Genomic DNA, 144,179 nt, shown 5'->3' on the forward strand with positions numbered 1-144,179 from the left:
CCGAATGACTAAAGACATTGCGGGGCTGGTTAAGAATAAGAAGGAAGGAGATGACAGGTACAGACAGGATAGGTCGAGTGAATCCTTGGAACAGTATAAACGCAGGAGGAATATTCTAAAGAGGAAGATCTGGAAGGCAAAAAGGGGACATGAGATAGCTTTGGCAAATAGAGTTAAGGAGAATCCAAAAGGATTTTACAAATACATTGAGAACAAAAGGATAAACAGGGAGAGAAAAGAGCCCTCAAAGATCAGCAAGGCGGCCTTTGTGTGGAGCCGCAGGAGATGGGAGAGATACTAAACGAGTATTTTGTATCAGTGTTTACTCAGGAGAAGGACACGGGAGATGTACATATACGGATAAATAGACGATGATATCATGAAAAATGACTATATTTCAGAGGAAGAAGTGCTGGATGTCTTGAAATGCATGAAGATGCAAAAATCCCAGGACCTGATCGATCAGGTGAAACTTGAAAGGGTTCAGAAAAGATTTACGTGCATGTTGCCAAGGTTGGAGGGTTTGAGCTAAAGCTGGAGGTTGAACAGGCTGGGGCTGTTTTCTCCGTTGGAGATTGAGGGGTGACATTATAGAGGTTTAAATAATCATGAGGGGCATGGATAGGGTAAATAGATAAGGTATTTTCCCTGGAGTGGGGGAGTCCAGAACTAGAGGGCATAGGTTTCGGTTAGGAAGGGAAAAATGTACAAGAGATGTAAGGGGCATTTTTACTCAGAGGGGTGTACGTGCGTGGAATGAACTGCCAGAGGAAGTGGTGGTGGTTAGTCCAATTGCAACATTTAGATGGCGTCTGGATAGGTATATGAATAGAAAGTGTTTAGAGGGATATGGGCTGAGTGCTGGCAGGTGCGACTAGATTGGGTTGGGATATTTGGTCGGCATGGACAAGTTGGACCGAAGGGTCTGTTTCCATGCTGTAAATCTCCTTGAGCCTGTGACTGTAATTTAGAAATGACAATAATTTGACATGCACTATCAAATAAATAAATCGTTTACATTATTAATTTGTCGCATACAATAAGTTGAAAACTTGCTATTTTTAGAATGAATGATAAAGGACAAAGAACATTCTAACATAAGAACAGACCCTTCGACCCTCATAGCCTGTGCTGATCCAGATCCTCCTATTTTCTAAATCTAAGGGTCTGTATTCCGCTGCTCCCTCCCCATTCATGTTTCTGTCTAAATACATCTTAGATAACGCTATCGTTCCTGCCCCTACCACCTCTGCTGGCCACACGTTCCAGGCTGCCACCACCCTATGTGTAAAGAACTTCCCACATATATCTGCTCTAAACCCTTCCTCTCTTACTTTGTACTCATGACCCCGAGTAATTGAGTTCCACAAACTGGGGAAAAAGCTTCTTGCTATCCACCCTGTGTATATCTGTCTTGATTTTGTAGACCTCAACCTTCGACTATGAAACGAAAATAGTCCTAATCTACTCAATCTTTCTTCATAACCAGCACCGTCCAACCCAGGCAGCATCCTGGTAAACCTTCTCTGAACGCTAGTCAAAGCATCCACATCCTTTTGTTAATGTGGTGACCAGAACGACATGCAATATTCCAAATGCGGCCAAACCAAAGTCTTACGCAACTGTAACATGACCTGCCAGCGCTTGTACTCAACAAAAGATCCAATGAAGGAAAGCACGGTGGCACAGTGGTTAGCACTGCTGCCTCACAGCGCCAGAGACCCGGGTTCAATACCCGCCTCAGGCGACTGACTGTGTGGAGTTTGCACGTTCTCCCCGTGTCTGCGTGGGTTTCCTCCGGGTGCTCCGGTTTCCTCCCACAGTCCAAAGATGTGCAGGTCAGGTGAATTGGCCATGCTAAATTGCCCGTAGTGTTAGGTAAGGGGTAAATGTAAATGTAGGGGTAGGGGTATGGGTGGGTTGCGCTTCGGCGGGGCGGTGTGGACTTGTTGGGCCGAAGGGCCTGTTTCCACATTGTAAGTAATCTAATCTAATCTAATCATGCCATATGCCGCTTTGACCCTTTACTCACCTGTGTTGGCATCTTCAGGAAACAATGGACCCAAACACTCAGATCTCGCTGGAAGGGAGTTTTCCCAAGGACTTTTCTGTTTACTGTGTTGTTCACTCTTGAACTGGTTCTTTCAAAATGCATCACCTCGCATTTGCACAGATTGAACTCCATCTGCCATTTCTGTGCCCATCTCTCCAATCTATCTATATTCTGCTGTATTCTCTGACAGTCCCCTTCACTATCTGCTACTCCAACAATCTTGGTATCAACTGCAAACTTGCTCATCAGGCAACCGATATCTTCTTCCAAATCATTGATATATATCACAAACAACAGTGGTCCCAGCACAGATCGCTATTGCATACCACTGGTCATAGGTCTTCATTTTGAGAAATCCCCTTCCACTATTACTCTCTGTCTCCTGTTGCCCATCCAGTTCTCTATCCATCGAGATAGAACACGCTGGACCCCATGCAACTTCACCTTCTTCATCAACCGACCACAATGAACATAATAAAACGCCTTACTCAAGTCCCTCTGTATCTTCTCCAGCAGCTTGCCTGCCACTGATGTCAGTCTTGCCGGTCTACAGTTACCTGGATTATCCCCGCTATCCTTCTTAAACAAGGGGACAATGTTAGCAATTCACCAATCGTCCGGGACCTCACCCATGTTCCATCATCCTGCAAAGACATATGTTAAAGCCCCAGTATTTCCAACACTCACATCCCTCAGTAATCTGAGTTTGATCCCATCCGGACTTGGGGGCTTGTCTTCCTTAATACCTTTAAGAGTATCCAAAACTTCCTCCCTCATTATGTCGACTTGACCCAGAGTACTCAGAGATCTATCCCTAAACTCAACATCCGTCATGTCCCTCTCCTTGGTGAATACAGATGCAAAGTACTCACTAAGAATCTCACCCATTTTTTCTGACTCCACGCATAACTTTCTTCCTTTGTCCGGTGTGGGCCAAACATTTCTCTATTTACCCTTTTGCTCCTTATACATGAAAAGAACTCTTCGGGATTTTCCTCAACCCTGTTTGCTAACGATATCTCAGGACCACTTTTAGCCCTCTTAAATCCTCGATATTTACTGTGAAATGTGGTTATTGAAAGTAAAATAAACATTTGTTCGTGCGAATGGGAACTCAGACCTTTTCAAAGTGTTTTGTTCAAAAAAATATTTGAAATCCGTCTCAGTGCTAATAAAAAGCAAGAGAAGAAACCTCTTGGGAAGAGTAATTTTCAGCCACTGTCCCCCAAAATACTTCTGAGGTAGAAAAGAATGAGGGCTTGTAACCAGAGCACAACAGTTACTATGGGTGGTTTGAACATGCAAATTGGCTCAATTAATCAACTTGACAGTGATATCCTTGAATAAAGATTCATAGAGTGTCTGGGAGATTATTTCTGAGAGTAGGACGCCATGGAACCAACCAGAGAATGGGACGGCACGGTGGCTCAGTGGTTCAGCACCAGGGTCCCAGGTTCGATTCCAGCTTTGGGGGACTGTATGCGTCTAGTTTACACATTCACCCCTGTCTGAGTGGGTTTCCTCCAAAGATGGGCAGGTCAGGTGCATTGGCCGTGCTAAATTGCCCATAGAGTAAGGTACATTACTCAGAGGGAAATGGGACTGGGTGGGTTACTCTTCGGAGGGTCGGTGTGGACTTGTTGGGCCGAAGGTCCTGTTTCCATACTGTAGGGAATCTGATCTAATTTAGATTTGATATTATGTAACAAGATAGGATTGATGGATGAGCTTTGCCTTGGAAGGAGAAACCACAACTTGCTGAAGTTTCACATTCAGACTGAAAGAGTGAAGACTGAGTCATACATGAGAGTTTAACAATGATAATTATACTGGCCGAAGGAAGGATTTGGCTGTGGTGGACTGCGGGGAGAAAAGAACAGTCAAAGACAGGACAGCTGAAGAAATTTGGTAATAATTAGGGAGATACTAAAGAACAAAGAGGAATTGCATAATGGAGAAAAATCATCCATATCTTGAGAAGGAAGTCAAGGATAACATGAAGGCAAATCCCAGTGCATATCATACTACACACGTTAGTCACACTGTAGAAATTGGGCAACTCAGTGGCCTCGTGGTGTTATAATTGAATTCCTATGTGATAAACCCAGATAATGTTCGAGTTACCTGGATTCAAATCCTGCCACAACAAGTGGCGGAACTTAAATTTAAATCTGGAAATAAGAGACTGATGGTGGTTATGAATCGATTGCCAAGAAAAACTCACCTGGTTCAATGATATCCTTTGGCGAAGGAAGCTGCCATTCTACCATTGATTCACAACTCTCAGACTGAAGACGTTCTCCTTATCTCCATTCTAAAGATTTTATCTTGACTCTCATGCTATGTCCTTGGGTCCTTTCTCTCCTAACAGTGGAAGCATCTTCCCAACATCTACTCTGATCAGGCAATCAGTATTCTGTATGCTTCTATTAGAGCCCCATTCACCCTTATATACTCCAGCGAGTATAGACCCAGAGACCTCATATGTTGAGCTTTTCATTCCTAGGACCAATCTTATGAAGCTCCTCTGAACACGCCCACGGGTGGTACATTCTTTCTGAGTTATGGGGCCCAAAACTGTACACAATACGCTAAATGTGTTCTGATCAGAATCTTATAGAGCCGCAGAAATCCATACCTGCTATAATATTCAAGTCATCTCAAAAGAAATGCCATCACTGTATTTGCCTTTCTGACCAGACAGGCCACCTGAAATAATAATGTTACGATAGACAATAGTACATTTACCATGGAATTACAATAATGAATAATGATTAAAGCATGCTGGGAAGTAGAACGCAGCCTTGACCAAAGTCTCTGTGCTCATCCACATGCTGCAGAACCCAGACAAGCTGCAGCTACCCAGAGATTGTTTGCAAACAAACCCTGACAGCTATAGACCCTGCAAAACACACCTGAAGATGGATCTGAATGGGACAATGGGATGTCGCCCTTGGGCCATCAATGTGACAAGCCCAGTTGGGTCTGATTGATCAGAGTAATTGATCATTCCATTGGCAGATTCTCCACACCCTCCCAAAAGGTGTGAATACTTGGGAGGATAAGAATCACCGTAAACCGCTCAGAGAGTGGTAACTTGAGAATAACCACTGAAAGATAAGACACCTACAAGGCAATCAGAAGAACAAGAAGACTTCGCCACGTGGAATCTGGTCATCTTCTGGTGGGGTGGTATGTGATCATCCAAAGTTACGTTAAACCATAAGATAGATTGTAGTGTTTTTCATTACATTATAATACGTTTAATTGTTCTAATATTAATTGTGTTCAATAAACAAATATCATTGTTTATCAGCGTTGACTCAGTTCTTTTGCTGAATATAAGATTTCAAACACACTGTGCGGCAGATACAGCCCCTTCCTAGCTACTGACACAAACTACACATTTATCTTGAGACAATCCTGACTGGAACTTCTGAATTTTCTCCCCGGGTATAAAATAGCCCATGCGTCTCTTCTTCCTACTAAGGTGCATCACCTCGCACTTTCTCAGGTTGTACTCCATCTGCCACGTCTTTGCCCACACACCTACGCTGTCTAAACCCTTCTGCAGCTTCCCTGCCATCTCAATAATATCTGTCCCTCTACCTACCTTTACATCATCTAAAAACCTCGCCGATGTGCCCTCAGTTCCTTCATCTAGATTGTTAATGTACAAAGTAATAAGTTGTGGTTCCCTTGTGGAACACCAGTTGTCATTGGCTGCTATCCCGAGAAGGACCCTTTTATTCCCACTTTCTACCCTCTGCTAGACAGTCAAACTTCTGTACACACTAATATCTTGTCTCTGACAGCATGGGCCCTTATCATACTCAGCAGCCTCCTGTGAAGCACCTTGTCAACGTCTTTATTGAAGTCCAGATACATAGCAACCATTGGCTCTCCTTGGTCTAACCTGCTTGTTATATCTTCAAAGCGTTCTAGCAGATTCATTAGCATGACCTCCCCTTGATGAAACCATACTGACTTTGCCCTACTTTACCATGCACTGGCAATTATTCATAAATCTCATCCTTCACAATGGATTCCAGGAACGTACCCACGACTGATGTTAGGCTAATCATTTTGTAATTTTCTGTCTTTTGCCGTATTCCCCTTTTAAACAGGGTGTCAGCGAGATCCAAGGTGGCGGCGACCAAGTAGGTCTGAGTCTGCAGAGCTCTGCCAAAGACTCAGGCAAAGTGGGGTACCCACCCTCACCTCACCTGCTTAGTTGCTAAAATAGTTTTTGCCCAGCATTCTTGGCCATTCTACATCAAACTTTAGCAGTCTGATGATTTTTAAAATGACCGAAGGTAAAGGCTTTCGCAGTTCACAACAGGCAGGGACTTCTCCCCCACTACCCCTTAGCAACAAAGACGTCTGAGGCCGCCCCGGGGGTCTGACCTGTAGGGGCTAGCCTAATCTCGGAGTTTCTTAAACTCTGAGAGAAGATTGATGAGTTCATTGAAGAGACGCAGTTCAGGTGGGAGTCGATCTCAGTCATACTGCAGAAACATGATGGAGAGAACGAGAAACTCGGGCAGCGTGTCTGGAGAGGCGGGAAAATCGAGGTCATCCGAAAAATATTCGGTTGCTGGGCCTTCCCGAACGGAAGGAGGAAGGTCAGCTTGTTGATTTCCTGGAACAATGGCTTCCACAGCTGCTGGAACTGGAGACGGATCTGGGCTGGCTGCCGGTTGAGCGGGCCCATCGGGTTGCTGTGCGCCGGCTCAAGTCGGACCAGAGCCTCCACCAGGTCCTAGTTCAACTTCAACATTCGAGGGAAAAACAGATGCTGCGAGAGTCCACCTTAGTGTTGGGAAGGATATCCCAGCCATGATATACAAGGGCTCCAGAATAATGTTGTTCTCTGGCTGTGGGCCACAAGAGGAAGGCATTTGATGATTTCGAAGAAGCGTCTGAAGGATTTAAATATTCAATATTCTATGTGATGTGCTGCAGTCATGTCATGGAGGATCTATATATGTCTTCAGTTCACGGAAAAAGTGAAAGAATTCCTGGATGCTCTCAAATAGACTGCAGGATTTGAACTGTATGGATAATGACTTTATTTTGCTCCCTTTTTCTTTTCTTTTTCCTCCTCCTTTCTTCCTTTTTTCTCTACTCTATCTCTCCGTAGTGGTGGGGGAGGGGAGTGTTAGTTCCTTATCCTTTCTCTGGACTCTTATCTATAGCTCGTCCGGTTTATTTCATTATTGGGGCACGTTTCTGAGTGTTTTTTTTAAAAATTTGGTTGCTTATTACTTGCTGGGATTGTGATTTTGTAATTTATTAGAATTTCATCTTGTGTTGTTTTGCTAAGTGTATCGAGGTTTTGGTGTGGGGGGTCGCCCACTTTTAACTTCTGCCTTATAAGATGTTGGAATTTATTTAGTCTACTCTGTAATGCCTGGGCCGAGGGCATGCCTCTGGCTGGGAGATGGCATGGTGGGATTATTGGAAGGTAGTAGTGCCTCCTCTGAACAAGGGGGAAAGTCTCATCTTACATATGTATATGTTATTTGTTTCTAGGAAAAGTTCTTAGTTGTTTTGATTCAGCTGTTGTAAAGAGAGTTTTACGTGTGAACCATTTTTGGTTTTTATTCAATGTCTTTTGGGTGGGGCTCTTCCTCCTGGGGGGTCTCGGGCTTGCTTGGACTATAATGGCGAGTCATTCGTTTCGGTGGTGCATCTGGAATGTCAAGGGGAGTCACTCATTAATCAAAAGGAAAGAAAAAACATTAAGTCTGAAAAAAAGAAATAGTTGAATGTAGCCCATCTACAGGAGACACATCTACTTGATAAGGAGCATTCGAAGCTGCAACAGGGTGGATTTGGCCAGGTGTTCTTTTCAACTTTCAGCTCCAAAAATAGTGGAGGTGCCAATCTTACTGGGAAGAATCTTCCCTTCCAAATGCTATGCCAGCAAAAAGATGAGTCTGGATGGTAAATATTAATTAAAGCCCTAGTATATGGGGAGGAATATGAATCCTCATTGCCTGCTGTAAACCCACGCAGACTCCACACAGCCAGTTGCCCGAGAAAGAAATTGAACCCGGGTTTCTGGAGCTGTGAAACAGCAGTGCTAACCACTGTGCCACTGCATTCATGCACGAGTTCTTCCTCCTGACATATTCTTGTAGCCAATTAATTTACATACACCGAAAAGTGTAGCGCTGGAAAAGCACAACAGGTTAGGCAGGAGGAGAATCGACGTTTTATCATAAGCCCTTCACAGGAATGGGGAATGAAATTATATGGTAAAAACAATGACTGTAGATGCTGGAAACTAGATTCTGGATTAGTGGTGTTGGAAGAGCACAGCAGTTCAGGCAGCATCCATTAGCAGTAAAATCGACATTTTGGACAAAAGCCCTTCATCAGGAATACAGCGGTATTCCTGATGAAGGGCTTTTGCTCGAAACTTCGATTTTACTGCTCCTCGGAGGCTGCCTGAACTGCTGTGCTCTTCCAGCACCACTAATCCAGAATGAACTTATATGGTCAGTCCAGTGGGCGGCACGGTGGCACAGTGGTTAGCACTGCTGCCTCACAGCGCCTGAGACCCGGGTTCAATTCCCGCCTCAGGCGACTGACTGTGTGGAGTTTGCACGTTCTCCCCGTGTCTGCGTGGGTTTCCTCCGGGTGCTCCGGTTTCCTCCCACAGTCCAAAGATGTGCAGGGTCAGGTGAATTGGCCATGCTAAATTGCCCGTAGTGTTAGGTAAGGGGTAAATGTAGGGGTATGGGTGGGTTTCGCTTCGGCGGGTCGGTGTGGACTTGTTGGGCCGAAGGGCCTGTTTCCACACTGTAATGTAATCTAATCTAATGTAATCTAATCTAATCAGTTCTGGTTCACAGTAATTCCCACGATATTGCGAGGTGGGTGTTCAGTGATGGTGATGGCATTGACCGTTAGAGATATGGTTCAGTTCTGTGTTGTTAGAGGCAATTGTTAGAGGCACATGTATAATGGAAGTGGTCCTTGTCACTGTTAAGCACACGCCTGCATATTTCCAGTTCCTTGTTGCATTTGGCTAAGGATTGCTTCAGTATCTGAGTAAATCACGAATCGTGTTGAACATTGTCCAATCATTGGCAAGCATCCCCGCTTGTGACTTTAATGTATAGGGAGGGCCATTTATGATTGGGCCAAGGGCTAGAAGGCTTCCTTCAAGTTCCACCTGTTCCAGAGGTGTCAAACAAAATATCTGTACAGAATAATGTTACAGCATCTTCCCCAATGAGCTGAGCGATGACTTGGTTAGCTCAATCAGTTGGACAGCTAGTTAATAATGCCAACAGGGTTGTTTCATTTCCTTCACTGACTTGTGTGACTAAAGGACTGTCCTTTTCAACATCCCCCTTACTTGGGGCATGATGACTGTCCAGTTAAACTACCACCAGTTGTCTCTATCTAACGAGAGAGCAGCCGTATAACACTGTAGGAGCATGGTGCCTTACCTTTCCATTTTTGATATACGGGCTTACTCAAACACCAACACAGGGGAACCGCTGCAGAGCTGAGTTAGCTGCTCTCCACCAACTCCAGCCAACTTCCTTTGTACCAGGTATAACCTCAGCCAGTGCAGACGATTCCTATTTGCTCCAGTTTTGCCGTTAATCCTGGATGCGACATTTGGTCAAGTGCAATTATGACAATGTTAAAAATGCAGTCACTGTCGCCTCTCCTCTATAATTCAGCTGGGTATTTTCTTGCTATACATCATTAAACTAAGGCTTCAATGAGTCCAAGGGATGAGTGGTCCTGGCAGAGCCCAAACTGAATTTCAGTGAGTAGGTTGGTGCTGAAGAAATGCTGCTTGATCCCACTGTAGATTCCAATAACATTCCAGCACGTTATTAATGATAGAGATTAGAGCAATGGGGCAGTCATTGATTGCCTGATGTTTACAGAACATACCCGAGAGTTTCCCACAATGTCAGGTATATGCCAGTGCTGTATCTCAGCAGGAACAGCTTGAATGGAATGTTATAAGGGTCCACAGCCTTTGCATTCCCCATCCGTCCAGCCACATGGAGATACCACACAAAATGAATTGAATTAGCTGAAGACTGTCATCTGGAGGAGACTAAAATTGATCATCCCATCGATACTTCTGTCAGAACATTGCTGTGAATGTTTCAGCCTTACTTTGTCTATTGTTGTGCTTAGCGCTTCCATCATTGAGGAATGTGGTATTTGTGGAATCTCCTCCTCCAGTGAGTTGTTTGATTGACCACACAATTCATGCCGACAGCATGTGACAGGATTGCAGAGATTAGATCTGATTTGTTGATTAGTTCAGTCTGTCACGAGCTTTTTATGCTATTTGGTGAATCAGTGGTCCTGTTTGGTAACATCACCCTCATTTTGAGGTGTACCTGGTGCTGCTCTTGGTAGGCCCTCCTGTATTCTCCATTAAACAAGGGCTTATCTCCCGGCCTGATTGTCAGTGTAAAGTGGAGCATATGCCAGGCAATGACAGTGAAAAATGTGCTGGAATACAGTTCTGCTACTGTTGGTAATGTCCAAACCACCTCACACAGGCCAGCGCTGAGCTCTAGATCTCTTCAAAATCTGTCCCATTTAGCATGGGGATAGTATCTCTCACATGTGCGCTCATGCATGTACACGCACACACACATACAAGTGTAAAAGTGGGACTTTGTCTCCAGAAATACTGTTTGAGGTGTCACCGTTCCCAATATGGTCATCGATCAATGTGTCTGCCAACAGTAGGTTTCTCCCTCTCAGTTGTCCCCCCACCCCACCCCGACCCAGTGCAGAGCCAGTCTCGCAGCTGTGTTTTTTTTTACCCGACCATCTTTATCAGCAGTGCTGCTGCTGAACCCGACTTGGTGGTGGTTTTGAAATGTATACATACCCAATATACATTCTCCAGCTCTGTCACTCTATAAGGGCTTCCGGCAAGTGTTGTTCAATGTGGAGGACACTGATCCATTAGCTGAGGGGGGGGGGGGAGGAGTCAACAGGAGATTTCCGTGTCAGTGTTTGATCTGACACAGTGAGGCTGAGGGAGGGGAGTCAGCAGGAGGTTTCTGTGTCAGTGTTTAATATGACACCGTCTGGTTTTGTTATGTCACATTTGTTGCTTGAACAGTCTGTAGGATACCTCTCCCAAGTCTTGCCCTGGACCCCAGACATTAGGAAGGAGGGGTTTCCAGTGTCTGCAGGACTTTTGTTTTTGTCATGTCAATTGAAGGGCCTCTTCTGTCTGTATGATACTCTATAACTCTTGTGATTGGACACTCCAAGGTCTCACTCCTTCAGTTCCTCCCAGTGCCTTGTCTATTCTATAGATTTCTACAATATGTTCTCCAGTAAATCATTGCACAGCACCGTTTTTAAACTATCTACGTGTATCTCTGTATCATTTCCTGTCATCTCCACCAGCCACTGCATCCATCTGTGTCTCAGTAACCCTCCGTATCTCCACAATCTTTATCTCATACTCCAACCTCATCTATCACTGTAAAGTCTGCCAGCCCTTACAACCCTCCCTATGTCTTTATTCTCCAGCGGCTATACCTCTCATCCGTATCCTGTGAATTAATTTAAAAATATCTCACTAACCTCTTCTAGCATGCACAGGCCACGCTATCTCTTGACTGCATCCAGCCTTGCTTTCCAATCTCTGTAACATCTCCAGCCTTGCTTTCCTATCTCTGTAACATCTCCAGCCTTGCTTCCCCATCAATGTAACATTTTCCAGCCTGGCTTTCCTCTCTCTGTAACATCTCCAGCCTTGCTTTCCTATGTCTGTAACATCTCCAACCTTGCTTTCCTATCTCTGTTAACACTGCTGCCTCACATTGCCCGAGACCCGGGTTCACTTCCCACTTCAAGCAACTGTCTGTGTGGAGTTTGCGCATTCTCCCCATGTCTACCAGGTTTTCCTACGAGTGTTCCGATTTCCTCCCACAATCCAAAAACTTTGTGAATTGGCCATGCTTAGTTGCCAATAGTGTTCGGTGAAGGGGTAAATGTAAAGGAATAGGTCTGTGTGGATTGAACTTCGGAGGGTTTGTGAGGACTTGTCGGGCCGAAGGGTCTTTTTTCACACTGTAAGCTAAAATGTGTTTTAAAAATGTGTGTATGTCATCATTTTGATTCGAACATCGACCCACAAAGCCTCATTTGAAGATCCTTCCAAGATACTGTCCATCCTTTCAGCAGTAACTGACTTGCTAATTAATAATGCAACACCACCTCATCTTTAACACCCTGACCTGTCCTGCTTATAGTTCCAGTAGAACAGAGTATTGAGTTGTTAGCCCTGACCTCCCTCAAATGCGCCTCTGTGATGGCAAAAATGTCACACCTCCACATGTCAACTCATTCCCTTATCACATCTGTCAGAGCCTGTCTGATAATACTCCCAGCATTAACGTAAGCTGGAATATAATACCTGGAATACCCTATACCTCGGAGTTCTTCAGTCATTTCCTGTGTGTTATCAAGCTGCTCAAACCATAGACCACAACTCTAACTCTGGCACTGAATGAATATCTTATTCAAAGGAATTGTAATTTCTTATTAAAAAAAATGTATTCATCAAGTGCAACTTTCCAGAACTGAGCAGTCAGCTCCACATGCAATGAGTTTCTGATGGTTAATTCCCCACTCAGTGTGCAGAGGGGACAGCCCTCAATCATGGAGAAAGTGAGGACTGCAGTTGATGGAGATCAGAGTCAAAAAGTGTGGTGCTGGAAAGGTACAGCAGATCAGGCAGCATCCGAGGGGCAGGAGAGTCGATGTTTCGGTCGTAAACTCTTCATCAGGAAGCCATTGGTGCATTCCTTTATTTTTTTCATCCCATGATTCACAGAATGTTGGGAAAAGTACTTACTCAGGAAGGCAGCACTGTATATAACACTGAAATGGAAAGAAGTCAATCAGTTGGTTGGGCAGGGTGTAGAAAATTTGAAGGGAAGTATAGACTGATTGAATGAATTACAAACATAAGGATAGGTAAATCCCCTGGGCCAGATGGGGTTACCCTCGGTTACTCCAGGAAGTGACGGGAGAGATTGGTGTGCCTTTGGCGATGATCTTTGCGTCCTCACTGTCCACTGGAGCAGTGCCAGCCAGATGATTGGAGGATGACAAATGTTATTCCCTCGTTCAGGAAAGGGAATAGGGATAACTCTTGGATTGACCGAATAGTCAGTCTTACATCAGTGGTGGGCAAAGTATTGCAGATGTTTCTGACAGACAGGATTTTCAATGACTTATAAACGATAGTTTGATTAGAGATAGTCAGCATGGCTTTGTGAGGAGCAGGTCATCCATAAGAAACCTTACTGAATTCTTTGAAGATGTAAAAAACCCGTTGATGAAGGTAGACCTGTAGATGTGGTGAACAAGTATTTTAGCAAGGCGTTCCCAATTTAGGCTCACTCAGAATGTACGGAAGCATGGCGCGCAGAGACATTTGGCTGTTTGGATACGGGTGTGGCTGGCCCATAGAAAACAGAAGATGGTAACAGATGGAAAGTATTTCGCCTGGAGGTCAGTGACCAGTGGTGTTCCACAGGGATCGGCTCTGGGACCTCTGTTCTTTGTTATTTTTATTAATGACTTTGATGCGGAAGTGGACAAGTAGGTTCGTAAGTTTGCCGATGACACGAAGTTGGTGGGATTGTGGATAGTGTGGAGGGCTATTGTAGGTTGCAACAGGATATTGACAGGATGAGAGCTGGGCTGATAAGTAGCAGATAGAATTCGACCTTAAAAAGTGTGAAGCAATTTATTTTGGAAGGTTTCATAAAGAATACAGGGTTAAAGGCATAATTCCTGGCAGTGTGTAGTGACAGAGGGATCTTGGGGTCATTGTCCATAGATCTCTCAAAGTTGCCACCCAAGTTCACAGTGCTGTTGAGAAGGAATACGGTGTGTTGTCTTTCATTATCAGGGGTATTGAGTTTAAGAGCAGCGAGGTTATTTCTTTGCTCTGTGAAGTTGTGGTACAAACGCACAGAATATTGTGTTCAGTTCTGGTTGCCTCATTATCGGAAAGACTTGGAAGCCTCAAAGGGTGTGCAGAGCAGACTTACCAGTGTGCTGCCTGGACTGGAGGGCATGTCTTACAAAGAAAGGTTGAGCGGATGGGGCTTTCCTCCAGCGGTAGTAGAAGAGTCAGATACATTAGGGATATTTAAGAAGACTCTTGGATAGACATACAAAAGTTAGTGCATTGAAGGTTATGTAGGTTAGTCTGATCTTAAAGTATGATAAAAGGCTGGCAAAACGTTGAGGGCTGAAGCGCCTGCACTGTGCTGCACTGTTCTATGTTCCAAGTTGCACTCAGCTTGTGGATTCTCATCAGTTGGTGAATGTGTGAGGGAGTGAGGTGTGTGAGGGAGTGAAGCGTGTGAGGTTAGGAAGGTGGGGATGGGCGTTAGACCAAGACTTCCAGTTTTGATGTAATTGTGTCAGTCACCTGAGTGTCAGCACAATATGTGTGGTTATCTAGACCAGACAAAATCCACCACGTTCAGTTATTAAAACGGTTTTTGGCTTGCAAGGATTGTGAAGGTGTATAGCACAGGATGAGGTTTAGGGTGTAGTTTTGATCGCTGAGCTATAGGTTTGATATCCAGACGTTTCGTTACCAGGCCAGGTAACATCATCAGTGGCGACCTCCAAGTGAAGCGAAGCTGTTGTCTCTTGCTTTCTATTTATATCTTTCTCCTGGATGGGATTCCTGGGATTTGTGGTGATTGCATTTCCTGTTCTTTTTCTGAGGGGTTGATAGATGGCATCTAGATCTATGTGTTTGTTTATGGTGGTGTGGTTGGAGTACCAGGCCTCTAGGAATTCTCTGGCATGTCTTTGCTTAGCCTATCCCAGGATAGACGTGTTGTCCCACTCGAAATGGTGTTTATTTTCATCCGTGTGTCGGGCTACGAGGGAGAGAGGGTCGTGTCTTTTTGTGGCTAGCTGGTTTTCATGTATCCTGATGGCTAACTTTCTTCCTGTTTGTCCTACGTAGTGTTTGTGGCAGTCCTTGCATGGAATTTTGTAGATGACGTTGGTTTTGTCCATAGGTTCCACTGGGTCTTTTAAGTTTGTTAGTCTTTGTTTGAGAGTGTTGGTGGATTTGTGTGCTACTAGGATTCTGAGGGGTCTTAGTAGTCTGGCTGTCATTTCTGAAACTTCTTTGATGTATGGTCAGGTGGTTAGGGTTTCTGATTGTGTTTGGTCTGCTTGTCTTGGTTTGTTCTTGAGTATTAATTGTGGTTGAAATGAATGAGGGTGATGTTACTGAAATGTACAAGATACGGGGGGGCTTGACAAGTTAGATTTTGAACATATGCTTCCATTCATGGGCAGAGTCTCGAACTCGGGGACATAGATACAGAATAAAGGATACTGATTTCAAACTGATATGTAACGAAATTTCTTCTTTCCCGAATATAATGAAAATCCAGAATTCACTAACGCAGAGAGTTGTGGAAGCTGGGTAATTGAATGTATTTACAGACCGGGTGGATCGGTTTTTGACACATCAGCGAGTTGAGGGAGACAATGGGTTAGCAGGAAAGTGGAGTTGAGCCCTGGAGTAGATCAGCCATGTTCATATTGAATGACAGTGCAGGCTTGAGGGGCCGAATCGCCTACTCCTGTTCCTATTTCTTACATTCTTATGTTGTGCTTTTGGAAAATAACTTGTTATATCGTGGAAGTCGTGTTAAACAATGTTACATTCAGAGAGAGCAGATGATATGTTTGAGTTAACTCTGGGTGCAGTATGGAGGCTGTATTCACAGTGAAAATGGGTCTGTTACGTGACACACATCTGGACCAGAAATTACATAAAGGGGCAGCCTGGAGAGAGGGATTAGGGGTGGGAGTCATTTCCTGACCCAGCCTAGATTTTCCATTTAAATTTCCAAAACTACACCCAACCATCGGAGTGGCCTCGATCTGCCTCTGTGTCGCAGGTCCAAAGGGCTGAATTGAACATCAGAACACAGGACTGAGGGAGACGAGTGGGCCATTCGTTCCTTTGACACTACTCCACTAGTAAGTAAGGTCGTGGCTCATCTCATTGTGGTACCAGCTGCACTTTTCTCCCCATGCACCATTATCCCTGATTTACCTGTCTATTAAAAATCAGGCGAAGCCAGCCTCGATATAATATAAAGATCTGGCCATCCCAAACTTCTAGGAAAGAGATTTCCACTTGAATGGATTCCCATTTTGTGAATTTCTCCTCATTCCTTTTCTGACTGAGGGTGGAGGGTGTCACTATTTCATTTTCTAGTCTCACTCCTCCACTGCTCACAACAAACATTAAATGTAACCAGGTTGGTGATATGGCCGATGTGAAAAGACTCAGACTGGGAAAGATTAAGTGATAGGACCAAGTCAGGCAAATTTCTTTAGTCAGACTCAAGTAACTAACATAACTAATGGAGGAACATTGTGGAGCTGTGCTTAGCACTGCTGCCTCACGTCACCAAGGAGCTGGGTTCAATTCCAACCTCGAACGAACCTCTATGTGGTTTTTGAATATTCTCCACGTGTCTGTGTAGGTTACCTCCTAGTGCCCCAGTTTCCTCTCACAGACCAAAGATGTGCATCTTAGAGTGGATTGGCCATGTTAGATTGCCCATAGTGCCCTGGCATGTGTCTGTTAGGTGGGTTAGTCATGAGAAATGTTGGGTTATATGGCGGGCAGGTCTGGGTGTGATGCTTCTTGGTGGGTTGGTGTGGATGCGATGGGCAGACTGTTCTGCATTCACACTGTAACGATTCTATGAAAATGACAACAAGTTTGGACTGTGCAAGCACCAAGTGGGCATCTACCTGATCCACTCTCCTCAAGGTATTTTATGTTTCAATAATATCTCCTCTCATTCAAAGAGTAAGCTGTTAAGGCCTTCATAATATAAGCCCTTAATCCCTGGAATAAGTAAAGCGAAGCATTTCTGAACTGCTTCCAATGCCATTATATCGTTACTCAGGTAAAGAGACATAAAATAATCTCTGATTTTTTTTATGTTTGTTTTCTTAGAGTAGTGAGTCTTTGTAAATCTCTTCCGTGTAGAGTATTGGAGGCAGTGATATTGAATTTTTTCAGGTACAGACGGAAGGTTCATAAATAATAACGAGCGAAGGACTATTAGGCAGGAATACAACGTAAAACAAAATTATAACATAGATAAAAATTTAAAATGCAACAGTGGTAGAATACCGTCCCAAAAGACCATAGGGCTGCTCTATCTTAGAGATATCTCGCGCGTGGTTTACTCTGAGGGTCACCACATCTTGGGTGATGGGGTGAGGTTGAGAGAGCGTCCCCTTCATGATAACCTCTGTCAGTGTGGGGAATTGAACCTGCGCTGTTGGCTTCCCGCTGCATCACAAACCAGCCATCCAAGTGGGAGACTGTTTAATTGTTACAGACAGAAACAGTCACAGGCAAAGGGCAAGAGAAACTTTCATGACAAGGAAAAAGGTACAATTCAGATAACGGTCAAGATAACGGCGGAGGACAAAAATATTCTCTGCCGGAATTAAAGTTTATATCGAGACAATTGTTTCGAAACTTTCTATGGGTGAATACAATAAAGTGAGACAAGTGAATTAGCCAGAGTTATTAATTGTAATTTGGTATCGTTAACCATAAATATGCGTATACTTCTGACTGATCTGTGGGAAATGTGATTATCATTTCATAGAAGTATAGAGCTGCTGGAATATAATGTTTGGAGAATGCATTCCCATTGGAAATGCCCTGGAACAAGCGCTTGAAGATAACCTGGGTAAAAGTGCCTGAGTGTTGTCTGGTCAGTGACAGGAACCCAGGAACTGAAAATTTCTCTAACATGGAGGTGAGAAAACCGTCAGATCAGCTGCGATCTTATTGAATGCTAGCGCACATTTGAAGGGCTGAATGGCCTCATAATGACTTTGAATTTTATGTGAGTTCAAAAACGTACATCTCTACTCCTCCCCTTATGCGTTACATACTAGGGCACTGACATTTTCCTGAAAAATTGAACTATTTGGATCATTATCTGGAACATTCCATGATCAGCGTTCTTCAGAATATTCTTTTGCCGTATGGGAGTATTGAAAATGCAATTGATGGGGGGCCGGGGGGAGAGAGAGAGAGAGGGAAGCTACTGCACGGAGTAGTGAGAGTGGTGCAGCATGAGACTTGTTCGGGGATGGATGCTACAACATATATACAGTGAGTGTGAGGGAGCAGAGAGAATACGTTGACCCTTATTATGACAGAGCAGGGAAGTTTATTGATGCTTGTCCTGTATTGCTGGACATTTCTTCAGACCTCAGGCACTGCACTCAGCTGGGTGGTGAGTTCAGATCATGCTTGGTGGGTCTGGTGGCGAGCCCCCTCTGGGAAGAGAATGGTCCCCCTCTGTACTAGCCCATGCACCAGGACCTCTGTGCTCCTGTCAACAAACCGTGGTGTAACTACCCCTTATCTGCCAACCTCGGAGTAAACAGCAGTGCAGCTCCAAACAAAGAATGTTCAACCGTGTGCCGATTGGCCTTTTAAGGATGGCCTTTTAAACTGACTTCCCTAACATGTCTCTCTGGCAGTGCTGCTCACACCCACAGTACCCCCTTTTCAAGGCACAGTGCAGATATGGAGCTGTAAATGTATGGGAACTGCACATCCTTTCACTTCCAGCATGGGCTGCAAGTTTCCACACGTTGGGCAGGGATCTAACACAGTATTACTGAGCAATGGGGTGGTGGACACAGCACAACATGCTGGGAGTATAGTTGTTCCAGGTTTACAGATCAATTCACTGCTATTCACTGTACAGCTCCCCATATTGAACAGATACCTTAGCCACGTTTATAGAACAAGCCTACTTGTGTGCGCTGCATATTACCCCATGATGGACAGACCATTCGCACAGGTTTCTGAATCAATGAACTGGTGTGGTCTGTACTGCTTCCGATGTTGGACAGATAGATTAGTGAGAGCTGCACAGTATTCCATCCTGGACAGACTGCTGAGTTGTAATAAGCCTGGTCTGCACGGTGCTCCATGCTGAGCAGATATCATCAGATCTTATACGTGTCTGGGCTGGGTGTGTGAAGTAGATTATGAATCCGATATAATTCCTGATAGAGCTACGAATCCTCTAGCTCGAAGCATTCGGCTTCCAACCCCTTGTATTCTGGAACTTATTGTCCATTAAGTAGTTATCCAATGAAAGCATGAATATCTGTCCTTCTTGTCATGGACGCGAACAGACACTTCTCACAATATATGAAGAAGGTAGTGTCGGCCCAAACATTTTCTTACTTTAAAGGTTTAAGATGCAATTCGTTTGGTCAAAATGTTCGACATTAAACAAAACACAATTTATTCAAACACTGTAGACAAAATTCATCAAAAACAAGAGGAACTTGGAAAATCTTAATTTATTGGAAACCTCAACAGATTAATAGCTTATTTAATTACTGAACAGTAACTGCTCCAATGCTGTAACATCCTAGAAACACACACGTGTAAAAAAAACAATTCAGGAAAAACTTGCAATTCTCCAATCCAGGAGGAACGATCATCAAAAGACAATTCTGCGAGAAATCTCATGGAGAGAGAGCAGCAGCCGGGAGAGATATACTGCCTTCCATTCCTGCTGAGACCACAGCAATAAATGGCAAAAGGTAATACTAAGAATCCTTGATCTGTGAGAGCTTGACCATCACTCCACAGGACCAGGCCGCGGCTGCAAGGACCACAGGGAATTGACTGTATCTACACCGTCTATGGCACTGTAGTAACGTCTCAAACATGCCTAACCCCACCTAAGTCCTGCAATTTTGGTAAGATAAGTGTCAACGTTAGATATAAATAATTAAAGCCAAAGGATGCAGCAGGCCTGGTGATCAGACACAGACGGCCTCTGGACCCCAACACTTCCTACCGTGCCACAACACAGTAGACGTACCGAGCTTGTGAAGAGAAAGCATCATCTCTCTCCCTCACATCTAACTTTACAATTCGAGATGCGCCATTCAACCAATAGTTAGTGATGCCATCAGCACACCAAACAAAATATTATTGTCATATGTCAGGGTTGTTGTAAAAGGGATTAACTGGAGCTGTTTGTTCGGTGACTGTGATTGATGTCAGTCTCCATTGATCTTACCTGTGTCACTGGAAGTTTTCCTTTTCTATTAATAAGGGCTTCCTTCAACTTGTTATCACATAGTATCAGGGGCAGTGTCATCCTCAAGATTATTGGGATCAGCAGCTACAGAGAAAGGGACAGGAAGACAATCTTAGAACAACAGACTGGAATGTTCCAGCAATGGACAGAAAATTATCCTGGGGTCTTCACTTGCTTTCTCAGGATTGGGCATGGTTAGAGTTGCGGATAGAAGCCGTACTGATGATTATTCAAGCTGGGTACTATTCCATCCTCGCTATTATTGGTGTTCCTGGTAGGCCCATCTCTGTCGATTCTATAAACGATGGTGGAAGTTATTGCTATTTCAGTTATTTATATTTAGCATATGCATAAACTATTATCTTCGGTCTCAGTCACAAACTCCTCTTCATTTCGATCAATTTCAGACTCCTCACACATAAACATCTAAGAAGAACAAAATTGTTCAGACACTTGAGTCTTCCTTTTACCCTCAATTGTTTATCTATATTTTCTCTGCCATCAACCCTGCCCACACCCACCTCTATAATATCCCCACTCTCCAGCTCTGCCTCAGTGCTGTTGTTGAAGTAGCCGTCATCTTCCCCCTTGTTAACTTCAGAACGGCTCCAGCTCTCTTCTGACCTCTCCTCCAATTGCAGATATTTTGAACACATACTTGTTCTTGTCTCTCCAGCTATTCCATAATAAGGACCCCATATCTGAGTAATAATGCCACTGGACGGGTAATTGAGAGGCACAGGTTATGACATTAAAGGCATTGTTTCAAATCCTCTCACAGCCAATGACAGAACTTAAATTCGAATGACAAAAATTGGAATGAAATCACATTTTACTAACTGCAACCATAAACCATCTGGATCTCTTTCATTATTTCACTTACAGCCTTTGGTAAAGAAACTAAGTGTGACTTCAGAACAACGACCACATAGTTGGTTCCGTATTGTCTTGACAAATGGCCTCACAGTCAAGGGAAGTTAGTGATGGTCAACAAATGCTGATCTTGCCGGTGATGCTGACATCCCATGAAATAAAAGCATTAAAGGTGAAATAAACCAAGGAACTGTAGATGCTGAAGATTTGAAATAAAATTCTTCAGCACCTGAAGATTCCGGAGAATCTCAGCAAGTATGGCAGCTTCTGTCACAAGAAAAACAAATAAAGTTTCAAGTCTAGTGACCCTATATCAACACCGAAACCAACTGAAAAATAATATTTATATCAGGGATGGCTGGATGAGTGGGGGGGGGGAGATTAGCCGACTGGATTGAGAAATGTCAAGCAAGATATAGAGACAAAGAGAGAAAAATGAAAAGCAAACAAAGGGATTGCTGATAATGAAGTAGAGGGAAAATAAAAAGGGAGCGTCATATATCCTAAACCCTTTCCCCATATTCCTGAATATCACGTCAATCTAGATATGCCATGTTTAAAGTGAGTTATATTCCCTCTATTACTCTTCTCTGAGTGTGGTGATCAACTCCATTAGCCATACTTGTGCTGCCATTATAGTCGCTGAGGTACAGCGTCAATGTCACATTGTCAACACCTTCTTAAGAGAAAGGGACTGTTACTGTTGGACTGTAAGAGATGTAACGGCAATTTTCTGACAGAAAGAAAAGTATTTTCAACAAGCAGTGTGTGCACTGTGTTTGTGGGAATTAGACTTGCGCCAGTCATTACACAGTAAAGGGAGATTCTGTGGACGCTTTTCTCAGGTTTGTGTTATCAGCTGCTGCATGCATTCAGAGAGGCCAAGGGTCTGGTGACCCCACTCTGGACACTGCATTTACAGAGTGTCTGGGTCCCTAGGAAACAAATGGAGCTGAGACTACACAGAAGGGAAACTCTGTACAGGTGGAGGGGCTGGGTATTGTACTGTCCTCCCTGGGATTTCCAGGAATATCTTTCAAAACTGAAACAGTTCCAAATGTAAAATCCGAAACTTTCAAAAATGAGGATAGTCACTAAGCTGTATCACCTGTAGCCTCACGCCAGGGACAGAACTGTACTGACACTCACTATGAAGTGAACAGGATTAATTCTGGAATATTCCAGACAGGAGCTGTTAACATATTCGTCATCTCCGAAGTGCAGTCCTCCGAAATATTCACTCATCTGCCAGCTGAGAGGAATACATTGAGTCCATCTCCCTGAGGAAGGTACACAGGCAAACTTTCAGATATACTAGGGAACAGGGGGACTGATGAAAATGACGACCTGCACAAAACTAGAATGAAGAATATGTTTTTGAAAATCTAATCGAATTGAAGTTTGGTAAGGTGCTGCATCTGATGAGTACCATCCTGGAGTATTGAGGAGGTGGCAACAGTACTAGCAAAAGAATTAATGATTATTCTTCAAAGCTGGTTACATACTAGAAAGGATCCTGCAGACTGGAAAGCAGCAATTGTCATCCTAAATATTTAAAACAGGCTGGAGAGGGCAAACAGAAAACTAAATAGCTTGCTGTCAGCAGTAAGAAAAAAAACATGGGGATCTTTTATAAGAATGTGGCAACTAGACACCTGGAAAATAATGATATGATTTGATAGTTTTGGCCCAGATTCAGTGAAGGGAAATGATCTTTGCTAAACCTGCTGGGGTTTGTGGAGTCTGTCCGTTATGTCAATGAAAATTGAGAACCAGCAGAAGTGGAGTAATTTTCAGAAGGCGTTTGACATTGCACATTGCAGGTTGTTGGAGAATGTTAGAGTCCATGGGTAAGTAATGGTGGAATATACGCCATATGTATTAAAATTTGGATCATCGACAAAATGAATAGAGTACTGTTTTTGTCTCTGGACGGAAGGCTTGTGGGGTACCAGAAGGATCAGTTCTTGTGCAATAGCTGTGTACAAGGTATAAAAATGATTCAGATGTGAACAACAAATACCATCATTCACATTTAAGTTTATTAAATGGTGAGAGTTTGGGAAGGGCTGTTGTTGCAAAGGACCTGGATGTCTTTGGTTATAAGTCACGAACAAAATTCGTATGGGGCAGGAAGTAATTACTACTGTAAAGGATATGTGGTCCGTCATGGAAAATTATTAAAGTACTAGAGTAAATATATCTTACTCAATGGAAGTGTTTTGTTGAGCCAGTATTTGGCATAATGTGTACAGGCTGAGTCTGCTTTATAAATAATGATCTCCACGTCACCGAGACAGTGCAATGGAGTTTCACCAGACTGAACCCTGACATGATGGTACCATCAGGAGATATTGCAGTAACTATGTGTTTAACCTGTAGCACTGTGACAGAACAAGAAGTTGAAACTTGATGGTTATGAACAGACACTCATTATTCTCAAGCAGCCATTGATAAGGTGAAAAATTCCATACTTTCCATGTGATGCTCGATTCTTGATAGTTTGCATGCCTATGCAGAGGACTCGTTTCGATTGAGAGTGAGGTGCAGGCTCTGAATGAACTCTGAACACTTTCATGCACAGTTACTGTGTGACCCTGCATTCAATGTTACATTGTACACAATCCTGTCAGAAGCCACAATACCTTCATTCTGAAACAGTTTCTCATTCGCCACCAGCTTCTGACTTCCAGAGAAGACATGGACCTGCACTCTCAGCGAGGAAAAATACCTTTGAAACTGGTTAAAAAAATTGGCTTCTTTCCTACTCCCAGGAAACAATGTTAACGTAACACATGTGTACTATGAGTAATGAAACCTCGAGGAACAAGGTGGAGCAGTCTATCTGTGCAGACCCTGTTCCATTTGTCTGTGATGTTGGAGCATTTCTGACACCTTCCTGTTCCTTGGTGAGTGACGAGAGAATCTGAATGATTTATTCCTTTTTCGTTTTAATGACTTTTGGTGTGAAATGTTTACTTTCTGATCCTGTGTAAGTGATGAGTGGGAGACTGCTTGTCTTCCTGTGTAACAGGCAGGAGGAATGAATGGGCTGTCCCTCTTTTTGCACAATAGCTTTGGTGGGCTGAATGACTATCCCATATTCTTGTGAAGCCAGATTGCGGTACTGAGTGAACTCCTCCGTTTACTGTGGAAATGTGCAGGGTCTGGCAGAGCTGATCCATGAATGTTACCAACGGTTTAGCACCACAGGCTTGATTGCTGTCCAGCTTTTGTTGAGCATGGAACACAGACTACTTTAGGAACTGAGGGATGACGGAAGTATTCTGAACATTGTGTAACCTAGAGAAAATATCCCCACTTCTGTCCGGTGTCAAGTCAATGAGCTGAATGGCCTGCTTCCACATTTAATGGATTTCCCGCTAACAAACTGCAGTTGCCTTGGCTGAGGGAGCTATCCTGAGGATCGCCTGCAGTGATGTCCCACGGGAGAGATTATTGATGCCCAACGATAACAAACATCCTCCCTTGTGCTGTGAATAACTCCAAACACTGGAGAGTTTGCAATGGATTCTCATGAAGTGCGACTTTGCTCAGGATCCTTGATGTCATCCTCAGTTAAATACTGCCTTGATATCAGGGCCAGTCGCTCTTCACTAAGTCCTTGTATTCACCTCTATCGCTCATATCAATATGTCATGGTGTATGAGCAGACAGCGATTTCTTCAAACAAAGAGTAGTGAATGTCAGGAATTCTCTATTCCAGAGAGTAAGGGGAGCGAGATCACGGAAAGATCTCTGAAAGGTTTTCCCTGTTGCTGTGTACCAGGTTATAGCAGTAAGTGGCCTCCAACTGCTCCTGTCTAGCAGGTTTGACGGGCTGACTGGGAGAATGGCGCATCGCACTCAGGAGCAGGGTAAGGCCGTTCGACAGTATGAAACTGCTCCACCAGGCATTAAGTTTGTGGATGATCAGGTTGTGGTCTCAGCCACACTTTGCTGTCTGTATTCCATTATCCACGACTCAATCTCTGTCAAATATTTAATGAATTCAGTTTGAATAAATGTGAACAAAGAGGCATCACATACCTCTGGAGAAGAGAATTCCCACTCACATGCCCCTTTTAGAATTTCTCCTCATCTCTCTTACAGTGTCATACAGCAGGGAACCATGTCTACATAACTCAGGCATCCCAATCTGATCTCAACCTATTTGCCAACATTACGCCCATATCCTTCTAAATCCTTCCTATTAATATGCACATCCAGATGTCTTTTAAATGTTGTAACTTTAGCAACTTGTATCATTTTCTCTGACAACTTATTCCATATCCACACCACAGTCTGCATGAAAATGTTATCCCTTTACTCCGTTCTCTTCTCTCCTTGAAACCTTTGTACTGTAGTTGTGGACTCCCCGATCCTGGGGAAAAGACCTGGCTATTCAGATTATTCATGTTCCTCATGATTCATAATCCTCTCTAATGTCACCCCTCGACCTCCGATGCTCCAGAGTAAACAATCCCCAGTTTGTCTTGTCACTCCCTGTAGCTCAATCCCTCCATGTCCGGCAATATCCTTGTAAATCTTTTCTGCACCCTCTCAACATCCTTCCTATAGTAATGAGAACCAAATTAGACGGAATATTCTAAATGTGACTTCACCAAAATCCTGCCCAGTTGTAATATGATCTCCCAACTTGCATACTCAGTGCACTGAACAATAAAGGGAAGCATACCAAACCCCTTCTTCACCACCATGTCTGCCTGCGACTTCACTTTTCAGGAACTATGATCCTGCACTCTTTTGTTCAACAACACTTCACAGGACCCTTGGGGTATGTTAACTTACCAAAATGCAACACTTCACATTTATCTAAATTTATCTCCATCTGTCACTCATTGGCTCATTGGCCCATCTGATTAAGGTCCCATTGTACTCTAAGGTAAATCCTGCTGGCAGCTTCAACTCCAATTTCGATGTCATCTGTAAACATAATAAACAGGCAAATATTCACATCAAAATCATTTATATAAATGACAAAAGCAATGGACTCAGTACCTTGTGTTACACCACTGGGCACAGGGTTCCAGTCTGAAAAGCAGTCCTCTACCACCCTCTACCTCTTACCTTCACTCTAATTTTGCAGTGGATTGGCTAGCTTATCTTGGATCCATTTATGATCAAAACATAGTAATTTGTCTGTCATGCGGAATCTTGACGAATGCCTTGCTGAAGGCTGTATGGAATGTGGCTACCAAACTGCCTTTATTTAACTTGTTTGCCACCTCTTCAAAAAAGGCAATTGAATTTTTTTAGAAATGATTTCCCATGCACAAAAACATGTTGACTATCCCTAATCAGTAGTTGCATTTGCAATTGTATGTAAATCATATCCCTCACAATCCTCTCCAACAATGTGCCCACTAATGACATCAGGCTCACGATCTATAGATTAGGTCACTCTTCCCTTTCCTCGTCCCACGCTTCCGCTGCTCACTGCAAATGCTCATGTAACCGGGATAGTGATTTCACCAACAATATAGACTCAGACTGGGTCAGGGTTAGGAGCAAGAATGGTAGGATTCTTTAATCTGTTAAAATTAACAAGTTTATGATCCAAACAGCTTTACTCAAACTACGATGGAAAGATGAATGACAAATAAATTGCATATTGAAAATCTGAGTACGATGTTTCCCTTTCTAAAAATACTGACACATGCACACGTTTTCTCCCAGCCTTTTCTCCCGTACAAGACGAAACGTTCATCAGGTATTCGCTAACTGAAAATCTTGTATGGTCAATAAACAATTCTCATTCGCAGGCCTAAACACTTATGCGTACATAAAACAATGTCTTCATCCCACGAATGAGTAAATAGAAACATCTTTTAAATGTTTCTAAAGCAATTTGTTTTTCACTTTAGTGGAATTACAACCCACAGAATTACAACGTCTCGGCGGAGCATTAATTTTGAAGAACTTTGCCCAAATATTAATTGAACTCATGAAGAAAGGAAATATAAGTGATTATTCCAAATATCATTCAGTTTATGGAGCTATTCTGCTCCAACAAGCTACTTGTAAGGGGATCACTTCCTGCAACAGGTGGATTAAGCTGAATTCCCTTTACTTCAGGTGGTGGAGAGAATCCTGAGCAGGAATCCTCCATGAGTTGTAAAGATGACTGAGGAGTTTTCAGCTCACACACTTTGCTGGGAAGACGAACACGGAGAGAGAAGGAGCAACAGGCTGTTCCTTTTAAGAAAGATTACATTTTCTCCCTTTCTGAATTGAATCACACAATAACATGGACCAAATGAGGTGTCTTTAGCCAGTGTTTGAACTGTACGACTCCATTGCTTTCCCTCATCCATGTCGGTGCATCATTGCTGCTGTCATATGCAGAGCCAATACTTCCGCAACAAATAATCCCATTAGATTTGAAGATGTGTTTATATGTCCCGTATACTTCTAAAATACAACTTTTAATGTTTCCACAATATCTGTATTTAAATGAATACATCTTCATCATAAATTACTTCCCCAGCCTTTTCTCCCGTACAAGAGGAAACGTTCATCAGGTATTCGCTAGCTGAAAATCTTATATGGTCAATAAACAGTTCTCATTCGCAGGCCTAAACACTTATGCGTACATAAAACAATGTCTTCATCCCAAGAATGAGTAAAGAGAAACATCGTTTAAATGTTTCTAAAGCAATTTATTTTTCATTTTAGTGGAATTACAACCCACACACAATACATTAGATGTTGCCTCAGCAATGGCCTGTACAGACGCATAAAACAGCCTTAAGATCAGACCCGATACCCCTTGCAAGAAAAAGAATATTTCCATTTATTTTCCAAATCACGTGCTGTATCGACAGACTAACTTGATGTGATTTATGTACCACCGAGTTTTGCATTCTGCCTCCAGTTATATAATTTACTGCTGTTTTATGCTTCCTCCAAAACACAAACTTCCCATCACCCACATTGCGTTTTTTTTAGCCAAGGTTTACTCAATGCCCTCTCCTGTCTGTATCACATTGCAGACGCACTTCCCTCCCGTGTTTGTATCCTATTGCAGACTCTGTATCTCCACTTGGCATCTTATTGAATGACTATCCTGGTATATGAACAAATTCAACTCCACTCCATTCAGCCTCTTCATCCAATCAATAATCCACATTGTAAGCTGTTGATGACCTTACTCTGATCCCTAAGGAATTCCACAAGTTGCAGCTTTCCAACTTTAAATTAAGTGATTATCTCTTTTCGGTATTTCCTGGTAGCTGCACAGGACTGCCCTGTTCCTGTGTACCTGCCCAGAAGGTTGCATGGCCTCCTGCTGTACTGTGTAGCTGGTTGTCGATTTGTTTCTGATCTCAGTGATCCTCCTTCAGGCCATTTATTGTCAGATGATCAGGTGGAGATCGTATCGGCAATGATCCTGATCCCTGAGAGTTTTAAAGATGAACACAGAATATAGACTAAGATTTGGGGAGGGTAGGGGGTGGTCAAACATGCTGCCTTTCAGATGCAGCAAAAAAAAATTCTGTAATATCAGTCGTGTGCTCAATTTTCACCAGACAGACACTGAGGAAGAGGGGAGATTTCCTATTAGCCTGATTAACTTGCGTCCCCTTAACAACACAATCAATAATCTTAAATTTCATTTTTGGTTGTTGGTGCTGTGTTGAAAAATTGTCGCAGTCACTACACATTAAATAAACTATTGTCTTTGAGAGATGACCTTATAGATGTTTATAAAATCACCAGGGGCATGGGTTTGGTAATTACGAACGGTCTTTTTCCTGGGGTGGGGGAGTCCAGAACTAGGGGGCATAGGTTTAAGGTGACTGGGGAAAGATATACAATGGACATAAATGCATTATGTTCACACAGAGCATTCTTGTGTATGGAAAGAGCTGCCAGAGGAAGTGGTGGAGTCTGGTATAATTACAATGTTTAAAAGTCATCCCGATGTGTATATGGAAATGAACGATTCAGAGTGATATGGCCGAAATGCTGGTCAATGTGACTAAATTAGTTTAGGACATCTGGTTGGCACGGATGAGTTAGACCAAAGGGTCTGTTTCCCTTATGTATATATTTATTACGCTATGTCTGAATCCTTCATTCTATTCCGGTATAACTCCTTCGGGGGCAGAATGGGCTCCTCCTGTCTCATTGCAGTGTTACTGACTGGCTTAATGGGGTCTCCTCTCCCTCTGTAACAGCCTCAGTCAGAAAACAACATGAGGTAGGAGCTCCAGACAGCTGCTCAGCTGATAAAGATAATGGTTGGTTTGTTTGCGGCTGAAAACCTCATTCCTGGCTATTGTCAATAAACACTGACTTTCCTGTCCAACAAGGTCGTTCAAGGTCAGACTTTAATATCTTCAATAACCCAGTCATCACTATTCCCTGGGGATGAGAATACCACAGACTGCACAACCTTAAGGAGATGGGAACATTCTTATCTCATTCTTAAATGGGGGAACATCTAGATTTGAAAGTGTATGAACTTCACAGCAAGTCACCCTCATTTTTTTAGAAATCAGGGCACCAACAATAGGAAAGAAATAGACCATTCAGCCCCTCAAACCTATGCCAAATTCTCATTGACTCTGTTCAGTAAAGTATTTATCAAACTCAGCCTCCACTACTCTCTTGGATAGACGTTTCTGATACTGTAAATCATAGAGCGTGTGAAATTGGTACAGAACTGGACTGTTTAGTCCATCAAGCCTGATCTGCAGTTCGATCAGGCAGACAAGTTTCTCAACAAAATTCCCTTGCCATTTCACTGTAACCCTTGCTCCCCTTATCAATCAACACGTTATCTATTTCTGTCTTAAAGACAGAACTGTGTCTATGTCTCTGCATATCTTTATGTATGTGTTTTGGGTTATTGGCAGGAGGCAGAGGGTGGTGGACGAGGGTTGTCTTTTGAACTGGGTGCCGGTGACAAGCGGCATTCCACAGGGATTGGTGCTGGATCCACTTTTGTTTGTCACTTATACCAATGATTTAGATGAAAGTTATAGAAGGCATGGTGAGCAAGTTTACGGGTGACACCAAGATTAGTTGTATTGTGGAAGGCGAGGAAGGTTACATAAGATAACAAAGAGGTCATGATTAATTGGATCAATGAACCACAGCGTTGTACAGCACAGAAACAGACCCTTTGATCCAACTCATTCACAACAACCAGATGTCGTAAATTAACTTAGTTTCATTTTCCAGCATTTGTTCCATATCTCTCTAAACTCTGTCAATTCATGTGCCCATCCAGATGCCTTTTAAATGGTGTAATTTGTACGAAACTCCATCACTTCCTTGGCAGCTCATTGCATACAAGCACCACCCTCTGTGTGGAAACGGTCCCCTTCCGTCCCTTTTTAAGTCTTTTCCATCTCACCTTCAATCTATGTCCTCTAGTTTTAAAATTCCCTACACTGGGGTAAGGACACTGACTATTCACCATATCCATGGTCTTCTTGATCTTATAAACCTCTAGAATGTGCAAATGCGACTCCAATCAACACGAATGGCTGTGTTTTCAGTCATCCCAGGCCCACATTCTGACATTCAATACTGACACCTCTTCCTTCTCCATCACGTCACAATTCTAAAATCATTTTAACAACTTGTTGAGCCACATTATAAAATATCCCTGTGGAATTTGAGTGTCGGTGTTTGTACTCAGAGGTAGGGACACAACCACCACATGGCAATCGTCCCTAAACCTGAAATATTATTCATCTCTGTGTTGTTCATTAGCCTGTTTTGAAATATTGTGACATACCTCCGAGAAAGGCAGGACTTGACTCCAGACCTTCTTGTCCAGAGTGAGAGACAGTACCACGTAAGTTCAAGTATTGAAATCTAACCCAGACGTCTTGCTCAGAGGCATGGGCATTACCCATTGCACAAGACTTCAACCAAACCTAGATTTTTCGTCATACTTTAAATGTCAGCTTTCAGCTCTGTGTGAATTCATTACAATTTGGTTCACTTTGCCGAATGACACAGTTAAAAGAATTACATTATTAAACAGATGAAAGCTGCGCACCTCAACTATAGGATGTTGAATTTATGTGTTTTGCCTTCGAGATAAACTGTGAAGATCTTTAATTGTTTGGCTATGATTTCTACCTTAAGTGGCTATTATCTGACATTTGCAATGTGAGGGAAAAATATCCTGCAGACACACTCTGCACTGTAAGGGATCTCAAATGCATATTTATTACTGAACGCCAGAGACTAAGAAAGATCATAATTTCTGGGTCCAAAGCACCGATCACTATTTCCCGCCTCAAACATATGACTGCCCTATTCTTAAAACCATGAAAGAATCCAAGGCAGCTGATTACTTTCTAACCTTTCTTCCCAAGTACTGTCACTCACTGGGCTGAGGAGTGGCAGATGGAGTTTAACTTCGATTAATGAAAGGGATCGCAATTTGGTAAAACAAACAAGGAGAAGACATCTACAATTAAATGTTGGCCCATTGGTAGTGTTGTAGAACAGAGAGATCATGGGGTTCTGGTGTATTTTTTTGAAGTTTGCATCATGTGTCGGCAGGGTGGGTATGAAGGCGTTTGGCTTGCTGGCCTTCATTGCTCAGACCTTACAGTACAGGGGGTGGAATGTGCAGGACATTATTGACGTCTCCTCTGGAGTAATGTGTGCATTTCTGGTCACCCAGTTACAATGAGGATATTTTTAAACTGGAGATGTTTCAGAAAAGATTTACCAGGATGTTCCTGGAAATGGAGAATTTAAGTTATAAGGATAGGCTCGATGAACTGGATACATTTCCACTGCAGCATTGGAGTTTGAGATCTTATAAACCTGACAGAGGTTTATAAGTCAATAAGGGGTATAGATAATGTTGAATGGCAAGTGTCCTTTCCTTACGGTGAATGGATTTCAAGATTGGAGAATTATTTTAAGATTCCATTAGAAAGGTTTACAGAAGACATAGTGTCATAGAGCTGTCCAGCATTAAAACAAACCCTTTTATCCAACTCGTCCCTACTGACCAGATGTCCTACATTAATGTAGTTCCATTTGCTAACATTTGGTCCATATCTCCCTAAACACGTCCTATTCATCTGCCCATCTAGATGTCTTTTAAATGTTGTAATTGTACCAGCCTCCATAACTTCCTCTGGCAGCTCGGTAAATGGGCAGCACCCTCTATTTGAAAACTTTGCCCCTTAGATACCTTTTAAATCTCTTCCCTCACACCTTCAACCAAGCTCTATAGTTTTGGAATGTGCTACCCTGGTTAAAAGATCTTGGCTATTCACACTATCCATTCCACATATGACTTTGCAATCCACTAAGATCACCTCTCAACTGCTGAAGTTCCGGGAAAATAACCCCAGCGTATTCAGCATCTCCTGAAATCTCAAAACCTCTAACTCTGGCAATATCTTTGTAAATCTTTTCTGAACTCTTTCAGGTTTCACACATCCTTCCTGCATGAGTGAGACCTTAATTGCACGAAGTATTCAAAAGTGGTCTAACCAATGTCCTGTACAGCCACAACGCGACCTCCGAAAGTCTATATTCAGTGCACTGACTAATAACGTCAAGCACAACAAACGCCTACTTCACTAGCCTACATACCTGCGATCCAACTTTCAAAGTAATATGAACCTGCACTCCAAGGTCTTCCGGTTTAGCAACATTCCCCACCTGTATAACATTGAATGCATAAGTCAAGCCTTAATTTTCTTTTCCAAAATGCAGCACCTCACACTTATCTAAATTAAACTCCACCTGCCACTCCTCAGGTCATTGGCTCATCTGATCAAGATCCTGTTGTAATCCAAGGTAACCTTCTTCTCTGTCCACTGCACCTCCAAGTTTGATGTTTTCTATAAACGTAATAACCATACCTCCTATGTTCAAATCCAAATCATTTATATAAATGACAAATAGCAATGGTTCCAGGACCGATCTTTATGGCACACCACTGATCACAGGCCTCCAGTCTGAAAATCAACCCTCCACCACCGCCCTCTGTCTTCTAACTTCGAGCCAGTTTTGTATCCAAATGGCTACTTCTCCCTGCATTCCATAAGATCTAACTTGCTAACCAGTCTTCCCTGAGTAACCTTGTTGAACGCCTTACTGAAGTCCACATAAATCACATCCTCATCAATCCTGTTCGTTGTTTCTTCAAGCAAAAATAATCAAGTTTGTGAAACATGATATCCCACGCAAAAAAGCATGTTGACAATCCTTAATCAGTCCTTGCCTTGCCAAATACATGCACATCCTGTCCCTCAGTTTTCTCTCCAACAACTTGCCCACCAACGATGTCGGGCTCACTGGTCTATAGTTCCCTGGCTGTTCCTTCCCAGTTTGTTTAATAATGGCACCACGTTAGTCAACCTAGTGTCTTCCAGCGCCTCACCTGTGGTTTTTGGTGTTAAGAGCATGTCATCAACAATCACTTCTCGAGCATCCCTCAGGGTTCTCGTGTAAACCTGATCAGGACCCATTTGCATTTTTATTACACATCATTTCATTCGTTAATAGAAGTGATGGATGTGGGTAAAGATACAACATTTAAAAGACATTTGATTAAGTACTAGAATTAAGGAATGTTTAGGAAAATCTGGGCCAAGCGCATTGAGGTGGGTCGAGTTTAGTTTGAGATTATCATCAGCATGGACTGTATGGGCCAATAGGTCTGTTTCCAAACTCTCTACGTAACTCGTTGACTCCATGTTTGTTTGTATGTCCAAGTATGTACCTGCGTATTTCTGTCCATGCTTGTCTATTTCTGTGTGTCTATATGTGTCCCTGTGTGCCCCTCTACATGTATCTATCTATGCATGTAATGTGTCTGTTTCTGTGAGTGTGTGCGTGTGCCTGTCTGTGTGCTTGTGTGGGTATGCATGTGTGTATGTGTATGTCTGCCTGTCTGTTTGTGTGTGTTGATGATGCTGTCAGTTTGGATGGTGCTGTGAGCTGATGCCCTCCCTCTGTCCCTCACTAACTGAATCCCTGATTATTTCCACAGTCCATTCCCACCTGAACAGTGGTGTGGGGACATCAGCAGAGACTGACAGCAACAGAAAGTTCAGCCGGTCTGGTAGCATCTGTGAACAGAAATGAAAGTTAACGTTTCAGGTTGAGTGACCCTTCCTCAGAAGTCGTGTCAAGAGGATATCACATCACTTTAAACGCCATAGAGACTTCTAGACCCGCCCCACACTGATACACACAGATTGATACACACTAATACAATAGACATAGAGACACTCACTAATACACAGAAAGTAATACAGACATGGAGTGTCTGTCAGTATTTCCCTTGCTCCATGGTTTTCTTCCCAATATTTCACTCACTCTGGTGCGTGTCAGTATTTCAGTCTATCCTCAGGGAGTTTGTTAGTATTGCACTTGTTCGCAATAGTAAGTGATTTGGTATTTCTGTGTGGCGTGTGATTGTAGGACAATGCGTACAGATACAAAACCTGGAAGAATTATAATGCTTGTGATGGACAGTGTGGAACTCCAACAGGACAGAAACACATTGCTGGATATTTCCTCAGACTGGAGATACTGCACTGAGCTGGTTGATGAGCTCAGACTATGCTCAGTGTGTCTGGTGGTGTGGTCCCCTCTGAGAAGCGAATGGCCCCCGTCTGTACTAAGGCATTCAACAGGACCTCCATTCCCCTGTGGTCTGCCATGCTCGGGGTAAACTGCGCAGGGCAGCTCTCAACTGAGAAAGCTCAACTATGTACCAAATGGCCTTTTAAAGATGGCACCAGTGCCAGGGATCACAGAATATCCAGGGACATCCGGGCGATGGTGAGTACCTCCAGCCATGTTGGGTGGGAGAATCGGGCTGGCATTGAATGAGACGGAAACCATGGGGTGGGGTGGGTATTTAATGAGCTGAGTTCAATAAGATAACACCAGGAAACTAGCTGAGCCTCATGTAGACGATCTCTCTGTCACAAGTATTGAAAATGACACTGAGACAAATTATTGTTAGATTCAAGCCAATGAATCGTACTCTGTGCTGACCGTACTCCCAGTTACAAAGCTGCAGAAGAAATGCTAATCGAAAACTCTCCATCATCTGACCTCACACCAATATTCCATTCACCATCATTCCTGAAAACACTGGCTTATGTTGCACGAAACTGTTGAAATGTCAACAGTTCAGCATTCTGGAACCTGTGATCACATCCTTCCATGACATTGTCTCTCAATCTTGCCCTTTCTGTCTTTACCCCAATCCCCTCCCAGTTAGGGATATTTAAACTGATTCCCTGGCGATCTCTCTCTGGCAGTGATGTTCACATCCACAGCACGCCTTATTATGGCACAGTGTAGGTATGGAGTTGTAAGTGGAATGGAGCTGCACATTTTATCACTTCCAGCATGGGCTGCAAGTTTCCCACACTGGGCAGGAATCTAACACAGTGTTCTGGGAAATGTACTGGGTGATGGACACAGTTTCACACCCTGGTCACATATTTCATCTGGGTTTACAGATCAGTGCACTGCTGGGGCTGCACAGTATTCCACTTTGGACCGATTGCAGGGTGGTGTTGAGCAGTACATTAGTCTGGTCTGCACAGTGCTCTATGCTCAACAGATGTCCCCTCTGGGTGTATGGTGTCTGGGCTGGTTCTCTGAGGTGGATTGAGAATGTGATATAAATAATCATGTCAGTTGATATGGTAATGCCTTTATTTTTGTTCCCATTCACGTGATTGGACACTCCAAATTCTGACTCCTCTGGCTAGTCACGTTGTTCAGTCTATCTCCATAGTTCGGCAACTTGTTATCCCATGAGTAATTGTGTCCAGTTTTAATGTGAATAACTGTTCTGTCTATTTCCCTGGCCTTGGGCCTTGCTCATCTTGAAGCATCTGGATTCATCGCGTTAAACCTCAGTAAGGTCGCTCCTCAGACTCAACAGTCCAGGGAATATAGCCCTTGCCATTCATACTGTCCGTGTAGTTCAACATCACCCGCCCCGCCCCCCAACACCGTAAACATACTTGTAAATCATGTCTGCACCAATTCAAATATGACAACATCTTTCCGAAAGCAGTGAGAATACAAAAAAAGGCAGCATTACAGAAGTGGCTGAAACTAGTGTGTAGACGAAAGTGAGTGTTGCGGATGCTGGAGATTAGAGTCGAGATGTTGTGCTGGAAAAGCACAGCAAGTCAGACAGCATCTGAGGAGCAGGAGAATCGATGTTTCAAGCCAAAGTCCGACTCCTGATGAAGGGATTTTGCCCGAAATGTCGAATTTTCTTGCTCCTCGGATGCCACCTGACTGGCTGTGCTTTTCCAGCACCACACTCTCAACTCTGATCTCCAGCGTCTGCAATCCTCACTTTCTCACTTGAGTTAATGTATCCAGAAATTTCCCCACCAGGCATCTTATGCAGCTCGTCTGTTATTTTATCCCTGTCTCCTTTATAAACAGAGTGGAACATATACAGCCTTGCAGTGTTCTGGCAATACTCCCACATACAAGGAAAACGTTTATTTCAAAATAAAAGATTTATAGTCCATCCGTCAGTAACCCTCATTCATTCCATTCAGACTGAATAAATATTCCTCTTTATTGTGATATGAAATGTTATGTAACACATGGGTTAACTGAGTATGTTGGTTTAATGACTGCGATTAATGTCAGTCTCCATGTTTTGCAATTATCTCAGTGGAAGATTTCCATCTTCCAATGGCAAGTGCGCTCCATTCAATGTGTTATGCCATAGTATGAGTGGGAACATCACCGACAGCACTAACAGGGATCAGCAGAACCAGAGGGAGGGGAAGGAGAGTTCATAATCTGAGAACATTAGACTGGAATGTTCCAAAAATGAATCAGAATCTGAGAGCATTAGACTGGAATGTTCTGACATTCGATCGGAATCTGAGGACAATAGACTGGAATGTTACAACAATGAACATTATTTCTGCACTTTTTCTACATATTATGATGGGTTGCCATTATATTCAGCGATCTATTATTCTCTTCACATTATTCAATATTTTTATTATCCTCTCCTGTCTATCGTTGGTGTCACTGATAAGTCTCACCGTCCAGGTATTTTTTCTATAAACCAGTTACTGTATTACTGTTCTTGCATATCGTGTTCATTTCTTGCCACTATTATTGTTCATATTTAGACTCTGAATATAGATATTCATTCTGCAGACCACTACTAACTGCACCAAGGAACATGTAGGTGGTGTTTGACACAGATGAACCACAAGTTTGGTGATCCCTTTGGCTATGAGCTGATTCCTGACACCATGCCCTGACCATTATTAACGTTAACTACTCACTGCTCCAGAATGTACTTCACTGGCTTAACCCATCTGCTGTTTAATCTTAAGCTGTGAAATACAGACTTAATGATGACAACAATCTGCTGCTGACGTTAGGAAACAAATCTGATTCGAACTCACACCAAAATCCCATCCATCTGCCATTCCTGTGTACGCTGATCTATACCTCTATTGTATCTATCAAGGCCTTTTTTAAAATTTTCTTAAGCACTTTAACTCATCTGTCCATGAAACTTCCCTCAGTCTCTCTGTGTCAATTATCAAAATCCCTGATAGTTATTCATATTTAACGTGGTTTGCAATGAGTTTTCGTATTCATTCACCCCACATACAACACACCACACACACACACCCGTTCACTTATACTTATCCAATGTAGTTAGAAATCCTCCCGTTATAGATAGTAATCTGGTGTATGCATCATTCCCATATGATATTTAAGTTTTGCAATACTCCCCATGTTGGGCAGGTAGTGCAGGTCACATGGCCTACACAGCGCTCCATGCTGGGCTGTCATCTTATCCCAGTTTATGTTGTTTGTGGTGTTCTGTGAAGCAGATTCAGAATTTGATGTAACAAACCATTTCAGCTGATCTGACAATGCCTTTATTCAATGTTCTCATTTTTTCTCTCGAAGGATTCATTCCTCCAGTCGTTCCACTGCCCTGTTTTTTCTCCATATTTCCACAACATGTTCGCCATTAACTAACTGTCTGTTTCTGTCTTTAATGAGAAGCTCTCTGTCTTTCTATACCTTCCGTGGCCTTGGTTTTTGTTTCCATGGAGCATCGAGTGCTGGCATTGTGGACGTCAGAAAAAAATGAAATGGTTTGTGTCAAGCTGTTGTTTACTTCCCAGTATGTCCTGTGTGGTTCTCATTGGACAGGGGTGTGTGTGCTGAGCTGTTGTTCACTTCCCGGTGTGTCCCATGTGATGGTCCATGGACGGGGTGTGTGTGTCAGATTGTTGTTCACGTCTCGTTTAGGCCCATGTGATGCTCCATGGACAGGGGTGTATGGGTTGGGCTGTTGTTCACTTCCTGATATATCCAATGTGGTGCTCCATGTTGGACAGTGGGTTTCAGCAGCTTTGACTCACGTCTTTGAAACTTGGTCTGTACCTGCCCAATGCACACCTGTGTTTGTCCCTCTCAACTGTTGGCATGGTCTTTAACACGAGGAAGCACCTTGAGTATTATTATAAAGGACCGGGTATCCAAAATCTCTGACAATGCGCTCAGTGGAAAGAACGTTATATTCTCATTTTCTTTAAAGAGAGATCTTAAAGACTGAACTGTCTGCTGACTCAAGTAAATAACTTCGGAGGCTTTTGGTTTTTATTTATATAAACAGTGGTAACAATGGCCAACACGCACAGACCAGGCTTTCCAGTCTTTATGAGCTCTGGCAGTCAACAGATGCTTGGGGTCAGAGAAGGGTTGGATGTTTCAGTAAATTGTCCCTATCTGCTATTCTCTCTGAAATCTGTCTTGATGCTATTTCCTCCTCGATTAGCGAACTGCACGCAAGTTTGAATGGCCTTGGATGTCTCTTTTTTGCCAAGGAATGCGTTTATGGGATGTTAGTACATTGGAACAGTTCATTTGTCGAAAGTACTATATGTATTATTCTCTTAAGTTGCTAGCAGTTAAGTTATTCTAACTTCCTCTTCTTACTATTTGGATTTTTATTAGAGTGTTTAAATAAATTGTGTTTTGCATAAAGTTGAGTGGTTTGACCAGCCACATCACATCTGGAACACCCACTTCATATCTACCTTTACTTTAAGACAAGGTTGGCGTCCAAGCTACCACCTTAAAAATATTTTACGGCATTCTTGGTCTGGTCCATAGCATGCTTGGGACTCTTGTCCAGTTCGAAATCCACAATTCCAAATGGGGTTCAGGATTTGAATCCCTACAGTGTGGAAGCAGGCCATTTCGCCCAACAAGTTTACACGAACCCACCGAATACTAAACGACCCAGACCCATTCCACTACCCTATTACTCCATATTTACCCCTGACTAATGCAACTATTCTACACATCCATGAACAGTAAGGCCACACTAACATGGCCAATTCACCTAACCTGCAAATCTTTGGGCTGTGGGAGGAAAATGGAGCACCTGGAAGAAATCCACGTGGGAATGGGGAGAATGTGCACAGGGAGATTATTGGGCTCAATGGTAATTGGGCTCTGGTAATTGTTAGTGCCTTTTGTTCCGAGTGTTGAATTTGGTTGGTATGAATGTAGTACCGGTTCTTTCTGTTTCTAAGAGTTCTCTGGGTGTGGGAGAAGTGAAGTTCGGATTTTACAAAAGGTGAGCAAGGCAAAGCTGTTAGAATTGGCAGTCAATCTGGAGTTGCATTTGTGAGAAACGGAGAAATAATTGCAGCAATAGCTTGGCATTTACATTTTGATAGAAACACCATCAGAGTCTTTGTAAATGGCTAGAATTCAATTGCAGATGAGGCAGCTTGAACACAAAAAGGAATTGAAAGAAAGGGAGAGGAAGAAAAAAGACAGAAAAAGAAAGAAGAAAAGCAGAAAGCGAGAGAGTTTCCACTTCAAACGCTAGCAATTTGAGACGACAGTCAACTTAGCAGGTGAGATGAAAGTAGACGTTAGGCTGGATGAGGAGGATAGTGAGGATGAGCAACTCCATGGGAGCCAAAGGCCTAATTTGTATCAGTTTCAATATATCAACACATTGTCGATATTTGATGATAAGGATGTAGAATCCGTTTTAATTTCATTTGAGAAAGTGGCTACATGAATGCAGTGGCCAGTGACTATGTGGATTTAGTTGATCCAAACAAAGCAGGTAGGTACAAGGAGTGAGGTATTTGCATCTCTATCGGAGGAGATATCTGGGGAGTATGAGGAGGTGAAGAAAGTCATCTGAAGTGCACATGAGCTTGTGCCAGAAGCCTACAGATAGTGTTTCAGGAATCTAAATTAGTGTCCCTGGTTAAATGTACATTGAGTTTGAAAGAATCAAACAAAGTAATTTTGAAAGGTAGAAAAGGGTACTAAAAGCAGAGCAAATCTATGGCACTCTTAAAGAGATTCTTACTTGGGAGCAGTTCAAAAGTTCACTTCCTGAAGTCGTGAGAAATCGTGTGGAAGAGCAGAGAGTTAAAATGGCAAGATTAGAAGCTGAAATGGCTTGTGATGATAAGTTAGTCCATAAATCAAAGTTTGGCTTCTGTGAGGGATTGAGAAGAATGTGCGAGATCTTCTTAAAACATATATCTGTAAGGGTAAGGTTTACTGGCATAGGCCAGGAGTAGCAGGTAAAGGGGTTACAGCATTAAGAGGTACAGAGGCATGTAAATCTTTTAAGTTAAGACATGAGGAGGCATGTCATTGAGAACAACTATTGGAGAGATGAGATTTTCTCCATTATGTAATGTGTGTTTGGAGTTTCCGGTGAAACCATCAACAGAAATATTTCACAATTAGGAGGGAGGTCTTGAGCTTGGTGTTGCCGTTACAACATTTCAGCATTTAACTTGCCAACAACATGACTGAGCCAAATCTATATACTGATCATAACATCTATACGTTTTTGGTAGAAACTTGGGGAGACACGGTTGCCCAGTGGTTAGAACGGCTATTTCATAGCCCTCGGGTCCCAGGTTCGATTCTAGCCTTGGGTGACTGTGTTGAGTTTGTACATTTTCCCCGTGTCTGTGTGGATTTCCTCCCTCAATCCAAATATGTGCAGGTTAGCTGAATTGGCCACGTAAAATCTTTCATAGTGTAAGGTCAATGAGTCAGAGGGAAATGGGTTTGGGTGGGTTACTCTTCGGACTGTTGATGTCGACAGGTTGGGCAGAAGGGCCTGTTTCCACACTGTAGGTAACCTCTTCTAATCAAATGCTTCTAGTCTGTTCAGATAGAGGTTGCTATTGTTAGCAGTCAATTTGGAAGTTATACATGTGACAGGACGAGAAACTTTGCTTGCTGCCAAGTTGTCGAGACTTGGATAAAAAAAGACAGAGGAGTTCTGTGGCCGGAGTAAACTGACTGAAATAGAATGGGGCTGTGAATGTTTGCATGCTTAGTGTCAATGCGATATGTATGTATTGTAGTCTACTAATAGAGTAAGAATCACTCTTTGGATCAGACGACACCCTCGTAAAATACTTTAAGAAAGTTCCTTCAACTCCAACCTTTCCTTATTTTAACCATTGATATGAAGTGTGAAGCAAAATATAATCTACTCAAACGCTTTAGTTAAAATACAATCAAAGAAAAGAACAATTAGTAGATTCGCCAATTGAAGTGCATTTAAGTCGTCATTGGACAGGCATATGGACGTACATGGAATAGTGTAGGTGGGATTGGCTTCAGATTAGTATGACAGGGCGGCGCAACATCGAGGGCCGAAGGGCCTGTACTGCGCTGTAATATTCTATGTTATGTTAATAAGGGGCTTAAATGAAGCTACCATTGTATATTGATGGTTTATTTTATCAAAGGGAGACGTTTGACGATACTGTCACATTAAAAAGATTGCTATCTCTTGGACTTTCTTGAAGAGACGTCTTAAAGGCAGAGATGTCGAACTGCCACCTGAAAACAGATTAAGTAAATAACTGAGGAGGCCTTTAGGTTCTATTAAAACGGTGGGGACAGTAGAAGGGCAGTGGCCAGCTCTCTCAAAGCAGGTTTATTCGGTTTGTTTTTAGCTGCAGCATTCAGAAGCTGCTCGGGGTGCCAGAAGGGTTGGAAGTTTCAATACACGATGCAGAGTTACTATTCTCTTTGAGATCTCTTCAAATATTGTATCTTTATGGAATGGAAAACTGCACGCAAGAATTTGTATTTGAATATACCTTTGTGCCAAGCGGTGTATACAAGAAGGCACGGCATCTATTGTTTGTGTAAGCGTTCCAAAATATAAACTATCCCAATTGTTCTTTTCTTTCATTGTATTTTAACTAAAGCGTTTGAGTAGATTATATTTTGCTTCACACTACATATCTACGGTTAAAATAAGGAAAGGTTGGGGTTGAAGGAACTTTCGTAAAATATTTTACAGGAGTCTAGTCTGATTCAATTGCTCTCGTAGCTGAAGGGTTTATGACTGTCTCCTGTTATTGGAAAGTTAGTGGAGGTGCTGGGGATGGTTTGCTGGAGGTTGTGCTGTAAGCTTCCTCAGACATTCGGGGGACCTGAGGATTTGGTGACCCAACTCTGCATTGAGTATGGGGACGTGGTTACAACATCTGGGTCTGTAACATGAACAACAAATGGAGCAGAGGCTGCAGAGAGGGGAAGCTCTGAAACCATGGAGTGAGTGTGTGGGGGGAAAGGGATCTGCGCTATCACCCTGGGTTTTCCAAGACCAGCTTCCCAAGCTACAATTAAGCCAGGAGCAGAGTGTGAGGAGATCCTGATGAAACAAGGAGCTGGTCACACAGCAGTGTTACCTCCTAAAACATGATCTGCAGCTTCACACCAGGGGGAAGACGATGCTGCCAGTGGCTGTTAGGGTCACTGTTTCAGTCCACTTCTATGATATGGAACTTTCCAGGCAGGATGGGGTGATATATCCGTCATTTCCCACTATTAGATTACTTACAATGTGGAAACAGGCCCTTCGGCCCAACAAGTCCACACCGACCCGCCGAAGCGCAACCCACCCATACCCCTACATTTACCCCTTTAACCTAACACTACGGGCAATTTAGCATGGCCAATTCACCTGACCCGCACATTTTTTGGATTGTGGGAGGAAACCGGAGCACCCGGAGGAAACCCACGCAGACACGGGGAGAACGTGCAAACTCCACACAGTCAGTCGCCTGAGTCGGGAATTGAACCCGGGTCTCTGGCGCTGTGAGGCAGCAGTGCTAACCACTGTGCCACCGTGCCGCCCATCACTATGACGACATCAATGTCACCATTCAGAGACGGAGGATATATATGGTGGATGAGGTGAATACAATGTTTTCTCCCTCAGCAGGGAACTGCCGAGTGTATCCTTGTTTTCCCAGTAAAGCGGGATTCCCAATGATGTACATGGCTCTGCGGGTCTCCATGTCATTGATGAAATGGAAGGAACTGAAGGACATCTCACTCCATTAATGTTACTGTGCGCCCATGCACAGGACATCATGTTGGTGAATACCCACTGTCCTGGTAGCAGCCGCAGCCTCTTCATTCAGAAGCAGTCATACCATCTCTTCATCATCGGTCTCCGTGTAGAAAGAAATGAATGTATCTTAAAGGCTGTCCACTTGCTACACGTTTCAAAATACTGTCCCCACTGCCAACCAACAACATCAAAATATCCGGTATGTACTGAGAGCAACTGCGACAATGGGACTGTCACGGAGCAAACCACCAGAGAGATGGAGCAAAACCTCACATGTCTGAACTGGTCTGAGTTAACTCCCCAATACACAGCATTACTAAGCCCTGTAATCTCTCTCCATTTCAGTAACATACTCCCTTCCATTCTTCCTGAAAATGTAATGTCAGATCTTATCATGTTATATTCCACCTGTCTCTCTTGATAATTTAATGTCTTGCTTATCACTGAGTCAACACCAAATGTAGTTACAGTACATCTGTTCTATACTCCTGATCATTGATGTAGATACAAAGAGTTGAGGATCCTGCACTGGTCACTGTGTGACTCCACTGGAGACGTTCTGCCTAACTGATTAAGACTGATTTATCCGGAGTGCCTGCTTCCCGTTTGATAACCAGTCCTCTCCCATTCCTGTGTAACACATTCGAAGGACTGAATAAGAACGAGGAGCATCAGTCAGTAATTCAGCCGCTCCAGCCTGCTCCACCGCTGAATACAATCATGGCTGATGTCATTGCGGCCTCTGTTCCACTTTCCTGCCGATCTCCATCCTGAAACTCAGGTCTGTTGTTGTAGATTGCTGCACTTGAAAAAAAGATACACTCCACATCTACACTGTCTATTATATTTAGCATTTTACAGACCTCATTTAGACCTCCTTTCTTTATTATAAACTTGAGATTATAGACTTGAACTGCTCAATCTCTCTTCATAAGACAAATCCCTCATCTCTGGAATCAATCTAATAAACCTCTTCTGAATTACCTCCAATGCAAATGCATCCTTCCGTAAGTAAGGGCACATAATCTGTACTCCAGTTGCAGCCTCGCGAATGCCTTGCATAGCTACAGCAACATTCCTTACATTTCTACTCTATCATTTTACAAATAAAACTGAAGCGACGCTTGCCTTTCCATTTACTTGCTGCAGCTGCATGCAGGTTTTCTGTGATATGCACGTGAACACATAGCCCCTCTGCACCTGTGCACGTTGAAGTGTCTCTTCATTTGGATAATAATTTGCCTTTCTATTTCGATGGCCAAATCGAATAATCTCATAGTTATCCAGTTTAATTTTCATTGCCAAATGTTAGCCCATTCACGCAACCTATCCACTTCGATTTTTGAACCTTTTACATCTTCATTCAGAAGTAATTTCCCACCGATGTTAGTGTCATCTGAAAAACTGGTTATAACATTTTCTATCCTGTCAACCGAGTAAAAATATTGATGACAAATAGTTAAGGCATGAGTACTGAAATCTGTGGCACCCACAAGGTACATTTGTCAAAAGAAAATGCCACGTTTATTCCATCTGACTGCATTTTGTTGGTTCACCAATGCTCCGACCAAGTTAATAAATTACTCCTAAACCCATGATTGCTCTTACTGGATCACCAGATATATTCCATCTCCAGCATTCCCACTATCCACCTTGTTCGTGACATATTTAAATAATTCAAGCAAGCAATTCAAACACGATTTAGCCTTCGTAAAACCATGTTGATTCTGATGGATTGTGTTTTAACTTTGCAAATGTCCTGAACAATGGAGTCTAACAATTTTCCTTAAATTACTATAGTTTATCGTTACACTTTAGTCCCTAACGTATACAGTTATTATAAGTTCTTCCCTTTCGAAAGCCTTTACGTTTTCTTTGAATTCCTGTTTAATGGACACCAGGCTTTAAGTGATCAACTCCAATTGCTGAGTAAGAGCCATGTGTGGGCTGACGTCTTTCTGGTGTTCTCATGTCGTCTCCAAGGCCAGTACGACCTCGTCCTGTTGATGCGTTAGAGGGTTGGGGGATTATGGAATCTTCATGTTGCTGTATAACACCTCGAGGGGCTGATGGGCCTTCTCAGATTCCTCCATAACAGGATGGAGAAACTGAACAGTCTCCTCATGCATCCCTGAGATAGGACCGAGTGAGTGATTGGTCTTCTCCTGTTCCCTTACAACTGACACATGTCTGAATTACCTCCGCCTTTCTCATAAAAAAGTCTCAGATAGATTGCTGGACATCTATGTTGAAATAAGGTGTTCTTTCATTCATGTAAAGTCCAATATATATTGGATCAACCTGACCATCCCTTCCTTACAAACTAACAACTTCATGACACAAATCAGTTGAGGGAAGCATCTCTGAGCTGCTTCCAATGTAACAATATATTTTCCTCAGTGAGCAGATTAAATCTGTACACACAACTGCAAATGTGATCTCACTAAGATCCTTTGCAGCAGCAGCAACGCTTCATCAGACTGCTGCAAGGATCCCCCCCAGGTTAGAGCAGTCTCAGCTATCTGGGGCAATACACAGCATTGTTGAAAGATCATTGTCCTTCTCGACTCTACAAACATAACGGGATGATTCGGAGATGCCGGTGTTGGACTGGCGTGTACAAAGTTAAAAATCACACAACACCAGGTTATAGTCTAACAGGTTTCATTGGAAGCACACTGGCTTTCGGAGCGACGCTCCTTCATCAGGTGATTGTGGAGGGCTCGATCGTAACACAGAATTTATAGCAAAAATTTGTAGTGTGATGTAACTGAAATTATACATTGAAGAGTTGATTGTCTGTTAAGCCTTTCATCTGTTAGAATACAGTGATAGTTTCACTTCTTTCATGTGTAAATCACATAAACCCTTTTTTTTAAAGTTGCATTCTCGGGTTAGCTGTTAACAATGGTGATAGCTAGACAATATGTTGAAGCTGTTAGCCCCCTGTGTTCTCTGTCTATGATCTGATGTTTAGATTGATTCCAATCTAAAAAGTGAGATAACAGAGTTTTACATAAATTCATGCAGTTTCTGATCTCAGAGTTCTACATGAATGTGTGTAGTTTTTGAGCAAACTACATGTAGTATATATGTACATGTGGGTCTTTGCCTGTTGTACATTGATGACATTTTCTTCCTCTGGACCCATGGCGAGGAGTCACTGATAAAACTACACAGTGACATCACAAGTTCCATCCCACCATCAAACTCACCATGGACTACTCTCGACTGTCTGTCTCATTCTTCGACACGTGCGTCACCATCAAGGACGGACACCTCAGCACCACACTCTACCGCAAACCCACAGACAACCTCACAATACTACACTTCTCCAGCTTCCACTCAAAACATATTAAAACAGCCATTCCCTATGGACAAGCCCTACGCATACACCGGATCTGCTCAGATACTGAGGAACGTGGCGGACACCTGGAAGTGCTCAAGGATGCCCTCACAAGAACGGGATTCGATGCTCAACTCATCGACCGCCAGTTCCGACCGTAATGACCTCCTCAGGAGACAGACACGGGCTGCAACTGACAGGGTACCCTGCATGATTCGGTATTTCCCAGGGGCTGAAAAATTACGCCATGTTCTTCGTGACCTGCAGCACATTATCAATGAGGATGAGCACCTCACCAAGATCTTCCCCACACCTCCACTACTTGCCTTTAAACAACCGCCAACCCTCAAACAGATCATTGTTCGTAGCAAACTGCCCGGCTGTCAGGACAACTCCATACAACCCTGTCACGGTGGACGCTGCAAGACGTGTCAGACTGTGGACATAGATACCACCATTACGCGTGGGAACACCTCCCAACTTGTACATGGCAGGTACTTGTGTGACTCAGCCAACATTGTCTATCTTATACGTTGCAGGCAGGGATGCCCGGAGGCATGGTACATTGGGGAAACCGAGCAAAGGCTACGACACCGGATGAATGGGCACCGCACAACAATCAACAGACAGGAGGGTTCCCTCCCAGTTGGGGAACACTTCAGTGGTCCAGGACATTCAGCCTCGGACCTTCGGGTGACAATCCTCCAAGGTGGACTTCGGGACAGGCAGCAGAGGAAAGTGGCCGAGCAGAGGCTGATAGCTAAGTTCGGTACCCAGAGGGAGGGCGTCAACCGGGACCTTGGGTTCATGTCACATTACAGGTGATCACCATTGCACTACACACACACACACACATAGATATTCCTATACACACATACCCTCACATGCACACGGACACACGTACACACAGAAGCGCACACAGACACCCACACACACCCTTTTAGACACACACACTCCCACACATGCACCCCTCACGGACTTAAGACACTCTGCACTCACTACACACACACACGCACAAACACAAACACACACACTTTCTCACACTCACAACCCCCACCCCAGACAGACACACACACAGACAGACAAAAACCCACATGCACACATATACTACATGTAGTTTGCTCAAAAACTACACACATTCATGTAGAACTCTGAGCTCAGAAACTGCATGAATTTATGTAAAACTCTCTTATCTCACTTGTTAGATTGGTATCAATCTAAACAACAGGTCATAGACAGAGAACACAGGGGGCTAACACCTTCAACATAATGTCTAGCTATCACCATTGTTAACAGCTAACCCGAGAATGCAACTTTAAAAAAAAGGTTTTGTGATTTACACATGAAAGAAGTGAAACTATCACTGTATTCTAACAGATGAAAGGCTTAACAGACAATCAATTCTTCAATGTATAATTTCAGTTACATCACACTACAAATTTTTGCTATAAATTCTGTGTTACGATCGAGCCCTCCACAATCACCTGATGAAGGAGCGTCGCTCCGAAAGCTCGTGTGCTTCCAATTAAACCTGTTGGAATATAACCTGGTGTTGTATGATTTTTAACATAACGGGAGATCTGGAGAAAATCTCGCAATAAAGCTTGGGAAGAGCATAAATGATGCGGCGAGATGATCTCTACCATTAATCTCCCCAGAACCCACTTCACTGAGATTTCACTGAATCATATAAGGTGGAGCTCAGAAACAGCAATGAGAAGCAAACATTGATGGAGTTATCTATCAAAGTGAAAGCTGCAATACAAATGCTGGGCTTGTTTTAAAACAGGATATGAAATATACTCGTTTGTGAGTACGACAGCAATAACGTACTGTTTAAATTATATCTAAATTGTGTTAACCCAACTGAATTCAAATGCTGGGAAAAAATGGATTTCATGAGCATGCGTGAGATGGTTTGCATTGACATCATTTCGAGCACCGAGCTCGAGATCAGGTTATTTAGGAATTGGTCTTGGATGATCAGAAGAGCTGATTGAAAACTTTGCTGTAAAGGACCTTTTGGGAACATTGACCTCAACTTTTTATTTGAGATTAGATTCCCTACAGTATGGAAACAGGCCCTTCCGACCAAAACGTCCACATCAACTCTCCAAAGGGTAACCCACCCAGACCAGTTTCCCTCTGATTAATGCACCTACCACTATGGCAGTTTAATATGGCCAACTCACTTGATTTGCACATCTTGTGGGAGGAAACCAGAGCACCCGGAGGGAACGCACCCAGACACGGGGAGAATGTGTAAACTCCACACAGTCAATCGCCCAGGCGGGAATCAAATAGCGGTCCCTTTTTTTGTGCGGCAGCTATGCCCGACAATGAACCATGGTGCTGCCTCTACGGGTTATCTGATGTTTGAGGACTTAACATTGTTTGTTTTATTTGAAGTAACCGTTATGAATCTGAGTCATGCGAGCCATGAAGGTGTGAGGTGAAAGTGGAGACTGCAGATACTGGAGATCAGAGTCGAAGAATGTGGTGCTGGAAAAGCACAGCCGGTCAGCCAGCATATTAGTAGCATGAGAATCGACGTTTCTGGCATATGCCCTTCATCAAGAATGAGGCTTGTGGGCCAAGGGGGCTGAGAGGTAAATGTGAAGGGGATGTGGCAGGCGGACGTAGCCTGGAATGCGATAGGTAAATGAAGGAGTGGTTGAAAATGATAGGTGATGAAGGGAAAAAGAACGCCTCATCAATTCAACCCGATGTGGTCTCCTCAACATTGGCGAGACAGGACGTCAACTTGTGGATCATTTCAGAGACCATCTCTGGTACAGCCACACTGATCAACTTCACCACCTTGTGGCTGAACACTTTAACTCCCCCTCCCATGCCACCAAGGACATGCATATCCTGGGCCTCCTCCTTCGCCAAACCCTAACCACCTGAAGCATGGAGGAAGGACGCCCCATCGTCCGCCATGGAACCCTCCACCAACAGGGGATCAATGTGGATTTCACCAGTTTCCCATATCCCCATCTCCCAGCTTATCCCAGTCAAAACTTCCAAATCGGCACTGCCCTCTTGAATGTTCCTATGTGTCCATCTGCCTTCCCACCTATCCACTCCACCCTCCTCTCTGACCTATCACTTGCACCCCCCCCATCTATCTATTAGATCAAAGGAAGCAGCTTCGAAAAATGCCAAGTGTTGTAGTAAGCCAGTGGATTCAGAGAAATGTAGCACCCAGCAAAGAGGACCAAGAAACTGAGAAAAAAATGAAAAAGAGAAAAAACATGCAAACAAAAACAAAACAACATAAAAACTGCCACGAAGCTTCTATCAATGTATGAAACAAAAATGAAAACAAGATCAAATGTGGAACAGTGAGTGTGTGGACAGGATAATTTATTGTAGAGAACAGAGACATTACGAGGAAAATAAACAGTTCTTTGTGTCTGTCTTCATGGAAGAATATCCAAACATTCTCCCAGAAATACTAAGTGATCATGGGACTTGTGTAAGTAAAGTCTAAGATCATTCATATCAGTGATGAGGTAGTATTTGAAAAGACAGCTGGATTGAGTGTTGATAAATCCGACAGACCAGATTTACTTCACACAAAAAAATTCAGTGGAAGCAGCAATAGTCATATTGATTACATTACAGATTATCACGTTATTTTCCGAAACATTCCCGAAAGGCAGGTAGCCAATCGGGATAAGGGGCAGTTATAAGCATTATCCGCCAGTTTAAGAATGGATGAAGATGCAGAGTGGTGAACTACAGACCAGTAAAATGTCACCGCAGTCAGGTGTCTGTTGGACTCAATAACAAAGAAAATGCTACTAGATATAGAGAAGGTAATGGCAAAACTGGGGAGTATGATAACACATCGATGAAAGGAAAACCAGAAGTGGCAAGCGTTTATTTGGAACAGTTTGAAGATGATTCTTGTAGACATCAGCAATGAGGAAATAATGGATAACGTATAGTTGGATATTCAGGAGGACTTTTTTAAACAACCCTTATACTAATATCATAAGAAAAGTTAAAACAAAAGGTATTGGAAAGAACATTTTCAAATGGGAAAGTAAAACTTAGATATACATTCATGTGAATGTAACTGGAATATAGAAGATGTCGTGCACCCGTTGCATAGCGTGTTGCTGAGACAAAACTGAGAGTATTGTATACTGCTGTGGAGTCTCCATCTAAGAAAGAATATACTGAGTACAGAGGAACTGCAAAAGGCATTCTCCAGATTAATCCCTAAAATGGCACCATTGTCTGATTGGGAAACTCAGCCTGTGATCTCGAATTTCAAACAATGAGAGGTGATCGTAGTGAATCTTAGAAATTTAGAAACATGGAGGGGTCTGAATAACAAAGGGACATGGAGAAGTGCACGCAGGCGCGATTAGGGAAAATCCCATGATGTTCCACACGGACAAGCAGAACAGAATAATCATTGAACAGTTAGTGTCCTTCAGAAATCAAGGGGCCAATCTGTGTGTGAAGCTGGAAAACATTGAGAGATTGTGACATGAGAGCTTCACATCTGTTTTACTTGGCAGAAGGAGGAGGCAGGTACAGAATTCGTGAAGATGGATGGGGAAGCTCTTGAGCAGATTGATGTAAAAAGCGAGCAGGAATTTGAGGCTTTCACTGGTAGAAAATTGGACTGATTGCCAGGTCTGACTGAGTAGTATCACACGCTGTTGTGGGAGACAAGGGAGGAAAGACCTTGACTGAAGATTTTAATGAGAATCTGACCATAGGGAAGGTGCCAGAGGACTGGAAAACAGCTACTGCGATTCCACTTTACAGTCAGGATAGGAGAGATAGACCAGGGAACTATAGACAAGCGAGTATTAGATCACTGTTAGGGAACCTTTTTGGAAAAGTAGACTTCAAGGCAAGAGCGTAATTGATATGTGGAGCATGATCAAGGAGCAACTATTGAGGGTCCTTGATAAGTATGTACCTTCAGGCAGGGAGGAAAGAGTCGTGTGAGGGAGCCGTGGTTTAATAAGGCATTGGAATCCCTTGTTAAATGGAAGAGGGCGGCCTATGTAAAGATGAGGCATGAAGGTTCAATTGGGGCGATTGAGAGTTACAAGGTAGCCAGGAAGGACCTGAAGAGAGAGCTAAGAGCAACAAGGAGGGGGCATGAAAGGTCCTTAGTTGGTAGGATTAGGGAAAACCCTAAGGCTTTCTATAGGTATGTCAGGAATAAAAGAATGACTAGGGTAGGAATAGGTCCAGTCAAGGATAGTAGTGGGAAGTTGCGTGTGGAGGCTGAAGAGATTGGGGAGACACTGAATGAATACTTTTCGTCAGTATTCACTCAGGAACAGAACATTGTTGCTGACGTGAATACTGAGTCACAATTAAGTAGAATGGATGGCTTTGAGGTACGTAGGGAAGAGGTGTTGGAAATTCTGGAAAGGGTGAAAATAGATAAGTCCCGTGGGCCTAATGGCATTTATCCCAGGATTCTCTGGGAAGCAAGGGAGGAGATTGCAGAGCCATTGGCCTTGATTTTTATGTCCTCGTTGTCTACAGGAGTAGTGCCAGAAGACTGGAGGCTAGCAAATGTGGTTCCCTTGTTCAAGAAGGGAAGTAGCGATAACCCAAGTAACTATCGGCCAGTGAGTCTCACTTCTGTTGTGGGCAAAGTCTTAGAAAGAATTGTAAGGGATAGGATTTATGAACATCTGGATAGGAATAATGTGATCAAGGATAGTCAGCATGGTTTTGTGAAGGGCAGGTCGTGCCTCACAAACCTTATTGAATTCTTTGAGAAGGTGACTAAGGAGGTGGAAGAGGGGAAAGCGGTAGATGTGGTGAATATGGATTTTAGTAAGGCGTTTGATAAGGTTCCCCATGGTAGGCTACTGCAAAAAATACGGAGGTATGGCATTGAGGGTGAGTTGGAGGTTTGGATTAGGAATTGGCTGGCTGGAAGAAGACAGAGGGTAGTAGTTGATGGTAAAGGTTCATCTTGGAGTGCCGTTACTAGCGGTGTTCCGCAAGGATCTGTTTTGGGACCATTGCTGTTTGTAATTTTTATAAATGACCTGGAGGAGGGGCTAGAATGTTGGGTGAGCAAGTTTGCGGATGATACGAAAGTCGGTGGAGTTATTGACAGTGAGGAAGGATGTGGCAGGTTACAGCGGGATATAGATAATCGCAGAGCTGGGCAGAAAGGTGGCAAATATGAGTTCAATGTAGTTATGTGTGAGGTGATTTACTTTGGTAAGAGTAACAAAAAGATGGGGTACTGGGCTAATGGTCGGATACTTGGTAGCGTGGATGAGCAGAGGGATCTTGGTGTCCATGTACACAGATCTTTGAATGTTGCCACCCAGGTAAATAGTGCGGTGAAGACGGCATATGACGTACTGGCTTTTATTGGTAGAGGAATTGAGTTCCGGAGTCTTGACGTCATGTTGCAGTTGTATAAGACTCTGGTGCGGCCGCATCTGGAGTATTGTGTGCAGTTTTGGTCGCCATACTATAGGAAGGATGTGGAGGCACTGGAACGGGTGCAGAGGATGTTTACCAGGATGTTACCTGGTATGGTAGGAAGATCGTATGAGGAAAGACTGAGGCACTTGGGGTTGTTTTCATTGGGGAAAAGAAGGTTTAGGGGTGACTTGATAGAGGTGTACAAGATGATTAGGGGTTTAGATAGGGTTGACAGTGAGAACCGTTTTCCACGTATGGAGTCAGCTATTACGAGGGGGCATAACTTTAAATTAAGGTGTGGTAGGTATAGGACAGATGTTAGGAGTAGGTTCTTTACTCAGCGAGTCGTGAGTTCATGGAATGCCCTGCCAGTAGCAGTGGTGGACTCTCCCTCTTTATGGGCATTTAAGCGGGCATTGGATAGGCATATGGAGGATAGTGGGCTAGTGTAGGTTAGGCGGGCTTGGTTCGGCGCAACATCGAGGGCCAAAGGGCCTGTACTGCGCTGTATTCTTCTATGTTCTATGTTCTATGAAACTACTGGAGAAAATAGGGAAGGAGAAAATTGAACTCCAATCAGAGTGGCAAGGCTTGGTCAGGGATAATCATCATAACTTTATCAGAGGAGAAAGTGAGGTCTGCAGATGCTGGAGATCAGAGCTGGAAATGTGTTGCTGGAAAAGCGCAGCAGGTCAGGCAGCATCCACGGAACAGGAGAATCGACGTTTCGGGCATAAGCCGTTCTTCCATTCCTGAAGAAGGGCTTATGCCCGAAATGTCGATTCTCCTATAACTTATCAGAGGATCGTCACAACTAACGAATTTGAATTAGGTTTGAGGAGGTCGCTTATTTAGATTTGCAGCAAGGACATTGAAAGAGCTCCACATGGGAGAGTGAAGAATAAAGTAAAATCTCATGGAATCAAGGATAACTTGACAAGTTGCAACGAAAATGGCAGGAGATGGAGGATTGTGGGAGAAGGCTGTCTGTGTAACTGGAGACCAGTGTCCGCTGGGTGTACCACAGACATCAGTGCTGCGTCCCTTATTAGTTGTGGTATTCATAAATGGTGCAGATGTGAATGGAGGAGGGTGGGTAGAGGGGCTGGGGGTTGTGATAAGTAAGTTTGTGTTTTACTAGTTGGTGGACATTGAGGAAGAAGGTCTTATGTTACAGATAGATACAGATAGATTGGTCAGGTGAGCAGATCAATGGCAGATGGAATGTAACCCTGATAAATATGTGGTGATGCACTTCGGAAGAAGGAAGCAGACAGGGGAGTACTGAATGAATGGCAGCACACTAGGAAGCTCAGAGCTTGCTTCTCCACGCATCCGTGAATATGACTGAATAGGGTAATAGATTAGTTAAGAAGTGGACATTGAGTGTAGCATTTATTAATTGGGGCGTAGATTATAAGAGCTGTACGGGGCTTTGGTTAAGCCAATATGGGAGTACACTCCGTAATTTTGGGAGCCACATTACAGGAAGGACGTGATTGTACTGGAGAGGGTGCAAAGGAGATTCACTAGGATGTTCCCTGGGGTGGAGCATATCAGCTATGGAGAGAGGCTGGATAAGCTCGGGTTGTTTCCTTTGGAGCAGAGAAGGCTGAGGAGGATGTGGTTCAGAAGGGAAAGATTAAGAGGAGCATGGAGAGGGAAGATAGACAGCAGCTGTTCATTTTAGTCAGAGGGTCAAGAACAAGGGAACACACTTTTAAAGTGTAGGCTTTGAGGTTTAGAGAGTATTTGATGATAGTTTTTTTTTTCACCCAGAGGGTGTTGGGGTCTGGGATGTACTTCCTGAGAAGGTAATTATCATGGGTAAGCTCACAACCATTAAAAAGTACTTGGATGAGCAATTGGAAGTGTCATATGGGCCTGGTGCAGGAGAGTGGGACTAATATAGATCGTGCTGTATTTCTGTTGGCATAGAATCTATGCTCCTGTGAGTGCATAGTGTGGATGGTCAATCATTGAGCAGCTTAAAGCACGAATTGATGGGTTTCTGAAGAGTATTTTCACAAGGGTTATAAGAGTGAACTGTAATAGCTTGTCAAATTATGTCAATATGAGAAATATGAGAAAACACGCGAAACTTCCTTGCAGTTCGAGACCAAAGAATAGAGAATGGGGAACAAGGAAATGGCAGAACTATGAAGCCACTACTTCAGTTCTGTCGTCACAGAACTTTCTAACAATACTAGGAAAATCAAGTCTGGTGTGGGAAAATGATAGAGTGCTTGGAACATAGAACATAGTAAGTAAATGGTTGAGGAGAAATTATTGGGAATGGACATAATGTTCATAGATAATACTAAAATAGATATATGAAATGGGATTTATGTTTGAGAAACAGACTGAGAGACAAATGAAAGAGAAGCAATGGATGTAAAACATTTGGATTTTTAGAAAAAAATTGGTAAAGCTCCAAGCCCAGTTTGCAAAATCAAATCTTAGTGTATTGGGGAGAATATGTGGCCCTGTTTCTGGAATGGGACAGCTGGTAGGAAACAGTGACTAGAAATAAACATACTCGTGCAACAGACTGACCTTGTCTGTAAGATATGATTCTGTGAGGATGACTATGTCCCAGACACCCCATCACCTTCCCCAGATACCTCCTGTCTCATCAGCAGGACGGACACAGCAGATGTGGTGGCGCAGTGGGATATAGTTGGAAGGGAATTGCTCTGGGAGTCCTCAACAGTGACTCAGAATCCCATTAAGTCTCATGGCGTTAGTTTGCACATTGGAAATGAAACCTCCTGATGATTACCATGTACCAGTCTCTCAACTGATGGATCAGTACTCCTTCAGGCTGAACAACACTTAGAGGAATCAATGAGGGTAGCAAGGTCGCAAGATGTACTCTGGGTGAAGGATTTCAATGTCCAACTCCAAGAGTAGCTCAGCCGCAAGATTACTGATCGAGCTGGTCGGGTTCTAAACGACTGCTAGACTGGGTCTGCAACAGATGGTGAATGAACCAACAAGAGGGAAAAACCATACTTGACCTCATCCTTAATAATCTGCCAGTTGCAGAAGTAACTGCCCATGGTAATATCAGTAAGAGTGACCACTGCATAGTCATTGTGGAAACAAAGTCACACCTGCACATTGAGAATAACCTCCACCATTTTGGGTGGCGCTATCACGGTGCTAAATAGGACAGACGTCGAACAGATCTAGCAGCTGAAGTCTGGGTGTCCATAAGGTGTTGTGGGTCATCAATAACAGCAGAATTGTACTCTGACACGACCTCATGGCCTGGTATGTCCCCCTCCCAACAATTGCCATCAAGCCAGAGGATCAACCTTGGTTCAATGGAGTGTACAGAATGGCAGGAGCAGCACCAGGTATACCTGAAAATGAGGTGCCAGCCTGGTGAAGCCACCAAACAGGACAACGTGTGTGCCAAACAGCATAAGCAGTAAGTGATAGACAGACTAAGTGATCCCACAAGTAAAGGATCGGATCGAAGCTCTGCAGACCTTCCACACCTCGTCGAGAAACATTGGGGACAATTAAACAATTCACTGGAGGAAGAGATTCCACAAATAATCCCATCCTTAATGATGAAAGAGCCCAGCACTTCAGTGTATAAGATAAGGCTGATGCATTCGCAACAATCTACAGTCAGAAGTGCTGAGTGGATGATTCATCTCAGTCCCCTCCAGTGGTCCGCAGCGATTCAATTACCAGTTATCAACCAATTCGATTAAGTCCACGTGATATCCAGAAACAGTTGGAGACACTGGATACTCCAAAGGGGACACATGCTGACAACATTCTGGCAATAGTACTGAAAACTTGTGCACCAAACGTTGTCACTGCCCGAGCCAAGCTGTTCCAATACAGTTACAACAACCAACATTTACCGGATTACATGGAAAATTATCAAGTATTTCCTATACATAAAAATCAGAACACATGTAATCCAGCCAATTACCACCCCATCAATGTACTCTCGATCGTCAGTAAAGTGATGGTAGGTATCAGTGCTTTCAAGTAGCATCTGTTCAGCAATACCCTGGTCAATGATGCTCAGTTTGGGCTCCACCAGGGCCACTCAGCTCCTGACCTCATTACCTTGGTTCAAACATGGATAAAAGAGCTGAAAACAGAGGTAGGGTAAGAGTGACAGCCCTTTAAAACAAGGCTGCCTTCGACCAACTGTGGTATCAAGGGGCATAAACAAAACTGGAATCAATGGGCATCAGGGGCAAACTTCCCGCTGGTTAGAATCATACCTGATACGTAGGAAGATGGTCATGATTGATAAAGGTCAGGCAACTCAGCTCCAGGACTAGTATGCAGGATTCCCTCAGGCAGTGTACTAGGTCCAGACATCTTCAGAGCTGCTTCATTCATGACCTTCCCTCTATTATAATGTTAGAAGTGGGGATGTTCGCCAATGATTGCACAATGTTCAGCAACATTTGTGGCTCCTCAGATAGTGAAGCAATTCACGTCCAAATGCGACAAGATCTGGACAGTATCCAGGTTGACAAGTGGCAAGTAATTTTCACGCAACACAAATGCCAGACCGTGACCATCACAACTAAAATACAATCGAACCACTGCCTCTTGGCATTCAATTGTGGTACCAACACTGAATCCCCCAGTATCAAAATGCTGGGGGGTAAACATTGCAGAGAAACTCACTGGACTCGCCACATAATCACGGTAACTACAAGAGCAGGTCAGAAACTAGGAATACTGCGGCCAGTAACTCACCTCCTGACTTCCAAAAGCCTGTCCATTATCCACAATGCATAAGTCAGAAGTGTGATCGAATATTCCCCATTTGCCGAGATGAGTGCAGCACCAATACGCTCAAGAGGCTTGATATCATCCAGGACAAAGCAGCCAGTTTGACTGTCACTTCATCCAACATGTTACACAATCAACGTTCAGCAGCAGCAGTGTGCACTATCGACAAGCTGCATTGAAAAGTTACACCAAAGATTCTCAGGCACCATTTTCCCAATTCACGACTGCAGTGGTTCAACAAGGTAGCTCAGCACCACCTTCTCAATGGCAACTAGGGGCAGGCAATAAATGCTGGTGACACCCAGATCTATCAAATATATAAATTGAAAATAAAACACTTTTTTAAACAGAGGATGGTTGCTGAGGTATCGCAGGGTAAAGTGCTTGGGTCCCAGCTGTTCACAATACCAATCAAACATTCCCGTTGAGGGAGTTAAATACAATATATCCCAGCCTGCTGACAGTTCTGAAGGACGTGGGATTGTAAATGTGTGAAGAGGTTGTAAAAAGTCTCCAAGGTGACTGGCACAAGTGGGATGAATGGGCACATATGTGGCGGATGGAGAGCAAACTGAGTAGAGGTGAAGCTGTGTCCTTTGGTGGGAACAATACTTTGGCAGCTTACCAATTGAAAAGGAATATGTTGAAACTTATTGATCTACAAAGGGAATTGTGCTCCCTTTTGTTGTTTCCTTCTGTGCAGCCCTCCGAGGTCCATGCAGGGCAGGAAGTTCTGAATCCAGCAGTCAATACTGGAAATGGCATTGGCACACTGAGCAGTATACACAGATCCACCACATGGGTAGCTGTAAAATTGAAAAGGATCCGGTCTCCCTGTACACCAGTCAGTGAAAGTAATATTGCAGGAAAATAAAGCAGGTCAGAACATAAATGGTGTGTTGACCTTCATTTCAAGCGGATTTGAGTCCAGGAGTAAGTCTGTCTTACTGCAGCTGTACAGGACCTCGGCGAGACCCCCTCTCGAACACGGTGCAATATTGTTTACTGTTTTGGTCTCCTTACCTAATAAAGGACAAACCTGACATTGAGGGAGTGCAGCGAAGGATAACCAGACTGATCACTGGGATGACAGGCTTGTTGTGGCAGCAGAGTTTGGGGCGACTGGGTCTTTATTTCATGGGGTTTTGGAAAATATGTGGAGACCTCAGTGAAATATCTAAAACTCTGACAGGGTGAGACAGATTGGAAGCAGGGATGATAATTCCCCTGGCTGGGACGCCTAAATCAAGGGGCCACAGCATTAGGAACAGGCAGGTCACACTGCATTGAGGTTAGAATAAATGTCTGCACGCAGAGACTGGGGAACCTTGGGAATTCTCTCCCACATAAGCCTTCATCAATCTTCTTTGTCACCTCTTCAGAAAACTCAATCAAATTAATGAGACATGATTTCCCATGCAGAAAGCCATGTTGACAACTCCGATTAGCCCTTGCCTTCCCAAATGTATGTAAATCCTATCCCTGAGAATCCTGTTACTCCAACCATGATGGAAAGATGAATGGCAAACGGTTTGGATATTGCAAATAAAAAATCGATATTTCCCTTTCTAAAAACACTGGCGCGCGCGCACACACACACACACACACACACACACACACACACACACACACACACACACACACACACACACACACACACACACACACACAAACGAGCGCACACACACAGAAAAACATGCGCACACAAACACACACACGCACCCGATAAACAAAATCTCTGCACTTTCACGTTGAAAGAACTTTGCTCAGGCATTAGTGTAATTCATGACAAAGGTAAAAACTGAGAATTTCCCAAAATGTTATTCTGCTTCTGAAGACATTCTACTCACACAAGCTGCTAACAATGGGCTTTCATCCTGGAACTGCTGGATTTGGTTGAATTCCCTTTGCATTAGACAGTGAGGAGATTTCAATGAATTCTCGTCAGGGATCGCCCAAAAGGTAATACAGTGGCTCAGTGGCTAGCACTGCTGTTTCACAGCACCAGGGACTTGCATTCGATTCCAGCCTTGGGCGATAAGCTGTGTGGAGTTTGCACATTCTCCCCTGTCTGCGTGAGCTTCAATGGGTGCTCCGGTTTCCTCCCACAGTCCAAGTCTGTCCAGGTTAGGTGGAGTGGTCACGGTAAATTGCCAACGGTATTCAGGGATTCTTAGGTTAGTTACATTAGTAGGGGAACGGGTCTGGGTCTGGGAAGGTTACTCTTTGGACGGTTGGTATGTGCATGTTGTGCCGAAGGGCCTATTGCACACTGCAGGAATTCTATAAAAACAAGAATGGTAACGATAACTGTAGAGGTTTTTTTTTTAGGTTACGCACATTGCTGTGATGAGGAGCAATGAAGGAGAGAAAGTGCAATAGGCATTTTCTTCTCAGGCAGATTACATTTTCTCCCACTCTGAGTTGAATCACACATTAATGTCATCCTCTCCCAAACTGGATCATGTCAGATTTTCTTGTACATTATCCAAACTATGTCTCCATCACATTCCCTGCTCCACTTAGGTGCATCTTTGCTGCTGTCATACAGAGAGACATACAACTTAGCAGAAAATGGTCTCGGTCGATTTGAAGATATGTTTATATGTCCCTTCGTCATTAAGAAAACAAAATGTTTAATGTATTCAGAATACCTGGGTTAAAATTAATCCAGGATTTTAAACAGATACAGAAATTGCTGGAAAAGCTCGGCAGGTCTGTCAGCATCCAAATGCCGTTTACATGTTGTAGTTGTACCAGCCTCCACCACTTCCTCTGGCAGCTCATTCCATGTGCACACCACCCTCTGTGTGTAAAGGTGGCCCTAAGACCTCACCAAAACCTTTCCCCTCTCACTTAAAACCAATGCCCTCTAGTTTTGGACGCCACTAACCTGGGGGGAAATCCTGACTACTCACCCTATCCATGACCATTGTGATTTTATAAACCTCTACTGCTGCGAAATGTGACTCCAATCAACACGATTAGCTGTGTTTTCAGTCATTACGGGCCTAAATTCTGAAATTCAATAGTGACACCTCTTCCTTCTCCATCAAGTCACAATTTTAAATCCATTTTAATCAGATTGTTCTGAGGTATCATGAGACACTTCTGTGGGATTTACACCGAGACCTTTGTGCCCGGAGGTATGTTTGCTCATCAGCCTGTTCTGACATGCTGTGACATACCTCTGCAACAGGCAGGACTTGCATCCAGACGTTCTACTCCAGAGCTCGGAACGCTACTATACAAGTTCAGGAATTGGAATCAAATCCTTAGCTCTGGTTCAGAGGCAGGTACACTACCCACTACACTACCATACCCAGATTTTGGGTCATATTTAAAGTGCCAGCTTTCAGCTCGGTGTGGATTTGTTATAATCAGTTTACCATTACTGAACTACACAAAACACTTTGCATTGTTAAACAAGTGCAAGATATTTGTCTCAACTGTAGCATGTTGAGTGCACGTGCTGTGCCATCAAAATTAACTATGAACATAGTGAGTTTTGAAAAGATTTGTAGCTTAGGTTGAGGATTTGGATGTAGGTTTGCTCGCTGAGCTAAAAGGTCCATTTCCAGACGTTTCATTAATTTACTAGGTAACATCTTCAGTGGACTTTATGCATAGCAATGCTGAAACTTTCTGCTTTCTATTTATATATCTGGGTTTCTTTGAGTTGGCGATGTCATTTCCTTTGATGATATTATTTCCTGTGGTGAAGTCACTTAATGTTCCTTTTCTCAGCAAGTGGTAGATGGGGTCTAACTCGATGTGTATGTTAATAGAGTTCTGGTTGAAATGCCATGGTTCTAGGAATTCTCATACATGTCTTAGTTTGGATTGTCCTTGGATGAATGTATTTTCCCAGTCGAAGAATTGTTTCCTTCTTAATCTTTATGTGAGGATACTAGTGAGAAACGGTCATGTCCTTTTGTGGCTATTTGGTGCTCATCTATCCTAGCTTTCTGCCTGTTTGTCCAATGTATTGACTGTTACAGTACTTGCACGGTAATTTGTAAATGACATTAGTTTTGCTCATTGTCTGTATAGGGTCGTTCAAGTTCATTAGCTGCTGTTTCAGTGTGTTCGTGGGTTTGTGGGCTACAATGATGCCAAGGGGTCTGAGTAGTCTGGCAGTCATTTCTGAGATGTCTTTGATGTAGGGGAGAGTGGCTAGGATTTCTGAACGTGTTTTGTCTGCTTGTTTGGGTTTGTTGCTGAGAAAATGGAGGACTGTGTTCATTGAGTACCCATTCTTTTTTAATACACTGTATAGGTGATTTTCCTCTGCTCTGTGTAGTACCTTTGTGCTGCAGTGTGTGTTGACTCGTTGAAATAATGTTCTGATGCAACTTCTTTTGTGGGTGTTGCGATGATTTATTCTGTAGTTCAATATTTGGTCCGTATGTGTTGTTTTTCTGTAGACACTGGTTTGAAGTTCCCCATTGGCTGTTTGCTCTACTGTGACATCTAGGAATGGCAGTTTGTTGTTGTTTTCCTCCTCTTTAGTGAATGTTATGCCAGTAAGGGTTTTATTGATGGTCTTGCATGTTTCTTCTAACTTGTTTCGTTCAGTGATGACAAAGATGTCATCCACATAGCGGTCCCAGAGTTTGGGTTGGATGGTTGGCAGAGCTGTTTGCTCAAGTCTCTTCATTACTACCTCTACTAAGAACCCTGATATCGGAGATCCCATGGGTGTTCCATTGGTTTGTCTGTAAGTTTGTTGTTGAAGGTCAAGTGGGTGCTAAGGCATAGATCAACTATCTCGATGATATTCTCCTTGTTGATGAATTTAGTGGCGTTTGGTGTCTGTGTCTTTGAGGCTTCTAATATTGTAGTCAGCGTTTCCTTGGCCAGGTTAGTGTTCATTGAGGTAAACAGGGTTATTACATCAACGGAAACCATAATTTCTTCCTCTTCTATCTTAGTGTCTTTAATGGTGCTCAGGAATTCTTGGGTGGAGTGGATGGAGCGGTGTTAGCCTTCTACTAAGTGTCTTAGGTTTTGGTGAAGCTCCTTGGCCAGTCTGTAAGTTGATCTTCCAGGTAGTGAGACTATAGGTCTGAGGGGGGCGCCTCGTTTGTGAATTTTGGGTAATCTGTAGAAGTGTGGTGTGTTGGATCCATCTTCCACTAAAGATGTTACCTCGTAAGGCAATGAGACGTCTGGAAATAAACCTTTCAGCTCAGCGAGCAAACCGACATCTATAACTGTGAACATCTTTAATTGCTGTTATCTGTAGTCTACAATATTAGGGACAGAAATCCTGCAGACACACTCTGCCCAATGAAGGGTCTCAAATAGACATTTATTACTCAACACCAGAGATGAAGGAAGAGTTTAATTTATGACCACAAAAAAACAATTAGTACTACCTAACTCTAACATGCAACTGCCCTCTTCCTAAAACCATGAAATTATACCAAGCCGCTGATTACTGTCCAGCCTCTCCTCCCCAATGACTGTGTCTGCAATCTGTCCCTCCTTCCCCTAACCACACAAGGCAAACCAAGCTCAGGGTCTTTGTGAAAATCAAGGCCGGAGTGTGCAGGCCTCCTGGAGAGGAAAGGGCATTTTAAAATTAAATGGGGAAGGTGAGGAGGTGGTAATATCACACACTGAGTTGAGGGGTGGCAGATGGAGATTAGTTTGGATTAATGCGAGGCATTGGATTTGCTAAATCAAACAAGAGAAGTACCTCTACATTTACTTTGGCAAGGTTGTCGGACAGAGACATAACTGTCAGGTATTATTCTTTAAAATTTGCATCTCAGTCAGTTAGTGTGGTTAAGAAGTTGTTTAGCACACTTGTCTTCATTGGTCAGACCTTTGATTATAGGAATTGGAACGTTATGTTGAGGCTGTACAGGACATTGGTGAGACCCCTTCTGGAATACTGTGTCCAGTCTGGTCACACTGCCCGGTCATTCCATAGGCACACCACCCTCTGGGTGAAAAAGCTGCCCCTTAGGTCACTTTTAAATGTTCCCCTCTCACCTTAAGCCTATGTCCTCTAGTTTTGGACTCCCCATACCCTTAGAAAATACCTTGACTATTCACTTTGATATTATTGACTTTGATATTATTAAGCTGGAGAGGGTTCAGAAGTGATTAACCTGGATGTTGCTGGGAGAGGAGGGATTGAGCGATAAAAGAGGCTGGGTAGGCTGGGACCTTTTTCACTGGAGCGTATATGATTAAGGAGTAACTTTACACAGGTTTATAAAGTAATGAGGGGTACAGAGAAGCTGAAGGGCTGGTGTCTTTTCCCTAGAGTTTGGGATTCAAAACTGAGGGATATTTTAAGGTGCGAAGTAAAAAATTTACAAAAGTAATGAGAGGTAATTATTTTGGACAGAATCTGGCTTGTGTGTGGAATGAACTTCCAAAGGAAGAGGTGAAAGCAGGGACAGTTACAACGTTTAAAGGACATTTAGATCAGTACATGGATAAGACATCAGTTTGGATGGTGCTGTGAGCAGCTGCCCTCTCCCTCTTCCTCTTTGAACGGATCCCTGTTGGTTTGCACCCTCTGCCAATGCCTGTGCAGTGGCGTGGGTAGGCCAGCAGAGGGTGGCATTGCATCACTTTAAGCACCACAGAGACAGCCAGACCTGCCCCACACAGACACACACAGATACACACACATAGGAATTGTTAGGACACGGCGTGAAGCTCATCTGGTAACTTAAATGAAAAATAAAGAATTGCTCAATTCACCTCGTAAACTGTTAAAATATGAGTGACAGATCTGCCAAATTCCACTGTTTAAATAAAAACATCATTTTTTTTTCACTCTGAAAGTGAACATTTTACATCAACTATTCACAACTCTGGGACCCCCTTTCTCTTACCTGCTTATTACTGACTCTAGGTCTATACTGTTTCTGGGTCTGCCATCCTCTCATATCTCAGGTGCTTGAAAGCTGTCAATGCAGAACAGCATTCACCCTCTCTTAAAGGTACAGTACACACATTCACCTTCATCACATTATACCGTGATGAATATCAGGCGACTGACTGTGTGGAGTTTGCACATTCTCCTCGTGTCTGCGTGGGTTTCCTCCGGGTGCTCCGGTTTCCTCCCACAGTCCAAAAATGTGCAGGTCAGGTGAATTGGCCATGCTAAATTGCCCGTAGTGTTAGGTGCAGGGGTAAATATAAGGGAATGGGTCTGGGTGGGTTGCGCTTCGGCGGGTCGGTGTGGAGTCGTTGGGCCGAAGGGCCTGTTTCCACACTGTAAGTAATCTAATCTAATCTAATCTAATATAGGTAAATGGAGCCTATCCAGATTTCTCTTGCTCTGTGGTTTGTCAATATTTTATCTACCCTGTCTCGTATGTGTCAGGACTTTCGTTGCTCCATTGACAGCTTGTCATTATTCAACTCTGTCCGTGGGTATATATCAGTATTTCACTTGCTCACACTCGTGTGTGTGTGGCAGGATTTCAGTTGTTTCATGGGGACTGTGACACTATGACAATCTCAATGTTTGTGGATGGCACCGAACCTGGAAGAACTCTGAAGTCTATGGAGGACAGTGTGAAACTCTAACAGTACAATCACTCGTTGGTTAGTGTTCAGGTTTAGAGCAGATGGGGATCAGTGCAAGCAGTGTTAGGTGATGCACTTTAGTAGGAAAGACAATGAAAAACAGTTTAAAACAGAAAACAACAGTTTAAACCATTATAAAGGGACTGCAGGAACAGAGAGCGCTTGGTGTATATGAGCACAGATTGATGAAGATGTCAGGACAAGTGGGGAGAGCAGTTACTATCACAGATTAGTTTCAGTATCTGAGCTGTTTACAGGAGGAGGTGGAGGAGGGAGTCTCGGTGCTCCCTTCCTGGGAGGTGGTGGAGATGATGTGTTGTGAGCCCACCCGCTTGCTCACTGAGACCATGGGGATTCCATTTGTATCAGCTCGATACAAAAGGGAGATGGCATCAGGGTCACGGCTTCTAAGAAGTGTCAGGGGAACGGAACTGCCAATTGGTTTAAAGTGAGAATTTCCCTTCTCTGAACATTGCTCCTTACTCAGTCGGTGGGACGTGAATATTTCAGAATCTCCACACGAGGTATCACAGTCCTCTCTGGCTCGTACCAGGGTCCTCCCCAAAAGGCGGGGGGAGGGGGGAGGGAACGGATATCGGGCACTCCAGCAACCAGCTTGTCGCTTTCTGTCCTATTCCAGGTTGTTTCTCCTGGAATAGGACAGAAAGGGAGAGTGGGAGGGAGTGTTAGTGTTAGTGTAGGTGGGGAGGGGGCACATGGTGCGGTGTCCGGAGTGAGTCAGTCCACAGTGTTGTATCCATGCAGTGTTATATATGTAGCGGATAAAGTGGAGGGAAACGAGAGAGAGAGAGGGGGGGAGGGATGGAGGAAGGAGCTGCATGCAGCAGTGAGAGTGTTGGAACATGAGCCTTGTTCGGGGGTCGGTGCTACAACAGATTTACAGTGAAGGTTAGGGAGCAGAGAGAATACGGTGATATTTATCCTGACAGAACGGGGAAGGTTATTGATGCTTGTCCTGTATTGCTGGGCATTTCTTCCGATGGCAGATACTTCACTGAGCTGGGTGAGGAGCTCAGACCATGCTCGGTGTGTCTGGCAATGTGGGCCCCTCTGGGAAGAGAATGGTCCCCCACAGTACTAGCCCATCCACCCAGACCTCCGTGCCCCTGTCGACAAACCGTGGTGTAATTGTTCCTTAGCTGCCATGCTCGGGGTAAACTGTGCAGGGCAGCTCCAAACTGACAAATCTAAATCGTGTGCCCATTGGTCTTTTAAAGATGACACTCGTGCCAGGGATAACGGAATATTCAGGGACACCCGGGCGATGGTGAGTACCTCCAGCCATGATGTGTGGGAGAATCGGGCTGGTATTGAATAAGAGCGACACCATGGGCTGGGGGGGTAGTTAATGAGGTGAGTTCGACGAGATAGCACCACGAAACTAGCTCAGCCTCGTGCAGATAATCCCTCTGTCGCACTCAATGAAAATGCACTGAGAAGAAATATTGTCAGAATCTGCCCAATGAGTCATAGATTCTGTCGAAACCAATTTCATTTACAAAGCTGCAGAACAAATGCTCATCTGACCTCACACCAATCTTCCTGGGAAGACTGGCTCATGTTACAGGATGCTATCGAAGTGTCGACATTTCAGCATTCTGAAACCTGGGAACACATCCTTCCATGACACTGTCTCTCAGTCTCCCCCTCTCTGTCTATTTCCCAAACGCCTACCATGTGGTGCTATTTAAGCTGATTACTCCGCCATCTCTCTCTGGCAGTGATGTTCACACCCACAGCACCCCCTTGTCATGGCACAATGGAGATATGGAGCTGTAAATGGGTGGGAACTGCACATCCTGTCACTTCCAGCATGGGCTGCAAGTTTCCCCACGCTGGGCAGGGATCTAACACAGTGTTACTGAGCAATGCACTGGCGTGGTGTACACAGCTCTACATGTTTGGAGGGTAGCTCCTCCTGGTGTACAGATCAATGCACTGGAGTGGTGTACGCAGTCCCACATGCTGAGAGGCTGCTTGTGTGAGTTTCCTCCCACGGTCTGAAGGTGTGCAGGTTACTGGGATCAGCCATGGGAAATGAAGGGGAACGGCATAGGTATGGAGTGTGGGTCTGCTAGGATGTGCTTCAGAGGGATGGTGTCGACTGGAAGGGCCGAATGGCCTGCTTCTTGACACGGTCGGCATTCTCGGATTAAGGGTCAGCTATGTTGTTCTGGCCCAGGAGTCACAAGTAAGCAGGATTGGGTAAAGATGGCAGCATCCTCTGCGCAAGGGACGTGCATGAATGGGATTGCAGGAAATTAAAGTCATGTTCTCTGTTCCTGAGGTCAGGCTTCCATTCCAGGTTTTGTTCGTCGAACTTTAACATTACCAATTCGGTGTGTGAGTCCCCAAGGATGACCACAACACCACAACACCACCTTCTCCAGGTTGCAGTTTTTATTGAGAACAAGAAGCTGATTCTGAGCTGATGCGAGCAAAAGCAGATGCTACTGTCAATATCAAAATCATGGATCCAAACAGGAAGATGAAATTTCGAACCTTGCCATCCCAAACCTGAAGACTCCAGACGCTTTCGATGCGCCAATCGGCTGTCTCAGCAACATGTACAGTTTATGATCATAATATTATAAATGGGGGCAAGTATTCTCTTCCGCCCCGCTTTTGACCAGGAGCTGTCTCAACCTGGGAAATACATGCGCCTCTCTCTCGTCATTCCATCCCAATTCCAATTGGATATTCGTGGCTGCTTCACACAGTTTCCCTGATTCCGGTTCTGGAACTGGGATTATGTGTGATTGCATGCAGCAGTTGCTACTGCCTTGTGTGGGCAAAGTGATGAAGTAGCCGATGTTCAACTATAATGCTATTGAAGCATACGTTTCAACAATATTCTGCACTCTCCCAAGAGTTTGGAGAGTTTCATTCATCCCATTCTCCAATACTCTCATTCGTAGAATCTCCACAGTCTCTGGGGACGCTAAAGTTAAAGATTCGGTTCATTCTGCTTTCCCACATGCCTGTCGCTAAGTCCTGATATTATACAATCTTCCTCTGCTATCATGCTGGTTGCAGTTTGCAAGCGTGGTCTGTGGAATGCTGTAACCGTTCAGTCGATCGTATTCTGCGTTGTGATTGCAGCGACCCCGGCTCGAATCCACATCATGGCGGTCAGTTCTCTAAAAGTTTTACTTTTGGTGAAACACGGTCAGAAATTAATCGTTTTTACAAGATAATATTCTCCGAGGTGATGATCTGTTTTCCATCGAATTTTGTTCTCTGATATTTCATGCATCAGGATTTAAACCCAAAAATTCTCGAAGATGTCTCTCCCTCGCACGCTCCCTAGCTCTCTTTTCCGTCCCTCGTCCCATTTGAATGAGGCATTGCACAATCTAATATACACTTGCACGTTGATACCATCCAGTCTGTGCCATTGCACTCACTGTTGCTGTGTGACCATGCCCCAATCTCTTAATTGGCACCTTCAAATCATTCGGTCCATTTGGATATCGTGGCTGTGAGATCAATTCTCTTTTAGCAGCTTCTACTGACATGGACCAGAGATTATTGGAGCGTGAGGCTCAATAAAATGGCATAGGGAATAACTGGGGAAAAGAGACTCTATTGGAAAAGATCCACCATGAGGCCTTTCTGCGATAGCCTAGTGATACTATCGCTGGATTGTTAACACAGCAAAGCCAGGTAATGTTCTGTGGAGACGGGTTGGATTCCCACCACACCACGACGATGTTAGTATGTGATTGCAATAAATGCCTAGAATTAAGAATACGTTGTCTGAAAAACCCATCTGTTTGACTGACGTCCTTGAGGGAAGGAAACTACCGTCCTTATCTGGTCTGGCGTCCACATGACTCCAAACCGGAAGGCAATAAATGCTGCAGAGCTATCCCCGATGCTGTTACAGAATGGAAATATGTTCATTCAGCTCATTGCTAGAATTGTCCAGGGATGAGTTCGCACTGGGAAAGTTGCAGGAGAAATTCACTCGGATAGTGTCTCGGCAGAAGAGTTTCACTCATGAAGGGAGACAGGACAAACTGGGTTTGTTTGTCACCTTGCAGAGGAGTTTGTGAGGGGGATAGATAAGGTAGACTGAAGAAGCGTTTCCCATCGATGGAAAGAACGATCACAGGGGGCCAGAAATTTAAGGAGAGAGACAGAAAGGTTTAAGTAGATGTGTAGAAACGCGGTATAGGCTGGCGGGTGATCGAATTTGGAACACACTGTCTGTAAGGGTCAGAGAGGCAGCACACCTTATAACCTGAAGGAATATTCAGATGTGAATATGTTCTGCCAATACTTGTAAGGCTATGGGCTAAACGATTCGGGTCGTTAAGCAGTTGCCTTTGACAAATGCAACCACAATGGGCTGAAGTGCCTCCTTTGAAACTGGTGTCCTCGGTAGTATAGTGGTTAGTGTCGCCGTATGTTAGGTGGGAGATAGGAGCTCAATTCCTCGCTGCGGCACTGTAAATGTTTTAAAACTGTCGCTCCATTTCCAAGTGCGGGTTATTAATGCCTGTCCTTCCATTCTCCATGGGACATGTCGCAGGAAGGACAGTGCTATCAGAATCAGCGTAGGGAAGGTCTGCAGCTCCCGGCGAGACAGAGTGTCAGTGAAAGTGCAAACATGTGACTTCCGCAACCTGCACCTTGTGTCTGTATTGGAATATAAACCATTTAATAGAAAGAAGAAGGAAGCTGGGGAAGAAACAGGGTAAACCAATTCAGATGTGAGTGCAGAAACATTTTCAGCAGCATCATGAGGAAAACTGACAAACGGCTCTGAGAAAGAGTTTGCATTTCTGAACTGTTAGTTCACAGAGTTGGTTTTGTTCCACTTAAGACCTTAAGAAATTGAATAATAATTTATAGAAAGACTTGAAATGTTAGAACATACCAGGCGATGAGTCACGTGCTGGAAACTGTGTTTACAACCCAGATGTTTGATGACTGATACTGATACAAAAGGCTGAAGGGCCTCTCACCATGCTCTAAAAAACTCAAAAACTGCCATTTTTCAACTGAACAAAATAGGCAAAAACAAAGTCATCAAGAAAAGTTCCAAGCATTGCATATGGCTTCCTTGGTGCGAAAGTGCTGAAATTCAGCTGTCTCATTGCTATTTCCCAATGTTGATTTCCAGTCAGGAAAAAAAAATGTTGTTCCTTATGAAAATCTTAAATTAAACATGAGTTCCTGACATTACAAAACAGCAAAGGTAGCAGTTCTGTCAGAGTCAGTGAGAATTTCATATCGGAGATGAAATCAAATGCGAAGATACACTGAAATCAGTTGCCTTTGCCTGCTCAGACTCAGTACTACACATATAATCTTTATTGAAACATACAGGTTTTTTTCAAGGATTTAATAAGTTGGATGCAGAAATTTTGGTTCTGTGACCAGAGAGCCTCATATCGAATGACTTGGAGATGCCGGTTTTGGACTGGGGTATGCAAATTTGAAAATCACACAACACCAGATTAGAGTCCAACAGGCTTAATTGGAAGTACTAGCTTTCGGACTGCTGCTCATTCATCAGGCGATTGTGGAGTACACAGTAAGTTTACAGTGTGATGTAACTGAAATTATACATTGAAAAATACCTTGATTGTTTGCTAAGTCTCCGATCTGTTACAATGATCATGTTAGCTTCGCTTCTTTCATATGTAAAGTGCAAAACTTGTTATTTTAAAGTTTCATTCTCAGGTGAAATTCAACAATTGATGTCTGCCCCCGTGTGCTGCTGTCTGTTCCATAAGGTTTAAACTGATTCTAATTTATAAAAATGAGTTAGCAGAGACTTACATGGATTCATGCAGTTTTTGAGCAAAGTAGAATGTAACTCAGCAAATACAAATTCACCACACAAACGTATATGTGTGTGTGTGTGTGCGCGCGTGTGTAGGAGGGACTCTGTTTGTAGATAGGGCAATGGGATCACCTGTACTATAATGTGAACCTAAGGACCAGGCTGAGGCCATTCCCATGGGTACCGAATTTAGCTATCAGTCTCTGTGCGGGCAATTTTAGCTGCTGCCTGTTCCGAAGCCTGCCCTGGAAGATTGTCACCCGAAGGTCCGAGGTAGAATGTCCTGGACCACTGAAGTGCTCTCCAACTGGGAAGGGGCATACCTGTCTGTGATTGATGTGCAGTGCCCATTCCATTGCTGTATCCTCTTCTCGTCTTTACCAATGTACCATGCCTTAAAGCATCCTTGCCTGCAGCATATTTTTTTTTAGATTAGCGTCAGTCTAAACATTATGGCACGGACGAAGCACACAGGGACTAACACTGTCAACATATTATCTGTGATGACACTAATTGGTAAAGTTCAACTGCGAATGTAACTGTTAAAAGAAAGTTTTTCTATTTACATAAGAAAGAAGTGAACCTAACATCGTCATTCTAACAGATGGAAGACTTAACAAACAATCAAGGCATTTTTCAATGTATAATTTCAGTGACAGTAACTGTAATTTTTTGCTCTAAATTCTGTACCTATCCACTGTGTACTCCACAGCCACCTGATGAAGGAGCCGCTCTCCAAAAGCTATTGCTTCCATTAAGCCTTTTGGACAATGACCTGGTATTGTGTGATTTTTAACTTCGTATTAGAATGCGGATCCCAAAATTAAAATAGAGATGAAGAAGCATTTATTCTCTCAAACAGTTCTGTATCAGTGGACTTTCTTGTAGCAGAAGGCTGTTGAGGAATGAGGCTGAGATCGGCAGATCTTCAAACAGCAAAGACATCAAGCGTTATGGAGAAAGGCAAGAAAGTGCAGTTCAATAGCGGAGCAGACTTGATGGTCTGAATGGTGTCTATCTGTTCCTGAAATTGTTGGCCTTAATATGAAACTACAAAACCGACCTGAGAAAAACGTGCCAAATTTTAAAAAAAACGTTGTTCCCCCGGAGCACTGAACCGAGGTGAAATGTACAAAGAACAACACACAAAGGGCAGACAATATTGGGTAATCGATCCGTAGTGATCAGTATACCAAGGTAAACAGGAAAACCGATATTCAGTATCTACATTAAACCTGGATCCACGAGGCATGTAGTTAACTCTCACAAACCACTATTCCCCTTCCGTTTTCCTGACGCCCCCTCCGTTCTTGTTTTAAACTGATTGATCGTCAGGCAATTGCAGATGACATTGCTGATGTGGAACTGAAGCATGTAAAACATAGAACATTACAGCGCAGTACAGGCCCTTCGGCCCTCGATGTTGCGCCGCCCTATCATAATAATCTGAAGTCCATCCCATCTACACTGTTCGATGTACGTCCATATGCCTCTCCAATGACGACTTAAATGCACTTAATCTTGACGAATCTTCTACCGTTGCAGGTAAAGCATTCCATACCCTTACTACTCTCTGAGTAAAGAAACTATCTCTGACATCTGTCTTATATCTATCTCCCCTCACTTTAAAGTTGTGTCCCCTCGTTTTTGCCGTACCCATACATGGAAAAAGGCTCCCCCTGTCCACCCTATCTAACCCTCTGATTATCTTGTATGTCTCCATTAAGTCACCTCTCAATCTCCTTCTCTCTAAAGGGAACAGCCTCAAGGCCCTCTGCCTTTCCTCGTAAGACATTCCTTCCATACCAGGCAACATCCTAGAAAATCTCCTCTGCACCCTTTCCAAAGCTTCAACATCCTTCTTATAATGCGGTGACCAGAACTGTTCACAATACTCCAAATGTGACCGTACCAGAGTTGTGTACAGCTGCAGCATAACCTTCTGATTCCGGAACTCAATCCCTCTATTAATAAAGGCCAAAACACTGTATGCCTTCTTCACAACCCTGTCAATCTGGGTAGAAACTTTCAGGGATTTGTGTGCATGGACACCGAGATCTCTCTGTTCACCTGTACTCCCAAGAATCTTATTAGCCCAGTACTTTGCATTCTGATTACTCCATCCAAAGTGTATCACCTCACATTTGTCCACATTAAACTCCATTTGCCACCTCTCAGCCCGACTCTGCATCCTATCTATGTCTCTCTGCAACCTACTGCATCCTTCGTCACTATCCACAATCTACCGACCGTAGTGTCGTCCGCAAAATTACTAACCCAACCTTCTATGCCCTCATCCAGGTCATTTATAAAAATGACGAATTGCAGTGGACCCAACACCAACCCTTGCGGAACGCCGCTATTAACTGGACACCAAGATGAACATGTTACATCAACTACAACCCTCTGTTTTCTTTCAGCGAGTCCATTACTGATTCAAACTACTATGTCTCCCACAATCCCATTCCTCTGCATTTTGTATAATAGCCTACTGTGGGGAACCTTATCGAACGCCTTGCTGAAATCCATATACACCACATCAACCTGTTTACTCTCATCTACCTGTTTGGTCACTTTGTCAAAATACTAAATAAGATTTGTTAGGCACGACCTACCCTTTACAAAACCGTGCTGACTGTCCCTGATCAGATTATTATTTTCGAGATGATTAGAAATTCTATCTCTTATAACCTTTTCCAATGCTTTACCAACAACTGAAGTGAAACTCACTGGTCTTTAATTACCAGGGTTTTCTCGACTAACCTTCTTGAACAAGGGAACCACATTTGCAATCCTCCCAGTCCTCAGGTACTATTCCTGTCGACAAGAATGATTTCTAGATTAATGCCACAGGCTGGTAATCTCTTCCCTTGCTTCCTAGAGGATCCTAGGATAGATCCCATCCGGCCCAGAGGACTTGTCTATTTTCACACTCTGCAGTATTTCTAATACCTCTTCCTTGTGAACCTCAATCTCTTCTAGTCTAGATGCAAGTATCTCTGCATCTTCCTCGCCAACATTTTCATTTTCTATAGTGAACACTGTCGAAAACTATTTATTTAGTGTTTCCCCATGTCTCCTCTGACTCCACACACAACTTCCCACTATTATTCTTGATTGGCCATAATTTAACTCTCGTCATTCTTTTATTCCTGACATACCTTTGGAAAGTCTTAGGGTTAACCCTGATCCTATCCGCCAACAACTTCTCATGTCTCCTTCTGGCTCTCATGTCTCCTCCTGGCTCTTCTGAGCTCTCTTATTAGGTCATGCAGGGAAACAATTCTGTCTTCTGCACAACACCATTCTGCTTTTAAATATCAGGTTGTATTTTATATTGATTCCTGTAAACGTTAACATTTAACAAACCATGACAGTGAAAGTATTGAATCCTCATCACTATACTACCAGGGAAGACTTCTGTTAACACCACCCTGGACACCATGAGATTTGTCATTCTATACTCTCATCCTTCTGTGCATGGCCTCTCGGCTCTATTTCGGTCTTGTTGGTTGGTTTACAATACTGAGGCTATCCAATCATCTTTGCATTTCAGTTTATAATGTATGAGACCTTCTCTCTGAGCTTGCAATGTGCTTGCTCAGTGGTGAAACACTGGCCTTGTAAACTAGAAAAGTGCTTGAAATAGGCCATTCCTGTTTTTCATTCCAAGAACTTGAGGAAAACCGTTTGGCAGGACAGGAAATAGCGGGCGTGAGCAATGATCAAGTTTGACAGCAAGAACGAGGTGAGGCAGTACAAACTGCAGATTGAAGGGGAAACAATGGGCAAGGAACACTGGGACGGGAGGGGCTGAATGCTTCCTTTCTTTGCTGTAACCAGACACTGGTGTTGAAGTCTAAAATGGGACAATATCAGCCAAATCAGTGAACTCTTACTTTCTGCTTGTTTTCTCCTGAGGATTATGTCACTCTTGGGGAAATGTGTCTGCGTGCTTCAGTCTGTGGGTAAAAATGGGGTTCGGTTTCCCGACTGAATGTGAACACATTTTTCCCATCTCAAACTTTAATCTCATTTATTGTATATTACGAGATTAAAACGTTCCAGAGAAATCAGCTTTCAGGTGAACACGTGAAACGTCAGACCTTATAAGGTTACAGACCAAGTGCTGGGAAATGAGAGGAAGGGACCCATTTCTGTGCTGTAAACACTCAATAATTCAATAATTTTTGACGGGAAACATATCTGCAGTGACATAATTTCAAAAACTGTGTTATGAAGAAACGGTGCAACTGCTTCTGCCCTCATCACTGGTGGTCTAGTGGTTAGTATTCAGCGCTTTATCTGAGTGGCCTGGGTTTAATTACTGTTCAGGAAATCAGGACTTCTTTTTCCTGATGCAGAGAGCGCAGCTCTACCAGGAATTTGTTTCATGCCTTAGATCAGTCAATACCCCAGCTCTTCAAAGAAGGGAATAGTGCCTTCCCTCTCTCTGCACAGTCGGACAGTTAATCCTTCATTCTCCTCTCATTCCACTTCCCAAAGAGTTTCAAAATACTGTAAAAACTGAGTCTCAGCTATTTATTTTCTGTGCTTTTCATACATAAGAGCTGCAGCGATTGAGTGCGTTGCTTTCTGAAAACGAAACGTACCTATGAGCAATGTGTGGGGATATTCCAGGATTGCCTTCTCTGACAGCGCTGGGACATGACTTGTGTTCTCTATGATATGTAAGTGCCAGTGTTTGAGTTGAGTAGACAAAGTTAAAAATTCCACAATATCAGGGCATAGTCCACCAGGTTTATTTGGAAGCACTAGCTTTCAGAGAGCCGCTCCTTCATTAGGTGGGTGTTTTTTCTGCAGAAACTTGGTGTATGTGTCAATATGCGCGGTCTTTTGGAAGATCATCTGGACTTTAACCGACCGTTCGTGGTGTCGATGGTACCCATGACTTTGAGGTGTTGGTGTTGGACTGGGGCGGACAAATTTAAAAATCACACAAAGCCATTTTAGATTCCAACAGTTGACAAACACCTAATGAAGAAGCAGTGCATGGAACACTGGTGCTTCCAGATATGTCTGTTTGGGACATTCTGGTGCTGTGTGATTTTTACTCTGATAGTTCTTGGTAAAGTTTAACTGATTGAAGACAATGAGAGAATGTTTGTTCGTGGAGATGAAAATTTCAAATATTATCCACTTCAGCCTAACAAAAATGATTAGTTTGGATGTGTGATGAATCTCCACAATGTGCTTGCGCCAAGTAAATTCGAACTTTCAACCGCCTGATCCGTAGCCAGCTCTACGAATGGTTGTACCACTGGCCGGATGCATAGCTGAGGTTTTACAATCTGCAGAGCTGTGGTGTTAACAAGGACATGAGCAATAACAGTAACAGTCACAAGGTGAACAAAGAACAAAGATAATCACCATCATTGATTCACTTCAAATTGTCCTCAAAAAAACGACCATTCACAATCCGATTAACAAATCAATGAGGTCACTGCTGATCAAGGGAATTGCAATTTACTTTGCTGCGTTTTCACCATAATTTGAGGTAAACTCCAGCCTAATCATAACATCGCATATTCTCATTACTTTTCAGCTTTAGATTACGTTAATGACCTGTCCGTATTTGCAGGAAACTGAACAACATGAAATGAGTGAAAACGTCCTTCCGATGATGTAATCCAGTGCAGAGTTGGCCAGAAAAGAAAAGACAAAGACATGAAACATCATTCCCATTTCTCTCCGTACCGATGCGTTTTCCTGAATTGGATATTTGCAGGACTTGTCTTTAATATCTAAAGAATTAATTATTTTCCTGGGAAAGTTTCTTCATAAATCAATTAACATCTGAGTTGTTGAAACACATTTTATTTCAGATTAAAATTGTTGAATATCCTTTCCCCCAGCCAAATGTCCCAATCCTCCCTCCTCTTCCATATAAATACCAGCTGCTCCAGGTGAGGTTGGAGCTCCCAACCTGACGTTCCAATGCTCCTTGCTTCTCCATGTCAATAGAAACTGCTCTGTTTGAAGTTGGAGCTCCCAGTCTGATGTCCCAATGCTCCCTGCTCCATATCAATAGCAGCGGTCCAGTTGTGGTTGGATCTACCAGTCTGATGTCCCAATGCTCCCAGCTGATACTTGTCACTAAATGCTGGTCCTTGTGAGGTTGGAGCTCCCAGTCTGATGTCCAAATGCTCCCTCCTCCATGTCAATAGAAGCGGTCCAGTTGAGGTTGGATCTATCAGTCTGATGTCCCAATGCTTCCTGCTGCTACATGTCATTAAAAGCTACTCCAGGTGACAGTGGAGCTCCCAGACGGATCTCGCAAAGCTCCTTGCTCCATGTCAACTGAAGCTGCTTCAAATTAGGTGAGATCTCGCAGCCTGATGTTTCAATGCTCCCTGCTGCTTCATGGCAATAGAGGCTGCTCCAGATGAGGCTGGAGCTCCCAGTCTGATGTCCCAATGCTCCCTGCTGCTCCATGTCAATAGAAGCTTCTCCAGTTGTGGTTGGAACTCTCAGCCTGATGCCTCAATGCTCCCTGCTGCTCCAAGTCAATAAAGGCTGTTCCCAGTGTGGTTGGAACTCCCAAACGGATGTCAAAATGCTCCCTGGTCCATGTCAACAGACGCTGCTCCAGATGAGGTGGGAGCTCCCATACCTGACAGCTCACACACCTCTACATCATCATAGAAATAGTGCCCACTGATCATTTCCACCACTGGAGCCATTGGTGGAATATCCACATTATGTGAATTTAATATTATTTTTAGTCACCACCGAATGATTATTTCCAAAAGACATTCTTTCTTAAATGTTGTTTAGCATGTGCATATTGCAGTCAATCCGAAATCAGATAATGGTGCTAATTGATGTATGCTCAATAAAACTTACGTCCTATTTTTCATGTTGAGTAACTGCTACTTAGCAAGGACAATGTTTGTAATGAAATCACACTTTTATTCCAGGTGAGGGAATGTGGTTTGCATTATTTAAAAGTAACTTGTTCACTGTGTAAAATGATCAAATAGATCTCAATTTCAAAGCAAAGTTGGTTACGTTGTCATCCATCTTGACATGTGGTGTCCTCTTCTTTCAACCACACGGGTATTAGAATGAAAGGTCTGTTAATGACATGCGTACAAAGACACATTAAATCACTTTTCGTGCTTACACTGCATGAATCTGCGGTTATTGATCCACAGTTTAGGTTCAGTCCCTACAGTTAACATGCTGACTTTTCTAGTTGTTCATTGTCCATTGTGATGCATCCGGTGTGTGCATAACGAGAGGGAGCTTGCTTCCCATATCTTGTGTTTATATGTGCCTCATGCCCAGCCTTCATTAATGGCTAGAGCAACGGGCGAGGGAGAGACCAATGTGTATGTCTCTCCGTGCCCATGCACGGCACCATCATCGGCAATTCTCTATTGTGCATTTACAGCCAGTTCCCGGTGCCCCTACACACATGCCCTGCCCCTTTTGAAATATCTCCATTATTTTGTGCTGTCTCTCTGTGCTCTTCTCACCAAGATGATTCAATTCTACTCAACCTGCTCCAGATTTCATCTGACAAAACAGTCATTAACAATCCCACTGCATAAACATGCCCTTCGCATCTCTCGTTATTTGGTTTTCCAGGATCTCTTTCATACGATAAAACGTCACAGCAGCTTGACTTGAAAAATAAAATCGCGTTCCTTTTCATTATCCCAATGCAATCTCCATTTCAATGCAGTTTAGGCAACTGGCTCAAATTATTCTTTGAGATATTATAATAGCGTCGATGCATATAAACTGACCATTGGAGTTCCAATTTCAATAAGACAGCTGTGAGCAGACAAAAATAGCAACATTGGAAACAGCGACGAGAGTGGGATTCGAACCCACGCGTGCAAAGCACAATGGATTAGCAGACCATCGCCTTAACGTCTCTGCCACCTCGTCAGACATGCCAGGGAGCATATGACCTTATTAATAAGTGAATTGCGTAAATTATGCAGAACAGCAGATATTTCTCCCTGGTGTTGGTGAAATGATAAATAGCGCAGTACTGTTCCAAGACTATGGTCTGACCTCTGGGTTGTGGGGTAAGTGCATTCCCATTCGGCTCGCAGTGATCTGAACAAAAATGAAGAAAAGACTATGTAACAAGGTCTGTTGAATTCTGTGAAGATTTGAAGTCAACGGAATGAGGAATACGAGAAAGCAGGAGGTGTTCTTTTAAGAAAGAGTTGGATAGAGCTCATAAGGATAGTGGAATCAAGGGTTATGGGGATACGGCAGGAACAGGATACTGATTGAGGATGATCAGCCATGATCATAATGAATGGTAGTGCTGGCTCGAAGGGCAGCTATAGGTGCTTACTCCTGCACGTATTGTCTATTGTCTATTAAATTGCCTGTGAGGAATTGTTTTCCAGACTGGAGGAGAGTGCACAGTGTTCAATGTCATTAATCGGAACACATTTCTTCTGCTCAGATATTTTTGACACGCACTTGTGTACAGGACAGGCAATTTCAAAATCCTAAATAAGGCTAAACTGACAATTGAATTCCACAATGGAAAAACCTTGAACTGGATCATTTCCTGGGCCGTGCGACACCAAGTCACTGTATGATCACAGCAACACAGTGAGCAAGTGTCAGAAGGAAAATGAGTGCAGTGCCAGAGCGTATGCTGGGAGCAGCAGGTGACACACGGGGAAGTGCATTTCCCACAACAGGAACACTTCCCAAACAGCAGACTGAGGTGGAAGAATTCAGAGGGGCTTTACACTTTGGAATTTGATGGCAGAGACACAATGGAGATATGTCATTGAGTCTGTTAAAGATGAAGATTTTAAGATTTCTACAGATGAAAAACAAAATAAAATGTTCATTAGCTAGTGAAGGCAAATGTTGAAATTGTATATTTCAACAATCTATCCATCTTTGCAATGAGTAGCTCAACACGTTCCTCACTCGGGGTCAGAACCACTGGTGAAGATGATCGTATAATCGCAGTTACTAGCCATGGAACCAGAGAAACTTGGTTTCCCAAACGTTAAGGTACAACCAGGAATGTGAAGGTAAGCATTAATGTGTTGCTCCTGTGCTGCAGGTGACCAGCACACGGTATCTCTGTTCCAGTATAGTGGGCTGTGCTGTGCCGAAGTTTTAAGTTTGAGCCTCACATGGAGCAGCTTCAATAAGTCGTCGTGTTGAGGGGTACGGATAGAAAGTGATATTGAGCAAAGCCAAGTTTATGGGAAAATACCCGTGTTTGTGGATTGAGAAACGACCTTTTCTGTATAACTCCTACATAACTGCAAGTATCTAAAACGTGAAGAGACATGTGTGGAGAGAGAGCCAAAGGTGATTTTTCAGCAGATGGATAACGTTTCCCATGTGCACTGCGTTAAATTCCGGGAAAATAGATGTTGAACTGGTTTCATGTTACACCGTTTGTTACAAATTCACAAAGGTTATCGCAATAATAAAAAAAATCACAAAGGACCGTTTGAATATTGTACTGAATTGAATTTTGGTCCGAGCATATTTTATCTTCAATGGCGTGCTGCAGAGAAGTACAGAGGGTTAACAACACAAAAGGACAGAGTCTTCTTGGTGCATTTCTTGGGTGGAGTTAAGAATGTACGATATACACATAATACCATGTGAATGTGGTCAAATCTTTAAAGTAGGTGTTGCGTCTCCAAGTGACGATTCAATTCCTATGCATTAGGCTATAACTTCTGTCTGCAGTTATTTTAGGACATCAGCTCCATTTGCATAGATTCACCTTGAAAAATACGCCAGACCTTACCAATCCATGAACATTTTATACTCAATCTTAATCAGTTGTACGTGCTCCTGAAATGTCTTTGTGTCTGAAGTCAACCAAATTCGAAATTGTTACGCAACCACACTGACTTTCTCTCAATGGTAAATTCCTCCTTGTATGTTTGTTCGTATATCTTTTAAAACATTGTGAAATCAGCTTCTACGCTTTATTTCTGGAAGTTGTTCACGATTTAACTAACTCTATTGAGTGGAAGAAACTCTCATCCAATCTTTTCTTAATCATTCACTAATGATTTTGAAGTTCTAACTAAAGTTGTTGATTCACTCAAAAGAGGGCATTTCCCCGATTTCGTCATTCAAACCTCGCGTTATGTGAAAATCTTATTTGTTTACTTCAAACTTGCGTGTTTCTGCTCCAGCATTTCCAAATCTCGTGAATAAACTCCTTCATTCTTTCTATCATCCCGTTTGTACCCTTTCTGATATTTTTATGTCTCAGTAAACAACGTCACTTGGCTTTCTAATATCTTGCTATCCAGGAAACAGCGTCTATGCCCTTTCTAACTTCTTTACATGTTTTGGTGGAGAATGAGGGCAAGGATTCCACACAATGCTCCCACTGAGAGTGACCTACAAATTTTACAGTTACACTATGAACTCTTTGCTTTTTAAATATGACGTCTCTGTGCATAAACTCCAATAAGGTAAAGTATTATCTATCCAGTTCATGAACATCGTCTCCACGGAGACGAAAATTATCTGTCACTCCCTTTATTCTTCCACAAAATGTTCGAAAGGTTTGTAAGGCCAACATCTCTAATACACCGTGCCCTGAGTGAGTCTCAGCTATTTCTAAAGGTGACTAAAGTTCAAATACTTCATAGTGTGTCTCCAATCATTCCAGTGCAGACTGGTTCTGGACAGTAAATGCCATCACCAAAGGCCACCGTGGATCTGAAATCAACAGGTTTCACATAGTAATTGTCGTAGCTATTGTATATCGTATGTCCGTTTTGTTGTTCAATTTGTTCATCATTTAATGGGTCCCTGTATTGAATTCTACTGAATGATTATTTTGTGAATGGAGACATTCCCTACTCATTCGAAACACCATGGAACATATGCTTCAAGAGGATAGTCCTGCCATTACTGGGATAAATCAGTGAACATTATGGACGTATCCTCGAAGGCAAGGATTTCCTTCTCCGGTTTAGCGAATCATTACAGCACCGAATCCCATGTGTGCGTTCATTAAACGAAAACAGTTGCAGCAAGATTTTAAAACTAAGATTTTGCAATCTGCTTGCATTAGTTGTCCCAAACATTACATTCCACATTATGGTATGTTTGTGGATGAAAGCACTCTCTGAATCTTGAGCAATTACATTTCAATTTTGTCAAAACATTGTCATTCGCTGTTCTCTGTTTCCCTTTCAGTTTCCCGTTTAATAACCTGGATTTTCTCAGTTTATCTTATGTTTTCAACAATTTCAATCAATCTCGCTCCTGATTACCAATCCGAGAGAATGCCACAATTTTGTCAATTTATATGCAGTGCAGCTGTAGGGTGCGGTGACCAAGTGGAAAGGCATTGGTCACGTGAACCAAATAAAAATAGTGGGGTGGTGGAATCTGGCCGTTCCATCGCAGTCATATTTAAAACATTTAACGTAATCTTTAGCCAAATCATATTGGTAGAAAATAAGAAAACATAAAAGAAAAAAATTGCTGATGTTGAAAATCAAACAAAAACAGGCGTTGCTGGAAAATTTCAGGACGTCTTGCAGCATCTGTGGAGAGATGGAACCAGTGGATGTGAAACGTTAACTGTGATTCATCTGCACAGATGGTGCCTGGACACCTGTGATTTTACAGAAATTTCTGTTTTGTTTCAGATTGGCAGATTTTGTCACAGTTCATGAGAACAGTGCTCTCGAGAATCAAACAGACAGCATGGAGCTGATAGTGTGAAATGAGACAGTAATAATAAATGAGTCGAGAGCGTTGTACTGGAAAAACACAGCAGGTCAGGCAACATCCGAGGAGCAGGAGAATGTACGAGTTAGGCATAAGCCATTCATCAGGAATTCGGCTTGTGAGTCGGGCTGAGGGACAAAGCTGACGCCAGGTGCCAACTCGCAGGCACCTTCTCCTACTCACCACGATCAAAACCCCTCCTCCCATCACCAAACCATCATCTCCCAGACCATCCACAATCTCATCACCTCTGGGCATCTCGCATCCACAACCTCCAACCTCATTGTCCGTGAATTGTGCACTCCACAATTCTACCTCCTTCCGAAGATTCGCAAACCCGACTGCCCCAATCGACCTATTGTCTCAGCCTGCGCCTGTCCCATCCGAATCATCTCTTCCTACCTCGACACAATCCTATCTCCCCAGTCCAGGAAATGTCCACTTATATTCTTGACACCCCTATGCATTTCACGTCTTCCAAAATTTCGTTTCTCTGGCCCCCAACGCGTCATTTTCACCATGGACATCCAGTCCCTGTACAAATCCATCTGCCGTGACAGAAGTCTGCAAGCCTTCCATTTCTTAATCGCACACCATCCCAACCAGTACCTTTCCACGGATATCCCCATCCACCTGGCTGAACTAGTCCTCACAATCAACAACTTCTATTTCCAATCTTCCCACCGCTGCCATCGAAACGGGTAGCCATGGGCACCCGCATTAGACCTAGCTATGACTGCCTGTTTGTCAGATACGCGGAACTGTCCATCTTTCACAGTTACACAAGCACAATACTCCACCTGTTCCTCCGCTACATTGATGAATGTGTTGGTGCCACTCCAACTAGTAGGTTGAATAGCTCACCAACACCTTCCACCCCGACCTCAAATTTAGCCGGATCAGCTTGGCAACTTCCCTCACCTTCCTGGACCTCTCCATCACTGTTTCTGGCGACTGACTAATTATAGACATATACTACAAACCCACCGACTCCCACACGTATCTAGACTACATCTCCTCCAACCCTATCTCGTGTAAAAACGCTATTCCTTATTCCCAATTCCTCCACATCCATCACATCTGTTCCCAGGATGGCCAATTACACCTCAGAAAGACCAGTTGGTCTCCTTCTTCCACGATCATAAATTGCCTTCCCACGTGGTTGACAATGCCTTCCAGTGTATCTCATCCACTTCACACACCACGCCTTGAACCCCACGCCTCTCAAACGCAATAAGAACAAAATCTCCTGGTGCTCACCTTACACTCCACCAACCTCCGCATAAAACGCATCATATTCTGCCACTGATGCCACCTCCATACCGACACCACCAGAGATATATTTCGCTACCCAACCCTTCAGCATTCCGAAAACACCATTACCTCCACGACCCCCTCTTCATGTGCACACATCCCCCCACCAGCCCACAACCCTCACCTGCCACCTTTCACTGCTACCAAAGGAGGGGTGAAACTAGCACCCACACCACTCCCCTCATCTCCAACCAAAGCCCGAAGAGATCATTCCACATCCGTTAGAAATTCACCTGTACAGCTACCAATGTCATCTGCTGCATCCGTTGCGCCCATCAGAGAGACAGGACACCTTCCTGCAGATCATTTCAGAGAACATCTCTGGGACACCTGCACCCACCAACTTCACCGTCCCGTGGCTGAACTTTTCAACTCCCCCTCCTACCCCGTCAAAGACATACAGGTCCTGGACCTCCTCTGCTGCCAAACCGTTACCACCCAACGCCTGGAGGAGGAACGCCACACCTTCCGGTTTGAGACCCTAACAACACACGGGATAAAGGTGAATTCGAACGGTTTCCTCATTTTCCCTCCCCCAAGCACAAGCCTTCAACTCGCCACCGCCCTCTCGACCCATTCCATCACTGCCACTTCTGACCTATTATCTTCTCCCTCCACTTCATCCATCTATTACTTTCCTGCTATTTACCCTCAAACCCACACCACTTCCATTTATCTCTCAGCCCCGACTCACTTGCCTTATTCCTGATGAAGGGCTTAAGCCTGAAACCTGAATTCTCCTGCTCCTCGGATGTTACCTGATCTGCTGTGCTTTTCCAGCATCACACGAACAACTCTGATATCCCGCATCTGCAGCCCTAACTTTATCCTTGGAATTATCAATGACCTTGGAGTGAAGATATCCCTCGATTGCAGTGATCACAGTGTGACTAAGTTTTCCATTTATTTTGGGTGAGGGCAGGCTGGATCTGAGACGAGCGCTTAACACCTAAACAACTGGATTGGTATCAAATAGCGAAGTTAGGGCGGGCTGAAGTGAAGTGAAAAAGTCTGTCAGAAGATGGTTCAATACAACTGCCCCACATCACCCAGATTGTACAAGACACACAGAAAAAGCAAAGCACCTTCACTGCAGGCACAATCACAGGTAAAGTGGAAAGGAGACAGTAAAACACACTGGGGTGTAGTGGAATTATTTATGTGAAAGGATTCGATGTATAAGCTACTTTACATATGGACAGCCCTCACATTGGAAAAAGGAATTTCCTGCAGTGTAACGGCGTCATTTGCCTGTGACATCACAATGCTGAGAAACACTGACATAGTTTCTTCTGTAGCAGCGTGGCCTAGTGAAAGCTTGATCGGCCCATCAACCAGAATTCAATAGTTCAAAGTTCTCCTTTGCGCTGTACAACTTATTTGCTGCTCCTGTAGTCAGATCTCAATCGTTTCACAGTATGTCTTCTTCTGCTTCCTGCTTCACGGTAACACTTGAAACGTGAACAAATCCACCTTCCACTTTCACCAATCTTTTGCAATTCCCGAGTTGGCACAGATACGAGTGGCTGCTCGAGCGCTTTCACTGTGGTATGATCTGAATGATAAAGTGCACTGTGTCTGATCTGCAGAATGTCCCCACTCGAGACCGTGCTGTTTATCCCATCCCCGTGGACTGAGCTGTCTCTATTGGCAGAGTATTCAGCCATTTCCCTCCGCTTGCAGGCATTATGAGGGGATGTAAGTGCGGATATGCTCTGAAGCGTCCTTTCACAGGCACAACAAGGTGCAAGAGCGCCTCTGGAACTTAGCATCTTTGATTGCGAACTTCCTCTAAATATCATTTATTTGAGAGAGAGAGAAAGATGCTGAGCTGGTGGGAAAGAGAGAAATGGGCTGTGGACTGTCTTCCCTCAGTAAAATTCAAATAAGTGCATTTTTGTGCTGCCCATTTGATGTTCAGAATCAATCTTCGCAGAACAATCCAGCAGAAAGGCTTTTGCCTCAGAGGCATTGATTTATTTGCTGCACTCGGGCATCAGTTAACATCTGAGTCCCAACTGTCCCAGATGAAGCGACTCCGAATGAAACCCTCACTCAATGAGAACCATCCCCACAGCCAGGAGCTGCGGGGCTGCAGGCAGTCCAAAGCGGAAGGGAGGATTAAAAACGAGCCATTATTTCTCCCTCAGCCACTCTGTCACAGAGACAGGTCGAGGGACGGCAGAGACGTGTGACGTCATTCACGGGCCGACAGAAGGCGTTCAGCCCATCGAGTCCACGGTAAATCTTATCGCTTGCTTCTCTCTGAGTTTATTCATCATCAGTGCTGCATGTTCTAATAATAGGGAACTGTGTCTGTGTCGAAATGCTACCTCCAACATACTGATCCACATGTTATTCACGGCTGTTCATTTCACCTGAGGACCCTGCTGTGTGACACAGCGTGGGGAATAACTGCAAGGCGTCATGTGCATGGTACACGCCACAACTGATTTCTCTCAACTTCACCAGTGTATTCCCAGCTCAGGTGACTTTGCGAATCAGGTCATAACAGACCGAAAGCCAACAGCAAAAAAATCTTCCATAACTTCTTTCGTGTGTTCCTCAAATGTATAAATTTGGCGGGTGTACCTATTTCAGATACCTTTTGAGTGTAAGGACGCAGAAGGCTCATCAATATGTAATGCGAAGAACGCAGCACTGTTATAGCGAAACTGGGGCAGCGAAACTGAAAGCTGGAATTGTCATCGAGCATTAATTTCTGGATTATGCGCCCACCACTATCCAGCTGGGCCGCTCTGTTAGCGCTGACCACAGCAGTTTCCCGCAGTCTTCAGGATTTTGTAGCATGTACCTTCCAGGGTGACGTCAAAAGATCTTCACTGTTATTGTGTGATAGACTGTGGCACAGATGAGTCCCGGCTGTGTCAATATAACCACTCTGTAACTTCCCCAATTCTGCTGTTTTAATTGCAAATGCAATCAGAATCACCAAACGTGTCACACTTCAGACTGAGGCCATGCAGCTCACCTTCGCTCTGCTGGCTCCACGCAATGAGGAAATGACTGTGCTTTGATTTATTGATTGTCACATGGACCGAAGTACAGTAGAAACCTTTATTTGCGATTGGTAAAGGCAGATCATAGTAATAAAGGACATGCAGATCACAGCGTGAGAAAAAATAAAATTTGCCCAGACTCAGGAATTCAGGTTACTACGTTTAGGACGTGCGGTCAGCAAAATCCGCATTGGCAAGATCAGCATTATTTCAAGTTAGACAATCCATTTCTCAGAGCAGCAACGGCCGAGAAGAAGCGGTTGTTGAACTTGCTTGTGTATGTTTTCAAGCTTTGGAATCTTTATCTGACCCCGATCTCATCGAAATCACATCTTCTCAGTCAAAAATGAAGTGGTGTGCAAAATTCCAAGGCTCATCTGCAAGGTTAACCCGAGAGCTCTCGCACGTATGTCACCTGTCTGAGGCAATATCACACCCGATACAAACGAACAAGAACGGCGCCAGACGTGGTAACCATAAATCAGGTGAGTTTTTTGGTTAACTAAGGCTATTTCTGCTGTTTCAGAGTGAAAGAAGCACAGAGTTTTAATAACAGCTCCTTTCCATTCTGACTCGCTTCTCCCAGGAGGCTGCGCTAGCTGCTTTCCCGGAACAGGGCGGTCTTCATTGATAACTGGACGAACTCATCTTCCATTGTCACGCAGTGTTGGTGGAGAGCAGCTTGAACGCGGTCTTCAGCTCCCTATCAAACAGGGGTTTGTGGAGCGGAATAGGGGTCTGGCGGGAATGGGAAGTATGGAAATTCTGGAAAAGTGTTGAAAAGGGAGATCGTGCACGCACAAGAAATCATCTTCTTTTGGGAAAATAATGCCATCTGAGACAGATAGAAAATGCAGAACTGCGAGGAAAGAGTGAATCTCTCCCCATTGTTCGGGAACAGTATCTGTGCTTCTCGAAGTCACAGGGAGGCTTCTGCTGTCTGAATCAGCATGGCATGTTACTACATCGAGTCCCGTCGCTCACGCAGCTGATGTGTATACATTTTTCCACGTTGCCTCCAGTTCACATCAAAGATTTCACAGCTCACATCATCCCAGAGTGACAGGGAAGAGAAGGAAGCGATTAAGACCAACATCTTAACACAACCTGGGGATAAATTGGATGTGGGAGAGCGGACAGTCTCGACTGGTTACAGCATTTACAATCTTGGTCCGTGTGGCGACAAAAGCAGGAACCAGGAACTGCTGATCTTGCTTCTTAAAACAGATGAGTAAATTTTGAAGAGCATAGATATTTCTCCTGGTGTTCATGAAATGATCAAGAGCAGAGTACGGTTCCCTGAGTATGGTCTGACTTCTGGGTTATGGGCCCAGGGCACTCCCACTGCGATATTCTGTTCACAAGATCTGACCACATGGAAAGAAATGACACAGTGACAAGATCTATTTAGTCTGATTCCGTGAAAAACAGAAGCCGATTGAATGAAAAGAGCCATGAGAGCGGGAATGTAACATTATCTGTGAGGAAGTTGTTTTCCAGAGTCGAGGAGAGTGCACAGTGCTGTTCCCAGGGGTCAGTATTTGGATAAGTAAACTGACTCAGCATCGGCTGTTATTGGACTGTATCTTTTGTACAATGTTGCAAAAGCACGGGCCTTTTGTATAGAGAGGACAACTTCAAAATTCTCAATGATGCAAGACACACAAATGAGGTGAACAACAGAGCAACCGCAAAAACTCGTGTTACGTCATGGGGTAAACGCCCCTGCTCAATTTTCGCTTAAATTCGCTCTCTTACAAATTCCTGAGCCTGAGATTCGAACAGTGAATGGACTATGTTAATAAAATCTGCTCGGATCTCACAGCTTCAGTATTTAATACGCCCCTACATGTATGTCTGACAACAGCAATTGCTCCCTCACTGTGTTACTTCAGCACACGTAGAGAAGAAATAAATATAAGAACAACAGTCACGTATGTGACTGGGATTTGACCCGATGCTGCTGCAGCCAATCGGTTCAGCTGTAATTGAAATTGCTTCCACCTTTCCTACGTCGGTAATAAGATCGCACAGCTTAGTGATGAGTTTTCGTGCGTTGAATTGGACCCAGCATTCTTTCTCAGGTTGAAATTTACAGGGATATAAAGGCATGGTGAAAGACACGGCAGCATTTACTGGAATATAAAGACGTTAGGAAGGACAAGGTCAGAGTTCACTTGATACAAAGTCGATAAAAAAGACAGACATGACGGTTACTTTGAGATAACACCACTAGAAAAGGAAAGAACAGATTTAGTGGGAAGGTGAGATAGATAAAGAACCATGCGGGAAAAATCAGGAAGTGTCTGAAGGGAGGTGTCTGAAGGGAGGTTGTCCAGGTGATATGACGTTGGTAAGAGTAAATCTGAGGGAAATTCCTTCGTTTAGGTGAGTGAAAAGTAGAAGTTGGAGCTTCAAAACCAACGGGGAATGATGAAGACGTTTGGAGCAGATTTTTTTATTCTGAGAATTATTGAAATCGGAGATGAATTTTCAGAAATTAAAACATTTTAGGAGCTGATTCCATTATATTTCAAAAGTCGTGTGCAGACACACAGGGACTGAATTTAACTGCGACAGAGATTCTGGGCTACCTGGATGGCGAGGCAAAAGGGACATACTCTCGAAGTGGATAACATTCATCGAAAAGAATTTGCATAATACCTGCAACTGAAAATGTTAGGTATAAGAAGAGCTGCTGGTGTTGATAGGTGTTGCAGCTTATTCTACATGAAATATTATATATTGTAAATACACTGAGCTGTTTGGTTTAAATCTGTATTGGATGGAAGTCGGTTAGCTCAGTCCGCGGACTAACTAGTTATGATAAAAGTGAGACCAACAGCATGGGATTATTTCTCCCACCGTCTCAGGTTTGCATAAGGATCATCATCTATCCCGCTCTCCTGATCTGTAATACTATGGTGCCTCTAGTGAGTAAGATTTGGCCTGTAGATGTAAAACACCATTATCGTTGCCATCTGTAGCCTTGAACATTTGGTCACAATCACTGGAAAGGAGAGTGAGTCCATTTAACACTCACTGACCTCCGCTTGAAAACCTCTGTGACAAGACTCGACCTTATCCCAGTTTGCACCCTCTGCTCCTCCCAACAGCAAAACTACTTGGTATGCCTTTGCCAGATTTACTGACAACACTCAAACTCCCCAAAGAGATAAATCTAATACTTTCGATTGGATAATGAGTTGTGCGTGTTTGCAGGAAATGGAATGATATGAAATGAGTTAAACAGACTTTCCCAGAATGTAGCAGGCGCTAAACAATTGCGCGACTGAAGCCGCAGACAGCAAGCTGGTCACATGTCCTACTCACCTTAGGAACTTTAACTGAACTGCTCTTCTTTTGCTGTGGTTCTGAATTTAAAGCTAACGCTGACCAGGTGAAAGTGACATGGACCTGTGATTATTGAAGCATCACGTTCAGGAAAGTGACACATAAAAATATGCAAAATAGACTTCATTGGGAAATGGGTTTCCATTGGTTCCTGCGATGTTTACAATGTTACATTGCCGCTGTCGCCAGACCTTTCCTTCGATCGGCTTCAATTCGAATCAATAAAGCTTCGCAACTTCCTTCTGAAAGTTCATACTGGTAACATGAAACATACTGCATTCATCAGTAATCTTCACTATTCCAACATCCATGAACATGTTGCATGGTTTCCATGAATACTGAAGATGTAAGAGTGTGCTGCAAGAATAAATTCAATTCCAGTTTAAATTGTAAAGTAGGAAGAATGCACAGTAAGACTCAGAATGTCAGAAATTCATGTACGTCTCCGTGTCCAGAACTGCAGCAAAAAAGAGGGGTAATCTGTCCCTAAATCCCCACACTTGCTTGCTCCATGTGTTCAGTTGGAAACCTGGCGTGAAGGAGCATGCAGTCTGACAGAGCGCCTGGAAGAATCCTCGATTGTCTGATCTAAAGCTGCCATAGGTGCTCTTCATTCTGGCCGTGAGAGCGGTGGGGTAAATGGGAGGACCTTGATATTCCTGGTGTAGATTCACGTTTTAACATGTTACTTTTGAAAACCCTCTGTCAGAAACAGCAGTGACAGAGAGGAACAGGAGGACGCTATTCCAAACACCGGTCTTACTCCGCCATTTGACATCGTTATGACTAACCAAATACATCAATAGCTTTCCCCGGTCCATCTACAACAGCCTGTCGCCCAAAGGGAAAAAGACATTTAAGCAATCGATAATGCCTGTGCAACTATTGGAAGGGAATGCGTTTAGAGACAGTGGGTTTCTGCACGAAGTTTGTAGGTTTCGTGGGTTAGCAGTTGATTCTGGTCTGATCATGCTTCAAATGATATGATTCCGTCAAAACTCACCAACAAGGGGGTCAGGAATTTTCTGTGGTAAACAGCAATTTCGAGAATTCCAGACGACGGGAACTAACGATGAATCAGCAGAATAATAATTGATTCCGCTGAAATCTGAACTCTGATTCTGGTGGAACTCAAAACAACAAACTTTGTATAGCAATGTTAACAATGCTGTAGAAATCTAACGCGCTTTTCATTGCACCACCGAGCCGCTCTAGCCACAATTTTACTGTACCCAGTGTTGTGGTTGTCGTGGAGAAAATGTAATAAATCTCCAGGAGATGCGGGGAGTTCTTCAAGGAGTAGATCTTTTATTTGCAGTCAACAAACCGTGACACTCAGAAAGCAAATTATTGAACGACCCCGAAACTCAGGATCCGTGGCTCTTTGTACCCTTTCTTTAATTATATTTTTGTTAGCTTACCAGGATGCCCAACTGTGTTAGTCAGAATTATTTCACTCCAGGTATACAATAAACCACTATCTCTGTACTTCTGCCAATAGGGTTTTTTCTATTGTCACGATTATGTATTTTACTGCAATGATCAGACTAACCTGTCATGATTAGAGATTTAGCTACCCCATCTACCACAATGTTTTCCTGTCCCAAGCTGATTAGATATTTAATGTCTTTTTTTCTGCGACAAGTGTTTCAAGCAGGCTGACTCTACTAACTATCAATTAAATACTTAAAGTCAAGTCCTAAATATTTATTGTCACGACTTATCCCAACCTGCAATTATGATATTTAGCTGGCAAGGCTGACGGTACTAATTGCTATTATCTCAGCCTGTCACAGTAACCGTTCAGCCCCAGTTTGACTCTGCTAATTGGTGGAGGAGCATTCCACTCTGCTTATCCCATCCAGCCACAGTGACCCCATCCTGCCACAGTGACCTTTTGACTCGTGTAGCATTCCACAGATCCCTTGTAACAGATCAACAGTAGTATCTATGCTTTTACCCTTCCCATGCTTCAATGCTCGGTATTTGCCGTACGGTGTTAGGATCTTTGATCAGATATCTGTTTGTCTTCGCCCCACTTTCCAGTACATAGTGCTTATCTATGTCTGCTCTAGCTTCTCAAGTATTCGGCTAAATACACCTGAAGTGTTTTGATGACTCCTAGCTTTACCACACGTTCAAACAGTGAGTTCCAATTATACAACACTCTCAGAATGAAAATGTTCTTCCTATATCTCCTCTGATTATTCTCCTCCTTGAATTTAACATAGATCTATGGTTGTAAACACTTCCCATAAGAAATTTATTCCTATAACACGTATCTGCCCCCGACTGTACACCTTCATCTCTTCCTCACTCACTCTTCTCCGCTCTCAGATAAAGAGCCTGAGCTAAGTTAATTTATCTTCGCCACGACGAGAATATCGTTTTGGAAAAGTACAGCCGGTCAGGTTGCATCCGAGGAGCAGGAGAACCGACGCTTCTGGCATAAGCCTTTCATCAGGATTGAGACGTGTAGGTGGGGGTGGAGAGATAAATGCGCGGCATTTGGGGTTGGGTGGTAGCTACCTTGGAAAGCGATAATTGGATGGAGGCGGGGGAGAAAGTGATAAGTCAGAGGGGGAAAAGATTAATAGGTCCGGAGGGTGGTACTGAGTTGGGTGGTTCGGATTGTGATAATGTGGGGGGAGGGGAATTGAGGAAGATGTTTAAATGCACATTTATCCCGCATGGTTGCAGGGTCCCAAGGCAGAATATGAGCCGTTCCTCTTCCAGGCAGCGGGTGGTAACGGTTTGGCGGTGGCTTATTGTCGATTGTCCTGTTCTGCAAACCACATTTCAGGGGAGATGTGAAATAGCAAAGACTAAAAAACGGACAAAAACTTATAGAATCAGAGTTAATGGAATTAGACACAATGCAGACAGAAATCATTTGGCCTATCGAGTCTTCTCTGTGCGGCTGAAGAGATGCACACTCCCCCACCCGATCTTTCTAAACCCGCATTATTGATCCACCTACAAAAATAGAAATGAGTTCAAAAGCTCAGCGGGTCAGGCAGCATCGGTGGAGAGAAATCAGAGTTAACATTGCGAATCAAAACTGTTCCAAGGAATGATCTATTGACCCCAGATGGTCATTCTATTTTCCCTGAGTTGCAATTCCAACTTTTGTCTTTGATTTTGTCTTTGAATATACAGTTCATTCAGGTTTTGGTTGCCATCTACCAGAAGTGCACACCTTTGGATAGTGAGAAGGAATCGGAGCAGCCAGAGGAAATCCACACGGAAAAGAGAGAAAAGGAGTGTGCAAATTCCATACAGTCATTCACACAAGTCTGGAATCGAATGCGGGTTTCTGGCCTCTTAGCCCTCCCAAGCTGCAAGCGCCCGTCACGGATGCGAATTGAACCCAATCTCACGCAGTATTACCATGGTGTTCTATACAAAAAGAACTGGAAATCGATAATCGATTAACTATCCGAACTCTTTTTTTAAATCACTTGACCGACAGCCTTGGACGTCTTGTCGTCAAAAATTCACATCTGAATACTTCTGAAAGTTATGAGGATTTCTGCCTTTCCAACCTTTGCATGCACTGAGTTCCAGATTTCAACCACCCGCCGTTTCAAAACGTTTTTCTGCGCATTCACTCAAATATTTCCTCCACTGTTCTTAAATCTATTACCCCGTGAGTGATCTCTCCATTATAGGGAAACGTTAGTTTAGTCTACGCCACCAAATCCCTGATTATTTTGTATATCTCAATCATGTCTCCTCTCGATCTCTTCTGCTCTAAGTCTATCCAGTCTATCCAATCTCTCTTCATAACAGGAGTTCTTCTACCCAGACAATGACCTGGCAAATCACCCCTGCATCATTTCCAGTGCTAATGTGATTGCAGAACTGCACACAATAGTCTAGATAGAGCCGAATGAGCAAGTAAAATAAATGATCTGAAAGCTCGAAGAAAAAGGTCTTTTTGAAAAAAAAAAGTTTCTTTTCCTCAGTGCTGCCCTGTGTTCTTTTCCTGAGCCTGAAGTTCCAGTAATATCTGATCCATGTCATTAAAAGCTGCTACTTGATCATTGATCTCAAAACCACAGTATCGAAATGGATTGATTGGTCTGAAGGTCGCAATGGTATGATTGTGGCACGTTCACCCAGCAACAGTGAGCACAGCAGCACAGACTGAACAGGGTTCAAAGTGAAAATGATTGTAAGGGAAATGGGAGGCGGAACTTAAAGGAGGTCAGTGATTGTGGGAGAGAGAGAAGTCTCCAAGAGTGGGTGAGTCTGAATTCTGACATTTACATCACAGAGATGTGTGAGAGAGGGGTTTGATGAAAAAATCATAATTTCAGAGAACGTTTTCATGTAAAATCAATTAACTAATTTCTGTGTTTCTTTGGCATGTACCAAAAGGAGTTAAAAAGGGGAGAACGTTACATGCCGTAACACGGATTCAAACGAGGTTACTGCGACCACAACGCACAACACTGAACATTATACGATCCCTGGGCCATGCAGAGATGCGTGTTTGAAAAGAGCAGTAACTACAGTGACATAGGACATGTTAGGAAGAATGCAGAGACACAGCAGGACTATTTGGCGAGGAATAATAGACATGTGGGAACTCAGAATTGGCTGTATATTCAAATTGGATGTTTCAAGAGGCTGAGGAAGCTCCATTGAGTACTGCATTTTGAAGACTGAGGGTGATAGATTTTTACAAAACATCAAATTCTCAAGGGATATTGCATGATATTGTTGAAATGTATGTTTTAACAGGAATGTGGTTTCACATTTTTTGCCTCACGAGCTTCCCCACACAAGGAAGTACTCATTTCTGCAGTGGATCACATAATCCCAGTTCCTCCATCCAGAATCAGTGGTGAAGTTGCAAAGATCAAACTGGAAATTGGGATGGAAATGAGCACGTGAAGCTACTCTGTCGCACCAGTGATGCGATCGGTGAGCACATTGTCCTTCTATGATGGTACCGAGGCACATGAAATTCTGAGGCTGGGCGTTCTCTTAGTCAAAGGCTGGGAGGAAGGGCATATTTGTCTCCAGTTATTAGATTATTAAGATACAACAGCAGCATTAACCCGCACTGCAGATCGGCTCAGCCTTAAGCGAGAGGTCGATGTATTGCAAGCATTCAGTGCAATTTTCCTTCCCAATGCACTGTTTTGTTATTTTGACAGTAAGAACTTTTTTTTATCACATCATCCTCTTACTCCCAGCAAACACTCCAGTACAGCGTACATCAGTTTCATTCCGACACAGTCACATGTCATATTCTCACTCCTCTGAGGTGATTGGACTTGGCAATGTCATTCTCTGAGATTGGGCAACGTAGCATTGAGATGGTAGTGTAGCGAACAAAGAAGAACACAGAACATTTATAGCCCAGGAACAGGCCCTCTGGACCTCCAAGCCTGGGCTGAACCAAATCAACTGCCTAAACCTATCACCCAATTCCTCAGCATCTGTTTCCATCTGCTCCCCACTTACTCACGCATCTATCAAGGCGCGCCTTGAATGAAACGACCGTGCCTGCCTCTACTACCTCTGCTAGCAACGCGTTCCAGACACCTACCACCCTCTGCGCAAAATACTTTCTACATCTATCCTCCTTAACCGTTTCACCTCTCAACTTGAATCGGTGACCTCTTATTATTGAATCCCTCACCTGGGGAAACAGCATATCTCTACACACCCGGTCTGTACACTTCAAGATTTTGTAGACCTCCATCAGGATCCCTCAATCTCGTATTTATCGACTGAAAACAATCATAAACTTCTTAACCTCTCTTCACAGCAAGCATCTTCCATACCATCAACATCTTCGTAAACCTTCTCTGCACCGTCTCCTAAACGTCCACTTCCTTTTGGTGACTTGACGACCAGAACTGTGCACAATATTCTAAACGCGGCCGATCCCAAATCTTGTACAATTTTAGCATGACCTGCCAGCTCTTACACTCAAAGCCCGGTCCTATGACGACAAGCATGCCGCATGCTTTCTTGACCGTTATATCCACCTGTGCCGCCATCGTCATGGTACAAAGAACCTGAACTCCCAGATTTCTCTGCTCGTCAAATTTCCGTTTACAGTGGAGTTGGTTCTAGAATTAGGCTTCCCAAAATGCATCACTTCACATTTGCCTTGATTGAACTCCGTCTGCCACTTCTCCGATCAATTCTCCTGTCTATCTATATTCTTCATTCTTTGACTGACCCCTATGTTTTCTGCTACTCACCAATCTTCGTGTCAAATGCAAATTTAGTGGCGATATGCTGGGCTAGCAACCCTTGGAGACTGGAACATGGCAGATGCTGGCATTTAAATCGATGAACAAAATCTGGAATATTAACCCCGATCAGAGGAACAGAGGCAAACATTTTAATTTGCTGAAAACCCATTCATTCTTGTTCCTTTCAAAGGGGGATTTGCTGTCCTTAACGAGACCTGCCAACATATGACTCCAGGCTCACAGCAGTGCGGTTCACCCATAGAATCCCTCTGACTCCGTTCAAGGTGAATTAAGAATGAACAACAAATAATGTTTAGACCATGATGGCCACACTCCATAGGAGAATAAAGAAGAATAAAAAAAAAACATGGATGACGGGGAAAATTGGAAGTCATCTCTGCGTGGACTCAAATTCAACTGAATATCCAAGCTAAATAGACACATGGATAAACACACAACCAAGAAGTCAGGTCCATAGAGGGACTTCAGGAAAGGATTCAATTACCCACTGACGTGTAAACCTACGTGCCCAGGCACAATGTGCACAGGTCATTCACCACTCCCTTATGTGAGAAGGGATCACAGAGGAGGCCAACTGGCAGAGTCACCAGCATGTTTACAAATGACATCAGGGGTCCGATTGTGCTGTTATTGCAGGTGTTCATCACATCCAGCAATGAACCATGTTTAGACGCCTGTTTCCAGTGGAGTTCCACTGTTTCCTGATGTAGATCAACGATTCCGACTTAATTGTAGGAGGCATGATTTAGGAGTTTGCAGATGTTGCAACAATTGGTCGTGTATTTGACTATGATGAATAATGTCACGGCCTGCAGAGATGTATCAATCAGGTGGAAAATAAAAACGGCGAATGGGATTGAATCCACACCAATAAGTGGTAACAAATTTGGGGAGTTGGAACAATAACAGTGAGGATTCTGAGTGGTGAACAGAACAAACAGGAACAAAGAGATCTTGGAGTGGATATTCACAGATCACTGAAGACTTTTGGACAGGGAGCTCAGTTGGTCGAGAGTATTTTTGGATATTTTCTGTTGTTGACTTCAGACTGTGGATGACATTCGATCTTTAGCAACCGCCAGTTTAGGAAAGAACTAAAAGAATGAGCACAAGTCTGGTCAATGCAATCATCAACATTTTACAAAATTGCAAGATAAAGGATGGAGGGCTGAAGTATACCACTTTGACCATCAAGACCGCTTCATCACTCAGTGAATTTAGCACTGATACATCTCCAAGACATGCCGGTATGTGCCTTGCAGGGTAACTTGCAAATAGTAGCGCTTCAGTGCATCTTCAACCATGTCCTTATAGTCGGTACAGTTTTGGAGCTTTGAATGTTCTGCCAACACAGCCTGGATGAGTTACTCCACCGCATCTGTAGGTGGTGCACTCTACTGCAATTGTGCCTTAGCGGTGAGGGTAGTAAACATTCAGGTATTGAACGTGGTGCAGTTAAGTGACTGCATTGTCGTGGAGGATGTCCAGTTCCTTCAGTGGTATTGAAGCTGCACACATCCAGGCAAATGGAGAGAGTTATGTTACATATCTAATTTGTGCATTACATATGATGCAGGCTTCTCGGAGACATGAGTTGTGTTAATAATCAAACAAAGTCGACTGACGGACATTTTTTTTGTAGTCAACTTCTTTATATCGGCGGTCAGGTTCCATTTCTCCTAAATATTAGCTCTGAGGGCGATTACACGGAGGACTTCAGTTACAACGAAGCCATTGAATGTCAATGGAATATGATTAGATTCTCAATTGTCAAAGTTATCATTACTGTATTTGGTCCATGTGTGGACTTATCCGATTCCAATCGCAATCTGATTTCAAGTTCCAGTTCCCGTGCTGTAAGGGACAGCAGAGATTTACGAGGATGTTGTCAACTTTGGATACAATGGAGCTTCGTGGAATGATTGGTCAGGCTGGGATTATTCTCCTTGAAACAAAATCGTGGGATCTTGACAGGGTAGGTACAGGCAGGTGGCTTGCCCTTTGCTCTGAGGAGAGCACCAGAGGACATAATCTCAGAATGAGATATCGCCGATTTAATTCAGAAATGAAGAGTAATTTCCATGCACAGAGAATTTCGGATTTTGTTTGGCAACCGAAGTAGAGGCTAAGTTGTTGGGTATATTCAAACTGTGTCAGGAATTTAATCAGAAGGCTGATGTCGTTTGTCAAGGTAAGTGAGCAGAATGGAGTTGAAGATTTTCAGATCAACCATGAGTTCGTTGTATGGTGGGGCAGACTCGATGGGTTGAATGGCACACGTCCACTTTGTTTAACATTTGGTCGAACGCCAAATTTTATTCATAAGTTGAGAATTGTGAGTGGATGGGATGAAGTGATAGAAAAGGTTTATCAAACAGATCAGGAACGAAGCTCGTAAGCTCATGAAGAAGAAATGTGCTGTGACCTGGGGGCAACAAATGACACTCTGCACGGCACAGGTGGCTGTTTACAGAAGCTGTGATTGCTGAAGAAAATTGGTCGACATTGTCCAGTTCGCAAGTCAGTCATCACGCTGCATGTGAAAGAATGAAAGGTTCGTTTCATTGGAGCAGTTTTCTGCGGATCCAATCCGAGTGACTGTTTCAAATACTAATCAGCTCATTGTGTGGAATGTTAGGTTAAAATAATCATGAACAATCCCACAGGATAAACTTGTGCTCCCGATCACTTGTTAGTTATTTCTCTTTCTGTCGATGTAAATTCATAGGAAGACAAGATGGAATGAGAGGCATAAAGAAAAGATGTGTTCCTTCTCATTACACCAATTTAATTTACAACTGAATAGAACATCTGTTCTCATTCTTTATTTCAACTTTAATGTGGTGTTTATTATTGGAGAATTTCCCGTGCAGTGAAGGGCAAGAACAAAATTCTCGATCCAGTGTATATCAGAGGTGTGAGATGCAAAGTAAAAATGCATTAGTGGTTTGTGGAATTAGCAACCAAAGTGTGACTCGAACCCGTGAATGAGGAGCACCGTAGTATCATCGCCCACCACCGTAATCTCTCAGTCTCTTCAGCACGTTTTGAAAAGGGGTGACATGTGACCTCATCAAGGTTGCATGTGGTGAAAGTCGTGGATGAGAAATTTCTCGAGCTAAATTGAATCCACACCATTGTTTCTGCTTTCACCAGAATTACAATAACAGCAAAATCCAAGAAATAGCCATGCTCGTCGGAATGAACATCTGTCATTGATTCATTCTGAATCAGAACTGTGTCAGAATGAAACAGCGAACAAGAATTTCCCGTCATATTCACACCCACACTTTGCCTTGATTCATAATTTCTTCAGTGAAGTTCTCTCTCATGTGAAGAAATAGCCATGGAGAGGGATATAAAGGCGATGTTGTGGTTCAATACCCGTTCTTATATGGCTTAACGGAATTGGGTTAAATCGCAAGAAACGCTGCTTTGTTCGTTTCATTTTATTAATTAAACTGAAAGTCACACTGTTCATTGTAATAATCGGAAGTGAATTAGTTTTATCTCATTGGAATGATTAATGATATATGCAAATTTGTTCCGAATTTATTTCAGTTGGAAGAAAATACTGCTTAGAAAAAGAGACGATTAAAGTCCAAAAGAAAAACCAACAGTTTTATTGCTCCTGCATTGGCAGAGTTCACTGATCATTAAATGGACCAAACATCATAGTGAGCACATCTTTTAGCCACGTGATTAAAGCAGGAAGTCGATCTCCAAGCAACGGATCACTTACTGTTCATTGTGTAATATCTTTCCTTTACAACAAAAAAATCCACTGAGTTCCATTTGCAATGCTTCAGATGGCATAGTATGCCAAATCTTTCCAAATCCAGGATATTTGAAACAAAATCTTATTCAGCTGTGCATGTTCACGAAATTTCTATACTTTTAAAGTCAACCAACTGAGACATTGTTTCCCCGCGGCTTCCAACCGACTACACCTCACCCCTACAACTTTACCTAGCCACTGGCTATTTCTATACTTGTGAAATCTATTCGTTGTATGTCACCAAATGTGCCTTTCCAAATATTTTGAAAAACAGGTTCTCGGAGTGTCAGCGATTCTGCTCTCATCATTTCTTTGTCCCTCAAAGGTTTTGAAGGTTTGATGATTACTAATTTGAACACAAATACACGAGTCACAAAAATACCAGTCACAAAAAAAGTCACAGAAAGCATTGGCTCGTCACAATAAGACCCATATGAAAAAATTCTACTCCACAGTAATTCGACGACCGTGAACATCTTCATATCGTTCTTGCAAAGAACACTCTTATTATTCCTAAACTTTTATTATCGTAATTATTTCGACATTTGTATCAGAACTAGGAAGAAAGTGAGAAGCAATTCACGAGTATTTTCGGGAGTGAAAGTCAAAATAAATTAAATTTACAGTGTCACCTTTCAGTATTTTCTCTGAATAAACAGATAAAGATTTTTAATGTGCGAGCTCAAAATGTTTTCACCTACAGTTGTACTAAGCCAAAATTAAGTTATTTTATTTTGTGATACTTCAACTGGAACCCTGATTGGAAAGCTGCTACGTATGTTGATGTTAGCATCCTCGGTCATTTGTAATAAAGCATGGTTATTGGTTTTAGTGAAATATTTCGTGTGCAATTACTGAACTCAGATGTAAGAAATCAAGTGCATTTATTGGGTGGAATTGTTCACCAAACATTTACTGTGGTTCTTCTTCTCAGGAACAATAAGATACTTACTAAAGTTTTTCTTCTGAGCAGTAATTAGATGACCAGGAAGACTTTATGTGGCTGTATGCGCCATGTCTGTGAGCATTTTTTTTTCAATTACATTGAGACATTTTACTAATAACGGAAGGGATGAATAATCGTGTGTTAAAGGTCTTAACTAATATCATATTTTCTTTAAAAAATTACGAGAATTCCTTTTTGCAACAATGATTTGGAGATGCCGGATTTGGACCGGGGTGGACAAAGTTAAAAATCACACGACACCAGGTTATAGTCCAACAGGTTTGTTTAAAAGCACTAGTTTTCAAGGTGCTGCCTCTGTATCGGGTGATCTGATGCACAGACAGCGCCGGGTAAACCAATGCTTTCAAATAAACCTGCTGGACTATAACCAGGTGTTGTGTGATTTTTAACTTCGTGAAACAAACTGAAAAACCACATGTGATAAGTGAGATATATGCAAAATCGATTTTCAAAATATTTCATCTTTACATTCAATATGACTCGGCCTTTGGAAAAATAAACCGAACTCTCAGGCAGTTCATCAATTGAACATTAAGTAGAAATTTAACTTAATAAAAGACATAGCAATAATGAGATGAATTACAATTTTTTTTTGTATAATAAAGATTACCTGAAGAACTGAAGGGTAATAGCAAATGGCATTTGCTTCACTTTACTGAAGAAAAAATTTGAAGTTTTTTTTCATCTTGCTTGGACTAGAGAATAAGGACAAGTATATGTGAGGTGTTCAAATATACAATACTCATGTGCTAAATGATTATTGAATCTCTTCTGCAGAATTAAGTTCACGGAATAAACAATATTTGGGCATTCATGATCTGATTGGAATTAAAATCCTGTTGTCCACCATATGCATAATAATTGGATGTAGCAAGGTATTTTGATTTTGAATACAAATGAATTTCATTTCTTAGATATATTAAATTTTGAAAACTACAAAGTCCTCAAACTTAAAATTTAGAGACAATGCAATGTGATACATACTTTTATTAATAACCTGCAGATAAAAGATTGCAGATTGTGAGATTACTGGAATGAACAACAGACAGAAGCAGATCCAAAACTGGATTGAAAAGCAATGCAAACTCCGCTTAGTTATATTCCAATCACCATTCTAAGCTGCTCTGATGCATCTCTGTTCAAGATGAACTCACACCTCCTAGTCTCGTCGGAGAGAGACACGACTAGAGCTCCACAAGTGCCTTTCATTATCTTCCCACCAAGGAAGGGTGGGATTATAATCGATTGTGATTACTCAAATACAAACTAACCAGTCTTCATTCCGATAATTGGGCTGGTAATTAATTAGACTGTTTCTGTGCAATGGACAGAGAAAGAAATGGCAATTCACAATAATGATGGAACTAATCACATATGCTCTTACTTAAAAATTAATATTATGATAATTGAGAGAAAGAAAAATAGGCACATCATGCGCTTATTGTAAATTCATAAAAAATACAATTGCTGCATATGTTTAAAGTGGTTTTTCTTATAATGGAAAAATAATTAGAACGTTTAGCAGTAGGACGGAATCTGAAGAAAATGTTATTCACTGTGACTATTCAGCTGCAGAGAACTTTCCCTCCTTCCAAAAACGTACAACTTCCAACAATTCCAGATTCACTCTGATTGATAAAGGAAAGAGCAAACACCTGTAAAATCCTTTTTTCTTGGTTACACAAAATGTCACAAACTTGGAATTTTTTTAAAATATTTAAATCTTACTGTGAACAGAAATACAATGAATCTTCGCGTTGAAGAAAAATATAATCAAACCAAATTAAAATACACATTGATATTCACAATAATTGGGAGAGTGAACACTGCAATTTATTTCCATCTGTTGATGCACTGAGCCATAATTCCAATTTCATAGCCCATTTGGATTAGACAATGGTTCCTGGATAAATGTGTTGTCCCAGTCGAAATATTGTTTTTGTTTTACACACGGATGAAAATAAAACACCATTTCGACTGGATCAACACATCTATCCTGGGATAGGCTAAGCAAAGACATGCCAGCGAATTCCTAGAGGTCTGGAACTCCAACCATAATGCCATAAACACACACATAGATCTAGATGTCATCTATTAACCCCTCAGAAAACGATCAGGAAATGACATCATCACAAACCCCAGGAACCCCACCCAGGAGAAAGATATAAACAGAAAGCAGGAGACAACAGCTTCGCTTCACTTGGAGGTCGCCACTGATGATGTTACCTAGCCAGGTAATGAAACGTCTGGATAACAAACCTACAGTTCAGCGAGCAAACCTACAACCTAAATGTTTGTTTTATTACAGTTAATCTTGAATTCTTAGAAATCACAATTTTGCAAAAATGAGGGAAGTTGTCTTTCGCTGAATAGTCACATGGAATGACTAATTCTTATTTCCAATTCATATGCATTACAAAGAAGTTTAATTTTCATTTCTGTATATGAATAATTGCTTCAAACATATTGAATTATTTGACTATCGTGACATTTTTATTTAATTGAGATCAATGTCGCTTCGTTCCATCATTATGAGAAATTGCTAATTACTTTAATTGGTCCATTACACACTGAACTGTCTAATACAATCCTAGTCCAATTATCACAAGAAATATCTCAGCAGTTTCCCATTGAGTAACCATAGTAAATATATGATTATAGTCCTGCCCATCCTGCATGGGAACATTATTGAACGCTCTGGTAATGTCTGTACTAATACACCAGGAGGCATGAGTTCAATACCCACCATCAACAGAGATGTGTCAAAGCACCTCTGAGAGTTGGTTAGAACATATCTAGGTGTCTATTGAATTGCTTTTCAATCCAACATTTCCTCAACTTGTATCTGTTGTTCATTGCTATGATCACAATATCTTCAATTTATTTGCTTTAGGTCACTAATTAAAGTATTCATGGGATTATGCTGCTTCTAAATATCTCTCAACTTTGCAGTATTAAAGATTCTACAGTGTAAATAATATATAACGTGAGAGGGGAAAGATCTAAGAGGGATCTGACGGGCAACTTTTTTCATACAAAATGTTTGGCACATATGGGATGAGCTGTGAGAGGAAGGGGCAGCGGCTGGTACAATTACAACATCTAAAAGACTTTTGGACAGTTACATGGATAGAAATCGTCCAGAGGGGTATGGAACAAACACAGGAAAATGGGACTAGTTTAGTTTAGGAAACCTGGCCAGCATGCCAAGTTGGGCTGAATGGGCTGTTTCTGTGCTGTGTCAATCTACCATTCTACAATTCAAAGTTGACTGTGATTGGTAAAGGAGAGAACGAGCGGGTGTTAATTCTGTTTTGTGTCCAGAAAAAAAAGTGGAATGAATTTTAATTTTGTCATGTAAAATAGTTCACTCTTATTGTGATTAAAAATACAATGAATGTGAGCATTTAAGTGAAATATAATTAAATCAATTCAACTATGTTTCCATGGTTAAAGTAAAACTTGATCTTTATGTGACAAACAAAGCTCACTCACTTCAATAATTTCAGTCCGAGACAAGATCTGAATCAATAGGGTCATTTATTTTTACACTTTCAAGTGGGTGTGATGTCCAGTGCCAGGCAAGGCAGAGGACGAAACACATCAAATTCAACAAACTCTTGATATTTATATAATTTGGTTCCTACCTTTTTTTTCTTATTTCATTGTTTTTCCCCCTGTTTACATCCTCCATTTCCCTAAGACTGGTCCCACCACTCCTGCTTATCTCTTATCTTATCCGGCCTTGTCTGTGACGAAATGCCTATTTCTAACCTCACAAGGCCGTTTGACCTCATCCCATCCTTTGCTTACCATTATCTACTCCCTCTATCTGTGCTGCCCCTTACAGCATCTTATCACTAAGCCTTTTCATTGGGGTTTGTTCCTGTGTCTCTGTAAAAGTGGGAAACCTACTGTTCATACAGGCCTCTCTTCACAGCATTTCATCCAGTGCCGGTATTTCTACCATTGTTTTGCCTACACGTTTCATGCTGGCATACAATTTTAGCTAATACAAAAACAATTATGTATTTCCTCCACATAGTTTCCATTCTTGTTGACTCAGCTCTTGGCTAAAACAATTATACACTGGTGTGAGTTCATTCACCTTGTATCAGAAATTAAAATTGCAGAATTGCAGAAGTAACATTAATTTACCTATATCCCACAGTAGGGGAACTTTAAAAAAAATTTAGTAAGAAAAACAATGTAGCGTTTAGTGTAATCATTTAAATGAAATTGCATGTTTGTATGGAATTGAAACATAATCAAAGCAAATGAAACAGGATTAAAATAAACATCAATGCGAATTCCATTATTGAACTAAAAATCAACTAGCATTGCACTATTACAATAAAAATCAGCATTTGCTATGATTGCAAAACTGAACAGTGCAATGTGTTTACACAAGTTGATGTATGGAAACATGATACTACACTTAGGGATGAATGTACTGGATTGAACTATTATTAAATATTGGATATAAGCAACAATTAGTATGAAAAACAGTTAATGTCAAACATTAAATTGGTGAGAAATCTGATTTTACTGTGCAACTGTGTAATGTGTAGACATGAACAGTAATTATTAGAGTGAATAGCAATCTGACATGACTTAACTGATAAGGTTTCATATTAATTCCATGATTACTTTGTGTTTTCACATCAAGAAGAGATAACATATTTACTATGAATGCTTGGTTGTTTCATTGGTTGGTTTGTGGATGTTTTAACCTGGATAGAATAACTAAATTTTTCATTGTAAGAAATAACAGATTAAACTAAAATGGGAATCTCACGATGCTTATCACAAAGATTTAACTGAATTACCGTCTGGTTAATGGAGTGACAATGAATTTACAAATAATGTTAGTACTCTGGCAAATTAAATGTATCGATATTTTTAAATTATTTGGCTCTAATGTTGATTAGACTTTTTATTGAGATCAGAGATTTGAAGATTAAATTGCTGGTTTGATGGATTGACAAAAAAGATATTAGACATTCAGTGATTATTAATCATCATTGTTTTGTCATTCATAATTCTCAGTCATTCAAGAATTTCTTGCTTTGCATTTCTTCTCAAAAAGAAAAATAATTTCATGGAAATTTTCATATCATCAATATTTACACATTTGAGTCAGAGTTGGGAAGAAAATAAATAGAAAAGGAATGTGGGTATCACAGCAAAAATAGGTAACAGTATTTGTCACACAATTATTTTCAAAATTTCTCTGAAAAAATGTTTAATCGGTTATGTGCAAATGCTTGCAGCTACACATATACTGAGCCATAATTACACTTTTGTTGTGATGAATAGTCGGGAAACCTATCACAAACCTTACTAATATTCAGGAATTTCTTCATCTCAATAAATGTTAGTATTAGCTTCCTCATCTATTAATGATGAAGTGTGATTATTGGTCAGAGAAAGATATGTGTAAATTATGAGAAGGTGGATATTGCATATCTTTAGATGGGGTGTTAGCGTGGTGTTTGTTGTGGTTATTCATCCTGGGAAAAATAAGATTATTACAAAGAGATATTCAGTGAACAGTGATTAGGTGACCTTGAAGACCATCGTTTGGTTTTATGTGCAATGATTAAGAGTAATTTGATTTCAGTAGCATTGGGCTATTTTTGCATGATTTGGCAAATGATTAATAATCTTGTGACAAAGTTTTGAAGGTGATCATGAGCTGTATTCGATCCATCCAGTGGCTTCGTACAAACATCCTTCACTGTTTTCCTTCCCATGAGAGGCGCGTTATGCTCAGGAACTGGCTGGAAGCCAAGGTGCCAGAAAGTCCGGTTTAACCTCTCCAATACACAACTCTCGGGCTGGTTGTCACTGGATCCCCCTGAACATTCGTGACCTCTTTTCTGGAGCTGAATGATGCTGGCTCTGTTTGATTTCATTTGAGCAGGTTTCTGTTCGACCAGATTTCTCTGGCTGTCGGTGAATTTCAAACATCCAATTTCGGGCCACAGGTCACTTGACCTCACTCAATAATTAAAATAGAGGTCATTTATTTTGATAGCGATGTGATAATTAACGGTGGCGTTTTAACAAATGAAATGATTAAACATTTTCCAGCAGTTTACACAGACATTAATTAGATATTCATTAAGATATGTAAACTGAGAAGTATAATATAGTTGCAGGATTCCTGAATTGTAAGAAAGATTTCGAGTTGCTGTGTTTTCTAGAAGGAATTGTTTAATCATTCAAATAGGTAATCTCTTCATGAATTCTACGTACCTTCCATTGGTTTACTTGTAGGGAACACTCATCTATGACTCAGTTGATTTGTCTTTTAAACTGTGTTTTAAGATTTCAACGGGACATTGACGGAATGCAGATGTGAGCTGAGAAGTAGGAGATTGAGTTCAACCTGGAAAAGTGTGAAGAGATTCATTTTGGAATGTTGAATTTGAATGCAGACTATTGAGTTAAATGCAGGATTTTTGGCAGTGTGGAGGAACAGAGGGATCTTGGAGCCCATGTCCATAGATCCCTCAAAGTTGCCACCCAAGGTGACAGGGTTGGTAAGAAGGCACATGGTGTCTTGGATTTCATTAGCGGGGGGAGCATTTAAGTCCTGCGAAGTTATGATGCAGGTTTATAAAGCCCTGATTCGATCATACTTGGAATATTGTGTTCAGTTCTGGTCACCTCATTGTAAGGAGGGTGTGGAAGCTTTAGTAAGGGTGCAGAGGATGTTTACCGGGATGCTGCCTGAACTGGAGGACACATCTTCTGAAGAAAGGTTGAAGGAGCTAGGGCTTTTCTCACTGGAGTAAAGAAGGATGGGAGGCAACTTGACAGACGTGTACAAGATGATGAGAGGTTTAGGTAGAGTGAACAGCCAGAGAGACTTTTTTTCCCAGGTGGAAATGACTATCATAAGGGGGCATAATTTTAAGGTGAATGGAGGCATGCTTAGGGGAGATGTCAGAGTTAGGTTCTTGTTACAGAGTCTGGATCAGTGCTGCTGGAAGAGCACAGCAATTCAGGCAGCATCCGAGGACAGGCAAAATCGACGTTTCGGGCAAAAGCCCTTCATCAGGGCTTTTGCCCGAAACATCGATTTTGCCTGTCCTCGTAGCTGCCTGAATTGCTGTGCTCTTCCAGCACCACTGATCCAGAATCTGGTTTCCAGCATCTGCAGTCATTGTTTTTACCTCTTATTACAGAGTGAGGAGTGCATGGAATGTACTCCCAGCGGTGGTTGAGGAGACAGATACAGTAGGGACACCTAAGTAACTCGTGGATACGTACATGAATGACAGTAAAATGAAGGGAATGTAGGTTAGTTTGATCTTAGAAGAGGATAAAAGGTTAGCACAACATCATGGACCAAATGCCCTGTACTGTGTTGTACTGTTCGATGTTCTATGTACTGAACTGAACAGTTATTACATATTAGCAACAAATAGATATTCAAACCTCTATTAGTGAACTTTAGAATAATGATAAATCTCACCTTGCTATTTGACTGAGCTATGTGTGGACATAAACAGGAATTATTGCAGGGAAAAGTAATTAAGGTTTTCAAAATTTATGAAGTTGAGGTTACCGAGGTTATTCAAATGGCGGCCTTTCTGTGGAGCCGCAGAAAATGGGGGAGATACTAAATTCGCATTTTGCATCAGTATTTACTGTAGAAAATGATATGGAAGATATACACTGTAGGGAAATAGATGGTGATATCTTGCAAAATGTCCAGATTACAGAGGAGGAAACCCTGGATGTCTTGAAACGGGTAAAGGTGGATAACTCCCCAGGACCTGATCAGGCGTACCCGAGAACTCTGTGGGAAGCTAGAGAAGTGATTTCTGGGCCTCTTGCTGAGATATTTGTATTATCGATAGTCACAGGTGAGATGCTGGAAGACTGGAGGTTGGCAAACGTGGTGCTACTGTTTAAGAAGGGCGGTAAGGACAAGCCAGGGAACAATAGACCAGTGTACCTGACCTCGGTGATGGGCAAATTGTTGGAGCAAATCCTGAGAGACAGGATGTACATGTATTTGGAAAACCAAACACAGATTAGGGATAGTCATCGTGACTTTGTGAGTGGAAAATCATGTCTCACAAACTTGATTGAGTTTTTTGAGGAAGTAACAAAGGCTTGATTTTGGCAGAGCAGTAGATGTGATCTCTCTGGACTTCAGTAAGGCGTTCTTCCCATTGGAGACTGATTAGCAAGGTTAGATCTCACGGACAAGGGGGAGAACTAGCCATTTGGACACAGAACTGGCTCAAAGGTGTAAGACAGAGAGTGATGGTGGACGGTTGTTTTTCAGACTGGATGCATGTGACCAGTGGAGTGCCACAAGGATTGGTGCTGGGGCCTCTATATTTTGTCATTTACATAAATGATTTGGATCCGAGCATAAGAGGTAGAGTCAGTAAGTTTGCAGATCACACCAAAATTGGAGGTGTAGTGGACAGCGAAGAGGGTTACTTCACGTTCCAACAGGATCTTGACCAGATGGGCCAGTCGGCTGAGAAGTGGCAGATGGAGTCTAATTCAGATAAATGCGAGGTGCTGCATTTTGGGGAAACAAATCTTAGCAGGACTTATACACTTAGTGGTAAGGTCCTAGGGAGTGTTGCTGAAGAAAGCGACCTTTGAGTGCAGATTCATAGCTCCTTGAAAGTGGAATCGCACGTAGATAGGATAGTGAAGAAGGCGTTTGGTTTGCTTTCCTTTATTGGTCAGAGTATTGAGTACAGAAGTCAGAAGGTCATTTTGTGGCTGTACAGGACATTGGTGAGGCCACTGTTGGCGTATTGCGTGCAATTATGGCCTCCTATCTTTCGGAAAGTTGGGAAACTTGAAATGGTTCAGAAAAGATTTACAAGGATGTTGTCAGGGTTGGAGGATTTGAACTACAGGGAGAGGCTGAACAGTCTGGGGCTGTTCTCCCTGGAGCGTTGGAGGCTGAGGGGTGATCATATAGAGATTTACAAAGTTATGAGGGGCATGTATAGGGTAAATAGGCAAAGTCTTTTTCCTGGGGTCAGGGAGTCCAGAACTAAAGAGTGTAATTTTAGGTGGAGAGGGGAAAGATATAAAAGAGATCTAAAGGGCAACTTTTTCACACAGGGTGGTATGTGTATAGAATGAGCTGCCAGAGGAAGTGGTGGAGGCTGGTACAATTGCAACATTTAAGAGGCATTTGGATTGGTATATGAGTAGGAAGGGTTTGGACGGATATAGTGGGTTTAGATTGTGTTGAGAAATGTGGTAGGCATGCATGGGTTGGAGTGAAAGGTCTGTTTCCTTGTTGTACGTCTCTATGACTCGAACACTCTAAATGAGAAAAAAGTCAGATTTTTACAGAGTGTGTTGTATCAGAAATCATTGATTCTTTTTTATGTGTGATGATCTGAAATAAAATGGATTTTTATTTTACTGTATTAGTACAAGGGAACACTAGATTAAATTCAAATATGAAATTCACTATAATTGTTAGCCAGAATAAGTTAAAGTTTTGAGTAAATATTGTAATGCTGATGACTTATTAATTGCTGTTAGAATTCTGAAAAAAGAAAATGTTATACTATTTGTCCTAAGAGTCAATAAATTAAATTGATTTATGAACCACAATATACTTGTTAGCAAAACTAATTTAAATTATTATGCAATTATTGTCATGGCAATGACTTGATAGTTAGTGCTAGTATCTAAACAAATAAATTGATTCAATATTTTGAAAGCATTTTGCTCTGAAATTGATTGGATATTTATTTAGATCGGAAAACGGAGGGAATAAAATTTAATAGCTCGCTTGATAGGATTGAAAAAGAAAATGAGACAGCCCATGTCAGTGTCGGTGACCACAGCACAGTCCTTTTGGAGACAGGTCCCACCTTCAGATAGAGCTAAGCGATGCAGCATCCAACAGATCAGATCTAAACTCTACATTCATTCCACATCCAGTCGAGAATGGTGGTGGACAATTGAACATCTCACTGGAAGAGGAGTTTCCACAAATATTCATCATCAATGATGCAAGAGCCGAACACATCAGTGTGAAAGATAAGGCTGAAGCTTTCTGGGAGCTAGATATTGAAGAATGCACATCCAAATGAAAAGGCAGGCAGGTGGGCAGAGTGGCTGGGGTTGCCTAAACAGTAAGAAATGGAATTAAGTTAACAGCAATAGATGACTTAGGGTCAGATGATGTAAAATCTATGTGGGTGAAGATGAGGAACCGCAAAGGTTACAAAAGCATAATGGGAGTTACCTGCAGAGCTCCAAACAATAGTCAGGATTTGGGCATAAGTTACATGAGGAGATAGGAAAAGCGTGTAAGGAAGGTAAGATTACAGTGATCGGGGGAATTTCAATATGCAGGGGGACTGGAAAAATCACGATGATAGTGGATTGCAAGAAAATTAATTTGTGGAATCTCTTTTTGAAGGAAGTTGCATTGGAGCCCACTAGGGAACAGGCAATTCTGGATTTAGTGTTGTGCAATGAGTCACACGTGATAAGGGAGCTAAACGTAAATGAACCCTGAGGAGGCAGGAACCATATTATGATAGAATTTACTCGGCAGTTTGAGAGGGAGAAGATGGAATCAGATGTAACTGTATTACAGCTGAATAAAGGCAGCTACAGAGACATGAGGGAGAAGCTGGAGAGAATTGACTGGGACAGCAGCCAAGCAAGAAAGACAGTGGAACAGTGACGGCTAGGGTTTCTGGGAGTAATTCGGGTGACACAGTAAAAAATCATCCCGAGGAAAAAGCAGCATGGATCAGGGAGGGTGAGGCAACCATGGCTGACTCGGGAAGTCAGGGAAAGCATACAAGCAACGTATCGCATGGCAAAGGGCAGTGGGAAGTCAGTGAAATGGGAAGCCGAAAAAGACCAATGGAGAACAATGAAGAAATACATAAGGAGAAAGAAGATTAAGCATGAGAGAAAGCTAGTCAGTAATATTAAAAACATGATTGCCAAAGTTTCTTTAGTTGTATAAAGTTCAAAAGAGAGGCGAAAATGGGCATTGTGCCGCTGGAAATTGAGGCTGGAAGAATAGTAATGGGGAACAAAGAAATGGATAAGGAACTGAATAAGTACTTTGCATCAGTCTTCTCGGTGGAAGACACAAATAATATCCCAAAACTTCAAGAGAGAGTCGGGGTGGGGGTCTGGGTGGGGGTTGGTTGTGGAACAGAGATGTGTGTGGAATACAAATCACGAACAGATCAGGCTTGGTCTTATTGAATGGTGGAGGAGGCTCGAGGGGCCGAATGGTCACCTTCTGCTTCTCTCTCACATGATCTTAGGACTGAGAGTTTTGATTAAAATTCATTCACTAGATGTAGGTGCCATTGGCTAGGGAAAAATGTATTACCCAGAGAGCAGTTAAGAGTCACCAAGGAGAAAATGCTAGAAAACTGAAAGATTTGAAAATAGATAAATCACCTGGACAGATGGACAACACCCCAGAAGATGATAGCTGAAGGGATAGTGGAGGCTTTAACTGTGAGCTTTCCAGTATCACTGGAGTCAGGGAGGGTCCCAGAGGACAGGAACATTGCTAATATAACCCCCAACCACAAGAAGGGAGTATGGAAAAAGAATGGAAATTACGGGCTAATAATCCTGGCCTCAGTCGTTGGTAAATTGTTGGTAATATTTTGTCAGTAATAGTGAACTAACTGGTTGTTTCAATTATAATGTAATCTCTACAAAAAGACCAAGTATTGTTTAGGTGACAACAAATTTTCTAACAACTTCTCTCAATCTATCTCTCCTTCCTTTTCATTAGACAACGTAGGGAGGCATGGAAACACTACAGTGATGTAAGCTATACGTAATACAGTGAGACAGGAAAGCTGGTGTGGCTCATGTTGATTCTTGAAACCCACACAGTGAAGCAACACATTCACTGCATAATAAACATAAGACAACATTTCAACCCCACTCATACCGGCATGACAGAAATAAAATGTGGGTCGGCTGGTCAGGCTGGTTTTGTTTCAGTTGGAGTGAGGGGTGACATGACTGAAGGATATAAGATCCTGAATGGTTTGATAAGGTGGATGTGGAAAGGATATTTCCTCTTGTGTGTCATTCCTGAACTAGAGGGAACTGCTTTAAAATTGAGTTCACACTTTCAGGACAGAGATAAGGAAATTTGTTTCCTCTCAGAAGGCTGTGCAACTTTGGAACTCTCTGCCCCAGAAGGTGGGTTCACTGAGTATTTTTTTAAGACACAGGTGGATAGATTCGTGTTAAGGGGCATTGGGACAAGAAGGAATACAAATCACGAACAGATCAGGCTTGGTCTTATTGAATGGTGGAGCAGGCTCGAGGGGCCGAATGGTCACCTTCTGCTTCTATCTCACATGATCCCAGGACTGAGAGCTTTGTTTAAAATTCATTCACTGGATGTAGGTGCCACTGGCTAGGGCAACGTTTATTACCCAGAGAACAGTTAAGAGTCAACCATATTGCTGTGGGTCAGGAGTCACATGTCGGCCAGACGAGTGAAGGATGGCAGATTCCTTCCCTAAAGGACATCAGTGACACAGATGGGTTTTTCCTGACAATCAATAATAGTTTCATGGTCATCAACAGACCCATAATTCTAGATGATTATTGAATTCAAAGTCGACTTATTTCCTTTGAAAAGAATCTCTGTTTCCCCTCAGAAAATCAAGTGTGTCACGCATTTACAGACTGACTGACAGGCAAAGGAAACCTGATCTGAGACTCGCAGGTTAATTAAGGTATTAGTGACAGTCCATTGCTCACAACAATAGCTCAGACCACAACAGATTCTAGTGAAATCAACAATGCAATGAAAAAGGTGAATTAGTCTTTATAACCATGCAGCCTCTCTCAATCAAATAATCCTAGTCAATTTCCAAACATTTAAAAACTATTAATACCAATGTATACATATTTATTTCCTTTCCTAATTTTCCTCCAAAAATACATCTGACTATTCTCTTCAAAATATATTTTAAATGGTCAATTCATAATCACAATTCATTTCCAATTATTCTTAGAGCAAAATAACTTGCAAACTAAAATAGTTTTCACGTCAATTATGACACTGGAAACTTTGTTATGTAGTTCAACCGTATTTCCAAATATTGTTTTGGTCCATTATTACAGTGAAGCTAAAATTAAAGTCTATTTATTTTCTGTGATATCCTTCCATTACTTTATTCCCTAATAAGAATGCATGGCGTAATGGGTGACAAGCATTAAATAAAATTGAATTATCAATGCAAGAACTGGAACAAATAATCACATATTATTCAATTCATTCATTGTCGTTGATTATCAGGATTATTTTCACTGTATGATCACGTTAAATTCACTTAAATAACCACAGTACAATTCTCACCTCTATAGATATGTCAAGTGAATATCAAATTATTCTTATTTCAAGTAAAACCAAATTTACATTTTGCTCTGTTTTATTCCAGGAATGATGGAATATGTTACATTATTATGAGAAACAGGAACAAGTCAAGATGGTGGCTCTCAGATGTGAAGCCTTAAAGCTAAAGGGCCAGGTGGTAGTTACAGTGGGGGGAGGTACCGAGTCTCCCACTCTCCTCAGAAGGCAGTGAGGAAGGTGACACTGACTGGAACGGGTTAGATGGTGAAGCACCCACGTATGGACAGAGGGACGGCAATGGGTGGGATGACCCACCGCCCTGTAAGGCCCAGAAGGCCGTGTCTATGGCATCGCTGGACATCAAAGCTCAACTTGGACAGACAGTAGGGAGCAACAAAGGGAACTGACAGAAACTAAACCTGAACCGTTCACCCGCTGAATGACAGATGTTGGTGAATGAACAACCAGCCTGATAGAGAAATGGTAATAATGGGCCTTATTGGGACAATATGGATGAATTAGTTGAGGTACAGTCTCACCGATGACGAAGTCAGGTCAATATCTTTCAGGCCAAGGTGCCCTGAAGTGTACAGCAGAACATGTCCCTTCAATAAGAGGGTGAAGGTGCGAGCTGGTTCCCCCCAGTGCACAGCCGATCAGTGGCTCCAGGCATTTACAGATATTATAGGGACACACTCGGGAGGGGACAGGCTGAATGGGTTGAAATAACCTTGGTGACTCAGGGACCCAAGGGTAATATAGAGAATCATACAGCGAGGAAGCCTGGGGTGTACAAGGACCACGGGGGATTACCAAACCCCAGCCTGTGATGATGAAATCGGTTTGATGTATTTAAAAGATGACATGGGACCCTATTTAACTGTAATTATAAACTTGGGACTCCCAATGGGACATAATTCTAACTACATTCTGAATTGGGCCATGAGAACTGAGGCAAACGCAGAAACACAGGGGAATAGCTGCAATACAGGGCGGGTAACCAGACCGGCAATGTTACAAGTGAAGCAGGAAAGGGCACATAAACAAGGAATGTAGGCAGAGAGAGGGAGATAGATGTTCACAATGTGTGTGACCTGTGTTCACGTGCATATGCACGTAGGCACATGCATAGCCCATGAATATTCATTGATGCTGTGTTTGCTGTATTAATAAATATTAATACAGGAGCAGCTATATCGGTTACCGATATGGATTTGCCCCCACCCTCTCAATTACTAAAATGAGAGCAGTTGGAGAGGGATTCGAGGAAGCTGGATGAAATAAACCAGTCCCGATGCCGATCACCGATATGGCAAAATATATTCAGATATGGGAGTGTGAAACTGAGGAAGGGACCATTCTGGGAGTTGCCATTTTAGAACAGTTAGGAGCAACTATTGATGTAGAGACACGAACTGTAACATGGGAACAACCTGGCCAGGCCGGGGACAGGAAGTAAACGAGAGATGACATCTCCAGAGTAGTTACCTTGCAGGGAGACTGGAACAGTCACGGAATCTGGGGAGTTATAGCTTGGACCCACTCAGCGGTGTGAGTAACTCATACAGGAATTTGGGTTATTATCTGTAGATCCTATAAAGGTCGAGGGCCCTCTCACTCCCCATACAAACAGAATCACATCAAATCTGGGGCTGAGGAGGCAGTAATTGTGACAGTAACAGATTGACAGTAGCAGGGAATAGTCAGACCGACAGTATCCCAGGCTCTTTCACAGAAGCCAGGCGGCTCATCCCACCTCATTATTGATTATAACTCTCTAAATAAATCCGCCACTAAAGAGTATCCTGCAGTAGCGAACCACACCACTGTATGTAATGGATTGAAATCGCAACAGGATATAGTCTCAGCTCTTGATATTGTGAATGGGGTCTGGTCCATGCCAATGGATCTGGAATGGCAGAATAAGCTGGTGTTTAAACAGTACATCTGGATCCAGTTACCTCAGCGATCCTATAATATTCCAGTATATCACACCGATGTATGGTTGATGGAGTTAGTCACATTGATCTTCCCAACACCTCATCACCTCAGTCGGTGAGAAAAAACATAACCAGATATGAAACAGAGGTCAGGCAGGCTGGACTTAAAATTAACCCACAGAGAGTGGGAAGGAAGGAAGGGACATACCTAGGACATCATGTCAGGGAGATTAAATCAGGAAGTGAGAGGGGACAATCCCAGCGGAACGAAAGACCATGATTTTAAAACTATCCACCCGCACACCGTGAAGGGGGTAAGGCAAACTTTAGGATTGTTTAATTATTGGAGGACTTTAGTGGAGAAGTATCTAGAATTGGCAGAACCATCACAAGCCCTGACAGAAGCACGGACATTAGCCAGGGGTCAGGGAGTCAGCATATACACAGACTGTCAGCATGACTTTGGTATTGTTCATGACCATGTGTTGGCCTGTGCTCGGTGAGGGTACATCACCCTGTCTGGGGGCCACATAGAGCATGAAGAACAGGTCAGAGAGTTAGTGAAAGCAGCTAACTTTCCCAGTGAAATAGCAATAATGAAGATTAGAGCTCACAGGAAAGTAGAAACCCCACAACAACGGGGTAGTGAGTTTGTGTGTAAGGCAGGTAAAATACTGACTGAAACAGTGCAGACATTTGGGGAAGTGGCAGTAGCTGCAGGAGCGAGAAAGGAAAGTTTGTAGACATTCCAAGAAATAGTCCCACAACAGGAGAAACAGGACCGGGAAAAGGGTGGGGCAGTAATAGGACAAGACAGAGTCTGGATGATCCAGCAGTGCCAGTACACTGTATAAGACAAACATTATTAAAAACATATCATGGGCTGGTCCATATTGGGCAGGATACAATGCAATATCAGATAATCCACTCCAGACGTGGCATGGAACAGAGAGAGACACAGCAAGGTTTTGTCGAAAGTGTGTAGTCTGTACACAGTGTGAACCAGGGAAAAAAAATCAGGATAAAATAGAGGCAGCGGCAGCGACTCAGGGGCTCATGGGAACAAATACTGATCGATTTTATCCACGCCCCCATCCCAATCCCAGGGAAGAAAATTCTGCTGGGTCTTAATAAACAGGCTCACTCAGTGGGTGGAAGCATTCCCCTGCAGATTCTGACCAAGGGAATTTTGTTTGTCCTGTTGAACTGAACAGAAATCCCATCCCCATACCATCCCCAAGAGGTCAGGTACAGTAGAAGGAATGAAGCAGACATTGAAAGCTACTCTGACTAAAGCCCTGACAGAGACAGGCAGGGATGGGTTATGATTTGGAGATGCCGGTGTTGGACTGGGGTGTACAAAGTTAAAAATCACACAACACCAGGTTATAGTCCAACAGGTTTAATTGGAAGCACGCAAGCTTTCGGAGCGGCGCTCCTTCATCAGGTGATAGTGGAGGGCTCGATCGTAACATAGAATTTATAGCAAAAATTTACAGTGTGATGCAACTGAAATTATACATTGAAAAATTGATTGTCTGTTAAGCCTTTCATCTGTTAGAATACAGTGATAGTTTCACTTCTTTCATGTGTAAATCACAAAACCCTTTTGTGATTTACACATGAAGTGGTGGGTTAGTGTACTCCCCACCATCATAATGAAACTAAGGTTCAGTATAAATATATTTAGAAATATATTTATAAATTTACAAATATGTTTGCAAATATTTTTATAAATCTATAAATACCTAACACCTGTTAGGTATTTCTGCATTTTTGAATTCTTGTTTCAAAGTGTTGTGCTTTGACCTGTGTTCAGGTTTCGATGTATTTTGTAAAACAATGGTCCGAATTCAGGAAGGATTTTAAGCTTAGAAAGAACACAAACCCTGTTTTATTTATTCATTCTGACATCCTTTGTTGCCCACCTTGTCCAGGCATTTATTGCCTGGACAAGGTGACAGTAAGGTGCCTTCTTGAACTACTGTCATCCTTGGGGTATAGACAAACCTACATTGCTGTGAAACAATTCCAGGATTGTCACGCAGTGATATCCAAGTCAAGATATTGTGCAACTTGAAAGGGAACTCAGAGGATGATGTCCTCATGGTCCAGCTGCCATTGTCCTTCGAGGTGGTAGAGATTATAGTTTCGTGAATTGCTTTTGAAGGCGTGTGGGGATGTTGCTGCACTGCATTGTGTTTTTCATACAACCTACTACCACTTTCCACCAATGATGAGTGAATTGATGTACCAAGTGGCTGATGGAGTAAGATTCACAGGTCGTGCAGTGCAAAAGGAAGCCATTTGACCATTGTGTCTGCATCAGCTGTCAGCCAGTGCAATCTCCTACCTCCTCTCTCTTAATCCGTACATTGTTCACTGTCAAGAAACAGTCTTCAGCCAAATTGCCCTTTTTATCTCCTGGAAAATCTGTCTAATTCCACATCCTCCAATTCTAAATAACCTGCGCAACCTAAACCTTCCTGTATCTATAAACATCTACTGTCACGACTACCCTCCATAAGTCTGTATGTTCTTCCCATCTGTACAACCGTCTTTATCTCTGTCATCTGCTCCGTTCCCTAAACAATCCCTTCCTGTGTAAACCTCCCCAACCTAACAACATCCTTATCTCTGTAAAGTACACCATCCTCCCAACGTCATCATCTCCATGTAACCAGGGCTCACCTCATCAAAGACTTCGTTTGGAATGTTCTGTATTTTAATATTTTTAAGTGGCAGTTACGTGAGATGCAGTAATCGGGGAGTTTCCATTTTGAGAGAATTAAGCTTTTATCATTGACCCTGACCCATGCAATGGAGTTTTGTGGATTCTGTTGTTATCTTCAGTCTGTCACTCGGACGATTGTATTAGCAGGGAATCTGAGTGCACGCGGTCTTTGCTTGGACGAGTTTGAATTTACCAGTTAATGTCGCCTAGGACACAGTGTTCCTGGAGAATGTATAACTGTGTAAATACCACACCGACTGGTTCAGGGGTGAGTGCACTTGTCCCTGAGCACCAGGATCTGGGAACCCTCATGCTGTTTGTATGTGGGGCTTGGCACCAGACTGGGTGAGAGTAGTTCCCTGAGTAAATGACAGGTACGGAGCTTGGGATCCTCCTGCTGTGTTTGACCTTGTGCCATATCGTTATCTCCCTCTCATGAGTGAGCGTGTCAGGTTCTCCAGTCCTGACAGTGTCCACTTCCTGTAAACCCTTCCAGCTGTTGAACATCTCCCTTCTCTCTCACTCCCTCCATCGCTTCTAACGTGGCCTTCTTCTCTTATCTCCTGCAGTCCCAACGGACCTTGCTCTTTGTTATCGCATTGTATTGCTTTGAGCTGTGTGGGAACAAACCTGGAGTAGGTTTGGGCCAGTGAGAGAAAGATAACTCCCCTTTCTCCACTTGTGTCCAACAGAGGCTGCTTGTTTGTGTCTCTCCCGTAAGAGGAAGGAGCATCCACCCTGTCCATTCCCCTGAGGATCTGTACATTTTATTGAGGACAACTGTATTCCTGATGACCCTCAGTGTACACAGCACCAAAGAGACATGTTTACGTTCCTCTATTCTCTGCGACCACTTCCTTTTGCTCTGCCCCTCCCTCATTCTGAACCTTCCCCGAGTCTGGACAGTGCTCCAAACCACTAATTACTGAGAAGGCACCACCCTCCCTATCTCTGTAAACCCCTCATACTCCTACAATCCTCCTTATGTGTGTGTGTGAACCCCTCCAGCTTCTCCAGCCCTTCCAAATTATTGCATCGCCTACAGACCTCACCATCTCAGTATCCTCCAGTTACTATATTTCTCCATGCCTCTGCAAACTGCTCCAGCCCCTCCAAATCTGCCTGTCTCTGCAAATTCCTGCAGTCCCACAAAACATCCCTCTATGTGGAACTTCCACCAGAGACCACTACCCTCCATATCTCTGTAATCCCTGCTGATCCCTGTATCTCTGTTCCCAGCTTCAGTCCCGACAATCCTACATCCACGTTCAACTTCATCAAGTCCCTGTAATCCCCGTGTAACTCTCTCATGATCTCTGACTGCCTGCAGTAATCTTAAACGTCCGCAATTCGATAACATCTCCAGTCTCCGTGCCTCTGCCGATCATGGTGAACTACTCTAAACCCCTCAAACCTTCCTGCCTGTGTATATCATCAAGTTGATACAACTCTTCTCATATCTGTAGTGCCGTGCAGACTCTACAATCCTCCCCGTTTTTTTTGAATTCTGCCTATCACTAGTACTGTCCCAATCTGTGTAAATGCCTCCAGTTACTAGAGCTCCTTTACTGTGTAGCCCCCAACAGACCCTAAAGCCATCGCTATGTGTGTGTAACCTCCTTCAGGTCTATATCCTCCAACTTGCTGAAACCTGCTCTCAACATTGCAACCGCCATTATTTCTTAAAATTGTTTCGTCTCTAAATCTATCCCTATCAGTGTGTTCTCCTCCACTGTGAACAACACTCCCGGTCTATGCAGTGGGCGATGCGTGGTTTTATAAAAGGGGAATATTTCTAAATCTCTTGGATTCTATATTTTGGTGTGACCATAAATGACAGAATAGATAAGGATGGGGGAGGCTAGTAGCGGTCGAGGCATATTTGAAATTTCGGAAACATTTTGACATGTTTCAACAAGGGCTAAAGATTAGTGAGGGAGAGAATAGGGCCCCTGAAAGATCAATGAGGCTGTCTGTTTGGAATCACTGCTGATGGGGGAGATCCGAAACAAATATTTTGCGTTCGGATTTACTGTGGAGAAAGACATGGAAAATACAAAGTGATGCCATGAACAGAGTTTACATTTGAGAACAGGAGGTACTGGATGACTGAAAATCAAAAAGGTTGATAAAACCTTTGGGACATGATCAGATGAATCTCAGCGCCTTGTGAGAAGCTAGGCAGGAAATTACAAGGCCCCTCGCAGAGATATTTGTATAATCGACAGCACGACAGACCATTGAGACTGATGGCAGCTTGGTGGGTAACTTGTTGGAGGAGATTGTGAGAGATAGGATCATCATGCATTTGGAAAGGCAATGGCGGATTAGCGATAATCAGCACGGCTTTGTGCACGGGAAATCATGTCTCACAAACGGGATTGAGTGTTGGTGGAAGCAGACAAGTGATAGATCAAGGCAGAGCAGTAGGTGATGTCTCCATGGACTTTAGCAAGGCCTTTGACAAGGTTCTGCATGGCAGATTGGTAAGTAAGTTTAGATCACACATCGCCAGGGAGCACTCACCAACTGGATACAAAACAGGATTGACAGTAGGAGACAGAGTGTGCTCGTCGAGGGTTACTGCTCAGCAGCAGGTCTGGAACCAATGGTTTGCCATGGGGTTTGGTGCTAGTCGCTGTTGTGCATCATTTATATAAACGGTTTGGATGATAAGACAGGAGCCATGGTTAGCAAGTTTGTGAGTGAGACTGAAATTTGTGGTAACACGGACAGTGACGAGGGTTATCTGAGAGTTTAGAAATAGCAGGTGGAGAAATGCACAGTGTTGCATTCTGGTAAAGCAAACCAGGCTGGACTTGTGCAGTTAATGTTCGGGCCCTGGGTAGTGTTGTCAATCAGAGAACTCGGGATGCAGGTACACAGTTCTTTGAAAGTGGTGTCGCAGGTAGACAGGCTGGTGAAGCAGGCGTTTGGGATGGTTAGCTTCATTGGGCAGAGCTTTGAGAGTAGGGGTTGGGATGTCATGGTGTACCATGACACTGGTGAGGCCATCATAAAGCATTGTTGATCTACCCGAACAAAGCCCTTCAGAATCTTGGACTTTGCATTCAATTTCTCTCATTTTTTTCTAAACGTGAATGGGTTCAACCTCAATCTACTCCACCTCATACTGGAAAATTTATCCATTCCCAGGATGAACCGAGTGACCTTTCCCTGACCTGCCTCCAATAGAAGAATATCTTTCTTTCAGGCATTCACACTGTTCATAGTATTCTGGGTGTGGTCTGTCTCGTATCTTGTATAGTTTTAGCAAGACCTTCCTAGTTTTAGACTCCATTCCCTTTGTAATAAATGGCAGCATTTGATTTGCCTTTTCTATTACCTGCTGATACTGCAAGCTAACATTTTTTAGAATTGATAAACAATAAATCCCATAACGCTTTCAGCTGTCAGTCTGAAACCAAATAGTATTTGCCTGACACTAAGTCAGGAGCATGCTGAAATACGTTATAATGATCTGGTAATAAACAGTAATTGGACCCTTAGAAACACATTTTATAAAAGAGAATATGTTATTGAACCTGTGGAATTTTATTTGTTTGTGTAAATATAAATGGCAGTAGAGATAAGAGTGTAGGAAGGGCGTGAATTTTCAGAAGCCTTTACATAAGGTCACGTATGTGTGGAACCAGGGGAGATGGGTGAGATCTTAAACAAAAAAAAAATCTTGTCAGTCTTTCCTGTGGAGAAAGACATGGAAACTCAGGAACTTGGGGAAAGAATAGTGATGTCTTGGAAAGAATCCTCAACAGAGAAGAAACAAATGCTGGAATCTTAAGACAAATAAAGGTAGATCAATCCTCAGTAGCTATTAGGTCTATGCTAGAATATTGTGGGAAGCTAGGGAAGAGATTGCAGTGTCCCTAACAGAGATATCTATATTATCAACAGACACAGTGAGATGTTGGAAGACTGGAGGGCAGCTAATGCTGTTCCATCGCTTAAGGACTGCAGGGAAAAGCTAGGAAATTACAGCCCAGTGAGCCCTGCGATGGGGAAGTTGTTGGAGGAGATTCTGAGAGAAAGAAGCTGCGTATATTTGGAAAGGCTTATTACCGATAGTCAGCATGGGTTTGTGAGTGGAAAACCGTGTTTCACAAACCGGATTGACTCTTCGAGGGGATGGCCAAGAGATAGATGAAGGCAGACCAGTGAACATTGTCCACATGGACTTTAGTGAAGCATTTAACAAGTTTCGAAGGGATGTAGAACATCTAGTCAAGAGGAAGAAGGAAGCTTACTTAAGGTTGATGAAGAAAGAATAAGACACGGCTTTTAAGAGCTACATGAAGCAGCAAGGTGGTTCAGTGGTTAGCACTGCTGCCTCATAACACCAGGCACCCGATTTTGATTCCAGCCCCGGGTGACTATGTGGAGTTTTCACATTCTCCCCGTGTCTGCATGGTTTCCCTCCAGGTGCTCCAGTTTCCACCCACAATCCAATGGTGTGCATGTTAGGTGAATCAGTCATGCTATATTACCATACTGTTCAGGGATGTGTAGGTTTGGCGCATTAGTCGGGGCAAATGTAGAATGATAGGGTAGGGAATGGCTCTGGTGGGATACCCTTCAGAGGGTCGGTATGGGTTTGTTGGGCCAAATGGCCTGTTTCCACACTCTGGGGACTCTTGAATGTAGCCAGAAAGGAACTGAAGAATGGACTTAATACAGCGAGAAGGGGGCATGGAAAAGCTTTGTTGGGAAGGATTAAGGAAAACCGTGAGGCATACTCCACTTATGTGAGGAACACGAGGATGGCCAGAGTGAGGTTAGAATCGGTGAGGGATAAAAGAGGTAATTTGTGCCTGGAGTTGGAGGCGGTAGTGGAGGTCCTTAATGAATACTATTACTCAGGATTCACTCCTGAGAGGCGCATTATCATTTGTGAGGGCAGCGTGAAAAGGACTAATATATGTGAACAGGCTGATGTTAAGAAGGAGGATGTGCTGAGAATTTTGTAAAACATAATGTCAGATACATCTGTTGGACCAGACGGGACACACCCAAAGTTATACACGAAGCGAGGGAAGAGATTTTTGCACCTTTTGCGATAGCCTTTGCACGCACACTGTCCAGTGGGGTCCAGAAGATTGGAGGGGGCAAATGTTATTCTCCTGTCCGATAAAGAGAATAGGGTTAATCGTGGGAATTACAGACCAGCTAGTCATATGTCTGTGGTGTGCAGATTATTAGAGATGACTCTGTGAGACAGGATTTATAATTTCTTGGAAAACCCATAGCTTGATTAGAGAGAGGAAGCCTGGCTTTGTAAGGCCAGGTCATACCTCAAATCTCATTGAATCCTTTGAGAATGTGACAAAACATGTTTATAGCTCATTCAGAAAGCGTGGAAGCATGGGATAAAGGGAAACCTGGCTGTCTGGATACAGAACTCCTGGCTCACGAAAGGCAGAAGGTAATGATGGATGGAAAACACTCAGCCTGTTGTGCAGGAATTGGTTCCGGGACCTCTGTTTTTTTTATGATTTTTTAAAAATTACTTGAATGTGGGATTGAAAGAGTGAGTTAGTAACTTTGTCAATGTCATGAAGGTTGGTGGAGTGGTGAATAGTGTGGAGGGCTGTTGTTGGTTGCAACGGGACATTGATATGGTGTCGAGCTGGGCTGAGAAGTGGCAGATGGAGTTCAATCTGGAAAAATGTGAAGTGATTGAATGCAGAATAGTGTTCAAGGCAGGATATTTATCAGTGTGGGCGAACCGAGAGACTTTGGGGTAGACGTCAGAGAGCCCTCAGAGTTGCCACACAATTTATAGGGTTGTGAAAGCGGAAGATGTTGAATTGTCTTTCATTAGCTGTGGGATTGAGTTTTAAAGCGGTGGGGCTATGCTGCAGCTCTATAGAGCCCTGGTTCGACCCCACTTGGAATATTGTGTTCAGTTCTGGTCCCTTCATTACAGGAAGGATGTGAAAGCTTTAGAGAGGGGAAAGAGGGGATTTACCAGGATGCTGCCTGTACTGGAGACCATGTCGTTTGAAGAAAGGTTGAGGTAGCTACGGCTTTTTTTCATTGGAGTGAAGAAGGGTGAGGGGCGACTTGGCAGAGGTGAACAGGATGATGAGAGGCACAGAGAGAGTGAATAGTCAAAGATTTTTTTTTTCCTGTGGCAGAAATGGCTATTACAGGGGATGTAATTTTAAGGCGACTGGAGATTTCAGAGGTAGGTTCTTTGAACAGAGAGTGATGGTGGGTGCAATGCACTGCCAGCTGTTGTAGTAAAATTAGATACATTAGGGACATTTAGTAGACTCTTGGATAGGCACATGGATGATAGTAAAATGAAGAGTATGTAGGTTAGTTTGATCTTCAAGTCATAGAGTCATAGAGATGTACAGCATGGAAACGGACCCTTCGGTCCAACCCGTCCATGCCGACCAGATATCCCAACCCAATCTAGTCCCACCTGCCAGCGCCCAGCCCAAATACCTCCAAACCCTTCCTGTTCAGACACCCATCCAAATGCCTCTTAAATGTTGTAATTGTACCAGCCTCCAACACATCTCTGGCAGCTCATTCCAAACACGAACCACCCACTACGTGAATAAGTTGCCCTTTCGGTCTCTTTTATATCTTTCCCCTCTAACCCTAAACTTATGCCTTCTAGTTCTGGACTCCCCGACCCCAGGGAAAAGAATTTGTCTATTTACCCTATCCATGTCCCTCATAATTTTGTAAACCTCTATAACGTCACCCCTCAGCCTCCAATGCTCCAGGGAAAACAGTCCCAGCCTGTTCAGCCTCTCCATGTAGATCAGATTCTCCAACCCTGGCAACATCCTTGTAAATCTTTTCTGAACCCTTCCAAGTTTCACAACATCGTTCCGATAGGAAGGAGACCAGAATTGCACGCAATATTCCAACAGTGGCCTAACCAATGTCGAGTACAGCCGCAACATGACCTCCCAACTTCTGTACTCAATACTCTGACCAATAAGGGAAAGCATACCAAACGCCTTCTTCACTATCCTATCTATCTGCGACTCCACTTTCAAGGAACTATGAACCTGCTTTCCAAAGTCTCTTTGTTCAGCAACACTCCCTAGGACCTTACCATTAAGTGTATAAGTCCTGCTAAGATTTGCTTACCCAAAATGCAGCACCTCACATTTATCTGAATTAAACTCCATCTGCCACTTCTCAGCCCATTGGCCCATCTGGTCCAGATCATGTTGTAATCTGAGGTAACCCTCTTCGTTGTCCACTACACCTCCAATTTTGGTGTCATCTGCAAGCTTACTAACTGTACCTCTTATGCTCGCATTGAAATCATTTATGTAAATGACAAAAAGTAAAGGGCCCAGCACCGATCCTTGTGGCACTCCGCTGGTCACAGGCCTCCAGTCTGAAAAACAACCCTCCACCACCACCTTTGAGCCAGTTCTGTATCAAAATGGCTACTTCTCCCTGTATTCCATGAGATCTTGCTAATCAGTTTCCCATAGGGAACCTTGTCAAACGCATTACTGAAGTCCATATGGATCACATCTACTGCTCTGCCCTCGTCAATCTTCTTTGTTATTTCTTCAAAACACTCAATCAAATTTGTGAGACATGAGTTCCCACACACAAAGCCATGTTGACTATCCTGAATCAGTGTTTGCCTTTCCAAATGCATGTACATCCTGTCCCTCAGGATTCCCTCCAACAACTTGCCCACCACCGAGGTCAGGCTCACAGGTCAATAGTTCCCTGGCTTGTCTTTCCCGCCCTTCTTCAACAGTGGCACCACGTTTGCCAACCTCCAGTCTTCCGGCATCTCACCTGTGACTATCGATGGTACAAATATCTCAGCCAGAGGTCCAGCAATCACTTCTCTCGCTTCCCACAGAGTTCTCGGGTACACCTGATCAGGCCCTGGGGATTTATCCACGTTTAAGTGTTTCAAGACATCCAGCACTTCCTCCTCTGTAATCGGGACATTTTGCAAGAAATCACCATCTATTCCCCTACAGTCTATATCTTCCATATCCTTTCCCACAGTAAATACTGATTAAAAATATTCAATTAGTATTTCCACCATTTTCTATGGCTCCACACAAAGGCTGCCTTGCTGATCTTTGAGGGACCCTATTCTCTCCCTCGTTACCCTTTTGTCCTTAATATATTTGTAAAACCCCTTTGGATTCTTCTTAATTCTATTTACCAACGCTATCTCATGTCCCCGTTTTGCCCTCCTGATTTCCCTCTTAAGTATACTCCTACTTTCTTTATACTCTTCTAAGGATTCACTCGATCTGTCCTATCTGTACCTGACATATGCTTCATTCTTTTTCTGAACCAAACCCAAAATTTCTTTATTCAGCCAGCATTCCCTATACTTACCAGCCTTCCCTTTCACCCTGACAGGAATATATTTTCTCTGGATTCTTGTTATCTCACTTCTGAAGGCTTCCCATCTTCCAACCATCCCTTTACCTGCGAACATTTGCCTCCAATCAGCTTTTGAAAGTTCTTGCCGAATACTGTCAAAATTGGCCTTTCTCCAATTTAGAACTTCAACTTTTAGAGCTGGTCTATCCTATTCCATCTCTATTTTAAAACGAATAGAATTATGGTTGCTGGTCGCAAAGTGCTCCCCACTGACACCTCAGTCACCTGCCCTGCCTTATTTCCCAAGAGTACGTCAAGCTTTGCACCTTCTCTAGTAGGTGCATCCACATACTGAGTCAGAATATTGTCTTATACACACTTAAGAAATTCATCTCCGTCTAAACCTTTCACACTATGGCAGTCCCAGTCGATGTTAGGAAAGTTAAAATCCCCTATCATAACTACCCTATTATTCTTCCAGATAGCTGAGATCTCCTTACAAGTTTGTTTCTCAATTTCCGTCTGACTATTGTTGGGTCTATAATACAATTCTAATAAGGTGATCATCCCTTTCTTATTTCTCAGTTCCACCCAACTACCTTCCCTGGATGCATTTCCGAGAATATCCTCCCTCAGCAAAGCTCCAATGCTATGCCTTATCAAAAATGCTACTACCCCTCCTCTTTTGCCTCCCTTTCTATCCTTCCTGTAGCATTTGTATCCTGGAACATTAAGCTGCCAATCCTGCCCATTCCTGAGCCATGTTTCTGTAATTGCTATGATATCCCAGTCCCATGTTCCTAACCATGCCCTGAGTTCATCTGTCTTCCCTGTTAGGCCCATAGCATTGAAATAAACGCAGTTTAATTTATTAGTCCTACCTTGTCCCTGCCTGTCCTGACTGTTTGACTCACTTCTGTTCTCAGCTGTACCCGCCTCAGATCGATCTCTTTTCTCACTACCTCCCTGGGTCCCCCCTCCCCCCACCTTAATAGCTTAAATCCTCCCAAGCAGTTCTCGCAAATTTCCCTGCCAGTATATTAGTCCCCTTCCAATTTAGGTGCAATCAGTCCTTCTTGCACAGGTCACTTCTACCCCAAAAGAGATTCCAGTGATTCAAAAATGTGAATCCTTCTCCCATGCACCAGCTCCTCAGCCATGCATTCATCAGCTCTATCCTCCTATTCCTGCCCTCACTAGCTCGTAGCACCGGGAGTAATCCAGATATTACTATCCTTGAGGACCTCCTTTTTAAATTTCTACCTAATTCTATGTAATCTCCCTTCAGAGTCTCAACCTTTTCCCTTCATATGTCGTTGGTTCCAATTTGGACATTAACCTCCTGCTGCCCCCTCTCCCCCGTGAGAACATTCGGCACCCCCTCTGAGACATCCTTGATCCTGGCACCAGGGAAACAGCACACCATTCTGCTTTTCCTCTGCTGGCCATATACACGTCTGTCTGCACCTCTGACTACAGAATCCCCTAACACAATTGATCTCTTGGGAGCCGACGTACCCCTCGTTGCATTAGAGCCAGTCTCAATACCAGAAACTTGGCTGTTTGTGCTACGTTCCCCTGAGAATCCATCACCCTCTACATTATCCAAAACAGCATACCTGTTAGAAATGTGTATATCCACAAAAGACTTCCTCTAGCTGCCTACCTCTCCTACCCTTCCTGGAGTTAACCCATCCATGTGACTGTACGTGAGACTTCGCCCCTTTCTATAACTATCATCCATCACATACTGTTGCTGTGGCAAATTCCTCATCGTTTCTATCTGTCTCTCCAACCGATCCACTCGATCTGAAAAGATTCGCATCCAACAGCATTTGTGGCAGATATAATCCGCAGTAACCCTTAAACTCTCTTTAAACTTCCACATCTGACAAGAAGTACATATCACTGCAAAGGCCATTTTTGCTCCTTCACAATCTATAGACGCAGAAAATAACACCGTCTTATTCCTCTACAAACAATGCCCAGGTTAAATTAATAGTTATGGCTTATATTTTAAGTTTAATCAAGAGACTTATCTCCAAAAATATGTAATCAAGAAAGAATGCACTGTACCCACTAGTGCAGCCTTTCTCTTGGACAAATTTAAAACAATAATTAATTCAATTAATTTATCTGATTCTGTGCTATAAACTTCGCCCAACAGCTCCTCCAAGATTGGATGTGAATTTCACTGTTTGTTAATTTTCCCAGATGCACTCCAATGTCCAGCGATACACGAATTCAAACAGCAAAGGGGTAACTGTGCAGGTTCTCCCTCTCTCTCTCTCTCTATCTCTCTCTCTCTCTCTCTCTCTCTCTCTCTCTCTCTCTCTCTCTCTCTCTCTCTCTCTCTCTCTCTCTCTCTCTCTCTCTCTCTCTCTCTCTCTCTCTCTCTCTCTCCTCTCTCTCTCTCTCTCTATCTCTCTCTCTATCTCTCTCTCTCCTGCACTGTCCTCACCATGTGCTTCCTTTGTTTGCTCTTCTCCCTTTTAAACGGCTGTTGTTTTATCTTTTCTTTCCAAAGTTCCAAAACAATGCAACAGCATATAAAACAGTAACTGCTGCCCCGGGAATTCGAGGAAATCACCTCCAATCCCCCAAAATTGCTCAAAAAATGGAGCAGATCTAACAGCCAGAATTTTTGTTCCCATCCTCTATCTTGGATTAGGATAAAAGGTTGGCATGGCATCATGGCCGAAGGGTCTTGTGCTGTACTGTTCTGTGTTCTACGTTCTGTATGGTAAACTGGGAAATAAGGCCAGATCATTTTAAAGGGATATGGCATTCAGGAGGAGCAAGTGAACTGGATACACAATTGGTTTGATGATAGGAGACAGAGGGTGATGGGCGACATGTTGTTTTTCTGACTGGAGGCAAGTGACCAGCGGTGGAGTGGGTCCCATGTTGTTTGTCATTTGGATAAACTTATGGATGGGAATATTGGTTTCCTGGTAAGTAAGATTTTTGAGTGACACTGAAATTGGTGGTAAACTGTACAGGGAAGAACGTTATCTATGATACAACAGGATGAACAGTGCTGCTGGAATAGTGGGCTAAAGAATAGCAGATGGAGTTTAATTAGATAAATGTGAGGTGTTCCATTTTGGTGAAACAATCCAGGGTGGGACTTGTACAGTTAATGTTCTGTCCCTGGGTAGTGTTGTCAGTCAGAGACCCGGGGATGCAGGTACCCAGTTAATTGAAAGTGGTGTCACAGGTAGACAGGCTGGTGAAGCAGGCATTTGGGATGATTACCATCATTGGTCAGAGCATTGACAGTAGGACTTGAGATGTCATGGTGTGGCCACAATGAAACCATTGTTGATCTTTAGGAAGATTTGATCTAGTTCACTTACCTCCTTTAATCTAGAACATCTGACATTCTAACATGGTGTGACTGACATGTGAACCCAGACCCACAGTATGGCTGACTCTGAGCGACCCTCTGGATAATTAGCAGAAGGGCAAAGATTCCTGGCTCAATCACTGACATCCTCATCCCATGAATGAATAAATGAAAGTTACACACCTTTCTTTCCTACCTCTACAAACCCCTCCCTCTGCAGCAATCTTTACTGGCTTTGTAACACCGTTCAGGCCCTGACCACTCTCTGTAACACTCTCACCACCTCCAGCACCGTCACCTCTCCCTATTCCTGCCGTGTCAATGATTCCCGTTCCCACTGCACTCCTCCTGCTAGCAGACCCTTTGCAATCCCTTTAAAACTTACTCCTAAAACACTCTCACACTTCAGGATTTTAAGAAATGTTTGGTGATTTTCTCGACCTGATAATCTAATATGATCCATTTTGTCCTGAGTGAGGGACAGGTGGGGATTTCTTGCTGAGGTTTGTCTGTTTCAGTGGAATATCCTTTTGTTAAATGTTTTACACTGTTTCTTCAAACGTTTTCTACTGTTCATTTACAGACACATTTTTCAGTCTGTTTCGCCTGTATACCTTGGTCAGTTCTCCTCTCAAACTCATGTCATTGGCTATTTTTGTTTCCACTCGTAGTTTGTCCTTTCTGTGAGTCACTTTAAAACTTTTTATTTCTTTAAACGACACTTTATCAAAATATCCCAGAAGGTCTTTCTGTGTAATATTACTCATTCACTAAGTTTCATCAGACAACAGTTGGTCTGAGGTAGTTATGTCCCTAGCCAGTTGCACAATATGTTATTCAAAGATACACAGAAAAAAAATCTCCGCACTCCCTTCCAATATCACTGTTATCATTGCGATTATCTCAGATTATATGAATATTGAAGTTTCCCAAAATTATCATAATGTGTTTATTTTTAAAAATTCCAATTGATTACTTTTTAATGCAGTGATGAGCAATAAAGTGTTGTTCGGTGGCTAAATCTGTTCTGCTTCTTGTGTCCTTGGCAAGTAGTAGCCAGAATTTACATTCAGACACGGTCTACTTCATGATCTACGGCCAAATACTTTCACTGTGATGTCTTTGTTAACCATTACTGTTAACGTTGTCCATTTGCCTGAATTTGCACAAGATTGTGACCATTGAATATTTGTGTTCGCCCTGTAACCACGTCTCTCTGGTGTCTAGATCCCATTTATTTCTGTGTCATAAATCCATCTACCTTATTGATGAGACTTTGTGCATTTGACAAAAACACATGTTTTACTTTTCTCTACAATTCCCTGTCACAGCACAAGTCGCTGATTTGCCACTTTAGTTCAGCTTTGTCCCATCCTGTTCTTTTCTGATTGTTTTCAGCCACATTGCCATGCTGCTCCGATGCTTCACCTTTTCTCTTTCGATTTGGAAAGCTCCTTTCACCTGAACCCTGTCCCTGCATCCTCTCTGTCAGTTTATAGCCCTGTCCATAAACCTGCCAAAATGATTGGCCAGGACACTGGTCGCAGCACAGTTCCATTGGGACCATTCTGATGGATTATATTTTAAATCAAGTATGAGATTTTGGTGTCTCTGGTTGACCAGCCTTTCTTGCCCGGCCCTAGCTGCCCTTGAACTGAGTAGCTTGCTCGGCCATTTCAGAGGGTAATTGAGAGGCAAACACTTTGCTGTGAGTATGTGGTGCAGACCACGTGAGGATGAGCAGATGTCCTTCTCGAAAGGACAAGTGTTTGGGCTTTTTTTTGTACATCAGCAATGGTTTCATACATATTTATGGATTGTTAATTACCATTTTAAAAAATGTTGATTTCAAATTTCTCCATTTCTGAATGTGGGATTTAAACCTGCCGCCCCTGAACATTATCTGAGGTTTGGCATACAGGCTGTAGCAATAACACCACCAGGCCAGCACTTCACCTGCTCAGTGGTTGCTCATCCCTGAGCACTGATACATCATGAAGTGCATCATGAAGCTAAACCCGTTCTTCCTACTCACTCGTTTGATCCTGAAATTATCCTGAACTCAGGTGATATCACTCATATCTCTACATGTGGTATCCCTCACTGTGTGGGTCTAATTGCTGCCTCTGTCAGCGTCTCTCACTCTTGTAGCTATTCCAGATCCTGAGCCAACCGAATTCTCCACTCTAGAGGGACACAGCAGCACAGGCCAGGGATGGAGACTGGGATTTTCCAGATATCTGTTGGACACAGCATCATTCTCCTGTGTACCCCTCACTGCATCAGTCTAATTTCCCATTCTGTCTATTTCTCTGTCACCTGTAGGTACTCAGGAAAGTCCTGACTCAGTAGACTTCCCAACTGGGTATCTCGTCCATCACCACATTGAAGACGGTTTGTCATCCAGAGAGACAAAGGGCAGGGAGACCTGGAGCCTTCAGTAAATCCTGCAGTGAGGTAAGATCACTCACAGTGCACAGAGCAGAGAGCAATGAGAGGGCTCCAAACATTGGCTAACAAGACATGACATGGATACAGTGTTGGAGGGGGAGCACAGTACAGACACACCCCAGGCTCAATCACCGCCCCTAATCTCGGTAGTCTCCTCCTCCAATAACTGGAGATATAGGCATGCAGCACGGAAACAGAACCTTCAGTCCGACTAGTCCGTGCTGACCAGGTTTCCTAAACTGAATGATTCACTTTTGCCTGTGTTTGGCCCATATCCGTTCAAACCGTCTCCTCTCCATGTACCTGCCCAAATGTCTTTTCCATGTTGTAATTGTTCTTGTTTCTCCTTGTGGCCCTGGCAGTTCGTTTCGACTATGCACCATCCTCTGTGGATAATGTTGCCCCATAGCTCCCTCTTTAAATCCTTGCTCTCTCACCTCCCGTTTATACCCTCTAGCTTTGGACTCACCTACCCTTGTCGATTCACCTATTTCAGGGCCCGCAAGATGTTGAAAACATTGCTAAGGTCACCCCATAGCCTCCTCTGCCTAAGGGAAATATTTAGGACATTGTTACAAATATCTCCAACTCATATATCAAAGTGCTGGCCAGTGACGGCAAATGTGCCACATGCTGCTTTCACCACCCTGTGCCCCTGTGAAGCCACTTCCAAGAAAAAATGTAACTGCAGCCCTTGGTCTCTCTGTTGGACAACACTGCCCAGGGCCCTGCCATTGGCTGTGTTAGTGCTCCCTGGTTTTTCTTAACAAAATCTACCACCTGAATTCAACCCAATCTTTCATTCCTTGGTCCACTAGCCCCTTTGATAACCGTGTTCACTGCCCAGTACAACATTAATTTGATCATCCACAAAATTACTAACAATGACTCCTATATTCTCAACCAAATCGTTTATGTAGATGATGCACATCAGTGGACTCATCCCCGTTCCTTATACCATACTGCTGGTCACAGGCCTCCAGTCTGAACAACAACCTTCTCCCACTATACTCTGTCTCCTACTGTCAAGCCAATTACTTATCCAGTTGGCTAGCTCTCCCTGATCCTATGTGGTCGAAACTTACCAACAATATATCATGCTAAATCCTGCCAAAGGCTCTGCTGACATTGGTGTAGACAAAAAAGCAATCAAATTAGAGAGACCTGACTTTGGACGCACAAAACTGTGCTGCCTGTCTTTCATCAATCCTTGCCTTTCCAAATGAATGTAACTCCAGTCTGGCAGAATCACTTCCTCAATTTACCCATCACTGAAATCTGGCGAATTGGTGTTTAGTTCCATGGCTTTCAATTGCAGCCTTTCTTAAATAATGGAACAAAACCATATTCCTGTCATAGTTGTACAACGTGGAAACTGACCCTTCAGTTGATACCAACCATAATCTCAAACTAAACTCAACCAAGCTGCCTGTTGCTGGCCCATATCCCTCTAAACCTTCCCTATTCCCGTACTTAAAGAAATGTCTTTTAAACATTGTAATTGTACCCACATCCACCCCTTCCTCAGGAAGTACGTTCCACACTTCTCCCACCCTGTGTGTAACAATTATCCGCACGTCTTTTTTTGAACATCTCTCTCCTCTAACCTTAAAAGTGTGGCCCTTCCTTTTGCGACTCCCCGATCCTGGGGAAAAGGCAACTACCATTAACTCTATCTATATCCCTCATCTTTTTCATAAACTTCCATAAGGTCATCTCTCAACCGTCAGGCTCCAGTGAAAAAAAGACTCAGCCTGTCCAGCCATTTTCCAGAACTCAAGCCTTCCATACCCAAAATGTCCTAGTAAATCTCTTCTGAACCCCCTCAAGTTAATAATATCCCCCCTATAACTGGGCGACCAGAACTGGACAGAGTAGTGCAGAAGAGACCTCAATGTCCGTACAATCTCAACATGATGTCCCAAATCCTCCACTCAATGGACTGAGCAATAGTCAGGCATGCCAAACACTGTCTTATCCATCCTGTGATGCAAACTTCAAGAATTATCTAGCTGAACCTGGAGGTCCCTCTGCTCTAAAACACTAATTGTATAAGCTCTACCCTTGTTTGTTTCACCAAGTGCATTACCTCACATTTATTCAGATTGAATTCCATCTGCCGTTTTTCAGGCCATTCACCCACATCATCAAGATCCCTTTGTAATGTTAGCAAACCTCCTTCACTGCCCACTATTCCACCCTCCAGTCTTCCAGCACATCACACATGGTTGTCAATTGTACAAATATCTTTGCTAGGGGCTGCACAATTTCTTCCCTCACATCCCACAATGTCCTGTGATACACTTAATCAGGTCCCAGGGCTTTCCATACCTTTGTGTTTTAATACTTCCAGCACCACCTCTTCTATAACATGCACTCTTTTAAAGTCATAGAGATGTACAGCAGGGAACCAGACCCTTCGGTCCAACTGATATACTGACCAGAAGATCTAAATAAATGCATCTCATTTACCTGCATTTGGTCCATGTACCTCATAACTCTTGTCATTCATATACCCATCCAGATACCTATTAAATGATGTCATAGCATCAGTATCTGTTACTTCCTCTCTCAGCCCATTCCACACACACATCACCATGTGCATGAAAAAGCTGTTCCTTCAGTCCCTTTTCAACCTTTCCCCTCTAAACTTAAGCTTATGCCCTCTACGGTTGGGCTACACAATCCCTTGGAAAAAATATCTGAATGTTTACCAAATCCGTGCCCTTCATGTTTATATAAACCTCTGTCAGGTCACCCCTCAGTCTCCGATGCTCCAGTGACAGTGACCCCAGTTTACTCACCAACAACCCGGGCAATATCTTGTTAATCTTTTCTGAGCACTTTCAAGTTTCACAATATCCTTCCTGTAGCAGGGAGAGGGGAATTGCAGAGAACTCCAATTGCGGTCTAACGTATTGCTCTTGTTCCCTGGGTTCCCCAGTCTTTGTCCACAGTAAGTTCTGGAGGGAAAAAAAACAAAATGTTGAGGGTCTTAGTAAATATCCTGCAGTTCCAATCATCAATTGCCTCATAGGCCTTTAAGGGCATCTATTTTGTCCTGAGTTACTCATTTACTTTAAATAGATATAGATCATGACTTTTGGATTCTCCTTCTCCTTCTTTGCTGAGGCTATTTCATGTCCCCTCTCTACTTTCCTGATTTCCAAAGTGTATTCCTACAGGTCCTGTGATCCTCAGGGATTCCCTTGATCCAGCTGGCTATACCTGACACGTGCCTCCTTTTCCTTGACCAGACCCTCAATAGACAGCCAGTGTTCCCGAATGCTGTCAGCATTGACCTGCACACAAACAGGAACATGCTGGCGCTGAATGCTCACTTTATCTCACTTTAAAAATATTCTCACTTGTCAGACTTCCCTTTCGCTGCAAATAGACTCCCCAGTCACCTTTTGAAAGTTCCTGGCTGATACGATCAAGATTGTTCTGGCCCCATTTTATAACTTGAACTTGTGGACCAGGCCTGTCCTTTTCCATCGCTGTTTTCAAAACTAATAGAACTGTGGTCACTTTGGCAAAATCTTTTCCCACTAACACCTCAGTCCCATTCCCTACCTTGTTTCCCAAGGGGAAGTCAGGTGTTGCCCATTTCTGTTTTCAGGTCATTTACATATTGATTGGGAGTTTTCTGGAACTCAATTACCAAATTTCTCCCTTGCAAACACTGAACACTGGCAGTCCCAGTCTCAGTTTTGAAAGTTAAAAACCCCCTACCATAACAGCCCTATTATTATGATTGATATTTGAGATCTCCCCACATATTTGTCCCTCAGTCTGCCACGGATTATTCGGGGTCAGCAGTACAATCGTATCGGTACAAAGGTGATGACCCATTCTTATTTCTCAGTTCCACTAACATAGCTTCACTGGGCGATACCACTGGAATATCCTCTCTAAGTACTGCTAGGATGATTCTTGCAATCAAAACCCACCACACGTCCTCTCTTGCCTCACCTTCGATGCTTCCTGTAGCATCTCTACCTTGAAATAATGAGCTGCCAGCCCTGTCCCTCCCTCAGCTGTGTTTCTGTAATCACTATAATCACTATAATCTTCCTGTCCCATGTTCAAATCCATATTCAAATGAGTTCATTTTCCTTAGCTGTCAGGCCCCTTGCAATGAAATAAATGCAGTTTAATCATCAGTTTTCCCCCATTCCCTGTTATGTTCTTGCCTGCATTGTCTGTTGAAATTGCTGTCTTTAACTTGTGTACCAGCCTCAAACTTCTTTCCGCCCTCTGACTGTTTCAGGTCCAACACCCTGCCAGACTAGTTTATATCATCTCAAGCAGCTCTAACAATTCGTCCCAACAGGATATGTGCCCCCCTCCCGCTCCCAGTTCAGGTGCCTTCCCCTACCCTGTCTCACTGTGCTGACACCTACAGGATCTGGGGAATTGTCCACTCAGGTCCCTGTGTTACTCAGTACTCTGCAAGAACCAACCATTCATTATGTCTGTCCTTCACTTATCATCCTCCCATAAGGTATGACCTCACATTGTTCAGAACTAAACTCTGCTCAGATTATCATCTGATCGTCATCAGACTGCAGCGAGAGACCATCCCCCTCACTGTGAACAACATATTCATCTTTCATGTCATCTGAAAACCTGAAAATAATTTCTTTTGCTTTCACATCGAAGTTATTATTCCACAGACTAACCAGCAATGGTCCCTGCACAGATCCCTGTGGTACACCCGCTGGTGAATGAACATCAAAGATGAAGATGTTTATCCACGAATTTTGTATCCCATTTGCCAACATGCCTTGAATCCATTTGGATCTTCCCTTTTGGACCAGTCTTCCATGTGAGACCTTGTCAAAGCCTTATTCAGGTCCACATAAACCACATCATCTGAACAACCCTCCTCAATATTTTGAGAGACCATTTTAAAAAAATGCAACTGAATTCCTCAGACAGTATCTTCCTCTGCCAAATCAATGATGACTCAGTCGAGTTGATCCCTGTCTGTGCAAGTGTTAATTAATTCTCAGAATTGTTCCCAATAATTTCACTCCCCCTGCTGTCAGACTTTCTGCTCAGTAATTACCTGGCCTATCCCTGCTGCCCTTCTTGAATACAGGAACCACATTAGCGATCCTCCAGTGATTCGGCACTTCACCTGTGGCCAGCAAAGTGTTAAATATATCCACCACGGCCCCAGCAATCTCCTCCCTTACCTTCCATAGCAGCCTGCCATACATTGCATTGGGCACTGGGGATTGCTCCACCTTTATGCCTGTGAAGACATTTAATACTTGTTGTGGTTCTGTTCGCCGAGCTGGAAGTTTTTGTTGCAAACTTTTCGTCCCCTGTCTAGGTGACATCCTCAGTGCTTGGGAGCCTCCTGTGAAGCGCTTCTGTTGTGTTTCCTCCGGAGGAAACACCACAGAAGCGCTTCACAGGAGGCTCCCAAGCACTGAGGATGTCACCTAGACAGGGGAAGAAATGTTTGCAACAAAACCTTCCAGCTCGGCGAACAGAACCACAGCAACGAGCACCTGAGCTACAACTCTTCTCACAAACTTTGAACATGTAATACTTGCTCCTTATTGGTCTTAACATGTTCTGGAACCTCACCATCCCAACTGAAATCCCCGGCTACAATGCCTTTCTCCTGTGTGAATACAGATGGGAAGTATTCATTGAAGACCTCACCTACTTCCTCTGGCTCAATGCACAGATTATCCCCTTTGGTTTCTAACAGGTGCAACTCTTTAACTGGCAATCTTCTTCCTCTAACTACACTTATAAAATATCTAATGGCCTTTCCTTAACAGTATCTGCCAAGGATATTTCATGCCTTTTGTTTGCCCCTTATTTTTAAGGCCCCCTTCCCTTGCATACACTATACTTTTGAAGAGCTTCCCCTGTTTATATCACACTGTACCTACTTTATCCAGCTCACGATATCGCTTGACCAGTATTCGCTGGAGTTACTGCCTTTGTCATTCACTCTTCTGGTAGCACACTGGCCCGGAATTCTCACTGTATCACTTTAGCTTTCTTCTTTTATCCGGATATGAACCCAACTGCAAATAGTTCCTCCCAGTCTGTATTTGTCAGATCCTGTCTCGTGATAATGATAATGCCCAGTGACAGTAATATTCTCATGATTAGGGGGCTTCTCCAAATTTGGCACCTTCACTTCTGCACTATACTTATCTCCTTCCACAATGACTTTGAAACTTCCTGTTGTGTCCACTATCCCTAAAGCGCTGGAAAAATCCTTATGTCTGTCATCTTGTCCAGCACCTACAACCTTACTCTGTCTGTAACATCCATGCCTTGCTGACCTGCCCTTCAGCCTCTCCAGCACATGATATCACTGTAACCTTCTGCAGTCCCCACAGCACTTCTCCATCCTTTCATATAGCGCCTCATTACCTCTAACCATTCAGGAAGTACGGAGGCATGGGATACAGAGAAACCTGTCTGTCTGGATGCAGAATTCCTGGCCCATAGAAGACAGAGGGTGATGATAGATGGAAAGCATACAGCCTGGAGCTCAGTGACCAATCGTGTTCTGCAGGCATCAGTTCGTGGAACCATGCTCTTTGTGATTTTTATAAATGACTTGGATGTGGGAGTGGAAGAGTGGGGTAGTAAGTTTGCCGATGACACAAACATTGATAGAGTGGTGGATAGTGTGGAGGGCTGTTGTAGGTTGCAATGGGGCATTGATATGATGAGGAGTTGGGCTGAGAGGTGGCAGAAAGAGTTCAACCTGGAAAAGTGTGAAGTGATTCATTTTGGAACGTCGAAATTGAATTCAGAATATTGGGTTAAAATAGGATTGTTGGCAGTGTGGAGTAACAGTGGGATGTTTGGTTCCACATTTAGATCCCTCAAAGTTGGCACACAAGCTGATAGGGTTGTTAAGAAGCAATACGTTGTGTTGGCTTTCATTAGCTGGGGGATTGAGTTTCAGAGCCGTGAAGCTGTGCTGCAGCTTTATGGAGCTCGGCTTAGACAACACTTCGATATTAAGTTCAGTTCTGGTCCTCTCATTACAAGGATGTGGAAGCTTTAGAGATGGTAAAAAGGAGATTTACCAGGATTTTGCCTGGACTGGAGTGCATGTCTTATGAAGAAAGGTTGAGGGAGGTAAGGCTTTCCTCACTGGAGTGAAGAAGGGTGAGGGGCGACCTGGTAAAGGTGAACAAGGTAATGAGAGGCACAGACAGTGAACAGTGAACGATTTTTTTCCCCATGGCAGAAATGGCTATCAGAAGGGAGTATAATATTAAGATGATAGGAAAAAGGTTAAGGGGAGATTTCAGAGAGTTTTAATTCTCCACACAGAGTGGTGGGTGCGTCGAATGCATTGTAGTGGTGGTAGTAGAGTTGGATACATGAGGGACATTTAATAGACTCTTGGAAGAAGCATATGGATGATAGTGTAAAATGAAATGTATGTAGGTTCGTTTGATCTTAGAGGAGGATAAAAAGTCGGCATAACATTGAGGGCCGAAGGGCCTTGTTCTGTACTGTTTTATGTTTTACGTTCCGTATGGAAAACTGGGTAATCCGATCTGATCAAGGTAAAAGGATACGGCATCCAGGAGGAGCTAGTCAACTGGATATACAATTTACTTCACGGTAGGAGACAGAGGGTAGTTGGAGACATTTTGTTTTTCTGATTGGAGGTGCAGTCAGTCCATTGTTGTTTGTCATTTGGATAATTGATTTGGCTGAGAATATTAGTTTCCTTGTAAATACGTTTGTGTGTGGCACTAAAATTGGTGATATACTGAACAGTGAAGAAGGTTAACTATGTAAAAACAGAATGAACAGTACTGCTGGGATAGTGGGCTGAAGAATAGCAGATGGAGTTTAGTTAGATAAATGTGACGTGTTCCATTTTGGTGAAACAATCCAGGGTGGGACTTGTACAGTTAATGTTCGGGCCTAGGTAATGTTGTCAGTCAGTGACCCAGGGATGCAGGTCCACAAAACTTTGAAAGTGGTGTCCCAGGTAGACAGACTGGTAAAGCAGGCATTTGGGATGGTTACCTTCATTGATCACAGCATTGACAGCAGGCGTTGGGATGTTATGTTGTGGTGGGCATTGGTGAGGTCACCATAAAAGCATTCTTGATCAGTAGGAGAAATACATCTGGTTCACTTACATCCTTTACCGAAGGACATCTGACATTCTAACCTGGTCTGGCCAACATGTGACTCCAGAGCCACAACAATATGGCTGACTCGGAGCTGCCCTCTGGTTAATTAGCAGTGGGCAATTAATGCTGGTTCAGGTAGTGACACCCAAAGCCCATAAATGAATAAACAAAAATACAAATGTCCCTCCCTTCCTCTGCAAACACCTCCAGCTGCAGCAATTCGTATTGACTTTCTAACGCCGTTCAGGCCCTGACTACTCTCTGTAACACTCTCACCACCTCCAGCACCTTCACCTCTCCCTGTTCCTAGTGTGACATTAAACCCTGACAATGATTTCCCTTCCCACTGCCCTCCTCCTGCAAGCAGACAGTCCACAATCCCTCTAACACTTACTGCACAAACACTCTCTCGCTTGAGAATTGTTTTTACTTTTTGGTGATCTTCTAAGCCTGATAATCTAATATGGTCCATTTTGTCCTGATTGAGGGACAGCAGGGAATTTCTTGCTGAAGTCTTGACTGTTTCAATGGAATGTCCTTTTGTTGAGTGTTTTACATCATTCTTCAAGTGTTTTCAACTGTTCGCTTACAGACACATATTTCAGTCTGTTCATCCTGTTAACTCTTGGTCAGTTTGAGATTAGATTAGATTACCTACAGTGTGGAAACAGGCCCTTCGGCCCAAAAAGTCCACACTGACCCGCCGAAGCATAACCCACCCAGACCCATTCCCTTACATTTACCCTTTAACCGAACGCTTCGGGCAATTTAGCATGGCCAATTCATCTAATCTGCACATTTTTGGATTGTGGGAGGAAACCGGAGCACCCGGAGGGAACCCAAGCAGACACGGGGAGAATGTGCAAACTCCACACAGACAGTCGCCTGAGGCGGATTCTCCACTCAAACCCATGTAAATGGGCTATTTTGTTTCCAGTTGTGTCTTGTCCATTCTGTGATTCATGTTAAAGCTTTATAACTATTTAAACGTCACTTTATCCCAATTTTCCGGAGGATCTCTCAGTGTGACATTACTCGTTCACTCAGCTTCATCAGACAACGGTCGCTCTGGGATAGTTACGTCCCTCGCCAGTTTCACAATGTGTTATTCAAAGAAACACTGAGGAAAAAAGAAAGTTCTTTGAACTCCTCTTCTCTTGTCAGTGTGATTGTCCCAGATTATATGAATATTGAAGTTTCCCAAAATTATCACAATGCCTTTGCTAAAAATTCCAATGTGTTCCTGTTTAATGCAGTGATGAGCATGAAATGCTGTTCAGTGGCTAAACTTGTTCTGCTGATTGTGTCCTTGGCAAGTAGTAGCCAGAATTTACATTCAGACTGACTCAACTTCATGATCTGAGGCCAAATACGTTCTCTGTAATGCCTTTCTTAACCATTTCTGTCAGCGTTTCCCAACCATCCTTTCCCATTCTGCCTTAGATCCCGCAAGATTGTGAACGATTGAATATTTATGTTCCACCTTTTGTTCGTCCTGTAACCATGTCTCTCTAGTGTCTAACTCCCATTTATCTCTGTGTCACAAATCCATCTACATTATTGAAGATACTTCGTCCATTCCAAAAAAAATAATTTACTCTTTCCCATAATCTCCTGTCACAAACCTATTCACTGATGTACAGTTTTAGTTAAACGTTTTCCATCCTGTTCCTGTCTGCTTGACTTCAGTCACATTCCCATGCTGTTCTGATGCTTCACTTTTTCTCTTTGGATTTGGAAAGCTCCTTTCACTTGAACCCTGTCCCTGCATCCTTTCTGTCAGTTTAAAGCTCTGTCCATGAACCTGCCGACATAATTACCAGCACTCCGTTCTCATCATGATTCCATTGGGTCCCAGTGCAACGGGATTGTTTTTATTTACTTGTGGGATATGGGTGACCAGCTTTTCTTGCCCCCCTCC

At 43.0% G+C, this 144,179-nt stretch overlaps 1 non-coding gene and 1 pseudogene across 1 annotated transcript; both read right to left on the reverse strand.

Annotated features, from left to right (window-relative positions):
- Nucleotides 1-20,586: 20,586 nt before the first annotated feature.
- LOC148136321 (uncharacterized) lies at nucleotides 20,587-63,074 on the reverse strand (annotated as a pseudogene).
- Nucleotides 63,075-79,328: 16,254 nt separating this feature from the next.
- trnas-gcu (transfer RNA serine (anticodon GCU)) lies at nucleotides 79,329-79,410 on the reverse strand. Its single transcript has one exon. It is a non-coding gene; the product is annotated as a tRNA-Ser (tRNA).
- Between the last annotated feature and the right edge of the window lie 64,769 nt (nucleotides 79,411-144,179).

This window comes from Chiloscyllium plagiosum, unplaced genomic scaffold (genome assembly GCF_037043375.1).
Source record: "Chiloscyllium plagiosum isolate Xiang-an unplaced genomic scaffold, Cpla_swu_hap1 HiC_scaffold_46, whole genome shotgun sequence".
In the NCBI taxonomy this organism is placed as follows: Eukaryota; Metazoa; Chordata; class Chondrichthyes; order Orectolobiformes; family Hemiscylliidae; genus Chiloscyllium; species Chiloscyllium plagiosum.